Source organism: Plasmodium chabaudi (genome assembly GCF_900002335.3).
Source record: "Plasmodium chabaudi chabaudi strain AS genome assembly, chromosome: 4".
Classification (NCBI taxonomy): domain Eukaryota; phylum Apicomplexa; class Aconoidasida; order Haemosporida; family Plasmodiidae; genus Plasmodium; species Plasmodium chabaudi.
In genome coordinates, this window is record NC_030104.2 from 459 (window position 1) to 144,637 (window position 144,179).

General features: G+C 23.3%; 39 protein-coding genes and 1 pseudogene across 39 annotated transcripts in view, besides 1 other annotated feature; 13 read left to right on the forward strand and 27 right to left on the reverse strand.

Annotated features, from left to right (window-relative positions):
* Window positions 1-510: 510 nt before the first annotated feature.
* PCHAS_0400101 (CIR protein) lies at window positions 511-1,687 on the reverse strand (the record flags this gene model as incomplete). The annotated part of the gene is made up of 3 exons (XM_016800006.1): window positions 511-603; window positions 705-1,535; window positions 1,673-1,687. The coding sequence occupies 3 exons, from the start codon at window positions 1,685-1,687 to the stop codon at window positions 511-513; spliced, it is 939 nt and encodes a 312-aa protein (XP_016652862.1).
* Window positions 1,688-4,076: 2,389 nt separating this feature from the next.
* Window positions 4,077-5,179, reverse strand: PCHAS_0400111 (CIR protein; the record flags this gene model as incomplete). Its single annotated transcript, XM_016799225.1, has 3 exons — window positions 4,077-4,169; window positions 4,256-5,068; window positions 5,165-5,179. 3 exons carry the CDS (start codon window positions 5,177-5,179, stop codon window positions 4,077-4,079), a joined length of 921 nt encoding a protein of 306 aa, XP_016652859.1.
* Window positions 5,180-7,137: 1,958 nt separating this feature from the next.
* On the reverse strand, window positions 7,138-8,439 carry PCHAS_0400121 (CIR protein; the record flags this gene model as incomplete). The annotated part of the gene is made up of 3 exons (XM_016799814.2): window positions 7,138-7,218; window positions 7,315-8,286; window positions 8,410-8,439. The coding sequence occupies 3 exons, from the start codon at window positions 8,437-8,439 to the stop codon at window positions 7,138-7,140; spliced, it is 1,083 nt and encodes a 360-aa protein (XP_016652860.2).
* A 3,008-nt stretch (window positions 8,440-11,447) lies between these two features.
* Window positions 11,448-13,547, reverse strand: PCHAS_0400200 (CIR protein; the record flags this gene model as incomplete). The annotated part of the gene is made up of 4 exons (XM_016799930.2): window positions 11,448-11,540; window positions 11,645-12,481; window positions 12,620-13,378; window positions 13,518-13,547. 4 exons carry the CDS (start codon window positions 13,545-13,547, stop codon window positions 11,448-11,450), a joined length of 1,719 nt encoding a protein of 572 aa, XP_016653237.2.
* A 2,312-nt stretch (window positions 13,548-15,859) lies between these two features.
* Window positions 15,860-17,030, reverse strand: PCHAS_0400300 (CIR protein; the record flags this gene model as incomplete). Its single annotated transcript, XM_016799931.1, has 3 exons — window positions 15,860-15,952; window positions 16,038-16,877; window positions 17,016-17,030. 3 exons carry the CDS (start codon window positions 17,028-17,030, stop codon window positions 15,860-15,862), a joined length of 948 nt encoding a protein of 315 aa, XP_016653238.1.
* Window positions 17,031-19,470: 2,440 nt separating this feature from the next.
* On the reverse strand, window positions 19,471-20,624 carry PCHAS_0400400 (CIR protein; the record flags this gene model as incomplete). The annotated part of the gene is made up of 3 exons (XM_016799932.1): window positions 19,471-19,605; window positions 19,710-20,456; window positions 20,592-20,624. The coding sequence occupies 3 exons, from the start codon at window positions 20,622-20,624 to the stop codon at window positions 19,471-19,473; spliced, it is 915 nt and encodes a 304-aa protein (XP_016653239.1).
* A 3,305-nt stretch (window positions 20,625-23,929) lies between these two features.
* Window positions 23,930-25,152, reverse strand: PCHAS_0400500 (CIR protein; the record flags this gene model as incomplete). The annotated part of the gene is made up of 3 exons (XM_016799933.1): window positions 23,930-24,061; window positions 24,167-25,000; window positions 25,138-25,152. 3 exons carry the CDS (start codon window positions 25,150-25,152, stop codon window positions 23,930-23,932), a joined length of 981 nt encoding a protein of 326 aa, XP_016653240.1.
* A 2,849-nt stretch (window positions 25,153-28,001) lies between these two features.
* On the forward strand, window positions 28,002-28,459 carry PCHAS_0400550 (annotated as a pseudogene).
* Window positions 28,002-28,459: a sequence feature (fam-a protein, pseudogene).
* A 140-nt stretch (window positions 28,460-28,599) lies between these two features.
* PCHAS_0400600 (CIR protein) lies at window positions 28,600-30,249 on the reverse strand (the record flags this gene model as incomplete). The annotated part of the gene is made up of 3 exons (XM_016799934.1): window positions 28,600-28,884; window positions 28,972-30,090; window positions 30,232-30,249. The coding sequence occupies 3 exons, from the start codon at window positions 30,247-30,249 to the stop codon at window positions 28,600-28,602; spliced, it is 1,422 nt and encodes a 473-aa protein (XP_016653241.1).
* Window positions 30,250-32,583: 2,334 nt separating this feature from the next.
* Window positions 32,584-33,557, reverse strand: PCHAS_0400700 (fam-b protein; the record flags this gene model as incomplete). The annotated part of the gene is made up of 2 exons (XM_016799935.1): window positions 32,584-33,297; window positions 33,474-33,557. 2 exons carry the CDS (start codon window positions 33,555-33,557, stop codon window positions 32,584-32,586), a joined length of 798 nt encoding a protein of 265 aa, XP_016653242.1.
* Window positions 33,558-34,615: 1,058 nt separating this feature from the next.
* On the reverse strand, window positions 34,616-37,526 carry PCHAS_0400800 (CIR protein; the record flags this gene model as incomplete). The annotated part of the gene is made up of 3 exons (XM_016799936.1): window positions 34,616-34,927; window positions 35,012-37,378; window positions 37,509-37,526. The coding sequence occupies 3 exons, from the start codon at window positions 37,524-37,526 to the stop codon at window positions 34,616-34,618; spliced, it is 2,697 nt and encodes an 898-aa protein (XP_016653243.1).
* A 3,237-nt stretch (window positions 37,527-40,763) lies between these two features.
* PCHAS_0400900 (erythrocyte membrane antigen 1) lies at window positions 40,764-41,594 on the reverse strand (the record flags this gene model as incomplete). The annotated part of the gene is made up of 2 exons (XM_016799937.1): window positions 40,764-41,363; window positions 41,502-41,594. The coding sequence occupies 2 exons, from the start codon at window positions 41,592-41,594 to the stop codon at window positions 40,764-40,766; spliced, it is 693 nt and encodes a 230-aa protein (XP_016653244.1).
* Window positions 41,595-43,212: 1,618 nt separating this feature from the next.
* On the reverse strand, window positions 43,213-43,811 carry PCHAS_0401000 (conserved Plasmodium chabaudi protein, unknown function; the record flags this gene model as incomplete). The annotated part of the gene is made up of 2 exons (XM_016799939.1): window positions 43,213-43,587; window positions 43,791-43,811. 2 exons carry the CDS (start codon window positions 43,809-43,811, stop codon window positions 43,213-43,215), a joined length of 396 nt encoding a protein of 131 aa, XP_016653245.1.
* Window positions 43,812-45,646: 1,835 nt separating this feature from the next.
* PCHAS_0401100 (CIR protein) lies at window positions 45,647-46,828 on the reverse strand (the record flags this gene model as incomplete). Its single annotated transcript, XM_016799940.1, has 3 exons — window positions 45,647-45,730; window positions 45,836-46,678; window positions 46,814-46,828. The coding sequence occupies 3 exons, from the start codon at window positions 46,826-46,828 to the stop codon at window positions 45,647-45,649; spliced, it is 942 nt and encodes a 313-aa protein (XP_016653246.1).
* Window positions 46,829-50,427: 3,599 nt separating this feature from the next.
* PCHAS_0401200 (fam-a protein) lies at window positions 50,428-51,924 on the forward strand (the record flags this gene model as incomplete). The annotated part of the gene is made up of 6 exons (XM_016799941.1): window positions 50,428-50,603; window positions 50,745-50,982; window positions 51,076-51,145; window positions 51,316-51,419; window positions 51,513-51,743; window positions 51,850-51,924. 6 exons carry the CDS (start codon window positions 50,428-50,430, stop codon window positions 51,922-51,924), a joined length of 894 nt encoding a protein of 297 aa, XP_016653247.1.
* A 748-nt stretch (window positions 51,925-52,672) lies between these two features.
* Window positions 52,673-53,554, reverse strand: PCHAS_0401300 (fam-b protein; the record flags this gene model as incomplete). The annotated part of the gene is made up of 2 exons (XM_016799942.1): window positions 52,673-53,311; window positions 53,486-53,554. 2 exons carry the CDS (start codon window positions 53,552-53,554, stop codon window positions 52,673-52,675), a joined length of 708 nt encoding a protein of 235 aa, XP_016653248.1.
* A 1,723-nt stretch (window positions 53,555-55,277) lies between these two features.
* PCHAS_0401400 (conserved Plasmodium chabaudi protein, unknown function) lies at window positions 55,278-56,085 on the reverse strand (the record flags this gene model as incomplete). The annotated part of the gene is made up of 2 exons (XM_016799943.1): window positions 55,278-55,828; window positions 55,953-56,085. 2 exons carry the CDS (start codon window positions 56,083-56,085, stop codon window positions 55,278-55,280), a joined length of 684 nt encoding a protein of 227 aa, XP_016653249.1.
* A 3,229-nt stretch (window positions 56,086-59,314) lies between these two features.
* Window positions 59,315-60,763, forward strand: PCHAS_0401500 (fam-a protein; the record flags this gene model as incomplete). The annotated part of the gene is made up of 6 exons (XM_016799944.1): window positions 59,315-59,469; window positions 59,618-59,855; window positions 59,944-60,013; window positions 60,155-60,258; window positions 60,352-60,582; window positions 60,689-60,763. 6 exons carry the CDS (start codon window positions 59,315-59,317, stop codon window positions 60,761-60,763), a joined length of 873 nt encoding a protein of 290 aa, XP_016653250.1.
* A 1,432-nt stretch (window positions 60,764-62,195) lies between these two features.
* PCHAS_0401600 (fam-a protein) lies at window positions 62,196-63,624 on the forward strand (the record flags this gene model as incomplete). The annotated part of the gene is made up of 6 exons (XM_016799945.1): window positions 62,196-62,296; window positions 62,443-62,680; window positions 62,776-62,845; window positions 63,016-63,119; window positions 63,213-63,443; window positions 63,550-63,624. 6 exons carry the CDS (start codon window positions 62,196-62,198, stop codon window positions 63,622-63,624), a joined length of 819 nt encoding a protein of 272 aa, XP_016653251.1.
* Window positions 63,625-65,384: 1,760 nt separating this feature from the next.
* PCHAS_0401700 (fam-a protein) lies at window positions 65,385-67,023 on the forward strand (the record flags this gene model as incomplete). Its single annotated transcript, XM_016799946.1, has 6 exons — window positions 65,385-65,515; window positions 65,685-65,940; window positions 66,048-66,114; window positions 66,277-66,386; window positions 66,483-66,716; window positions 66,916-67,023. 6 exons carry the CDS (start codon window positions 65,385-65,387, stop codon window positions 67,021-67,023), a joined length of 906 nt encoding a protein of 301 aa, XP_016653252.1.
* Window positions 67,024-68,499: 1,476 nt separating this feature from the next.
* PCHAS_0401800 (conserved protein, unknown function) lies at window positions 68,500-69,618 on the reverse strand (the record flags this gene model as incomplete). The annotated part of the gene is made up of 1 exon (XM_016799947.1): window positions 68,500-69,618. The coding sequence occupies one exon, from the start codon at window positions 69,616-69,618 to the stop codon at window positions 68,500-68,502; it is 1,119 nt and encodes a 372-aa protein (XP_016653253.1).
* Window positions 69,619-70,755: 1,137 nt separating this feature from the next.
* On the reverse strand, window positions 70,756-72,749 carry PCHAS_0401900 (pre-mRNA-splicing factor PRP46, putative; the record flags this gene model as incomplete). The annotated part of the gene is made up of 2 exons (XM_728076.2): window positions 70,756-70,833; window positions 70,971-72,749. 2 exons carry the CDS (start codon window positions 72,747-72,749, stop codon window positions 70,756-70,758), a joined length of 1,857 nt encoding a protein of 618 aa, XP_733169.2.
* Window positions 72,750-76,488: 3,739 nt separating this feature from the next.
* Window positions 76,489-80,424, forward strand: PCHAS_0402000 (serine/threonine protein kinase, putative; the record flags this gene model as incomplete). Its single annotated transcript, XM_016799949.1, has 1 exon — window positions 76,489-80,424. One exon carries the CDS (start codon window positions 76,489-76,491, stop codon window positions 80,422-80,424), a length of 3,936 nt encoding a protein of 1,311 aa, XP_016653254.1.
* A 2,239-nt stretch (window positions 80,425-82,663) lies between these two features.
* Window positions 82,664-86,437, forward strand: PCHAS_0402100 (ABC transporter B family member 4, putative; the record flags this gene model as incomplete). Its single annotated transcript, XM_016799950.1, has 1 exon — window positions 82,664-86,437. One exon carries the CDS (start codon window positions 82,664-82,666, stop codon window positions 86,435-86,437), a length of 3,774 nt encoding a protein of 1,257 aa, XP_016653255.1.
* Window positions 86,438-87,351: 914 nt separating this feature from the next.
* On the reverse strand, window positions 87,352-88,179 carry PCHAS_0402200 (CDGSH iron-sulfur domain-containing protein, putative; the record flags this gene model as incomplete). The annotated part of the gene is made up of 3 exons (XM_016799951.1): window positions 87,352-87,711; window positions 87,893-87,994; window positions 88,111-88,179. 3 exons carry the CDS (start codon window positions 88,177-88,179, stop codon window positions 87,352-87,354), a joined length of 531 nt encoding a protein of 176 aa, XP_016653256.1.
* A 1,411-nt stretch (window positions 88,180-89,590) lies between these two features.
* PCHAS_0402300 (RNA-binding protein, putative) lies at window positions 89,591-90,991 on the reverse strand (the record flags this gene model as incomplete). Its single annotated transcript, XM_738009.2, has 1 exon — window positions 89,591-90,991. The coding sequence occupies one exon, from the start codon at window positions 90,989-90,991 to the stop codon at window positions 89,591-89,593; it is 1,401 nt and encodes a 466-aa protein (XP_743102.2).
* A 3,308-nt stretch (window positions 90,992-94,299) lies between these two features.
* On the reverse strand, window positions 94,300-98,292 carry PCHAS_0402400 (exportin-1, putative; the record flags this gene model as incomplete). The annotated part of the gene is made up of 3 exons (XM_016799952.1): window positions 94,300-94,377; window positions 94,480-94,572; window positions 94,723-98,292. The coding sequence occupies 3 exons, from the start codon at window positions 98,290-98,292 to the stop codon at window positions 94,300-94,302; spliced, it is 3,741 nt and encodes a 1,246-aa protein (XP_016653257.1).
* A 2,447-nt stretch (window positions 98,293-100,739) lies between these two features.
* Window positions 100,740-103,070, reverse strand: PCHAS_0402500 (N-ethylmaleimide-sensitive fusion protein, putative; the record flags this gene model as incomplete). The annotated part of the gene is made up of 1 exon (XM_740861.1): window positions 100,740-103,070. The coding sequence occupies one exon, from the start codon at window positions 103,068-103,070 to the stop codon at window positions 100,740-100,742; it is 2,331 nt and encodes a 776-aa protein (XP_745954.1).
* Window positions 103,071-103,995: 925 nt separating this feature from the next.
* Window positions 103,996-107,913, reverse strand: PCHAS_0402600 (CLP1 P-loop domain-containing protein, putative; the record flags this gene model as incomplete). The annotated part of the gene is made up of 1 exon (XM_016799953.1): window positions 103,996-107,913. One exon carries the CDS (start codon window positions 107,911-107,913, stop codon window positions 103,996-103,998), a length of 3,918 nt encoding a protein of 1,305 aa, XP_016653258.1.
* A 2,396-nt stretch (window positions 107,914-110,309) lies between these two features.
* PCHAS_0402700 (HAD superfamily protein, putative) lies at window positions 110,310-114,716 on the forward strand (the record flags this gene model as incomplete). The annotated part of the gene is made up of 5 exons (XM_016799954.1): window positions 110,310-110,311; window positions 110,576-113,717; window positions 113,843-113,943; window positions 114,033-114,111; window positions 114,639-114,716. Coding segments are annotated over 5 exons (3,402 nt in total).
* Window positions 114,717-115,544: 828 nt separating this feature from the next.
* PCHAS_0402800 (DNA-directed RNA polymerases I, II, and III subunit RPABC2, putative) lies at window positions 115,545-116,125 on the reverse strand (the record flags this gene model as incomplete). The annotated part of the gene is made up of 2 exons (XM_016799955.1): window positions 115,545-116,002; window position 116,125. Coding segments are annotated over 2 exons (459 nt in total).
* A 2,265-nt stretch (window positions 116,126-118,390) lies between these two features.
* Window positions 118,391-121,106, forward strand: PCHAS_0402900 (palmitoyltransferase DHHC1, putative; the record flags this gene model as incomplete). Its single annotated transcript, XM_016799956.1, has 8 exons — window positions 118,391-119,680; window positions 119,769-119,842; window positions 120,015-120,055; window positions 120,273-120,388; window positions 120,479-120,606; window positions 120,708-120,788; window positions 120,888-120,951; window positions 121,065-121,106. 8 exons carry the CDS (start codon window positions 118,391-118,393, stop codon window positions 121,104-121,106), a joined length of 1,836 nt encoding a protein of 611 aa, XP_016653261.1.
* A 1,538-nt stretch (window positions 121,107-122,644) lies between these two features.
* PCHAS_0403000 (spindle pole body protein, putative) lies at window positions 122,645-128,101 on the forward strand (the record flags this gene model as incomplete). Its single annotated transcript, XM_740068.2, has 1 exon — window positions 122,645-128,101. One exon carries the CDS (start codon window positions 122,645-122,647, stop codon window positions 128,099-128,101), a length of 5,457 nt encoding a protein of 1,818 aa, XP_745161.2.
* A 729-nt stretch (window positions 128,102-128,830) lies between these two features.
* On the forward strand, window positions 128,831-129,358 carry PCHAS_0403100 (plasmoredoxin, putative; the record flags this gene model as incomplete). Its single annotated transcript, XM_016799957.1, has 1 exon — window positions 128,831-129,358. One exon carries the CDS (start codon window positions 128,831-128,833, stop codon window positions 129,356-129,358), a length of 528 nt encoding a protein of 175 aa, XP_016653262.1.
* A 443-nt stretch (window positions 129,359-129,801) lies between these two features.
* On the reverse strand, window positions 129,802-131,151 carry PCHAS_0403200 (lipoamide acyltransferase component of branched-chain alpha-keto acid dehydrogenase complex, putative; the record flags this gene model as incomplete). Its single annotated transcript, XM_731320.2, has 1 exon — window positions 129,802-131,151. One exon carries the CDS (start codon window positions 131,149-131,151, stop codon window positions 129,802-129,804), a length of 1,350 nt encoding a protein of 449 aa, XP_736413.2.
* A 901-nt stretch (window positions 131,152-132,052) lies between these two features.
* On the forward strand, window positions 132,053-133,780 carry PCHAS_0403300 (IBR domain protein, putative; the record flags this gene model as incomplete). Its single annotated transcript, XM_737729.2, has 1 exon — window positions 132,053-133,780. One exon carries the CDS (start codon window positions 132,053-132,055, stop codon window positions 133,778-133,780), a length of 1,728 nt encoding a protein of 575 aa, XP_742822.2.
* A 101-nt stretch (window positions 133,781-133,881) lies between these two features.
* On the reverse strand, window positions 133,882-134,639 carry PCHAS_0403400 (phosphatidylethanolamine-binding protein, putative; the record flags this gene model as incomplete). The annotated part of the gene is made up of 3 exons (XM_016799958.1): window positions 133,882-134,018; window positions 134,106-134,462; window positions 134,555-134,639. The coding sequence occupies 3 exons, from the start codon at window positions 134,637-134,639 to the stop codon at window positions 133,882-133,884; spliced, it is 579 nt and encodes a 192-aa protein (XP_016653263.1).
* A 670-nt stretch (window positions 134,640-135,309) lies between these two features.
* On the reverse strand, window positions 135,310-138,128 carry PCHAS_0403500 (inner membrane complex protein 1a, putative; the record flags this gene model as incomplete). The annotated part of the gene is made up of 5 exons (XM_016799959.1): window positions 135,310-136,247; window positions 136,376-137,211; window positions 137,334-137,548; window positions 137,637-137,786; window positions 137,877-138,128. The coding sequence occupies 5 exons, from the start codon at window positions 138,126-138,128 to the stop codon at window positions 135,310-135,312; spliced, it is 2,391 nt and encodes a 796-aa protein (XP_016653264.1).
* Window positions 138,129-140,527: 2,399 nt separating this feature from the next.
* Window positions 140,528-142,045, forward strand: PCHAS_0403600 (inner membrane complex protein 1e, putative; the record flags this gene model as incomplete). The annotated part of the gene is made up of 1 exon (XM_737747.1): window positions 140,528-142,045. One exon carries the CDS (start codon window positions 140,528-140,530, stop codon window positions 142,043-142,045), a length of 1,518 nt encoding a protein of 505 aa, XP_742840.1.
* Window positions 142,046-143,727: 1,682 nt separating this feature from the next.
* Window positions 143,728-144,179, reverse strand: part of PCHAS_0403700 (EH domain-containing protein, putative) — a gene marked incomplete at both ends in the record, with an annotated part of 1,590 nt that continues 1,138 nt past the window's right edge. The window contains one exon of the mRNA XM_734170.2: window positions 143,728-144,179. This exon is cut by the window's right edge and continues 1,138 nt beyond it. Within this exon, the coding sequence (XP_739263.2) occupies window positions 143,728-144,179 (452 nt within the window).

A 144,179-nucleotide genomic window follows, 5' to 3' on the forward strand; every position in this document is an offset into this window, starting at 1 on the left:
TGTTTCAATTATTTAAATCACATCTCTTCTATAACCGAATCGATACTTTGGAATCATCTTTCTATATCGATTCCAACATTTGATCGATTGTCCCATAACCTATTAGCCGCAAATTAACAATAAAATACAAAAAATAGATAATATAGTTCAGCACATTCCCATTAAGCTATATTAACACGAAGTACAATTATTATAATTTGTCCTATACATATTTAGAACAATTCCTTAAACTAATAAATGTTATAAAATTATACAGAATTAAATACAATTTAATACTTAGCCATAACCCGAATATGGAACAACAAACGCAACATCAACCCTAATTCACAACATAAAAATTATACAAAAAATGTGCAAAATACAATAAATATACATAATAACTTTATATTTTATTGATTATATTATTTAAATATTCTTATAGACCCAAAAATTTGCTTATTTCCAAATATAAACTTTCTTAGCATGTATCAATCATCATTACTATTCCTGAAATAATCACTACTATTCGAATCATACATAACTGGCCATTTTATTCTTTATTTTTTTTATTTTTTCTCTTAAATATTGTCTATGACGCTGTTTATCAAATCCAAATAATGAATACTAATATAAAATGTTAAGAAGCATATGATGTTTGTTAAAGTTTGCATATGTTTAATGAAAATAATTTTTAATATTATATTTATAAATTCCTTATTATTTACCTTATAAGCAATTCCCAAAAAAACTGGTATTGCAGCAAATATCAATAAACCTGGAATTAATTTGTTTGCCATTGGTGATTTTGATGAAATATCTTCAGAATTATGTCCAGATGTATGTCCAGGACTTTCTAAAGAATTTTGTGCAAAACTTTTTTTGGGGCTTATTTGTGGAAGGGATGGAAAATCGCAAGATTCCCCTTTTTTTTTATTACAACAATTTTTAAAATTATCATAATCTTTTGATAATGTTAACAATATTTGACTATATGGACTGTCTTTTATATGGTTAGGATCGTCATTAAGTATTTCAAATTTTTTAACAAATTCACTAGCTTTTTGCGAACATTTTGTACAATTTGACTTGTTTTCATCAATTTCAGTATACATGTTACATAATAATATAAATGCTTCATGTAATTTAGTCATATCTTTAATATCCACATATTTTTTTATTTGTTCTATGTAATTATTATGTTTTCGATTCCAATAACCATATTGTTTAAAATTGTTATAAATATCATTTGTTCCAAATGTTTGATTCGGATGTTGATTAATTTTATAACTTAACCACAAAATAGCATATTGAGCAAGTTTGTCCCTATCTAATTTTTTCTGACTATCATTATTCTTAAGCGTTTCTTGCAAATGTATAAAAGCAGAGATAACTGTTTCGCTATAACCAATACAATACCCATCTTGTCCCTGTTGCCTCATTTTCCCCCCCTTGTTGGTAGGGCAATACGTGTTAAATAACTCATCACGAATAGTTTCTATTCCTTCCGCTTTCACTTCCACTTCAATTAAATCATCAATCCCTTTAATTACATCACACTACGAATATATTTTATGAATTAAAGAGAAAATGTATTAATGCAAATGTTACTAAAATGAAAATTAATATAATTTATATGCGATTCAACATATGAATCATATGTGAAGACCATGTTGTATTTAAAAAAATTATATACCAGGTCCTTATTCATTATAATGAAACTCCGTTATAATTTGGAGATTATGTGGGATTATATTATTTATATATATTGCATAAAATATATGCTGTATTTACTTAAGTTCTGTGTATAGCAATTATCTTTCTTCAAGCATATTACACTTATTTTATGTCAATTAACTAAATTACTTTAATAGATGGCTAGTTAGTACACTTTTGATTAATTATATATATGATGAATTTTATACAAAAAATACGGTTCTTACTAACATATGTTTAGCTTTATTACAAAAATAGATATACTATTATAATGAATTTAAATCATATTTCCTTATATTTTGTTTGAAGATAGAAAAGGAACATATTTATATCTTATGTTTTAATGATTACCCTTCTAAAAATTAAATGCTGTATAAGTCTAAAAAAACAATATTCCATTATTACTATAATCTTAAAATTATATAAATAGTTATTTAATAAGATAAATTACATTTTTATATACTTGTTTCTTATAATATATAATATAGTATTTTTAAATTAAGATGCATTATGCCATTTTCTAATTGCATATACATAAATTTATATTATTTTTATTTAATATAAATTATTCATGATCCATTTTAATATATCCAATAAATTTATTTGTATTCCTATGTACTTCAATTTAAAAATATACCTTATTGGACAATTTTATAATATATTTTGAGCACCTTTTCTATGGTTTATAACAACAATTAGCACTAAACCCGTATTTGTTGAGCTATTTATAATCTTAAATAAGTCTTTAAATCCAGATTATTTTTTAAATAATACATAGCAAACCCTAAATATATAACACATAAATAAGTATTGATGCAATTTTTAAACCATAATATAAAACTATTGTAATTAGGTTGTTATATTGCACTTTAAGAGGAGAAAAGTAAAATGTATTTGCTCTTTTAATATATATATTTATATAAATATTCGATAAATGTTCTCAGGGTTCATTTTTATCTTATATGTTCTATTGTTATAGTTATCAATGTATATGCATTCAAATAATTTATTAAAATTATATGATAAATAATGCTATTTTAAATTAAAAAAAATGATAATTTACAAACACTAATAATATAATACATACTAATATGGAATAAAAAAAAAGACATTTAACATGAATTGAATCTTTAACCCTTTCTCATCGATCCAATTTTTTAGAATATAAAACCGTGTATCCTAAATGGTATCTTTGACAAAATATATAACATTGATACCTTTATAATGCACTATTGGATGCCATTGGTTTAATATTCATTCAATAAAACATAAATTTATATATCTCTGTTAGAAAATACAATTGTATTTTTATATATTTTTTTACTAATTATTTATAGAAAACAATTGTATGCAACATATAACAGGGGTTTATAGGGTCATTTTTTTTAAATATTATTATTAACTTTTTCAATAATAATATATAATTTTTTATTATAATTATATAAATATATTTTTTAACTATACTTGTGAGTTTATTTACCTATAATAATAAATAAATTTACTCATTTATTATTTTTAATACTTATATAGAGTTTTAAAATCAGGTTCATAGAACCTGAACCTCAAAATGAAAGTCATTAATTAAATTTATCATATAAATAATTGTTTTCTTTTATAAACAAAAAAATCAATTAATAAATGGTACATGAATATCCTGCATGCGCTTGTATATATTTAATAATCCCATTTTCTCCTCAACCCAACAACTTTCTTATCTCCATTTATCATACGATTCAAGTGGCATTGGGGAAGGACACCATTTTAAAAGTCCTTTCAGATGAAATAATCATAAATTATTTTCTTGCAAAATCCACTATTATCACCCATATTTCTATATTAAATATTATAATTATTTAAAACGACATATATTCTATAACAAATCGACATTTTGGGATCATCTGTCTATATCGATTCCAACATTTGATCGATTGCCCCATAAACCTTAATATCAAATTAGCAATAAATACAAAAAATACATAGTTTACCACATTTACTATTAAGTTATATTAACATAAAATGCAATTATTATAATTTTTCCTATACTTTTTTTAATAAATTATTTCCTGTGCATCTTTAAAACAATTTCTTAAACTAATAAATATTGCCAAATTATTATAAATTATACAAAATTAAATACAATATAATACTTAACCCTAACCTGCATATGGGTTCCACAAACACAACTTTAACCCTTATTCACAACATAAAAACATACAAAAAATATATAATAAATATACATATATAACTTTATATTTTATTAATTACATTATTTAAATATTCTTATAGACACAAAGATTATGATCAAAAATTATTTATTTCCAAATAGACACTTTATTAACACATCCATCATTATCACTATTCCTGGAATAATCACTCTCTTCGAATCATATATAATTGTTCATTTTCTTCTTTATTTTTTTTACTTTTTCTCTTAAATATTGTCTATGAAGCCCCTTATCAAATCCAAATAACGAATACTAATATAAAAGGTTAAGAAGTATATGATGTTTGTTAAAGTTTGCATATATTTAATGAAATTATTTTTAAATTCCTTATTATTTACCTTATAAGCAACTCCCAAGAGAATCGGTATTGCAACAAATATCGATATAACTGGAATTAATTTGCTTGCTGCCGATGAACTTGATGACGTATCTTCAGAATTTTGTACAAAGGGGTTTGGTTCTATATATGAAAGGGGGGGGATATTGTCACAACCATTGCATTTTTCAGCACAATAACTTTTAAAATTAGTATAATCAGTTGATAAAGTAGACAATATTTGACTATACGGACTGTCTTTAGTATTAATATTATTATTATTAAGAAGGTTTTGATATTTGCTAACAAATTCTTTAGTTTTTGTAAAATGTTTGGTGCAATCTGGTGGGTCACTATTAATATCATTGTACATGCTACATAAAATTTTAAATGCTTCATAAAAAGTAGATATATAATTAACATCCATATTCATAAAATCATTTTTTTTATCTATAAGATTCTTATAACTACTATAATAATCACTAACATCATCTATAGACGTTTCATACCCCTCACCGCTCTCTATATACTTTTCATAAAATTTTTTTAGATTGCTGATTTCTTCATTTGGTTTTCGACTTAATATATAACTTAACCACGCCAAAATATATTGGACATTATTCATATTACTTTTTGCATAACCCGTAAACGATTCAAAATTCCCAAAAATTAAGTTAAGCAAACATAAACACCAAGCGTTAATTTTATCGATATCATTATTGCATGTTTCATTAATACAATAGGTTTGATATGTATCGTCACTTTTAAATTGATAGTTTCCATCATCGTCCAATGTATCTGGAAAATCAGTCCATACAACCTCGAAAAATTTACACTAAAAAAAACAATTAAAGGAATTATTAGAAATGGTGCTATGAAAATAAAGTTTAACAATATCTATATATAATACATTATTAAAAAATTCATATACCATATCTTCATTCATTGTGATGAAATTTTATTTTTGATTTACAAATTGAGTAGAATCATCCTGTTTTATATACACTGCACCAACTGTCTGACGCAAATGTATTAACCATATATATAAAACCTGTCTGTAGTTAAATATATTATAATTTTCCAATAATTAAATTAGTATAGAATAATAAAATAATATTATACATATTTTATGGCAATTATTTAAATTACCTTAAATAGAGGGTTGCTTAATACACTTTTTCCATATACATAATGATGCATTTTATACAACAAATGTTACTCTTACTAACATTTGGTATAACTATATTACGAAAATGGATATAATTTTATAAAGGATTGAAATCATATTTCCTTTTATTGATATTTGAACAAAGAAAGCCTATAGAATCTCCTTTTTTCGTATAACTTTTTCTAAAATTTAAATACCGAAAAAATCGAAGCAATTAAAAAATCCATCATTACTATAATCCTTAAAAACTTGTAAATAATCATTTTTTTAAATATTTTAAATGTTTATATACTTGATTCTCATAATATATAATATAGCTTTTTCAAAAATTCTACCATTTACAAAATACGGTGAATTGTTCCATTTTTAATTGCATATACATAATTTTAGCATTACTTTTATTTAACATAGATAAATTAATAATCCATTTTAATGTGTTCAATAACTTTATTTTTATTTCTATGTACACCAATTTATAAATATACATCATTGAGTTATTTTATAATATATTCTGAGCACCTTTTCTATGGTTTAAAATAACAATTACCCTGAACCCATATTTATTGAGTTATTTATATGCTTAAATAATTCTTAAATACATATTATTTTTAAAATAATACTTAGTAAATATTAAATATATAGAACTAATAAGTATTGATGCAAATTTGAAAGCATAATAAAAGACTGGGTGTAATTGTATTGTTATATTGCACTTTGAGAGGACAAAATAAAATATATTTGCTCTTTTAATGCATAAATTTAAATAACTATTCGCTAATGTTATGTATTGCTCATTTATCTTATATATTCTATTGTTATAGTTATCAATGTATATGATCCAAGTAATTTATTAAAAACCCTAAAATAAAATAATCTATTTTAAATTTAAAAAGTTGCAATTTACTAACAACTGATAATATAACACATCCTAATATGGAATAATAAAAAGATATTTAAAATTAATTTGGTCTTTAACTTTTTTTTTATTTGTTCACCTTTTTATAACATAAAACCGTATATCCTGAATTGTATCCTTAACAATATATGCAACATTGATACATCTCTAATGCACTATTATATTCTGTTGATTTATTATTCAATCAATAAACCAAACCTTTATTCATCTATGTTAGAAAGTATCATTATATTTCTATATAGATTTTTACTAAATATTTATAAAAAAAATTGTATGCACCTATGACAAGAATTTATAGTGCCATTGTTTATATTTTTTTCAAATTTTATTATTAATTTTTTCAATAATAAATCATTTTATAAAAAAAATATTTTTTAATCATTCATTATGTTACCGATCTTTTTATTCTTAGAGTTATATTAATAAATTTAGAATTGAATGAACCATTATAACAACATCATATTTATACATATTATAATTACATACATATATTTTTTAATTATACATATGAGTTTATTTTCCTATAATAATATTAATAAAAAATTTACTTATTTATCATTTTTAATACTTATATTGAGTTATAAATCAGACTTATAGAATCTGACCCCCAGAATAAAGTTATTAACTAAATTTATCATTTTATGGAATTGTCTTTTCTTTTATAAACAAAAAAAAAAAACAAAAAAATAAAATAATAACAGTCATATATTCTTCTTCTATATGTTTACATATACTTAATAATTCCATTTTGTCATCAACACAATTTATAATATACCCATTGGGTATTTTCGATGCATGCATTTTTAACGTCCTTTTGGGTTTATTTTTTATCACTCAAATTTATAATCTTTCTCACGTTTTTTTTACTCTTCATTTTTTTTTTCCACATAAGTGTTAAATACTAACATAAATATCGTAAAAAAATATAATTATTTGTTCTTTTATGCAACCACAAAATATGGTATAATTTATATTTTTTAATTGCCTTGTTATTTACCTTATATGAAATTCCAAAAATAACGGGTATTAAAATAAATGGAACTGCAATGTAGGGTAGTTTATTTCCATTATTTATACTTGTAGGAATTACTGATGGAAGTGTTATAGATTTTGGATCATCCATCTGAACTTCGATTTTAGGAAGCGATTCTTCTCGACTATCACTTAATTCAGTTGATGTTTGATATGATAAAATTGTTTCGGTGGGTGTAACAGTTTCTGAAACATCAATTTTCGAACTTTCAACCTTCAATTCTTGATTTTTTTTTTCACATAATTTCTCACAACTTTTTATTCCTTCTGGCAACGTGAATTCAGGAAGCTGATAATCTGAGTCGAATTCATTTTCTCTTCTAAATTTATCATATGCATCTTTTAAAGTAGACAATACATAACAATATGAATCACACATCTTAGAACTATAGGCTTCCGTAACAAGATTTTGATATAAGTTAGCGCATTTATTAGCATGATTTAAATATGAATCTGGGAATGATCTATCTTGGTCGTATTTAGTGATTAGAGTACACATTTCTTTAAGTAACTCATATAGCTTACCCATATGATAATCACCAAAATTCATCAATTGCTTTTTTTTTTCTATTTTATTGCGAAATTCCTTATACCCAATAGGATTATTTCTTTCAAGAATATCATAAATACCAGTTACACTAACAAGCATGTCAGGATTAATTAGTATATTTTTAGAACTTAACCATAAAATAGCATATTCAACATATTGGTCATTTATATCTTTCAAATTTTCCACATCGTCAAGAGCCTTGAACATCTCTAACAACCATATAAACCCAGCACTAATTCTATCACCATTTGTCACGCATTTCCCCTTTTCTCCTTCTTTCGCGTTAGGGCAATAAGCAGTGTATCCTAATTCATCATCAGGAAAATGTTGTCCTAAAGTTAAAATATCATCGGACAAAACCTTGTTAATTTGATTAATTGCGCCACACTAAGAAAATATTGTCAAAATTAATAAAATATGTATTCATGGAATATTATTGAAATTTAATTTATAAACAGCGTGAAAACAATAAAATAAAAGAAAATTTATTTTATTAAAATTTGTATATACCACTTCTTCAAGCATTATGCTGGATTTCATTTTTAATATGGAGGTAATTTGTCATATACAATTTTTATGTAATAATGTATTGAACCCAAATATGTTATTAATAAATTGAGGTGTCTATATAATTAATATTTGTAGTTAATGTATTATTTTTAGTTTTAATACTTGAATTAACATGGACTAATAATATAATAATAGTATTAAAAATGTATTTGATTTTTATTTATAGCAACAATTAAATTGCCTTAAGTTGTTATTTGTTTAATATTTGTATTATGGCTCTATATAATACATTCTATACATAGTACAGTTTTTTTAAAATAATACCCCAAATGACATAACCCAAAATAGACTAAATTAGTTTTATATAATAATATATTTATATTATAGGTTTACACATGAAAATAAAATTATATTCACTACTTTTTTAATAAATGAGTTTCAAAACTTATGTTACTTTAAATATATAAAGAATAAGAAATATATCATGACTGTAACCCTTAAAAATATATTTGTATCTCGTTATTGGTATGAGTTACTATTCTGCATCACATATTACATATTTTAATATTATTTATAATAAATATACCCCAATTATTTATTAAAGTTATAACGTTTAAAAATAACTCAACATTATTACTTTTTCTAAATAGATAATATATATTTATATTTTAATGAATAATATTCTACTCCATATATTTATCTTTCTAAAATTAAAACACAAAATGTGCAATTTAAGTTAATCAAAATAATTACAAATTAAAATCTCCATGGACCTAAATGAGCTTTTAAATTAGTACATATAAATATATATCATCCTTTTCATTCTTATTAACTATTTAATATATAAATAAATACGAGCTCCAATTTTAAGTTACAAAAACGAATTCAATAAAATTATTTTCCTATTATTTACTTAATTTTGTTACTTTTATTAGTTTAACGATCACTCTCGATTAGATGTAACAATAAACTTTTAGAAGAAATATAAATGATTTACCATTCTAGTGCACATTTATATTTAGAACCTAAACATATTATATACTCCATATTTTATAATAAAACATTTAGCTCAATATAGAAATCTATATTTTTATTCAAATTGTTAATAAAATTAATAGTATATGGCTTGTAGTGTTAATATTACGACATTAAAATTATACTTAAGTATAAATTATAATAATTATTTTTTATACTCCGCATATGTTCAGTTTTAATAATATATATAATTAATATATATCAACGTATTCGAATAAACTGAATTTAATGATTTTTTCGTATTTAATACTTTATTGTTATCATTGTTGCTTCCTGCTATATCACTGTGTAGTACAACGGAATAATTAATATGCTTAATAAAAATACTTTAAATCAATAGGCTATAATTCCATGTTTCATAGTTTTTAAATCAAGTATTTTATAACATATATAATATTTCGTAATAGCAATATATTTTAAATATAAATTTACAAGTTTGTATATATATAATAAATTAATAAAAATGTTATTAGTTCAAACAAAATTAATTATTATGTACCTTTTCGATAAAATTAATATTTAATTATATGATGTTTTCACAATAAAACAATATTTCAATATTAACATTAGTAGAGTATTCTATTATATGTATAGGCATATAATAATAAAGATAATCTATCTATCATATTATTTATAATTATTATAACAAAATATAATATGAAATTGTATTAACTACTTTAAATATAATATATTTATACCCCAAAACTATAAATTAAAAAATGAATAGTGATTAATCTATTATTATACCTTATAATAAATAAATTAAAGCGTATAAAACAACATCTATTAATACTAATTAATTTTAATACAAATGTAAAAAAAATACAAACAGAGAATAATAACTACAATTAAAACCTCAAAAAATATTTATATATAGTGCAACTTTTATGTATACTAAAAACATTAGAAGTACAATAATATTTTATAGACAATGTTATATTGTCGATTCTCGATCGATATCCCATGCATCTATATTTTATTATTATATAATAGTAGTTTGTTTAATTAATGTTAAAGACACATGTGTTAATCTGAATATATATTTTAATGCAGAGGAATATTCAAAATGAATTTTATTATAATTAATATCCAACCTCATATATAATGCTATGATTACATCTCAGTTGGCTTAATATAATTTAAATTAAAGTAATGGTGACACAAATTATAAGTTTCACTAAATAGCATTTCCATCAAATAAAGAAGCATACTACGTTATACATAATTCAATATAGCCGCAGATCAACACGTTTTATATAATAAAAAAATATTATATAACATAATACGGCTTCATATAAATCCAGTATCTATATTAATATATGCAATGTAGACATTTTATTTTAATCATATTAAATCAATATTAACACTCAATTATAATATTATACTTGATGGAAATATTTGCTATGCGATCCCTTTCATATTAATGGGTATGCCCCTTTGAGGGCACATATTTAGACATAATCTCGAGATTAAACATACGGGGATGGTGTATATGTTTAATCAACATTTACAATCCCCAATATTATCAAATTATAAAAAAATAAATTACAATATGCCCTGAGTCCTACCTCAAAACGAAGACTCAGTAAACGAAACAATAAACCATAATGCATAACCTTGACCCATAAAACATAAACACCTCGGTATCAAGAATATTAGAATCGAAAAAAATTTAATTATATATATTTTTTGATTTTGCAACTTTATGTTTCATTATTTTATTTGTATTTTTTTAAATCATTTTTATATAAACAATAAATATTATTAAAAATTATACAAATTAAATGTAATGTAGTACATAACCCTAACCCATAACATAAAAATTATATAAAAATATGTAAAAACAATACAAACATGCAATAATATGCATATTAATTTTATATTTTATTGATTTTATTATTCAATTACTCTTATAGACACAAAAATTATATATTTCCAATAGACATATTCTTAACATATATCAATCATTATTATTCTTCCTGGAATAATCGTTAATCTTCGAATCATATATTAAGTTCCATTTTTTTCTTTATTTTTTTTAATTTTTTTCTTATATATTGTCTTTGGAATAGTTTATCAATTCCAAATAATGAATACTAATATAAAAATGGTAATCGTATATACATTTTTTGATGATCACATATAAGGAATCATGAAAATAAATTTTAAATATTATATTTATAAATTCCTTATTATTTACCTTATAAGCAATCCCCACGAAAAGTGATATTGCAAATATTGATAAAACTGGAATTAATTTGCTTGCTACCGACGAACTTGATGATGTAACCTCAGAACCTTGTAAAGAACTATCTGGATTATCTTGTACATGACTTGGCGTAGAACCTTCTACAGAAATTTGTGATGTTTTTATCTCTGGAAAATTTGGAATATTGGTACATCCATTGCAATTATTATCATAATGATCTTTTAAACAATTATAATCATCTGACAATGTAGATAATATTTTACTATATGACTCATTTTTAGTAATACTAGGATCTTTATTAAGTTTTTCAATTTTTTGAACAAATTCTTCAGCATTTTGCGAACAGTTTGTGCATTTTTTATCGTTTTCATTATGCGCAGTATAAATTTTACATAAAATTCCAAATGCTTCATAAATATTATATATTTTTTCACTATCAATATTCATCGAATATATCTTATTATCTAAATGATCCTTATAATCTACATGTTCCTTGTTGTCTTTAATATATTTTGTATAAAAATCTTTTAATGTGGTGGTTTCTTCATTTGAAATTTGATTTAGTTTATAATTTAACCATAAAATAGCATATTCAGCATATTTTTCATTTTCATTATCAGAACATTGACCTACACAAAGATTCTCGAACGTTATTAACAACCATATAAACCCAGCACTCATTTTTTCGTTATTTGCCTCACAATTTACATTTTGCCCCTCTATCTTTGTAGGGCAATAATCAGTGAATGCATAGTCAATAGAACAACTACCTCCTGTGGATTTCATACCTATTTGTAAACAATCGTCAACCTTTTTAAATGCTTCACACTGCGAATATATTTTACAAAATAAAGAGAAAAAATGTATCAATGTAAGTGTTACTAAAATGAAAAATAATATAATTTATGGCCGATATAACATATAAAACACATGCGAAGATAATATTTTATTTAAAAAATTGTATACCACATCCTCAATACTATAAGATGACTGTCCCATAATTTGTCCAGAACATTTTCCAGAATTTTGTGCAGAACTTTTTTTAAGTTCTATTTGTGGAAGAGATGGAAAACTGCAAGAAGAATTTTTATCATAAAATATATTTTTTAAATTGTTATAATCATTTGATAATGTAGATAACAATTTATTATATGAACTGTTTTCTATGTTATTAGGATCATTATTGAGATTGTTAAATTGATCAGCAAATTGTTTAGCATAATTCGAATATTTAGCGCAATCCGAAGAATCATTATGATATCCATAATACAAATAAAATAATATACTAAATGGACGATTAAATTTAGATATTTCGTTAATATTCATATTCGTCAAATCTTTATTTGCATCTATAATTTCCTTATAAGTCAGACCATCATCACCATTTATATTCTTATTATAACACTCATTATTTACTATATATTTAGTATAAAATTCGTTTAAATTGGTAAAATTATTATTTGGCTTTATGTTTAGATTATAATTTAACCATAAAATAGCGTATTCAGCAATTTTATCATCTTTTAATTTATAGGTTTCCTTTAACGTTTTTAGCAAATAAATAACACTACAATTAGTCATTTCAAGATAATCATTACATTTATCTTTTCCTGGGGTATTACTGTAATAACAATAATCGTGGATTGATGTGGATTTTGGATTAACTTTTAATTTACCATCATTATCCTCCCAAAAATAGTTATTGATCGTATGTATTTCATAATACTACAAATATATTTTATGAATTAAAAAAAAAACGTATTAATATAAATGATAATCAAATGAAAGTTAATATAATTTATGGGGGATACAACATATAAAACACATGCGAAGAGAATATTTTATTTAAAAAATTGTATACCACTTTCTCAATATCATAACTTGACTCTGCCATAATTTGGGGATTATGAGGGATAATAATATTTATATATATTATGTAAATATTTGTTGTATCTATTTAAGCTCATTGCATACCAATTATATTTCGTTAAACATGCTATACTTATTTTATGACAATTATCTAAATTACCTTAAATGGAGAGTTGCTTAATATATTTTTAACATATGTATATATGATCCATTTACACAAAAATGCTATTATTACTATAATCTTTAATAATATAAAAATAGTTATTTAATACGATATATTACAGTTTTATATAGTTGTTTCTTATAATATAGGTTTTTCTAAAGTTATAGTATTTTTAAATTAACTTGTGTTACTTACATATATTTGAAAATTACGTAAAATTATATTATTTTTATTTAATATAGATAAATTGATAATCCATTTTAATGTGTTCAATAACTTTATTATTATTCCTACGTACATCAATTTAGAAATATATCTTATTGGGTTATTTTATAATATATTTTGAGCATCTTTTATTCGGTTTAAAACAATAATTAGCACTGTACCTGTGCTTATTGATCTATTTATAAGCTTAAATATGTTTTTAAATCAGATTATTTTTAAAATAATACTTAGTAAATATTAAACATATAACACAAATAAGTATTGGTGTAAATTTTAAAGTATAACATGAAATATGTGCAATTAGATTGTTATATTACACTTTAAGAGGAGAAAAATAAAATATCTTGCTCTTTTAATATATAAATTAATATAAATATTCTATATTGTTCATTTTTATTTTATATAATATATTACTATACCTATCAATGAATATGGATTCAAATAATTTATTAAAATTATGTGATAACGTAATGCTATTTCAGATTAAAAAATGATGATTCATTAAACACTAATCATATATGCATACTAATGTGGAATAATAATAAGACATTTAACATAAATTAGGTCTTTACAATTTTTTCTATTTACCCAGGTTTTTATAATATAAAACCTCATATCCCAAATTGTATCTTTAATAAAATATAAGCATTGGTACCTTTATAATGCACTATTGTATATCATTGATTTATCATTCATTCAATAAAACAAATATTTATATATCTTTGTTAGAAAATACCATTATATTTTTATATGAATTTTTACTGAATATTTATAGAAAGCAATTGTATGCAACATATGACAGGGTTTATAGGGGAATTTTTAAAAAAAATTTTATTCATTTTTACAATAATATATGATTTTATAAAAAATATTTTTTAATCATTCATTATGTTAATAATGTTTTATTCTTAGAATTATATAAATAAATTTATAATTGAAAATTAAGTGAACCATTCCAACAGCATCCTCATTATATATACAGTAATACTTGATCATTTAATATTATAATTATATAAACATATTTTTTAGTTATACATATGAGTTTGTTTACCTATAATAATAGTAATAAACGAATTTACATATTTATCATTTTTAATACTTATATTGAGCTTTAAATTAAAATTTATGGAATTTGAACCCCACAATACAGTTATTAATTCGATTTATCATATAAATAATCGTCTTTTCTTTTATAAACAAAAAAAAAAATCAACAAAACAAATAAATTAATAAATGATACAGGATTATCCTGTATATGTTTGTATATATTTAATAATCCGATTTGTTCATCAACTTAACAACTTATTTCGCATCCCCATTACTTTCTTCATTTATCATCGGGTTCAAGATGCGCTGAGGGAGGATATTGTTTTAAATGCCCTTTCAGCTGAAATTATAATAAATTACTTACTTGTAATTCTCATTCTACCTCAGTTTCTCATATTAAATGTTGTAATTATTTAAAACGACGTCTGTTCTATAACCAAATCGACACTTTGGAATCATCAGTCTATATCGATTCCGACATTTTATCGATTTTCCTATATCCATTGAACCTAAATTAACAATAAAATACAAAAAATAAATAATTCATCATATTTACCATTAAGTTATATTAACACGAAATGCAATTATTATAATTTGTCCTATACATATTTAAAACAATTCCTTAAACTAATGAATATTATCAAATTTAAATACAATATAACGCTTAGCCTTAACCCAAATATGAGCTCCACAAACACAACTTTAACCCTTATTCACAACATAAAAGCATACAAAAAATATATAATAAATATGCATATATAACTTTATGTTTTATTGATTATGCTATTTAAATATTCTTATAGGACCCATAATTATGGTCAAAAGTACCTTATTTCCAATAGACCCTTTCTTAACACATATCAATCATTATTACTATTCCTAGATAATCGTTACTATTCGAATCATATATAATGATTCATTTTCTTCTTTATTTTTTTTACTTTGTCTCTTAAATATTGTCTATGAAGTCGTTTATCGAATCCAAATAACGAATACTAATATAAATGTTAAGAAGCATATGGTGTTTGTTAAAGTTTGCATATATTTAATGAAATTATTTTTAAATTCCTTATTATTTACCTTATAAGCAATTCCCAATAAAATTGGTATTGAGCATATTAATAATGCTGGAATTAATTTGCTTGCTATCGACGAGCTTGATGATGCATCTTCAGAAATATCTACTAAAATTTCTGCATTATCTTGTCCAGAAAATTGTGCTGTTTTTATATCTGGAAGTGATGGAATATTGCTACATTTACTGCATTTTTCAGCACGATAACTTTTAAAACTATTATAATCATTAAATAAATTAGACAATATTTGGCTATATGAAATGTTTCTAGTAATATCAGAATCATTATTAAGTTCATTATATTTATTAACAAATTCTTTAGCATCTTTCGAGCATTTTTCACAATTTGGGTTGTCATCACTAAGTTCATTATACATGCTACATAATAATTTAAGTGCATCATAAAATTGGGATATATCATTAATATTCATATTCATAAGATTTTGTTTTTTATTTATAATATCCTTATAAGTCTTATTATCACCGGATTTAGTTATTTTTTCACTATAATTCGCATTTTTTTCTATATGTTTAGTATAGAAATCGTTTAATGACTTGATTATAGTTTGTGTGTTTTCATTTATTTTATAACTTAACCATAAAATAGCGTATTCGGCAAGTTTATCATTTTTTAAATCGTCCTTGTAATCATAACTAGTTTCTAGCCATTTTAGAAAAAATAAAACAGCAGAGCTAATCATTTCATCATAACTATGACATTCATTCTTTTTTGGGGTACTCTTGAAAGGGCAATAAGCATTGACTAAATTATAATATTGAATAACTTCTACTACGCCTTTCTGTTCCACCCAAATAAATTTATCTATAATACTAATTGTTCCACACTACGAAGATATTTTACGAATTAAAGAAAAAAACGTATTAAACTAAATGCTACTAAAATGAAAATTAATATAATTTATAGGCGATCCAGCATATGAATCACATTCGAAGAGAATATTTTGTTTAAAAAAAATATATACCACTTCCTTAATCATTATAATGAAATCCTGTTATAATTTGGAGATTATGTTGGGTGATAATATATATGTTGTATTTACTTAAGCTCTTTACATAGAAACTATCTTTCGTTAAACATATTATACTTATTTTATGGCAATTATCTAAATTACCTTAAATAGAGGGTTGTTTAATATATTTTTTCCATATGTATATATGATGCATTTTATACAAAAAATACTATTATTACTATAATCATTAAAAGTATATAAATAGTCATTTTTTAAAATATATTAAATGCTTATCTACTTGTTTCTTATAATATACAATATAGTTTTTTCTAAAATTATAACATTTACAAAATGTGTTGAATTGTTCCATTTTTAATTGCATATACATAATTTTAATATTACTTTTGTTTAATATTGATAAATTTATAATCCATTTTAATGTGTTCAATAACTTTATTTTTATTCCTATATACTTCAATTTATAAATATATTTTGTTGGGTTATTTTATAATATATTTTGAGCATCTTTTCTACAGTTTAAACAACAATTAGCACTGAACCCATGCTTATTGAGTTATTTATAAACTTAAATAAGTTTTTAAATGCATATTTTTTTTAAAATAATACTTAATATATATTAAGCATATAACACATAAATAAGTATTGATGCAATTTTTAAAGTATAATAGAGAATTATGTGCAATTAGATTGTTATATTATCCTTGGAAAGGGGAGATAAGGTATATTTGCTCTTTTAATATATAAATATTTGCTAAATGATTTTTATTGCTCGTTATATCTCATATATTATATTGTTATAGTTATCAATGTATATGCATTCGAGTGATTTATTAAGTATACTATATTTTGTCAATTCTATGATAAAACAATACCATTTTAGTTTTAAAAAATGATGATTCATTAAATAATTGTAATATAATGCAAGCGAATGTGGACTAATAAAAAGACATTTAACATTAATTGAATCTTTAGCCCTTTCTTCAGTATCCAGCTTTTTAGAATATTAAATCACATATCCCAAATTATGTCTTTAGCAAAATATATAACGTTAACAGCTTTATAATGCACCAATATATTTCACTGATTTATTATTCATTCAATAACCATATATTTATATATCTATGTTTGAAAATACCATTATATTTTTATACTGAATTTTTATAGAAACAATTGTATATAGCATATAATATATATTTAGTGGGGTATTGTTTATATTTTTTTAATTTTTATTATGAATTTTTTCAATATAATTGGTTTTATAAAATATATATTTTTTAGTCATTCATTTTGTTAGTAATGTTTTATTTTTAAAATTATATAAGTAAATTTAAAATTAAGTGAACCATTCCAACAACATCATATTTATACATATTATAATATATAATTTCGTATTATAATTATATAAATATATTTTTTAATTATACTTATGAGTTTATTTACATATAATAATAGCAATAAATAAATTCACTTATTTATCATTTTTAATACTTATATTGAATTTTAAAATCGGGTTCATGGAATTTGAACCTCAAAATAAAAGTTATTAATTAAATTTATCATTTCAAAAAATCGGCTTTTCTTTTATAAAACAAAAAAAATAAAAATAAATAAATTAATAAATGGAACAAAATTATCCTGAATGTTTTTGTATATGCATAATAGTCCTATTTTCCCCTCAAATCAACTTCTTTATTATCCCCATTATTTTCTTCATTTATTGCACAGTTCAGGAGGTACTAAGGAAGAAAATTGTTTTAAATTCCACTTTGGCTTAAACAATAGTAAATTATTTTCTTATATTTCCCTTCCTTCTCCACCATTTTCTCATATTAAATATTATAATTATTTAAATCAACGTTGTCTTATAGAACCCAATCGACACTTTGGAATCATCTGCCTATATCGATTCCGATATTTGATCAATTGCCCCATAAAACGATTAATCCAATTTTAACAATAAAATACAAAAAATGCATAGTATATTTCACATAATTATCATTAACTTATATTAACACGAAATGAAAATCATATAATTTATCAAGTATGCTACTTTATTCGGTCCTTTTCATAGTGATCTTCATCCCCATTTATTTTCTTACATATTTAGACTTATTATAAATGCTAAAAGCTACAAAATATTTTATACATATTTTTAATAATTTATTTCCTATATATATTTAAAACAATTATTTAAACTAATATATTATCAAATTATACAGAATTAAACATAATTTAACACTTAACTATAACCCGAGTATGGGTTCCACAAACACAACTTTAGCCCTGATTCACAACATAAAAACATACAAAAAATATATAATAAATATACATATATAACTTTATGTTTTATTGATTACATTATTTAAATATTCTTATAAATCCCAAGATTATGTTCCAAATTATGGTCAAAATTTGATTATTTCCAAATAGTCAGCCTTAACATATATCAATAATTATTACTATTCCTGGAATAATCACTCTCGTCGAATAATATATAATTATACTCTTTACTCTTTATTTTTTTTCGTTTTTCTCTTAAATATTGTTTTTGAGATCGTTTACCAAATCCAAATAATGAATGCTAATATAAAAATGGTAATCGTATATACATTTTTTGATAATCCCATATAAAGAATTACAAAAATAAATTTTAAAGATTATATTTTTAAATTCCTTTTTATTTACCTTATAAGCAAATCCCAAGAAAATAGGTATTGCAACAAATATAAATGTAATTGGAATTAACGTAACTTTTATTGAAAAACTTCGTGGATAAACTGGGAGGGATGGAAAATTGGTACATTTTTTTTGTAAATTGTTATAATCATCTGATAATGTATACAATATTTGACTAAATGGACTGTTTTCTTTATTATTAGAATCGTTATTGAGGTCTTTAATTTTATCAACAAACTTTTTGGCATCATTCAAATTTTTTTCGCAATCCGTATGTTTATCACTAATTTTATAATACAAATAATATAATATATTAAATGGGGCTTCAAGTTTAAATATTTCACTAATATTCATATCCATCAAATCTTTTTTTTTATCTATAATTGCCTTATAAGTCAGACCATCACCACCATTTATATTCTTATTATAATACTCATTTCTTTCTATATAACTATTATAAAAATCACTTAATTTTTTGATCATATTATTTTCCTTTATTTTTAGTTTATAACTTAACCATAAAATAGCGTATTCGGCAAGTTTATCATCGTCTAAATTACACTTCTTCTTTAAATTTTCTAGCAAATAAATAACACCAGAACTAGTCATTTCATAATAACCACTACAACATTTATCTTTTTCTTGTCTATCGTCGTAATCACAATAATTGTGGATTGCTTGATTATTTACTTTAGTTTTTGATCCATCATCTTCATCCACATAAAAATAGCCATCGATCGTAGCAAATTCTTTATACTACAAATATATTTTATGAATTAAACAAAAAACGTATTAATATAAATATTAATCAAATGAAAATCAATATAATTTATGGACGATACAACATATAAAACACATGCGAAGATAATATTTTATTTAAAAATTGTATACCACATCCTCAATATTATAACTTGGGTTTGGCATAATTTGGAGATTATGAGGGATAATAATATTTATATATATTACGTAAATATTTGTTGTATCTATTTAAGCTCTTTACATAGTAATTATATTTCGTTAAACATGTTATACTTATTTATGCCAATTATCTAAATAACCTTAAATGGATAGTTGCTTAATATACTTTTACCATATGTATATATGATACATTTATACAAAAAATGCTATTATTACTATAATCCTTAAAAATACATAAATAGTTATTTAATAAGATATATTACATTTTTATATACTTGTTTCTTATATATAGTATAGATTTTTCTAAGATTATAGTATTTTTAAATTAAGTTACATACTCAATTTTCTATTCAAATTAGATAAATTTATATTATTTGTTTAATATAGATAAACTCATAACCAATTTTAATAAATCCAATAACTTTATTTTTATTCCTATATACTCAATTTAAAAATATATCTTATTTGGTAATTTTATAATATATTTTACGCACCTTTTATACTATTTAAAACGAAAATTAGCACTAAACCCGTATTTGTTGAGCTATTTATAATCTTAATTAATTCTTTGAATGCATATTGTTTTTAAAATAATACTTAGCAAATATTAGTTTATAACACATAAATAACTATTGATGCAAGTTTAAAATATAATTGAAAACTAGGTGTAATTAGGCTGTTATATCACCCTTTGTTAGGGGAGAGATAAAAGATATATTTGCTCTTTTAATATATAAATATTAGCTAAATGCTTTGAATTTTCATTCTTATCTTATGTATTCTAATTTTCTAATTGTCAATGTATATATATTCAGATAATTTATTAAAAATTTTATATTTTATTAATTATATGATAAAATATTGCTATTTTAGATTAAAAAGTGATGAATTACAAACACTAATAATATAATGCAATATAATGTGCAATAATAAAAAGGAATTGATAAAATTGAATCTTTAACTGTTTCCCATCAATCAAGTTTTTTAGAATATAAAACCTCATATCCCAATTGGTATCTTTAACAAAATATATAACATTGATGCCTTTATAATGCACTGTTATATCCATTGATTTATCATTCATTCAATAAAAAATATATTTATATATCTCTGTTAAAAAATACATTATATTTTTATATGATTTTTTACTGAATATGCATAAAAAACATTCTATATCGAAATCCATGAAGAGATATAAAGGGGCACTTTTTATATTTTTTTAAAAACTTTATTATGAAATATTTCAATATTATTGATAGAATATATTACTAGCTTATATGTATAAACATGTAATAATAATGCTATTCTATCTATAATATTATTTTTAATTACTAGAAAATTATTAGAACAAAATATGATATGAAAATTTATTAATATATTTATATTTTATCTTTTAACCATTTTAAAATATAATTTATTTATACCTCAAAATTATAAACTTAAAATATTGTATATATAGTTCAATTTTTATTGTGTTATTAAAAATGTTAGATGCATAATATGCCTTTTATAGATAACGCGGTATTGTCGAACCCCGATCGATTGTTTATGAATCTATATTTTATTATTATATATTAGTAGTTTGTTTAATTAATGTTACAAACACACATATTAATCTGAATATATATTGTAATATAGAGTAATATTCAAAATGTTTTTTATTATAATTTATAGATGTCTGTTCAGTTTTGTTGTTACAGTTTTGCTTGGGAACTTTATAATTGAAATTAAAATAAATATGATACAAATAATAAATTTTGCTAATATGTTTCATCAAATAAAGAAACATAATGTGCTATTCATGATTCAATATCGCCCCTGATTAACAAGACTTATATAATAAATAATAAGGATTCTTATATATCGTTATCCAAAAATTAACAATAAAATGTAACATGTGAAGTTATAGTATTGCCAAATTTAATATATACGAACGAATTAGATATAGTATTATGGCTTATGAAAATATGTTCAGTACACCCTTTCATATTAATGGCCATTCCCCTTTGGGGGGTGCATATTTAGGAATAATCTCAAGATTAAACATACGAGATGGAGCATATATTTAATCACCATTTATAGAACAACAATATTATAAATTACAAATATATTATTTCGTAATAACAATATATTTAAATTCCAAAATTGAGAATTTGCATATGTAATATCCTAATATATATTATTAGTTAAAAAAATTTTATTATTATGTGCTTTTTCGATAAAATTAATATTATATTTAATTATATGAAATTTTTATAATAAAAAATATTTTAATATTAGTTATAATTATTAGAACAAAATATGATATGAAAATTTATTAATATACTTATATTTTATCTTTTAACCATTTTAAAATTGAATTTATTTATGCCTCAAAACTATAAAATTTAAAATATTGTATATATTGTTCAATTTTTATTGTGTTATTAAAAATGGTAGATGCATAAAACATCTTTTATAGGTAATGTTGTATTGTCGAATCTCGATCGATATTTCATGCATCTATATTTTATGAATATTTATTATATTTTGTAATATATTTAATTAATCTTTAAACACACGTATTAATATTAATATGTATATTCAAAATGAATTTTATTATAATCTAAAGCTATACATATATTATACTTTATGGAAATATATGCTATGTGACCCCTTTCATATTAATGGATACGGTCATTTGGGGCTGCATATTTGGATTTCATTTTGGGATTAAACATACAGAGATGGTACATATATTTAATCAACATTTATAGACAAATAAATATGATCAAACTATAAACAATTTAATAAAAATATAATCATAACCCAAAACATATATCCCATATACAGAACTCTGACCCAACTGCGAGTTTCACAAATTGCACCTTTAAACCTGAACCCTTACTTTATAATAATGATAATATATTTTTTTTACATCCTCAAAGTTTTAAAAAGTTAATATAATAAAAAAAATTATATAAATATATATTTAATTACAATTACATTTTTATGTAAATGAGCATGCTTTCTTTTCTATTTATAAACATGGGGAAGAGCAAATACATACTGATATTATTACTATTATTACATAATAAATGCATTAAGAGCCTTTCTTCTACAACCATACAGTCCGATTTTCCTAAATTGTTTCCTATTATATTTTGTAATAAGTCTAACCGAATAATGAAAAACCAAAACCCTAAAGCTTGATAAATTTCTTAATGCTGTATCTCGCTTTTCGCCTTAATAAAAAAATAAGTGGTACAGGATTATCCTGTATATGTTTGTATATATTTAATAATCCCATTTTTCATCGACGCAATTTATAATTATTCCGATTGGTTCTTTTCGATGAATGCATTTTTAACGCACTTTTTGGTTTTATTTTCATCACACAAATTTATAATCGCTTTCATCTTTTTTTTTGCATTCGACTTTTTTCGCCGACTATGTGTTAAATACTAACATAAAAATAAAAATATATAATTATTTGTCTTTTTATGCACTCAAAAAATATGTTGTAATGTATATTTTTTTAATTTATATTTTTGAATTGTAATATTTACCTTATATGAAAATCCTAAAATAATGGGTATTAAAATAAGTGGAACTGCAATGTAGGGTAGTTTATTTGCGTTATTTATACTTGTTGGGGTTACTGATGGAACGGATAAACTAACTTCGGTGAGCGTACTAGTTTTTAATTCTTCATTTTTCAGTTTCTCAACTTTCCATTGTTGTTTACCATTACATAAACTCTCACAACTTTCTACCCCTACTGGTAGCGTCAATTCTGGAATTTCTTTTGTCTTATATTTTTCTCTAATTTTATCATAATCTTTTTTTAAATTTGACAATAAATTACAATATGGATTACAAATCTCTTCCCAGGGCGCACTCAAAATACATGCACGATAAAATTCATTGCATTTTTTAGCAGATTTTATGCATTCTTCGGTCTTTGAAGGGCCACTACAGTTAGTAATTGTTTCACATATTCCTTTAAGGAATTTATAAAATTTCTTCAAATATAAAAAATGAAATTTCATTATATCTTCGTTTTTATTTGTATACTGACGGTATTCACTAATCCAGCCATTTTCTGTAAGGACGTTATAAATATTGTTTATTTCAGCTTCCATCTCCGCAGTTCCCCTAATTTTAGAATTAAACCATAAAATAGCGTATTGAGAAAGTTTATCATTTTTAAAATTATCATCGTAATCATCAACATTCTTAAAAAGTTCTATCAATGACATAAAAGCAGATCCAAGAAGTTTTTCATTAGTATCACAAATTTTATTAGGACAATATGCTCCATATATTTCTTCGTCAAACTTATAATTTTGAGATGCTGAGTCCAAAACGACGTTTTTATCGATTTCATTAATTGCATCACACTACGAATATATTTTACGAATTAAACAAAATAATGTATTAATGTAAATGGTACTAAAATAAAAATGAATATAATTTATAGACGATCCAGCATATGAATGAATGTGAAAAGAATATTTTATTTAAAAATTTTATATACCACTCCCTTAGACATTATAATAGAATTTAATTATAAATATTACGCCTAAATAAATATGTGTTACTTGCACATATGTATAATATATATATGATTAAGCATATATTTACTCTTTATAACAATTTAATTAATGTAAAATAATAATAAATCTGATTAAAATGGAATATTAAATTTCTTTATGTCTATTTAGCTAAATTCCCATAATATATAATATGTTCAAACATTCTAATCATATAATAGAATAAATAAACAAATATGTAATATTTTTGTCAATATTCATAATATTCCTATTACATAAATTTATAACCTTGTAATAGTTTAAATAAAGTATATTTCCTAATTATTATATATTTTCACATGGAGGATAAAAATGTATTTTTTCGTTTTTATAATAAATTAATTTAAAAAAATTGTATTAGTATAAATATTTAAAGAACCAAAAATAAATTGCTACCCGAATTGTTCAAAACGCGTTTGTGTCTCATCATTAGACACCCTTAATGCACTTATATAAGTTACTATTCCTCGTGGCATATTGATCTTTAATATTATTTCCAATAAATGAAAAGGCATTTTTTTGTTTAAATTATAATATTTAATAAATAAATGAATAAATAATTCAATATTATTTTTTCTAATTAAATGATATATTGGGTGCATTTATATTTAATCAATATATATATTATAAGCTCATTTTAGAATAAACAATAACCTTGTTTATTTCCTAGCATTTCCTTATATATAAATAGAATTAATCAATATTTTTGAGTGCATATATTATTTAATTTTAAAATTAAAAAACATAATATGCAAATTAGATTAATCGACCTATTACAATTAAAATGAATCATGAATATAAATTAGTTTTGGGGTAATTGTTAGTATATATAAAATGTATATTATATTTTCATCCTTATGATCTATTTAATATATAAATGATCAAGAAATATATTTAAACATTAAAGAAATAAATATAGTTGTTTTGTATAATTTAATTAAATATATTAATTTTTAATTTTAGAATTGTGTTCATACTTTGTTTAAAGTAATGAATTAATTCGAGAAGCAATATGAGTTACCATTTTAAGTATACATTTATACTTATAACCTAAAATATATTTCTTATTTAATATTTTTTAATATCATATTAGTTTATAATGTAAAAACATTATTTTTAACGAATGCTATGAAATTGTTAATATTATATTGATTAGGAACTTTAAGATCATGACACCATAATAAAGTATACATAGCTAAAAATTGTAATATTTCATACGATCCTTTGTACGTATTCAGTAGCATACTAATCCATTATTATTACTATTATTATTCTTGCTGATATACCATTGTATGCTACAATGAGATAATGAATGCACTAAAAGGAATACTTTAGACCAATTAATAATATTCCTTGTTCCATTGTTGCAATGCATAACATTTTAGAGCATATATATTATTTCGTAATAACAATATATTTAAATTATAAAATTGAGAGTCTGTATATATATGATATCCTAATATATATATTATTAGTTCAAATAAAATTTATTATTATGTGCTTTTTCGATAAAATTAATATTAGTATTTAATTATATGAAATTTTTACAATAAAAAATATTTTAATATTAGTTATAATTATTAAAGAAAAATATGATATGAAAATTTGTTAATATATTTATATTTTATCTTTTAACCATTTTAAAATATAATTTATTATACCTCAAAATTATAAAACTTAAAATATTGTATATATTGTTCAATTTTTATCGTGTTATTAAAAATGTTAGATGCATAAAACATCATTTATAGATAACGTTGTATTGTCGATTATCGATCAGCATTCCATGCATCTATTATATATTGGTAATATATTAATCTGAATATATATTGTAATGTAGAGGGATATTCGAAATCATTTTATTATAGTTTATACCTACATATATAATATTATCATACTGTTCCGTTGGTATAATACAATTTAAATTAAAATAATTGTAACCCAAATCAAAAGTTTTGCTAAATAAAATGTTTCATCAAATAAAGAAAAATATAGTGTTATTCATGGTTCAATATAGCAATTTGCTAGCAAGTTATATATATTTTTTAACCATATTATACAAACCCTTTCATATTAATGATTGTGTCCTTTTTTAGCTGCATATTCAGCCGCCATTTCGTGATTAAGCATCCGGAAATGGTAAATATGTCTGTTAAAAATTTACAGACCAATATATATTGTCAAATTATAAAAAAACGATAAGAATATATCCCAAAACATCAACTCCATAGAACAAAACTATAACTCATGGTACATAACTTTGACCCCCTTTTTCTGTTGATGAATATGAAAAATTTTAAAAAGGATATGTAACTTATTAATTTGTTTAGATTCTTAACATTATTCGGGTTAAAACCTTTTTAACAAGTAAAATATGTTTAAATAATGGGGAATAGCGATGCGCATATTTTCATATAAAATGTTGCATCAATTGCAAATTTTTATTTCTCTAGGGAGTTAAAAAAATATAAATCAAATCCGGCAAATCTATGTTATTTATATCAAAATAAAGATTTGTGAAAACATTTTTTACAATGTCTAAAAAAACATATATTAATAAAAAATTATACTATAAAAAATTATTTCTTTTCCAAAAAAAATTCACTTTTATTTTTATTTCATTATTTTATGCTGTTGTTAAAATTTTAATTTGTATTAATAGAAATTGTTTTGTATACTTTTACTTATTTGGCATCAATATATAAGATTTATTGTTGGCAATGTTATATGATACTATTTATTGCTTCTCATGTCCTCCAATTCATAATATATTATTTTACATAATGCAAAATTATTTTTTTTTTGAACAGTTGTCCATGCGTACAACCCAAATTTATTAATCATATTCCAACTTTGCGAAAAAAATCGTGGCGATCCTTGGAAATATTTTTATGCTTTAGTCAAAAAAGCTCAAGTATGGAAACCTTTTCTTTTCTGTTTCGTTTTAAATCGTATTTCTCATATTATTCACAATAATTATGCATTGTATTTTCATTAATTTTGCAGATATCAAAAGACAAAACTATAATTGCCATGACTTCAGTAGATGTAGATGATCAAAACCCTTCCAGGAAAGAACACAAAAACCCAATATTAAAAAAAACAGATTCATTACGTGCTTCCATAGAATATAAAGATTGTATTATGAATAAAAAATTTGAAAGAATATATGTGAACTTAGCTGGATACCTCATTGAAAAAAAAGGCGATGATCTTGAAATCACCTATATCGAATCTGTGAGCAATATACACATTTTAATAATATAATAATTTATTTCACAATTGTTAAAAAAAATACAGTTTTAAATAAATGTACATATTTATAATATATGCTATATTTTGAAAAATTTTAACGTTTTACATATTCATCCATTTATGCATTTTTTTAATTCAACTTCAAATATAAGTTAATTAAATATATCCTTCCAAAGAATTGTCTTTTCTTTTATAAACAAAAAAATCAACAAAAAAATTAAATTAATAAATGGTACAGGATCAGCCTGCATAAGTTTGTATATATTTATTGATGGAGATTTTTCCCCATAAACAGGATTTATAGATTTTTTAGTTTGTTTTTTTTGACTAGATGATTTTATAATTATTTGCATCTGTCTTTTCCCTTCCATTAAATTTATAACCTTTTTCATGTTTTTTTTTCTCTTCAATTCCTTTTTTCGTCCAGATGCCAAATACTAACATAAAATTATGAAAAATATATAATATTTTATAGTAAAGAAATATTTTAAAAATAGTACACATCATAATTTTCTTTTATTTACCTTGTACATAATAGCTAAAGTAATGGGTATTAAAATAACTATAATTAATATTCCAACTTGCTTGTATTCTTTGGGTACATATATATCACATATTCCTGTTGTTTCATTTCCTTTTACTTTGATTACAAAATTTTTTGATTTAACCACTGGATTTTCCACTGGTTTTTGAGGTCCTTGATTGTTATCTGAAATGGGGGTATGGCTGCTTGGATTGCTTTGAAGATTCGCTTTATTTCCTATGTCACTCCCTGGATCAGTATGTTCACTTCCTTTAGCGTTTTCTTTACTTTGAGAACCGTCTACTACTTTATCTTTACTTTCTAATGTATCAGCTCCATTATCTTTTTGCTTCGTTCGAGCTTCGGGTTTCTTCGATTTTTCGAGTATGCTATCATCATATTCTGATTGGCACTTTGAATTACTGAAATCAAATGTGCTAAAACCTTTCACAAGATATGAATCGGTATTTTCTATCGTTGTAAGTGTTTGAAGAGAACTTGCTAAATTTGGATCACCATTCTTAGTAGTAGTTCTAAAATCCTCATATGTTTTTTTTAAATTATCCAATAAATGAAGATATGAATCACATTTAGAAAAATTTTGATAAAGCAGCATATATTGATTAGAACTATTGGTAGAATTCTGATGAAGATTCGTAGGTTTGGCATCTTTTATTTTATAATATATAATTGTTTTACATATATGACTAAGTAACTTATAAAATTCGTTCATGTGACTAAGATTAGCATCTTTCAAACCCTTTACATTATCTAAACGATTCCAATATTTATAATCTCCCATATCTTTGTCTAAATACTTTTTATAAGCCTCATCTAAAGTAATTCTATTATTTTCCCCTTTTCTTTTGTCTTTTTGGTACATCTTAAATAATTTATCACTTAGCCACATCAAAAAATATTCACCATATTCGTTATTTTTATCTGCTTTTACTTTCAAAAATACATGCGTGGTCATAACACCAATACGCTGCACATCTGTTACACATTTTCTATTAGGACAAAATTCATAATATGGTGATTTTTTGTCAATGTCCTCCATCTTCATTCTGGCATCATTTTCACGATTAATAATCTTATCAGCTTCAAGAAATGTCTCACACTAAGAAAATATTTATAAAAATGAATAAAAATATGTATTAATGAAAAGTTTATTGAAATAAAATTTAATATGATTTGTAGGCAAATCAAAAACAATAAAATAAGGGATAGACATGTTTTATTTTAAAATAAAGTTATTTACCATTCCATATGTGGTCATTGTAATGAAATTTTGTTTTTAATCTGTAGATGGACATAATATCATTTTTATATAAAAATTATATACAATACCAAAATAATTTATTCAATTACGTAGTCTTTCTATATGAAATTGTCATTAATTAAACGAAATATTAATATTATTCTCAATAATAATAATTTTAAAACAATATACAATAATATAATAAATAAAACATATATTCGATTTTATTGCAATTTAGATAAATATCCTTATTTTGTGGTTTATTTGAAGTATTTCTATCATATGCGAAATATCTCTATTCTTAATAATATTCGGACCATCTTCCTTGTATAATTTTGTTTAACCTTTCAATGAGTTTAAATAAAACATATCTCCTAATTTTTATACGCTTGTATATAGAGAACTATACATTATCTAGACTTATAGTAAAAATATCACCAATTTTATGTTATTATAAATATATAAAGAATTATAAATGTGTTATTACTACAATTGCTAAAAATGTATTTGTATCTCATTATTTGAATGCCATGTATTGATATATGTTATTGTTCAACGTGAAATATTACACTTTTTATATAATTTCTAATAAATAAAAAAAATATTTATGTTTAAATTTAATATTTTTCTTTTTCTAAATAAATGGCATATAACATGTTTATTTATTTAATAATATGTTAATCTAATATTATTATTGTTGTTACTAATGGCGTATCATTGCATACTGGAATGAGATAATTAATGCACTCACGAAGAATATTTTAAACCATTAGTAATTTCCTTTGCTTCATTGTTTTAAAGTATGACATTTTAGAATATATATTATTTCATAATAGAACTATATTTAAAATATAAATTTATAAGTTTGTATATATAATAACCTAATATAAATATTATTGGTTCAAATAAAATTTATTATTATTTGCTTTCTCAACAAAATGAATGTTAATTTTAATTATATGAAGTTTTCACAATAAAACAGAATTTCTATATTTGTTATTGGTAAAATATTTTACTAGTTTATATATATAGGCGTATAATAACGATCTTTTACCTCAAAGCTATAAAATTCAAAAATGAATAGTGATTAATCTAATATTATACCTTTATAGTAAATAAATTAAAGTATATATAATTATTTATATCAATATAAATTATAACTTTTGCATAAAATTATATTATATATAATCGAAAATTAAAAGGATAGTATACATATATAATGTAATTTTTTATTAATATGCATATTTTTATTGTATTATCAAAAATGGTAGATGCATAAAAAGACTTTATAAATGATGCTGTATTATCGAATCTCGATCGATATTTTATTAACCTATATTTTATTATTATCTATAATGAATTTATAATGTGTTTAATTGACATTAAAAATGTAATCATTAACCTGAAGGTATACTATAATGTAGATAGATGTTCCAAATGAATCGAATTGTATATTATAGCTTCATATATATAATTATTATTATAGCTCGGTTAAAGAATGTTATTATTTAAATAAAAATAATTGTAACACAAAATAATAGTGGCGCAAATAAAATCTTTCATCGAATAAAGAAAGATATTTCATCATGCATAATCCAATATAACCACAGATTAATATGTTTTATATAATAAATAATAAGGGTTCTTATATATTGTTAACCAAAAATTAGCAATAAAATACAAATATGAAGTTATAATATTCCCACATTTAATATATATGATCGAATTATATAGAAGTATTATAACTATGGAAAATATCTTATCCGACCCTTTTATAATAATGAATATGCCCCTTTGGAGGGTGCATATTTAGACATCATCTCGAGATTAAAGATACGGAGATGGTATATGCATTTAATCAGCATCTACAGACAGAAATCTTATCAAATTAATAAAAGTATACTCTTAGCCCAAAACATAAATTCCATAAAACCAAACTAGAACCCATAGTACAGAACCCTGACCCAAAATGTGGATTTCCCAAAACAAAACTCTAAACTTAAATATGAATCGTCAATATAGTTTATAATTTTATTAATAAGTGTGCTTAAATCAGGTTTATTTAAAACAATTATAAATGCTAACTAAAAATGAGTAAACAAAAAATTCACTAATATATAATATGTATGCATGAAAATAAGGATAAATGAATTTTTGACAAACACTAAAAAAAGATAAATTAATTATATAAGTGATTATATATTAAATTAAAAATATATAATAATAAAACAAACAATTAAATCAAATTTCATTATTCTATAAAATGTAAAAAGTGGAACTTTTATGCCATATATTATAAATATATCATTTTTAATCATATAAACAAATATAATAAAACATAATAAAGATTGGTCACTTTGTATTTCTTTGTTTGTCAGCGTGATATTTAAAGGCTTTCCAATAGCTCTTCAACATGGAAGCCATTTGTGGTGTACATAGCAATATTAAGTACCACGATGCTGATGCTATTGCCATACCAAAACCTATCCCCAAAATCACCGAATTCATAATAAATTTCTTTACTTCTTTTTTGAATTTTTTACGAGTTTTTATTTCCTCATAAGCATCACTTGATGTAATTTCATGATATTTATCTTCAAAATTATAATTTTCAATCTTCAAGAAATGCCCTTCATTTTCCAAATGTTTAAAGTCTTCATGCTCTGATATAGAAATATTTTCATATTTTTTTATTATTTTTTTATCTTGCATCAGTTGTATTACTAATTCATTAATCCTTATATTGTTAATCCCCTTTTTTGTTTCTTCTAATTCTTTTTGAAGTTCATAGATTAACTTTTTCGTTTTTTTATCTGGATTATTTAAATTGGGTAATGTATTATTTTCTTTATGTTTCTTTATATGCGAATCTATAATGTTTCGAAAATGTATTATATCTTTTTCATCAGCATTGTAGTCATTAAATTGACTTGCAATACTCGAAGTTGATTGATAAAAATCATATAAATCGAATTGATTGTTTGCACCTGCTAATATCCTATTATTTATCAAATTTATTATATTCCTTTCAAGGTATATATTTCTTTCGTTTATAAAGTACAACCCCTGCAAATAAATGAAATATTTATAACATATATGCAATTAATTTTAATTTTTTCTTTAACTTAACATAAATGTCTTACAAATACATGAAACAATAATGTAAAACTAATATAAAGCAGATATATACGAAAACTATAATGAATATTATTAATAATAAAAGAAAATAATGTGTAACTTACATTTTTCGCATATTCAAAAGAACAAATAATAATTGAAAAAAAAACATATTTTAAAATACTGGCTCTCATTTCAACATTATCCATTAAATAAATGAAATAATGATGATAGTTTCATATTTATTAATTTTTTTCATTTTCTATAGAGTTAATTAATGTAACCGTTGTAATAAATTTCGCTATATTCATTAAAAGTATTTATGGATATAAATATTAATTCTTCTCTAAAAAATACAACATTTTTAATGATATTTTAATTATAAAAAAATATATTTATATAATAATTTTTCCATAAAAAATATTTTTGCAATTTTGTTATACAGACTTTTAATATAATTTATAATATATTGGCATATTTAATGATACGGTTATAATATTTTATAAACTTATATTTTATGTTATTTTTTACATACGAAAAAATTAATAAATACCAATTAAAATGATAAAATATTAAATACATATATTTTTTATATGAATAAATATGAACATATAATGAAAAAATTAACAAATCATCGTTATTATTTTCATTTAAATGGTTTCTTATTTGCTATATTTTTCCAATTTTAAATACTACTTATTATTTTCTATATTTTATTTACCATTTTTTGTAAAAATACTTTTTTTATAAATTAATATACAACAATTTTATTTATAAATCTATTTAAGAATCCGCAACATCAAATTTTTATTAAAATTATATTAAATATACGTATTTTCAAATGCAATTTAAACAAATAATCAAATTACATATTAAATGAGAAAAAATAATACATATAGAACCAATATATTGAAAGGGATATAACTTTATTTTTATCCCAAATCGAAAAAAGAAACATAATGCCATTATCTTTTATTTTCATCATATTCATTTAACAAATGCTAAGACATTTTTTTTATTTAAATAATACAATATTTTTATTTTTATAAATAATAATTAACGACAAAGAAATATTATAATTCAATTATAATAGAGAATTTCATCATATAGAAAGTTTATTTTATGTTTTATTGTAAAATGTAAGGGGAGCCTTGACTTGGTTCCCATTTATAAAAATTAAGTATATTAATGGACAAATTTACTATTTAGCATTCTTTAATTTTATACATTTTTTAATTCGATTTAAAATATAAGTTAATTAAATTTATCATTCTATGAAATCGCGCTTTCTTTTATAAACAAAAAAAATTAACAGAAAAAACAAATTAATAAATGGTACAGGATCAGCCTGCATAAGTTGGTATATATTTAATGATGGAGATTTTTTCCTATTAACGGAATTTATTGATTTTTTAGTCGGTTTTTTTTGACTATATGATTTTATAATTATTTGTATTTGTTTTTTTCCATCACTTGAGTTTATAACCGTTTTTGTCGTTTTATTTACGCCAACCATATTTATAACCTTTTTCATGTTATTTTTTTTCTTCAATTTATTTCTTCGTCCAAATGATAAATACTAACATAAAATTATGAAAAATATGTAATATTTCATAAGGAAATATTTTAAAAATTGTATATTTCATATTGTCTTTTTATTTACCTTGTATATAATAGCTAAAGCAATGGGAATTAAAAGAACTATAGTTAAAATTACAAATTGTTTGTATCCTTTGAATATATATATATCACCTATTTCTGTTATTCCATTTCCTTTTAATTCACTTCCAGAATGTTCTGGTTTCAGCACTGGAGCTGGCTCTGGTTTTTGAGGTCCTTCTTGATTGGTTCGATCAGAACTTTGGTTTCCAGACGTGCCCGGAGACAGTTGCTGTTCTTGAGCTTGGTCCTTAGAACTTGGTAATAGTGATGTTTGTGGATTTTGTGGATCTTGTGAGGTTTGTAGTGTTTGTGAACCTTGCGAATCGTGATTATTTGAATCGTGGTGAGGTGAATCTTTTGGGGGTGATGATGGGCCATCAGGTGCGGATGGCCCGCTCCCTGTGCCGTCTGGTTCAGATTTATTATTATCTGAACCAGCAGGGGGGTCTACTTGTTTAAAATCGATACTTATACTATTAATAATGCCATTAAAAAAATCAATAGATTTATCGAAACCATTTTTTATACTAGGTAAAGTTGTATTATATATATATTTGGTTGCGCCTATAAATTTATTCTTAATCATTTCAAACGAATTAATTGCATCATTTAATTTCTCCATGCCTTTTAATGCGATACTAGAAATGAATGGTCCAATATTAAAAGGTTCTCTTGGCGTATTTTGAGTTCCGTTCTCTACTGGAGGACTATCTGAGCCACCTTGTTCACTACCTGATCCACCTCCTTGATTGGTACCTGGATCGCCTACTCCACCATTTGTACTTGTTTGCCCCCCACCTGAAACTCCTGTTCCATTACCTTTCCCGCCTCCAGAATCTCCTTGTACATTATTTGTACCTCCCTTTCCACTAACTGGAATTCCTGATCCACCTACTGATCCTCCTTTATCACCTTGTGCGCCACCTGTATTTGATAGATTCCTATCTATATTTTTTTCCCCATATTTTGAACCTCCTGAATCACCGCCCGGCCCATCATCGGAACCTCTTTTATTGGAATTTTCATTTCCTGTTTCGCTACTTGGGATTCCTGATTTAGGATGTGTAATTTGGTTTGCTGTGACACCATCTGAACCTTTTTTTCCATTTTCTCCAATATTTGGATTATCTTTAGTGCTTCCTGCTCCATCATCTGTACCTTTTGGTGTATCGCTTCCATTTTTTTGCTCGATTTGTGTAGTCACCCCAACACTTCCCTTATGTTCAGAGCCCGCTTCTTGATTTGATGCTTGGGGTCCTGGTGGGGAAGTACCTTCATGCTCTGTTCTCTTTGATGTACCCTCTTTTGATTTCCCTCCTGAAATTCCGGGTTCATTATCCCCACCATCCTTATTTCCGCCTTCAACGCCGGAACTTATTGGATCATTTAGCCCACTACTCGGGCCTCTGTTTTCACTACCTGTATTTCCTTCACTATTGTCTGAAGCCTTTATTTCAATTTTAGAACCGTCGTGCACATTTGATGAACTTGATTCTCCTGTTTTAGTTTTTGGTGATGCATTACTCGTTTGTGAAGATGATGGTGTTTTGCGTTGTGGCGGTGGTTCTTCTTTTGAAGAAGGTGGTAATCTTGGTGGGTTCGGCTTTTTTGGCTTTATTTTTTTTTTGGGGAATTTACATTGTGAACCACTGAAGTTATATGTTTTAAAACCTCTCACCGCGTCCATCTCTTTTCCATCTTTTGGTGTAAGTTTTTTAAGCTTAGTTGCTAATTCATTGTTTGAATCATTTTTCTTAATAGAAGAACTAAAATCATCATATATACCTTTTAATTTATTCAATAAATCAAGATATGGTTTGCATTCAGAAATGTTCAAATAAAGGTTTTTATATTGATGACTGCAATCGGCAGGATATTTATAAAGTTGCTTAGTTTGGACACCGTTATAATAATCTGTAATTAATTTACATATTAGATTAAGTAATTTATAATATTCGCTCATATACCAAAGATTAGCTTCTTTCAAATCCTTTATCATATCCAAAAGATACCAATAATCCAATCTTTGTTTATGGTTCTTTAAATACTCTTCATAAGCCCGCTTTAAAGTAAAATCATCCATGCGGCCTATTCCAATCTTTTTGCCTTTTCCTTTTTTGTGTATCTTAAGCAATTTATCACTTATCCACATCAATAAATATTCATCATAATCATTATGCTTTTGGTTTCTTTTTATTAAATTTTTGAATTCCTTATATATATATGCGGACAAAGCATTAATATAATCTTCATTTGTTTTACAACCATTGTTACTACAATATCCTTTGATTATTGTGTTTTTGTTAATTTTCTTCGTATCGACATTTTCATCATTAAAATAACCATCACCTTCGAGAAGTAACTTACACTAAGAAAATAGTTATAAAAATATACATTAATTCAAAATGTATTCAAATAAATTTAATATTATTTAAATATAATTTAAACATAATAAAATTAAGGATAGATATGTTTTATTTTAAAATAAAGTTATTTACCATTTTTTTAGTGTTCATTGTAATGGATTTTCTTTAATCTGTAGATTGGTATCATATTGTTTTTATATAAAATATATACACTGCAACAAAATAGGTTAAACAATGGATCGATTCCTTTATATAAAATTATCAAACTTAAACGCAGTTTAGCATTTTTCTCAATAATAATATTAATTTTAAATTAATATACAACAATATAATAAAACAAAACATATATTCACTTTTACTGCAATTTAGATAATTATCCTTATTTTGTGATTTGTTCGAAACATTTTTATCATATGCGAAATATCGCTATTCTTATATATTCGGAGTAGCTTCATTGTATAATTTTGTGTAACATTTCAATAAGTTTAAATAAAACACATTTTCTAATTATTATACGTTCTTACATTAGAGAACTATGCATTTTCTTGATTTATAGTAAATTTTCACCAATTTTATATTATTATAAATATATAAAGAATTAAAAATGTGTTATTACTATAATTGTTAAAAATGTATTTGTATCTCATTATTTGAATACCATGTATTGATATATGCTATTGTTTAACTTGAAATATTACACTTTTTTATATAATTTCTAACAAATATAAAACAATATTTGTGTTTAAATTTAATGTTATTCTTTTTTCTAAATAATTGAATATAATACGTTTAATTATCTTAATTAATAATTCACTTTAGAATATGTAATAACATTTCTTTATATATAAATTTAATTAATGAATAGTTTTGAGTACATAACTTATATATGTTTTTAAATTAAAAAAGCATAATATACAAATATATTGATTGAGCTATTGCAATTAAAATGTATCATGAATATAAATTAGTTTTGGAATAATAATTAGTATATATAAAATGTATATTATTCTTTTCATTCTTATTATATATTTAATATATAAATGATTAATAAATGTATTTTAAACAATAAAGAAAATAAATATAACTGTTTTCGTATAATTTAATTTTAAAATTCGATTAATACTTTGGTTAGAATATTTAATTAATTTGAGAATCAATATAATATGAGCTACCATTTTAAGTACACATTTATACTTACAATCTAAACATATATTATGTGTTATATACTTTATAATAAAACTTTATTTATTTATATAATGAAATTTCTGTATTTTTAACGAGCATTATGAAATTATTATATTGATTGATAACTTTAATGTCATAGCACCATAATAAAGTATACTTAGCAACAAAATGTAGTATTTTATTTGATTTATTATGCATCCAATATTAATTTTATCATACCTTTAAGGGCATATTTAACTAATTTATACACATGTGGTGCATCAAATAAACATAATACATTGTTCATATTTAGTAACATACGAATCCATTATTATTACTATTATTATTGTTACTGGCATATCACTGTATACTACAATGGAATAATTAACGCACTCAATAGAAATACTTTAAACCAATTAGTAATTTTCCTTGCTCCATTGTTTTAAAGTGCAACATTTTAGAGCATATATTATTTCGTAATAGCACTATATTTAAAATATAAATTTATATGTTTGTATATATAATAATCTAATATAAATATTATTAGTTCAAATAAAATTTATTATTGTTTGCTTTCTCAACAAAATTAATATTTAATTATATGAAGTTTTTACAATAAAATAATATTTCAATATTATTTGTAGAATATTTACTATCTTATATGTATAAGCATATAATAATAACCTTATTTCTATTTACCTAATTTTTTTAATTATCATAAAAATTATTAGAACAAAATATTATATGAAATTTTATTAATATTTTATATTTTAACTATTTTAAAATTTAATTTATTTATGCCTCAAAATTATAAAACTTAAAATATTGTATATTTAGTTCAATTTTTATTGTGTTATTAAAAATGTTAGATGCATAAAACATCTTTTATAGATATCGTTGTATTGTCGATTATCGATCGACATTCCATGCATCTATTATATATTAGTAATATTTTTAATTATTGTTTAAAACGCATATGTAATTTGAATATATATTGTAATGTAGATTAATATTAAAAATGAATTTTATTATAGTTTATAGCTACATATATAATAATATTATACAGTTCAGTTGGTATAATCCAATTTAAATTAAAATGATTGTAACACAAATTATAAGTTTTGCTAAATAAAATGCTTCATCAAATAAAGAAAATATAGTGTTATTCATGATTCAATATAGCTATTTGTTAGCTAGTTATATATATGCAATATAGATAGTTTAATCGTATTATACAAACCCTTTCATATTAATGACCGTGCTCTTTTTTTAGCTGCATATTCAGGCGTCATTTCGTGATTAAGCATCCGGAAATGGTAAATATATCTGATAAAAATATCCAGAGCAATATATATTGTCAAGTTATAAAAAAATGGTAAGTATATAATCCAACACACCGATTCCGAGGTATAGAACCTTGACCCATAATATGGGTTTCCAAAACGCAACCCTAACCCCTAATCTGAAATCCAAAATTATAGCGATTATAATATTTTTTATTATTAAATAAATGAATGGGATCATAATATATAGAAAATATATCGCACTTATAGTAGCGAATTACTTAAAATGAAATATAATATATTTGTTTAAGATTGAGGTTATAGTATTAATCGATAGCTATGAAAGAATTGCAACAATTGTATTATCATATAACAGAATGTCGAGGAATATATATAACATTCCTATATTAATAATTGCATTCTTTATAGTTAAATAGGAATATTAATTCTATAAAATTGTACAAGACATAATCACTAATTCAATTGCTATTATTATATGTTTTAATCTCACTAATTTAAAAAAATAACAAATTCGCAATATATTTAATTGTGATGTTTTACATGAGAATCACACTAAATATTTATAACATTCATATGCATTTAAAAATGATGACAAAATATAAACATATTAAACAAATGGTATGCACAAAAACAAACTCGACTAAAATAATGCATATGGATATGTTTAGCATGAATAAAGAAAACGCCTTTTAAAAAATTAAAAAAGACAAAAAAATATATAATTTTAATTAAAAAATTATATAACTTGAGACATTCAAAAACATATAACCGTTTTCTTATTAATATTATTATTCGATAAAAAAATATATTGCATATAATAGCTTTGCTTTTTCCTCATTGTGATTTTTCAATAGTTATTTTTAGGGTTAAATTACTCCATATTTACTTTATTCATTATTTACTTATTCTATTGTTTTATTTATTCTTTAACTTCACCTTGCGTTTCTCCATATTCACCTTGAGTTTCTTCATATTCATTTTGAATTTTTTCATATTTATTTTGATTTTCTTCATATTCATATTGACTTTCTTCATATTCATCTTGATTTTCTTCATATTCATCTTGATTTTCTTCAACATCACCTTGAGTTTCTCCACAATCTTCTTGAGTTTCGCCACCTTCACCATCATTTTCTCTATCTCCGAGATATGATGAAACCTTTGGATCTATTTCTACATCGAATTTTTCACCTCTATTTAGTGTAGCTGCGCCTTCTTCCTGTACTGTGCTTACTGTTTGCTCTACTGGCATTTCTTGCTTTTTAGGTGATTCGGATATTTGAGGCATATCAGGTACTGGAGGGGGACCGTCATATTGTTTAGGTGGTCTATTTTCCCTTTGTTGATAACATTTCTTAAGAGGCATAAAAATATCCTTTGTCATATCTTCATAGTCTTCTTCATACCCTTCTTCATATTCTTCTTCATAGTCTTCTTCATATGGTCCCTTACCTCTAACATTAACTGATTCTTCTGTCGTATTATGGGCTTCCTTTGGCTTTTTTCTACAGAATCCAAACTAAAAAAAATACCAAAATTAAAAATATATCAAATATTGTTATGTTAATTTATTATTATATTTATATACAAAATTAATTAAAACAATTAATATAGACATATACAATATGATGTATTTTTGACGTTTTTCGTATATTACGCAGCCCGTGGTGGATCCTGATCCCGAACTGTTTTTTGCTAAAACTATAGTAAATATTATTGAGGAAATTAGGCCTAATGATATTACCTTCATCTTCAGCAGTACATATTTGCAATTATATATAGGTAAAACTTATTTTGTATTATTGCCAACTTAAATATAAGACTGCAATATTCTATTATATATATACTAGTAATAAAATAAAAAACATATATAATTGGTACTTTTTAATATTTGAACAAGGTTAATTCTATCAAATATTAACTATAGTTTTATAAATTGTTTTTTATAATTAAAAAAATATAATATTTTTTTTATTTATATAAATTAATTTAATTACTTAAAAATTAAATGAAAATATAACAAACCGTTATTATTATATTTTTAGAAAAAATACAACTATATAAAAGTTTATTCCTTTTCTCCAATGCAACTGATAAGCGAAACCGGCATTTAAATACATTATTTCGAATGATGCATTCAAAATAATACAAAATTATTTTTATTACAAATTTTTAATATATATTTTTTATTGATTATCTAAGTTGCCTGGTTCAGGGTTATTTGAATTATATATATCATAATATGCTCATTTTATGAGTATTTTTATTTAACAAACCCTCTCATTTTATGTTCCATTTTTTAATTTAAATTATGTTTTCTCCGATAAAACAGTAATAAGTATTTTATATGTGAAGTTATAATCAGATTCATTTTGAGGAATTTGTATACTCTATAATATGGGTGAATTAATCCATATTTTATAATATTAATGAAATAAATCTGTATATATTTTAATATACAATTATAAAATGCATACACTCAAATATAAATCAAGATTCGAAAATCGACGCTATTATTATAACGCAATAAAGATTTATGAAAGCATTTTTTATAATATCTAAAAAACATATATTCATAAAAAAGCATATTATAAAAATTATTTCATTTTCATAAAATTTTCACCTTTTTTTTATTTCATTATTTTATATTGTTAAAATTTTAAAACAGTTAAAATGTACATATTATGATATATATAATTCAATATAGTCCCCGATTAACAACCTTTATAAATAGACAATTATGATATAGCTTAATACCTCATGTATAGTCAATATATATTAATATAAGCAATGCAAACATTTTATTTGAATCATATTAAATCAATATTAACACTCAATTATATATATTACAACTTATGAAAAAATGTTATGTAGCCTCTTTCATATTAATGGCTAACCCCTTCGAGGGATACATATTTGAATATCATCTCGAGATTAGCACATACTGCGATGGCACATATGTGTAATCGGCATTTACAGACCAATAAATGCTATCAAACTATAAACAAATTAATAAAAATATAATAATAACCCAAAACAATACCCCATAGTACAGATCTCTGACCCAAAATACGAATTTCCCAAACACACCATTAAACCTGAACCCTTACTTTATAATAATGATCATATATTTTTTTTACATCTTCAAAGTTTTAAAAAGTTAATATAATAAAAAAAATTATATAAATATATATTTAATTACATTTACATAAAAATGGGGAAGAAACAATACATACTGATATTATTACTATTATTACATAATAAATACATTAAGAGTCTTTCTTCTACAAGAATACAGTCCTATTTTCCTAAATTGTTTCCTATTATATTTTGTAATAAGCCTAACCGAATAATGAAAAACCACAGCCCTAAAGCCTGATAAATTTCTTAATGGTGTATCTCGCTTTTCGCCTTAATAAACAAATAAATGGTATTGCTAAGCATCCTAAAAATAAAAACAGGAATAAAACTGTGATGAGTATTGCATTATTCACGAATCCGCTGAACTTTTCATTATAAACTGAAATTTCCTCGGTTGTGTTAAAACTAATTCTTGAAACTCCCTGATTAGATGTAACTTTAGAAATCTCAGTACGCATACCCGAGCTATTCTCACTATGTTGCACATCTGTTGAACCTGTATGACTCGACGAAAGGGAAAATGAACCCATACTTGCTGGCATTTTATGCATATTTGGTTCCACTAATAATTCATATCCCTCATTATTATCGTTTTTTATTTTCTATATTTTGAACTTGCTCGTAATTTCACGAGTTAACCTTTCAATATCACGCTCAATAAATTTTAATTTGGATATATGTATTACTATGTTTATAATTCGTTTCGCCAATATTTATAATTTGTTTAGTATATATTTTGTCATCTTCATAATTGTCGTCTTATACTTATCGAAAAATTCGACCTCGATGCATAAAAATCATTTACGTCGAAACAATTTGCTTGCATATTTTAAAAACCTATTGTTTCAAAAAAAATTTTGAGATTTTTTGAGAATATAGATTTTTCTCTTTTCTTATATCGCATTAATACTTCAAAAAAAAATTATATTAGCATGTATTAATATATTACACATAATCTAGCTTATTGTTTCTTAAATTAAGCGTGAATTTTTTATAAATACAAATAATAATATAAAGGTTGTGTAAATTTAATATACAAATGAAGGAAATAAGAATATTCTCAATAACCAAAAGAGACAAATAAATTACATTTTTAGTATATCCCAAATAAGTGATAATAATTCAAAGACGCACAATATTTTTTTAAATATCAAGTATATTAGTTTTTGGCGTGATTTATTTATTAAATAAATCTATTGTATATAGTATGCGAGTACGTCTTGATATTCATTTTCAAAATAATTATATTTATTACTTTGTATATTTTAAGGTTATAGTATTTTCAAATAAGTTACATACTCCATTTTCTATTCAAATTGAATAAATTTTTTTCTTAACTAATATAGATAAATTCATGATCCATTTTAATATACCCATAACTTTATTTTTATTCTTATGTACTCAATTTAGAAAATTATCGTATTGTGCAATTTTATAATATATTCTGAGCATCTTTCCTACGATTTATAACAACAATTAGTACTGAACCCATATTTATTTAGCTATTTATAATCTTAAATAATTCTTCGAATGCAGATTATTTTTAAAATAATACATAGTAAATATTAAATGCATAAAAAATAAATAACTATTGATGAAAAGTTTAGTATAATATAAACTATGTGCAATTAGGCTATTATATTGCATTTTAAGAGAACGATAAAATATATTTGTTCTTTTAATATATAAATTTAGATAAATATTCGCTAAGTGCTCTATATTGTTCATTTTATCTTATATATTCTGTTGTTATAGTTATCAATGTATATACATTCAAATAATTTATTAAAATTATATGATAAAACAATGCTATTTAAAATTTAAAAAATGATGATTTATTAAGCACTGATAAAATAATACATGATAATATGGAATAATAAAAAGACATTTAACATTAATTGAGTTTTTACCCCATTCTCCATCGATCCAGTTTTTTAGAATATAAAACCATATACCCCCAACTGTATCCTTAACAAAATATGTAACGTTGATACCTTTATAATTCATTATTATATGTCATTGATTTAATATTCATTCAATAAAACAAATATTTATATATTATTTATGTTAAAAAATACTATTATATTTTTTATAATTTGTTATTGAATATTTATTAAAAACAATTGTATGCAGCATATAATAGTTATTTAGTGGAATATATTTTACATTTTTTTTTTAATTTATTATTAATTTTTTCAATAATAAATATTTTTTAATCATTCGTTATGTTGTAATGTTTTATTCTTAATGTTATATGAATAAATGTAGAATAGAAAGAACCACTCTAACAGCATCATCTTTATATAGACTATAATAAAATTTTCGAATTATAATTATATAAATATATTTTTTAATTATATATATGAGATTATTTGCCTATATTAATAATAAAATTTACATATTTATAATTTTAATACTTATATAGAGTTTTTAAATCAGGTTTATAGAATCTGAACCCCAAAATAAAAGTCGTTAATTAAATTTATCATATAAGTAATCGTTTTTTCTTATATAAACAAAAAAATATAAAAAAATAAATTAATAACTGGTATAGAATTATCCTCCATATTTTGTATATATTTAATAATCCCATTTTCTCATCAATGTAATTTATAATTATTCCGATTGGCTCTTTTCGATGAATGCATTTGTAACGCCATTTTAGGCTTTCTTTTGATCACTCAAATTTATAATCTTTTTCATGGCTTTTCTTTTCGTCTTTTTTCGCCATACGGGTGTTAAATACTAACATAAAAATAAAAATATATAATTATTTGTCTTTTTATGCACTCAAAAAATATGTTGTAATGTAAATTTTTTAAATTTATATTTTTGAATTGTAATACTTACCTTATATGAAATTCCTAAAATAATGGGTATTAAAATTAATGGAACTGCGATGTAGGGTAGTTTATTTCCATTATTTATACTTGTGGGGGGTACTGATAGATCTAGTAAACTAATTCCGGGGGTTGTATCTATTTCTGAACCATCACTCGAACGATTCAGTGCAGCAACCCTGGCTTTATGTCCTTCCTCTTGTTTATAACACTCCGTTTTACAATCGTATAATCCTTCTGGGAGCGTCAATTCTGGAAGCTTCTTATCACGGTTATTTTCTCTAATTTTATCATAATCATTTTTTAAATTTGTCAATACATTACAATATGGGTTACAAATCTCTCTCCAGGGCAAATGCAGAATACATGCGCGATACAAGCCAGAACATTTTTTAGCAGATTCTATGCATTCGCTGGTCTTTGAATGGCCATTACAGTTAGTAATTGTTTCACATATTCCTTTAAGGAAATCATAAAGATTCTTCAAATATAAATAATGAATTCCCATAATATCTTTTTTTTTTTCTATGGATTTACCATCTTCTCCAAACCAATTATATTGTTTAAGTATGTTATACATAGTATATCTTTCAATCTCTATATCCGGTTTTTGCGAAAGTTTAGAATTAAACCATAAAATAGCGTATTGAGTAAGTTTATCATCCTCTGAATTTTCATTATCAATGTTCTTAAAATATTCTAGCAATGCCGTAAAAGCAGAGCCAATTTTTAGGCCATTACTATCACAGTTATTATTAGGACAATAAACTTTGAATATATCATCATTAAACTTATAGCTTTCAGATTTTTGATCGAAGACAACATTTTTATCAGCAAAATTAATTCCTTGACACTACGAATATATTTACGAATTAAAGAAAAGAAGGTATTAATATAAATGCACTAAAATGAAAATTAATATAATTTATAGGCGATTCAGCATATTAATCACATATGAAGACATATTATATTTAACAAATTTATATACCAATTCCTTAGACATTATAATGGAATTTAATTATAAATATTACGCCTAAATAAATATGTGTTACTTGCACATATATATAATATATATATGATTAAGCATATACTTACTGTTTATAACAATTGAATTAATGTAAAATAATAATAAATATGGTTAAAAAGAATATTAAATTTCATTTATGTCTATTTAGTTAAATTCCCTTAATATGTAATATGTTCAAGCATGCTTAATCATATAATAGAAAAAATAAACAAATATATAATATTATTGTCAATATTCATATTAGTCTATTACACAAATTTTATAACCTTGTAATAGTTTAAATAAAGTATATCTTCTAATTATTATACATTTTTACATAGAAAATAAAAATGTATTTTTTTGTTTTTTTAAATAAAATAATTTTAAAAAAATATATTAGTATAAATATTTAAAGAACCAAAAATAAATTGCTACCCGAATTGTTCAAAACATGTTTGTGTCTCATCATTAGACACCCTTAATGCACTTATATAAGTTATTATTCCTCATGACATATTGATCTTTAATACTATTTCCAATAAATGAAAAGACAATTTTTTGTTTAAATTATAATATTTAATAAGCAAATCAATATTTTTTTCTAATTAAATGATATAATTGGTGCATTTATATTTAATCAATATATGTATTATAAGCTCATTTTAAAATGTATAATAACCTTACTTATTTCCTAGAATTTCCTTATTATAAATATAATAATCAATATTTTTGGGTCCATATATTATCTAATTTTTAAAATTAAAAAAACATAATATGAAAATTAGGTTAATCGACCTATTACAATTAAAATAGATCATGGAAATTGATTATTTCTGGGGTAATTGTTAGTATATATATAATGCATATTATTATTTTCATTCTTATGATCCATTAATATACAAATGATCAAGGAATATATTTTAAATATTAAATCAAATAAATGTAATTTAAATATATTAATTTTTAATTTTATAATTGTGTTCATACTTTGTTTAGAGTAATGAATTAATTCGAGAAGTAATATTAGTTACCATTTTAAGTATACATTTATACTTATAACCTAAAATATATTTCGTATTTAATATTTTTTAATATCATATTAGTTAGTTTATAAATGTAAGAATATGATTTTTAACGAACATTATGGAATTATTATTATTTTGCTTGATAGTGTTAATTCTAATATTAGTACATTAAAAGTATACTTAGCTAAAAATTATAATATTTCATACGATTTTTTGTACGCACAATTTTAACCTTATCATACCTTTAAGAATGTATATAATGAATTTATACCCATATAGTGTATCAAATAAACATAATATATTCTTCTTACTTAGTAGCCTACTAATCCATTATGATTAATATTATTGTTCTTTTTGATATACCATTGTATGCTACAATGAGATAATTAATGCACTCAAGAGGAATACTTTAAACAAATTAGTAATTTCCCTTGTTTCATTGTTTTAAATTATAACATTTTAGAACATATATATTATTTCGTAATAACATTATATATTTGTGATTTTGTATATAATAACCGAATATAAATATTATTAGTTCAAATTAAATTAATAATTATGCCCATTTTCGATAAAATTAGCATTTAATTATATGATGTTTCCACAAAAAACAACATTTCAATAATAATTATTGGTAATATATTTACGAGTTTATATGTATAGATATATATTAATAATTCTAATTTTATCTATCATATTATTTATAATTATTAAAACATAATGCGATGTGAAATTTTATTAACATACTTATATTTTGTTTTTTAACTATTTTGAAATTTAATTTATTTATACCTCAAAACTATAAAACTTAAAAAATATTGTATATATAGTTCAATTTTTTATGTATTACAAAAAACGTTGGATGCATAAAATGCCTTTTATAGATATTGTTGTATTGCCGAATCTCGATCGATATTTCATGCATCTATATTTTATGACTATCTATTATATATTGTTAATATGCTTAATTAATATTAAAATCACATATTGACCTGAAGGCATATTATATTGTAGACAATTGCTCCAAATGAATATAATTATATGTTATAGCTTCATATATAAGATTACTATATAGTTTGTCTGGAGAGTTCCAATTTAAATCAAAATAATAGTGACGCAAATAAGTTTTACTAAATAAAATGTTTCATCAAATAACGAAACATATTGTGTTATTCATAATTCAATATAGTTATGAGTTAACAAGTCTTATACAATAGATAATAAGGGTTCTTATATATAGTTAGCCCCAAATTAGCAATAAAATATAAAATGTGAAATTATAATATTACCATATTTAATATATATGAGCTAATTAGATAGAAGTATTATAGCTTATGGGGAATATGCTATGCGATTCCTTTCATATTAATGGTTATGCTTTTTTTTTGGTTCCATATTTAGACACTATCTCAAGATTAAACAGGCGCAGGTGGTAGATATATTTAATCAACATTTACAGACAAAAATATTATCAAATTATAAAAAATTAAATTACAATATACCTCGAACCCTAAACCAAAACGCAAATTCAGTGAACCAAACGATAACCCATAATACATAACCTTGACCCATAATGCAAATACATTATCCGTAAAGGATGATCATTTCGCATCAAGAATGTTAAAATTAAAAACTAAGTTTATTTTATATACGCATATATTTATTGATTTGCAACTTTATGTTTCATATTTTATTTTTACATTTTATTTGTGTTTTTTTTAATTTTATATATACATTGTTTTATTATTAAAAGGGAATTTATAATTGGTATTAATTTATAAAAAACGTGGGCGTCGGTATTACTGCCAATAAATAATTTTTATAAGATTGCGAATTTTGTTATAAAATTTTTATTTAGTAAAATTCAGTTAAAATTGGTGAAAAAAATTACAGAAAGCACGATTTATCATCATATATATTTTATCATACTAATATTATTGTGAGGTAAAAAATATGGTTATTATAGCAGTATTTATAATATATAAAATTAATTGAATTTTTCAGATAAAATTAATTATTTTAATATTTAAAAATATAATAGACATCCTTTATATTAAAAACTTGACATTATCAAAGAAATTTTGTAAAACGCCTGGGAAAAAATAAAAAACATTTATTTTAATATAATTATTAATATAAGCATACATGTGATTCCATATGTAACGGGATCCTTTATAAATTTAAAATTTTGTTTAATCAATTATAAAAATATAAAACTTTCGTATTCATAATGTTATATATTAAAAATATCATTTATATAATATAATTAAAATTATTAATTTTTAGATATTATAATATTAATGAAATTATGAATCATAATATTTTTGATATTCATTATTTATGAATGGTTCTGTTATTGATGTCTTGTGATTGAATCATTTAAATAAAAATATATAAACTTATAAATCTGATAAAAGCATGCATTATTTCGTTTAAATAATAATTTTTTAAACTTTATTGGAGAAATAATTCTCTATTATTTTAATTATACTTGTGATATTTTTTGCGTTGTTAATTTTTAATTAAAAAAATACTAATATATATTTTAATTTTTTGTATGTAAAGTTCAAAATGAATAAATTTTATATTCAAATCGTTTTGTTTCTTTTAAGCATATTCGTATGTGTGAATAATAAAGCCCTCGCAACTGAGCTAGGCCCAAAAAATTCCCAAAAAAATTCCCCCAAAAAATTACTAAAAGATCCCAATAAAGCTACAACATCCGAACCAACAGATCATTGCCTTGCGTAAGAAAACACAACAATATATATATTACATATTTCATTATGGAAATGTTAAATATATGCACGTGCACCAATGCTATAATATAAATGCAATAATTTTATTTTTGGACATATAAAAAATATGCCCATTTTTATCAATGATAGTTCAGAAGAAATACATGAAAAAAAAACAGATATATTATGTACCAATCCCAAAGAAACTAAAGAAGCAGAAGAACTTATGAAAGAAGCTGTAGAACAATTAGAACATCATGCTACAGATATGCGTAATTATAAATTATATGACGACGGTAGATATCCTGATCTGAGCTTATATAAAAAAAAACTTGAAAACGATACAGATGTTGAAAAAATTGAATATGATGTTTATGGCTTCAATAAAGTATCAATTAAAGAACAACATTAAACTTATAAACCAAATTAAAATTAAAAATTGTTATAATTTATATGCATATATTTCTTTTGGTTTTCATAGTATGATGAAATAATAAACGATATATGGGATCCTGAGCATGCCAGTCCTTTCAATAATGGCACTGTTAAAAGTATACAAAACATAAATAATTATTCAACTTAACATATTATTGTTGATATTTATTCACCATTTCATGATTTATCGTTGCCATTGTTATATGATACTATTTATTGCTTCTCATATCTTCAAATTCATAATATATTAATTTGCATAATGCAAAATTATTATTTTTTTTAAAAGTTGCCCGTGTGTACAATCCAAATTTAGTAATAATACAACAACGTTACAAAAAAAAATGTGGATCCCCTCAGAAATACTTTTATGCCTTAGCTACAAAGGTTCAAGTAAGGAAAAATTTCCTCGTCTGTTTCGTTATAAATCGTATTTTTCATATTATTCACAATAATTTGTGCAATATATTTTTATTAATTTTGTAGATATCAGAAAATACAACTATAATTGCCTATACATCAGCAAATATAAATGATCACAATCCCTCCACGGAAAAATATGAAAATACAATCGTAAAAAAAGCAAATTCATTCAAAACTGACATTAATTCTGAAGAAGATATTAGACAAGGAAAATTAAAAAAAACGTTTGTTAACCTAGCTGGATATCAGATTCAAAGGCATAAGAATCGTGTTGATGTTACCTATATCGAATCTGTAAGCGATATCCAAATTTTAATATAATAATAATTTATAATATATAAATAATATGCAAAAAATTTAAACATTTTATATGTTTATCGATTTATATTTTTTCTCTTAGATTGATGGGCATACTTCGATTAAACGTCGTTCCTGTTGTGGAATATGCATGATTAGTTATTACGCTAATAAATAAACATATATTTATATATATTTTTCAGTACCATACTATTAGAAGATTTATGTTAATAATACGATTTATTTCCATACATAATGCTGCTTTAAATTACCATCTTAAGGTGTTTTTTTGTTTTAAGAATGTTGTTTTTGTATGTTATTTGTTTGTCTTTTAATATTAGGATTCGTCTATATGCATCAATTTTGTGAATACTACAAATATAACTGTTATTATTTATGATATTCCTTTCATTTAATGCTTACTGCTCATTTTTTGTTTACAAACATAGACACAATCTCGAGATTAAACATACAGGAATTATAAATATATTTGATCAACACTTATAGACAAATAAATATTATAAAATTGTAAACGAACTAATAAATCTAAACTCTAGCACCCAATATAGCTTATAATCTTATTAATATATGCGTTTAAATTAAGCTTATTTAAAATAATTGTAAATATTAACTAAAAATTAGTATATTCCAAATCCATTAATATGTAGTATATATGGTGGAAATAAGACAAATGAGTTTTTAACAAACGGCAAACAACGATAAATTAATTATATAACGTGATTACATATTAAATTAAAAATATATAATAATAAAACAAACAATAAAATCAAATTTCATTATTCTATAGAACAAAAAAAGTGTAACTTTTATGTCATCAAATATTAAGTATATTATATTTAATTATATAAATAAGTATAATAAAACATAATAATAAAGAGTGGTTATCTTGGTGTTTTTGATATTTTTTATGTTTTTAATTCCGAATTAACATAATCCCACAAGACCTTTAATATAAACCCAACACATGGTATAAGTGCTAATAATAAAAACTTCCCTCCTAATGCTAGTAACGCAAAAAAGGATACTATAAATGTTAAACACGCCACAATTATTTTTTTTTCTGATTTTTTTAACTTTCGATTAATTTGGAATTCCTTATAATTATTACTTGATGTAATTTCATTATATTCATTTTTAGCACCCAAAACATTTTCATCTTTTTTTATTATTCTTCTATCGTGTATCGGTTGTATTGCCAATTCACCATTCTTTATATTATCAATCTCTTTTTTTACTTTTTCTAATTCTTTTTGAAGTTCATGAATTAAGTTTCTCGTTTTCTTATCTACATTATTTAAATTGGGTAATGCCTTATTTTCTTTATGACTCTTTATACGTGAAGCAATATCATTTCGAAGATTTGTTATTTCATCATCATCAACATCATCAATGTATTCACTAAATTGATTTGCAAGACTTAAAGTTGACTCATAAAAATTATTTAAATCGAATTGATTGTCTGTATCTGCTAATATTCTATTACTTCTAAAATTTATTACATTACTTTTAAGGTATATGCTTCTCTCATTTACATAGTATAATTCCTGCAAAGAAACGAATTATTCATTTACATATGTAATTAATTTTAATTGTTTCCTTAACTTAACATAAGTGCTTCACCGATACGTGAAATAATAATATAAATCAATATAAAGCAAATAGATACGAATATTATAATGAAATGCTATTAATATTAAAAGAAATAGTGTGTAACTTACATTTTTGGCATATTCAAAAGAGCAAATAATAATTGAAAAAAAAACAAGCTTTAAAATAAAGACTCTCATGTTTATCTCTATTTATCAAATAAACGAAATAATGATAATAACCTCATATTTGTTAGCTTTTTGTTCTAAAATTTATGAATACATGAGTAGGCCCATAATAAACTATGGAATTTATTTCATTTATTAATTTTTTGTATTTTTAACAGAATTAATTTGTAACCGTTGTAATAAACTTCGTCATATTCATCAAAAGTATTAATGAATATAAATATTGTATTTTTTTTTTTCAAATAAATATTAATTTTTCTCTAAAAAATATAACATTTTTAATGTTTTAATTATAAAAAAATATATGTACAAATAATTTTCCATCAAATATTTTTTTTTAAATTTGTTATGCAAATAGGTTTTTAATACAATTTATAATATTTTGGTATATTTAATGATACGGTTGTAATATTTTAAAAATTATAATTTTCTATTGTTGTTTACATACGAACAAATTAATAAATATCAATAAAAATAATAAAATATTAGATACATGTATATGAATGAATGCTAGCATATAATGAAAACATTAACAAAGCGCCGTTGTTATTTAATTTAAATGGTTTTTAATTTATTATATTTTATTTACCACTTTTTTGTAAAATTTTTTTTTTCATAGATTGGTATTTAATAATTTTATTTATAAATATTTCTCAGAATATACAACATCAAATATATTATTTCTATTAAAAAAGTGTAAAACATTCATATTTTCAAATTTAATTCAAATAAATAATAAAATTATAATATTAAATCACAAAATAATACATATAGAACCAATAAGTTGAAAGAGGCACAAATTTATTTTTGTTCCAAAACGAAAAATGAAATATACTTAATGATATTAACTTTGATTTTTGTCATATATATTTAACAGTTGTTAAGACACCTTTCGTATTTAAACAATAAAATGTGTTGACTTTTATAAATAATAGTTAAAAACAAAGAAATATTATAATTCACTTATAATAGAAAATTTACATTATGCTTTATTATAATATATGAAATATATCCATACCCTGTCTTCTATATATAAAAATTAATTAATTATATTAATAGGCAATTTATTGTTTACTATTCTTTAAATTTATACATTTTAAAAATTGGATTTCAAATATAAGTTAATTAATTATGTAATTCCAAAAAATCATTTTTTTTTATAAACAAAAAAAATTAACAAAAAAAATAAATTAATAAATGGTACAGGGCCGGGATACATAAGTTTGCATATATTTAATAATGGATATTTTTAATCGCGAATGGGGTTTATAACCGGGTTTCTAATTTTTTTCGCATTAATTGATTTTATAATTATTTGCATTGGTCTTTTGCCCCCAATTGTGTTCATAGCCTTTTTCATGTTTTTTTTTCTCTTCAATTCCTTTCTCCATACAAATGGCAAATACTATCATAAAATTATGAAAAATATATAATATTTTATAGTGAGGAAATATTTTAAAAAAATGTATACTTTATAATTTTCTTTTATTTACCTTGTACATAATAGCTAAAGTAATGGGTGTTGAAGTAACTATAATACCAATGCCCATTATATCACAATTCTTGTTTGGTTCTATACGCCATATTGATGAGGTTCCTTTCGTTTTTACGTTTGCTACATTAGTTATGTTTTCGTTCTTTGTATTTGGATTGCTACTAGGATCGGATAATGTTTCTTTAGTAAATATTACTGTTTGAGATAATCCTTTTCTAGCGTCAGATGTACTTTGTTGATCTAAACTTTTGGAAATGGTGTAGAGGTAGATGGCTTATTTATCAGTGTAGTTGGTGATGGAGTTAATTTTAACATATTAGGTGCATTTTCCCCATCCATTGAAGCGCTTGATACAGGATGTTTACTACTTGATTTAGAAGTATCGGTTTGATTCAATTGACCAATTACATTACTAATAAATTCACTAAAATAATTACTAGATGCACTGCAAGCACTTTTTAAATTATCTACGGCGTTATTATATGCATCACTGATTTTATCCTTAGCATCATTAAACTTTTTACGATTTTCTTTAACAAATTTGAAATCTTTATTATAAAGTTCCGTTCCATTTAATAGTAATTCACGAAATGGTGACCACAAATCAAAAAATTCTCCTGATTTACTTGGTGTATTTGATCCCACTGGTACAAGATTACATATCTCACTACTTGGAGTTCTTGGTCCATTGACTCCATCATCCATATTTAAGTTTTTACTGCCTAAACCATTTTGTTCACTTCTAGAAGCGTCTGGCCCATTTTGATTGATTTCCTCTGACTCTTGAGGTTCTTGTAATTGAGTGTTGTTTTATGATGATACAGGCAATGATTGTGGTAATGGAAATGCTGATGGGGCGTCAGTTTCTTTTGATGTGGTAGTTTTTTTTTATTTTGGGTTTACATTTTGGATTACTAAAATCAAATGTTTTAAAACCTATCGATAATGTCATCTCTACTCCACCTGGTGTTGTAAGTGTTTGAAGAGAACTTGCTAAATGCGGATATTTTTTTAATTTCCTTATTAGCAAGATTTCTAAATTTATCATATATATCTTTTAAATTATCCAACTAATGATTATATGAAATACATTTAGTAACATTATTGTAAAGGTATATATATTGATTAGAACATTCGGTAGAATTCATAATAAGGCTCTTAATACCGGATCATTTGGTTTATAATATACAAGTGCTTTACATATGTGATTAAGCAACTTATAAAATTCGCTCATATATCTAAGATTAGCTTATTTCAAACCATTTATATTATGTAAAAGGTCCCAATAATTAAAATTCACGATATTATTCTTTAAATATTTTTCATAAGCGGAATTTAAAGTATTTTTTTTCTTTGGACTTTGTCTTCGTCTTTGACGATCTCAAATAATTTATCATTTAACCACATCAAAAAATATTTATAATACTGATCACCCTTTTTTAATTATCTTAATTTCGTAAATAAATACGTGCTCAAAGCACCAATACGTTCTATTTTTGTATCACATTTTTGATTAGGACAATATTTATTGAATTTTTGATCGTTGTTAATTCATCCAAATCGAAATTGCCACCATTAAAAAACGTATCAGCTGAAAGAAATGTCTCACACTAAGAAATTATTTATAAAAATTAATAAAAATATGTATTAATGAAAATTTTATTCAAATAAAATTAATATGTTTGTAGGCAAACTAAAAACAATAAAATAAAGGATAGACATATTATATTTTAAAATAAAGTTATTTACCATTAGTTGGTGCTTTATTGTAATAAAATTTTGTTTATTTCTATAATAAAATAGTTGTATTCTTAGGGAAAATTATAGAACTATTAATAAAATTAATATTATTTTGCTTGACAATGTTAATTCTAACATTACCACATTAAAGCTTACTTAAATAAATGTTATAATACTTCATCTAATTTTTTATACATACAATTTTAACTGTATAATACCTTTAAGAATATATATAATAAGTTTATACCCATGTAGTGTGTCGAATAAACATAATATATTTGTTACTATTTAGTAACATACTCATTCATTATGATAATATTATTATTGTTATTGATATGCCACCGTATACTACAATGAGATAATCAATGCACTTAATCGGAGTAATTTAAATCCATGTATAAAGTTTCTGTATTTCGTTGTTTTAAAGTATAAAAATTTAAAGCATATTTATTATTTCGCAATAGCAACATATTTAGAATATAAATTTATAAGTTTGCATATATATAATAACATAATAAAATATTATTATTTCAAAAAAAATTTGTTATTATGCGTCTTTTCGATAAAATTAATATTCATATTTAATTATATGGGGCTTTCACAATAAAACAATACTTCAATTTTAGTTATTAATAAAATATTTTACTATTTTATATGTATAGGTATATAATAATAACTCTAGTTCTATCTATCATATTATTTATAATTATTAGAACAAAACATAATATAAATTTTATTAATATACTTATATTTTTCTTTTAAATATTTTTAAATATAATTTATTTATACCTCAAAACTATAAAACTTAAAAAAATATTGTATATATAGTTCAATTTTTTATGTATTACAAAAACGTTAGATGCATAAAATGCCTTTTATAGATATTGTTGTATTATCGAATCTTGATCGATGCTTTGTGAATCTATATTTTATGACTATTTAATATATATTGTAATGTGTTTAATTAATATTAAAAGCACATATTAACCTGAAAGTATATTATAATGTAGACAAATATTCTAAATGAAACATATTATAACTATGACATATATATAATGTTATTCCTACTGCTCGACCGGAGAATGTTATAACTTAAATTAAAATAAATATAATAGAAATAATAAATTTTACTAAATAAATGTTTCATCAAATAAAGAAGTATATTATGCTGTTCATAATTAAATATAGCTATGGGCTAGCATGTCTTATATAATAAAAAATAAGGGCTCTTATGTATAGTTAGCCAAAAAATAGCAATAAAATATAAAATTTGAAGTTATAATGTTGCCACATTTAATATATATGAATGGATTAGGCAGAAGTATTATAACGTATGGAAAATATGTTGTGCGACCCCTTTCATATTAATAGCTATATCCCTTTTTAGCTCACATTTGACTTCATTTCAAGATTAAACATATGGGGATGACACATATATTTAAATAGTATTCAAAGATCAATAAATGTGATAAAATTATAAAAAATTAAATTACAATATGCTACGAACCCTAATTCAAAACGCAGACTTGGTGAACGAAACAATAACCCATAATGCATAAACACCTCGCATTATGAATATTAGAATTAAAAACAAAATTTATTTTATGTATGCATATGTATTTCTTGATTTTGCAACTTTATATTTCATTATTTTATTTTTATATTTTATTTATTTGTATTTTTTTTAATTTTATATATACTTTGTTTTATTATTAAAAGGGAATTTATAATTTGTATTAATTTATAAAAAAAACATGGGTGTCAATATTGCTACCAATAAATACTTTTTGTAAATTTAACAATTTTGCTAAAAAAATGTTATTTAGTAAAATTTATATTAAAAGTGATAAAAAAATCCCAAATGATTAATTCTCATTATATAAATTTTATCATGCTATTTTTATGATGAGGTAAAATGTTATTATTATAGCAGTATTAGTAATATGTAAAATTAACTGAATTTCTCAGATAAATTAATTATTTTTATATTTAAAAATATAATAGACATGCTTTATATTAAAAACTTTTCATTATCAAAGAAATTTTGTAAAACGTCTGAGAAAAAATAAAAAACATTTATTTTAATATAGTTATTAATATAAGTATATATGTGATTCCATATGTATTGGGATCTTTTATAAATTTTAAATTTTGTTTAATCAATTATAAAAATATAAAACTTGCATGCTAATAATGCAATGTATTAAAAACATAATTTATATAATATAATTAAAATTATTAATTTTCAGATATTATAATATTAATGAGATTATGAATCATAATGTTTTTGATATTCATTATTTATGAATACTTCTGTATTGATGTCGTTTTATGATTGAGTTATTTATATAAAAATGCATTCAACTTATAAATTTGATAAAAGCATACATTATTCCATTTAAATAATAGTTTTTTAAACTTTATTGGAGAAACAATTCTCTTTTATTTTAATTATGCTTGTGATATTTTTTAAGTTGTTAATTTTTAATTAAAAAAATACTAATATATATTTTAATATTTTGTTTGTAAAGTTCAAAATGAATAAATTTTATATTCAAATCGTTTTGTTTCTTTTAAGCATATTCGTATATGTGGATAATAAAACCCTTGCATCTGAACATGCTCCAAAAAAAGCATCCCCAAATGATCCCAATGAAGATACAGCACCTACACCACCATATCGTTGCCTTACGTAAGAAAATACAACAATATATATAGTATATATTACATGTTTCATCATGAAGATGTTAAATATATGTCTGTGTAACAATGTTATAATATAAATACAATACCTTTATTTTTGTACACATAAAAAATATATTCATTTTGATCAATGATAGTTCAGAAGAAATATATGAAAAAAACAAGCACCTATTATGTACCAACCCAAAAGAAACTAAAGAAGCGGAAGAACTTATGAACGAAGCTGTAGAACAATTAGTGCATTATGCTGAAAATAATGATGGATATGCAATATATGAAGATAGTTCGATTATTGGCCCGAACTTATATAAAAAAAAACTTGAAAACAATACAGATGTTGAAAAAATTGATTATCTAGCTTATGGCATCAATAAGGTACCAATTAACGAACAACATTAAAGCTATAAACCTAATTAAAATTAAAAAATGATTATAATATATATATTTCTCTTTTTTCCATTAGTATAATGATACAATAAACGAGATATGGGATCCCAATCATGCCAGTCCTTTCAATAATGGCGATGTTAAAAGTATACAAAGCATAAATAATTATTCAACTTAACATATTGTTGTTACCATTTATTCACCATTTCATGATTTATTGCTTTCCACATCTTCAAATTCATAACATTTTAATTTACATAATGCAAAATTATTATTTTTTTTAAAAGTTGCCCGTGTGTATAATCCAAATTTAGTAATAATACAACAACGTTACAAAAAAAAAACTAGATCCCCTCAGAAATATTTTTATGCTTTAGTCAAAAAAACTCAAGTAAAGAAACCTTTCCTCTTCTGTTTCGTTATAAATCGTATTTTTCATATTATTCACAATAATTTATGCAATATATTTTTATTAATTTTGTAGATATCAGAAGATACAACTATAATTGTCATGACTTCAGCAAATATAAATGATCACAATCCCTCCACGGAAAAATATGAAAACAAAATCGTAAAAAAAGCAAATTCATTCACAACTGATATTAATTCTGAAGAAGATATTAGACAAGGAAAATTAAAAAAAGCGTTTGTTAACCTAGCTGGATATCAGATTCAAAAGCGGAAGAATCGTGCTGATGTTACCTATATCGAATCTGTAAGCGATATACAAATTTTAATAACATAATAATTTATAATATATATAATAATTTGTAAAAAAAATAAGCATTTTATATATTCACTCGTTTATGTTTTTTTCTTAGATTGATGGGCATACTTCGATTATACGTCGTTCCTGTTGTGGAATATGCCTGCTTGGTTATTACGTTAATAAATAAACATATATTTATATATTTTTTTCAGTACCATACTATTAGAAGATTTATGTTAATAATACGATTTATTTCCATGATAATGGTTGCTTTAAATATCACAATAGATTACTTTTTTGTTTTAAGAATGTTTTTTTTGTTATAATTTGATTATGTCTTTTAATATTAGGATGTATCTATATGCATCAATTTTGTGAATACTACAAATATAACTGTTATTATTTATGATATTTCTTTCATATTAATGGGTATGCAACATTTGGTGGCATATTTAGACGTCATCCCGAGATTAAACATACGGGATGATACATATATTTAATCAGCATTTACAGATAAAAATATTATGAAATTATAAAAAATTAAATTATAATATACCCAGAATCCTAACACAAAACGTTGGTTCAGTGACCAAAACTATAACCCATAAACATAACCTTTCTCCATAATGCAAATACATGATCCATAAAGGATGAGCAACTTGGAACCAAGAATAATATAATTAAAAAATAAATCAATCATATATATTTCTTGACTTTACAACTATATGTTTCAATATTTTATTTTTATATTTTATTTATTTGTATTTTTTTTTAATTTTATATATACTATGTTTTACAATTAAAAGGAAACTTATAATTTGTATTGATTTATAAAAAAACATAGGTATCAATATTACTACCAATAAATATTTTTTTATAAAATTTTCAATTTTGCTAGAAAAAAATTATTTAATAAAATGTGTATTAAAAGTGATAAAAAATACAGAATGTTTTATTCTCATTATATAAATTTTAACATGCTGTTTTTGTGATGGTGTAAAAAATATAGGTATTATAGTAGTGTTAGTGATATGTAAAATTAACTGAATTTCTCAGATAAAATTAATTATTTTAATATTTAAAAATATAATAGACATGTTTTATGTTGAAAACTGTGTATTATCAAAGTAATTGTATAAAGCAAATGGAAAAAATAGTAAAATATTTATTTTAATATAATTATTAATATAAGTATATATGTAATTCCATATGTATTGGGATCTTTTATAAATTTTAAATTGAGTTTAATTAATTATAAAAATATAAAACTTGTATGCTAATAATGCAATGTATTAAAAATATCATTTATATAATATAATTAAAATTATTAATTTTCAGATGGTATAATATTAATGAAAATTTTGATATTCATTATTTATGAATGGTTCTGTTATTGATGTCTTGTGATTGAATCATTTAAATAAAAATATATAAACTTATAAATTTGATAAAAGCCTACATTTTGTCGTTTAAATAATAATTTGTATTTTTTTTTATACTTTATTGAAGAAAATGGTTTGCTTCAATTTTAATTATGGTTGTGATATTTTTTGAATATTTATTTTTTAATTAAAAAAAATATTAATATATGTTTTAATATTTTGCTTGTAAAGTTCAAAATGAATAAATTTTATATTCAAATTGTTTTATTTCTTTTAAGCATATTCGTACATGCGAATAATAAAATCCTTGCAACTGAGTCAAAAAAATGTCATCTTACGTAAGAAAATACAACAATATATAATATATATTACATATTTCATCATGAATATGTTAAATATATGCCTGCACAATCATGTTATAATATAAATGCAATACTTTTATTTTTGTACATATAAAAAATATGTTCATTTTGATCAATGATAGTTCAGAAGAAATACAGGAAAAAAAAGAGGATATATTATGTACCAATCCAAAAGAAACCGAAGAAGCGATCGAACTTATGAAAGAAGCTGTAAAACAATTAAAACATCATGCTACAGATAAGCATGGCTATAAATTATGTGCAGCAATTGAACATCCTGATGCGTCTTTATATAAAAAAGAACTTGAAAACCATACACCTGTTGAAAAAATTGAATATTCAGTTTATGGTTCCTATAAGGTATCAATTAAAGAACAATATTAAAGTTATAAACCAAATTAAAATTAAAAAATGATTATATTTTATATACAAATACTTTTCTTCGTTTCCATTAGTATGCACAAATAGTAAAAGAGATATTGGATCTTAAACATCCCAATCCTTTCAATAATGGCGATGTTAAAAGTATACAAAACAAAAATAATTAGTCAAATTAACATGTTATTACTACTATTTATTTGACTTTTCGTGAATCATTGTTGCCATTGTTATATGATACTATTTATTGTTTCCCATATCTTCATATTCACAATATTTTAATTTACATAATGCAAAATTATTATTTTTTTGAATAGTTGCCCGTGTGTACAATCCAAACTTAGTAATAATACAGCAACGTTATAAAAAAAAAATTGGATCCCCTCAGAAATATTTTTATGCTTTAGCTACAAAGGCTCAAGTAAGGAAACCTTTCCTTTTCTGTTTCGTTATAAATCGTATTTCTCATATTATTCACAATAATTTGTGCAATATATTTTTATTAATTTTGTAGATATCAAAAAATACAACCATAATTGCCTATACATCAGCAAATATAAATGATCACAATCCCTCTACGGAAAAATATGAAAACAAAATCATAGAAAAAGCAAATTCATTCAAAATTGACATTAATTCTGAAGAAGATATCAGACAAGGAAAATTACAAAAAACGTTTGTTAACCTAGCCGGATACCTCATTCAAAAGCGCAGCTGTTGTGTTGATGTTACCTATATCGAATCTGTAAGCGATAGCCAAATTTTAATAACATAATAATTTATAATATATATAATAATTTGCGAAAAAAATAAGCATTTTATATATTCACTTATTTATGTTTTTTTCTTAGATGGATGGACATAATTCGATTAAATACAATTGCTTTTGGGGATTACTTTGTAATGGATATTACCTTAATGAATAAACATATATATATTTTTTTCAGTACCATAATATTAGAAGATTTATGTTAATAATACGATTTGTTTCCATGCAATGGTTGCTTTAAATACCATTATAGACTTTTTTGTATGTTATTTGTTTGTATTTTAATATTAGGATGCATCTATATGCATCAATTTTATGAATACTACAAATATAACTATTATTATTGATATTCCTTTCATTTAATGTTTGCCCCCCTTTTTTTGTTTAAAAACATAGACATCATATATAGATTAAAATTTTTGGAGATATGCCATATATTTTTTTATAATTGTTACTTATATATTTTTAAACGATTTTTTATTCATGCATACTATTTAAGAAACATGTTAAACTAATAAGTGTTTCCAAATTATAAAAAATTAAATAAAACGAGACACATACACATCGACAAATTACTATTATTAATATATTCATTTCTTTCTTCTTTTACTAATACATAATAAGTTTCGAAACTCTAGCATAAATGTATTATTCATGCCTTATAAAAAAACATATGTTTATGATTATTTAAATATACCTCATAAGAATCACACATTATCACTATCTTATATATATGATTTAATAAACTTTCAGATAACCAAATATTATTAAATATGAATAAATTAGATCAATTTTGACCCCAAAATAGAACCATAAACACCTCACCGCCAAGAAAATTGTAACTAAAAAGCAAAGCCATTTTTTGTGTATAAATATTCCATAATTTATTTTAAAATTATATTTTTGTGGACCATTTTTTCGTGTTAATTTATATAGTTGTTTATTTTTATATATAAAAAATATTTTTTATAATTCACATTAACTTGCAAAAGGAATGCGCATTTACTACTTAACAATAAATAATTTTTATTTCTTTAAAATTTATCAGCAAAATATTACTTAGAAAAATTTTATTAAAATTAAAAATAAAAAAATTATAGAAATCACAATTCGGTATAATAAGAATATACGATTTAATATAAATCTTATTATGTATTGCTATGATGAATAAGGATGTAGTACTATTGTTGTGGTTGCAGTGTTGCAACAATACACAGATTGTTGTATTATTATTTTAGATTAAACTCTGTTAATACATAAAAACATAAAAAATAATTTTTACATTCAAAACAAATGGAAAGAAATAATAAAACTATTATTTTTATATAATCGCCAATATATTATATGTATAATTATATTCAAATAATACATATAAATATTCATTATAATAATGTATTTCTTATATTATTTTTTTATCTTTATATTTTAAATTGTCAGTGTTGGCGGTAGCGAGAATTATATAGATTTGTAATATGCAAGATATTTATATAATTCCATACGTAATGACATGTTTTATAAATTTTATTTTAAAATATGTTTTAGTTGAATGAGGGATGCAACATTAAAGATATTATATAATTAAATTTATTTATTTTTATCATTACAACATTTGATAAACTAAAACCTATAATATTACGCATATTCGTTATTTATGAAAGCTTTGGTTATCAGTTGCATGCGACTAAACCAATTAAATATATAATCTGTTGAATTAATAAATATAACAAAATTATACAAATCTGGTGTTTAAATATATTTTTTTTATTTTTTAAATAAATTTGATTTTTATTGTTTTTTCAAAAATTTGTTGCTTCGATTTTAATTTTCTTTACGAAATTTTTCGAATTATTGATTTATAATTTTTAATTTAAAAAAATACAAATAAATTTATTAATATTTTGCTTATTAAGATCGAAAATGGGTAAAGGATATATTAAAATCATTTTTCCTCTTTTAGTCTCATTCCTATATATGAGCAATAACGCCCTTGCAAATGAGGCTAATTCAGGTATTGAAGCTTTACGAAGATTTGCTCGACCACCTCCCAGGTAAGAAAATATGGCAATGCATATATTCACATCGAGTATAATAATGCATTTACATCTTCTATATGTGAGAATGTAATACGTATTTATGAACAAGTATACCTACATAAGATTGAGTAGTAAAAATATCAGTTTATAAATGCATTTATCTTTTTTCTTTACAAATTAAAAGACCTGCTGTTACCAATGAACAACGTTCAGAAGAAACGAGTGTACAACCCTCCTCCGACTTTTATGTATACACAGACCAAACTAAAGCAGCAGAAGAACTTATGGAGGAAGCTGAAGATATATTATTTAACAATGCTATAAATACTAGTCACTACAGATTATATAATAAATTCAGTGATGATTCAATTGAATATTATAAGATATATGGAAAAACAAAAATTTATAAATTTATCCATAAAGTACCCTACCCCAATATGGTATGAATTAACAAAGAAACAATTTTAAGTCATAAAATTAAGTTAGAATTAAAAAATAATTATTACATATATATATATATATATATATATTTTTCCCTGCTCGTTAGTATTATTATATAGTAGACAAGCTATGGAATCCACGTTACAGAAAATTTGGTGACCACATTTTTGAAGGTATTAAGCAAATAATCAATAAATTTAATATACGATTACCAATATGCAATATTTCATGCTTTATTATTGCCAATATTCTATGACCATATTTTTTATCTGTTAATCGTTAAATTTCATAATATGCTAATTTACATATATGTAAAAAATATAATTTTTTTTTAGAAAAAAATGCACGCCAATACACTCGAGATTTAGTAATGATCCAACACCGTTACACAAATAATGATATAATGTTCAGTGGATATTACTATGCTTTAGGAAAAAAATATAAAGTAAGGAAACATTTTTTTGTTCATCCCTCTAAAAATGAAAAATTTCATAATATATAGTATAATTTATGAAAACATATATTTTTAATTCACTTTTAGATATCAGATAATGCAACTTTGATTACCTATACAACACCTAGTATATATGACTACAACAGATTCGATAAATGGAGATTTAAAAATACTATCGTAGAAAGTGCAAACGCATTCAACCAAAAAGTTTGTTCAGAAAGGGATATTCTAAATGGAGAATTGACAAAAATGTTTGTTCACTTATCTGGATATCTAATTAGAAAAAATAGAGATAACGTTAGTATTACCTTTATTCACTCTGTAAGCAATCTAAAAATTTTAACAACTTAATAACTTGATTCCACAATTTATTTTGTTATTTCGCTATCCTATTTTAACATTTATAAAAAATACATAACATTTATGTAAATGTAAATATTCATAATATGTGATATTCATTCACAACAAAACTATAACATTTTCTTTTATATGTATATCCATTTTTATTTTTTTCTTGCAGATTGACGTAAATGAACCCGCTGCTATTAAAGACGAAATAATTGAAATAGTTCACTCAGCACAAGTACAAAATCTTATAAAATTAACCAGCGAAGTTTTCGAGGAATAAATGTGCATTCCTCATAATGCTTTTTATAATTTTAATGTAATACATTATTAATAAAATAAGATTGCTTTCATGTATGATGTATATTTTAAATTATTGCATAACCACATTTGTTAATTCTGTTTATTTTCCATATAATTTGTTTATATATTTTTAATATAAGAATTCATATATATGTTTTGGTGAGTGTCATAAATATAAGAATTGTATTTTATGAAAAATATTTCTTTATTCTGTCTTTTCATATTAATATTGATAATCCTTTTATATGTAAAAATATATAAATTAATATATTCATGCTACTATGTTTTTTATTTCATTATTCATATGGAACTCTCGATTTGTATTAAATTTGTTATTGTCAAAACATAGAAATCATTAGCTATATCTATCCACCATCCTCTAAATCATCTATTAATGATTTATTTTATCGTTCTTTTTTGATCTTTTAAATTTTGTCTTTGGAATGTTTTTAAAACCCAAATAATGAATACTAATCTAAAAATAGTAGAAAATAAAATGTAAATTTTGTATATTATCTAATCAATAAATAGTTTTTAAAATAGCATGTTTTTGAATTGTGTTATTTTTGCCTTATATGGAATTCCTAAAAAAATTGGTAATCCAAAAGTATAGTTACAATTGTAATTAATTTATTTACTAGTGATAGACATAACGGCGTCACTGTTTCATTCGATGGATCATTTTGTTGGAGATTATTAGAGTTTATAACACAATTTTGTTCTGTCTTTCCGCTAAAATGGATGGCAAATTTGTTGGTAAACTACTAAAGGAAGGATAGCATTTTCTAGAAACTTATCACCATTGTCATTTATCATAACATTAGGATATATATTGCATAATATTTTAAATGCATCATAAAATTTAGACATATGCTTAATACCAACATCCATCGCATATTTTTTTTGATTTATAAGGCCCTTATAAGTTTTGTATTCTATGCCTTCTATAGGCATATTATACTCTGAGCATTTTTTATATGCTTATTATAAAATTCTACATTTGTCTTTTGGTTTAATTTACACCTAACCACATCATAATATGCACGAAAACATTCATATTTTAATTTGCATAAATTTTAAAATTAATTTATCCTTGATAGATATATAAAATAACTATAGACACATATCGCTAGTTATATCGAAGCCCATATTGTAATTTCTTTTTACTAAACTTCAATTAATCGACAAACATAGATAATTTTCTTTATCATTTTCAAATTTATGATTATATGTATACACATATATATGATGTATTATACAGATAATTAATTTCTGTAAAATATATTCCAAATTTTCAGTATTTACATAATATTAGTAGACAAAATGTTGTAATATGTTAAATGGAAAGTATTAAAAAATTAATATTTCACAAAAAAAAACGAAAAACAATAATAGAATGCATATATATATTTGTGCAAATACACCCATGGAAATATATAGGTATAAAGGCAAAGTATCAAAAATTGATTATTTTCTTTGTACATAAGTCGCCTTCTTTAATTTCTTTAATCAACTTGTTACTGTAAATATTCTTAATTATTTCCGAATGGTTATAATTTTTTACATGCCCATATAAGTGCAAATCATATATAATTTTTTGTATTGGGAAATAGAAAGGAAATGTAAAAAAATTATAATTCGAAAAAGGAGGGAACAAAATTTGAATAGAAAAATGATTTATAGGAGATGGGTAAGGTGCGCCCATATACATATATTTTTTTAAAGCTTGTATTTTATTTTTAATATTAGTATCTTCTAATTTTTTGAAAAACATATTTAATATAGATTTATTTTCTGCATTTTTCAATATATTTGTATATATATTAACATAATTTTCATTTAACTTATCTATAATATTTGCTTCATTTATATTTTCCATATATTTATTATCACTATTAATAGAGTTTATTCCTATGTTTTTTTTTCGTTCTTTAATAATTTGATTTAATTCAAATAAAATGTCTACAATTTCGTCATTATAATCCTGATCACAATCTCTATATTTGTTATACATGTATTTATAATGAACACCTTTCCCTTTACTAATAATAAGAAAGTATAAAAATATGTCCATAATGAAATAAGCATAATTGTACAAGTGTAATAAACAGTTTAAATCTTTCCTTTTTAAATTCTTAACGTCATACATAATCCCTTTAAATAAGATCGTAAGATTCAAACATGAATTGCTATATGGGTTATTTAATATAATATAATCATAACAATTATAATACACATATAACTTGTTACTGTTATTTATTTTACCATTTTTTATATGTACATATTTATCATCAATTTTTACGTTATTTAATAATGGCTCATAATAATTTTCCTTAGTATTTTTTTCATCGAATATCTTAAAATTTTTTCTAACATTAATTATGTCTGTGTAAATATTATTTTTTATTAATCTAATATCATTATCATTTAATATATTGTTGCAATATATGCATTTGTCCATGTTATTTATGTTTAAACTTAAGCAACAGTTACACACCTTCTTATATAGCCTATTTGTATAATATTTTTTTTTTTCATGCGAGTAATAAATTCCCCTTCTTACAATCTTTAACATTTTTGAAAAAGGCAGATTGACAAATATACGAGCACATACATATGTATGCGTAAGTAAATCTGTATATATACTTCATAAACAAATATTCCCTATTAAACATTTCTATACATTATTATGTAATTCTTTATTTCATATAAACTATAGGTAAAAGGCTTCCCTATTTAATGTATACTCCTTAAGTTTATGTTTTTTTCATCATATGTATTATATTCCTTTTGTAAAATTCTGCGTTTTATATAAATGTATCTCCATTAAAAAAACATATAAGGTTACCCATATTCCCCTTCAAAATGTTTCAATTATTTATCCATTCTTAGAAAATATTTTATTTGCCTTTCCTCCAATTATGTTTGTTTTATCATATTTTTATTTAATTTGATTTATTTTAGCTTTTTTTTCTTTCATCACAATTTTTGAAAACACAAAAATCACATAAATGGTAACAGCGTAAACCGCTGAAATTGTAAATAAGTTAAAGAAAAATAATGACAAATAATTATAAAATATACATAATTATAGATATTCATGTAAATTATACCAAGTTATCTTCAGAAAAAAATAATATTTTTAATAATTTTTTTATAAATTTTTAAAATAGTGTTTTTTCTTATATATTCAGGCGTTATTCACAAACAATGAGAACTACATATATTTATATGTACGTATGATTTTTTATACAAAAAAAATAAATTAATGTTACAAAAAAAATTCATGTAGTTCCATATAAACATATATTTTTTATAATATAGTGTGCATATTCCAAAAATTAAGTCAGAGTAATTTTTATTTTGTTTACCCCAAAAATTTATGATGCGCTAATAAACAACGTCATGACTCATATGTATTTATTTATATTACAAATGCATAATATATAACTCCCAGCGCATGCCAAAGGTAAACAAATTATAAATGAGAATCCTACTATATGTAAAAGAGTCCAATTTGTATGCTATCTAAACTATATTGTACAAATGCGTCTTTCCTTTTTTTCAAAATAAAATTATAATTCTTTAAAAATTGTGAAAATTGTCAAATTTAAAATAATCGGTGGGAAAATATATATACCCACACAAAGATACATGCTAACTGTAAAAATTGTTCAGCCGTACCTAGTTTTTATACATCACACTAGTTTAATTAAAATTTAAAGTTTTCATAAGGATTCCATTTAATCGGAAAGTTTTCTGGGGTTGCATCTTCATTTTCTTTCCAAATCTAAAAAAAATTGAATGAATTATTAGAAAATATATAAATCGAACACATTAGAATAGGTATGCAAATACTCGTATGCGATTCGTACAACTTACATACACATATGCATATTTATTAGTTCACATTTTCTTATATATTACCTTTATGGATTTATCACCATGTGTTGTTATTAATCGGCTCTCACTTTTATCAAAAGCCATTGATAAAGTGGAATTTTCACAATCAACTGTTCCAGGTACAACTTTATTTGTCAATGTATCATATTTATATCCACTTGACCAATCATAGAAATGAAGCTGGCCATTATTACTACCTAATATTAAAATTGATGAATCACTAAAGTAAGAATCTTGCTTAATTAAACTACAATTTACTATTGAATTAAAACCTGTAATATTTCTATCAAATTCGGCATCTGCTCCACACCATACTTTAACATTATCTGGAGCACAACTACAAAAACTGTATTCAAAAGGATGTATGGATAAAGATCTAATACTTTTTTTATGATGTGTTAATGCGATTCTGCATTTACCATTATTTAAATCCCATAATCTTATCATTTTATCTTGAGAACCTGATATAACTTGAGGTTCAACCGATTGCGAAGATAAAGACATAATTGTTCCTGTATGCCCTGATAATACAAAAATTGAATTTTTTGTTCTTATATCCCATACTCTAACTACTGCATCTCTTCCCCCACTCATTAGTATATCTAATGATGGATGTAAAGATAAACAGTATACACCAGATAAATGACCATGATAATCTCTTATCACTTTATTATATTCCAAGTCCCAACATTTAACTCTATTATCTTCACCACAACTAAATAAATATGGGTTTCTTTTGGAAATTTTTATATCTCTTACACTATTTATATGCCCTGTTAAGGTTAATTTTAGTTTACAGGTAGCTAAGTCCCATATTTTAATTAATCGATCATTAGCTCCCGTTGCAAACCATTCATTACTTATATCAACATCAACGCAATTTACCCAACCCGAATGGCCTAATATAACTCTATACAATTTATATGGATAGTGCCATTTAGGTTTTTTTATTTTTTTATATATATCTAAAGTTTTAATATTACTTAATGCATTACTACTTAATATTGATTCGTCTGATTTTTTTATAATAGGCTCATTAAATATTTCATTTTTATTCTGATTATTATTAAAAGGCAATATACTACTATTTCTAGCATTTTTATCATCCAAAATATTTCCGTTTTCACTTTTATAATTAGATAACACATTTGCATTTGTATCATTCGCATTTAAAGAAATATCTTCATGTGTTATTGGGTCATCATTTATAATACTATTTATTATTGAACTTTTTTTTTTCTTTTTTTTTTTCATATTTTTATCATTTCCTTTTTGTATATCACTTGTTTCCATTTTTTTTATATATAACTTTTTTACAGATGAATATTCATCCATTTCTCTTATATTTATATTCATTTTTATAGATGTTAATTTCTTTAAAACATTTTCCCTTAAATTGTTTTGTCGTGCTTTTAATTCATTTTCTTTATATCTTTGTTCATAAGATTTTGTGTTTTCTTCATCTGGAATAGCTAAAGCAGATACCGCTTTTAAATCTTTTATTTTGTCACTATTCTCATAATCATCATCTTCATCATTTATAATTATTCTACGGTTTATGTTCTGGTCATATGCTAATAAATTATAATTAAATGGTGTTAATATATCATTTCCCATGAACATATTTTTCGATAAGCAAATGTGTTTTTTTAAATCTTCTTCCCCACCATATTCTGTTTCATTATCATATTCTTCTATTTCATTATTTTCATCTTTATGTTCTTTTTCTTCATCCTTTTCAACTTCATCTATTTTATCATCTTCCTTTGACTTACTCCTTTCAAACCCAAAAAATCTTCTCATTTGTTTTTGCGCTGTTAGGAATTATCTTGTTACTTTAACGCTTTTATTCGAATTAAAAGATTTAAGTTGGGTCTAAACGCATATGTATACATATATATGTATATATGCTTATATATTTATATTTATTTATACGTCATCTATATAATAATGGGTATTTTAATTAAAGATTATTTTATGGTATATATGATATTTATTATACATCCAAATTTGTTACTATATAAAAAGCTATTTTTTTATTTCATTTATTAAAAATATATATTAAAACTTTCTTAATCATTCCGAAGGAATGCATAATATATAGTATTATATGTACTTAAATATACATACGTGTAAATTATAATATATTACTATATATTTACATAAAATATATATATTCCATGTTTAAAAGGAAAAATAAAAAATAAATTATTTATTACATTAAAAAATGTTCCATAATAAAATACAGGGGGCATATAAAAAAATATCATTATATTTTAATAATTATCACAGTAATATTTCTAAAAAATATATATAATAAAATAAGCAGTGCGAATGATAAAATAACCATTATCGCAATCAAAAAAAATAAATATAAAAAAATTATTCTATAAAAAACAAAGGCAATTAATGAAACGAGGGAATATATATTATATTAACACATAAAGTTGTAATAAATAAATATATATCTATTCTCCTCATATAACAATTATTATCATATTCTTGCTTACAAATTAATCAAATCGTATATTTTAAAAATGATATACATATCCCTCAAATGTTAAAAAAACACAAAATAAGAAAAACAATTATCCAACTAAAACATATCTAAACATAACACCCTAATAACGTTATAAATTTCCATTTTATTCGTAAGGTTATTTTTATGCATATACATGTATTATGATACAATTTAACAACAGCTATATAAAATTTACTGAAAAGAATACACAATAAATAATTATAGCATTAATGACACGCTATATTATTGCAAAATTGGTGTTGCCATTTACTTAATTTGTATTTAAAAATGAGAACAAAAAAGCGATATATTTTAATTTAAGAAACATAACTTTATTCATAAGGAGTTGTATATTTCTTCATAACAATTTCAACCATATATATATATATGCATATGTTGAGCTAATGCTCCATCAAATAATATACCTTTTTGGTTTCCCATTATTTAGGCAAGAAAAATAATTATTCGTATCATAAAAAATTATGAGTTCGTAAATATAACTATGCCCATATGCAAGCGAAAAAAATTTGCATCAAAGGTGTTTTATGAAAATATGAAAGCTTTAGGTTTCTTTTTTACATGCATGATAGATGCATAATTAAAAAGACACAAACTCTATGCATTCCTTTCTCCTATTTTTAGTAAAAGAATTAATAAACAAACACGGATTATATAGTATATACATAGTTCCTTCCATACTCTATATCATGAAATTTGGTATAAGAGCGGTATATCTAATTATTGTGTGCATATTACGTAAGAAATGCTGTTATTAATAAAATAAACAAAAGAATGCCATACAAGAGTTTTGCAATAATACAATGATTAATTAGTTAATATGTTTTTTTTAAATTAAATTACAAATAGCGCCGTCTGCTTTATTCTTATGAATTTTTTTTTATATGCCATATATAAAATAGCCAAAACGTATAATTTTTTAAATAGCTAGCTACAATGTAAACAATAAAAAACAGAAAACCTTTTAAAATACAGGTTATAAAAAGGAAATGAACACTTTCCATTCATAAAATTACACATATGATTATCCCATCCCTATATAGGACGGATGAATATATACCAAGGCAATTAAAACTTCAATGGCGTACTTTTTAATCTATTTTTTTTTGTTCTTTTAAATATATATACTTTTAATATAAGTAGATTGCTAAGAGTAGCTAAATAATCTATATGTAGCTATGTGAAAAGAAAAAAACATAAAATTATTATGCGCATCCTTATATAATATCCTCATATTTCTTTTACTCTATTAATCAAATTTTCGATATAAAATAATGTTCAGCATTATTAAAAAAAAAAATTTATGTTAAAAATAATAATATTAAAATAATAATAAAAAACCCAATTTGTGACATTGCTTATTTTTTTTTATTTTTATTTATACGACATTTAAAATTCGCAATATGTATTTAATATATGCCTTTTCATTTTTTTTTTTTAATTTCTTACATATATTTACGTACAATCTTTTACGTGAAAAATTTTTTATATATTATTTTTGTTAAATATAAAACATTGCTTAATTAAATTTTTCTATATATGAAATACATAAAATATTTTTGTGATAATTATATAAATATTTTAGTAAATTGTAAGAATGAAAAATAACATAAATAAAATATAAGTATAAAAACTAAGCGTTATAAGTTTACATGGAATACATACTTTTTTTTATGCTCGTTTTTATTATATAAAACATCCATTTATATAATCAATTTCATTACTTTTTTATGTAAACTTATAAAAGTAAATATAATAAAAAAAAATTAAAAAAGGATACAAAAACCTATATAATTTATTCATTCTATATAATAACATTTTTATGAATGCCTTATGCAACATTCATAATTTGGCTTAATTTAATGAAAATCAAAAAAATGAATTTTCTTAAAATTATGTCAAATGGATAGATAAAGAGAAAGTTGCATTTGACTGTTTTTTCATTCGAATATATAACCTTCAGTACAATCAGCTATATTGTAATACCAAATAGTTTGTACATGATTGCATATATGGTTATGAACATATATATACATAAATGAAATATATGCATTTATATGAATAATACAAATTAAAAATGACATTTATTATATATAATATTTGCTAATTTACAAAAAACAATATATTAATAAATGAACAGCGAAACATAATTGTTTTATGTTGTATTTTAAATGATACTAGGAAGCCAAGAAGACGAATTGTTGTATTCATTATTTAGTTGTTTGAACAGTATAACCCAAAATTTTAATAACATCACATATTCATCAATATCAGAACTTGGAAAAAATAAATCAAGTTTTACATTATAAATATGTTAACAATATACAGTATATACATATATATATTTATTTTGGTTGTAGCACTTAATGCGTTAATTTAATATGTTTGTATTGTTATGCTTACATTACGTTTATTGTAACGTAGCCCTTTAATTTACTAACGAGAAACCACTGAATATATATAGTATATTTATACTTTTTACACTAGTGATAATTTATTTTATATTTTGTCATGGATGAATAAAGGAAAATATAGCATTTTTCCTTATCGAATTTTTTGCTTCTTCTTACCATAGATTTATTATTTTTTCCATTTTACATTTTTTGGTAATGTGTATATTAAATTTATTTAATTTTATTTACGAATAAATATATTATAAATATGTTTATCTTATTCGAGGCTTAATGACAGTAACTGCATTAGAAAAAAATATATATAATGAATATACAAAATCTTAGTGTGCTTTGAAATATAAAATGAGCGAGTGAAGCATATTGCATGATCCATATATAAATAGGAAAAAATATATTTATCCATACATATTTGTTTATACATATACGTTTAAATATTTATTTATTTCAAATAAATGATATAAAAGGCAAATAATCAAGTAATCCCCAAAAAAGAAAGCAACGAAAAATTACCATCAAATAAATATCCAGAAACAAATAGAATACCCGCGCATATAAGCACATATACCTGTACAATAATATCATTGAAGCAATGAGTTATAGCGATTCGATGTCTGCATCAAATAATAGTAGTAATCAGGATGCTACATCTGGAAAATTACAATATACTGAAAGTGATGATGAAGGAAGTGACGAATATTGCCCAGGAGGTTATCATCCAGTTGAAATAAATGAAATATATAATGATCGTTACAGAATTGAAGGAAAATTAGGATGGGGCCATTTCTCTACAGTTTGGATTGCAACCGATTTAAAAAGTAAACCATTAAAATTTGTTGCTATAAAAATTCAAAAAGGTTCAGAAACATATACAGAATCTGCTAAATGTGAAATAAATTATTTAAAAACTGTTAAAATAAATTCTTTTGATTCTTCTTGGGTTGAATTTAAAGAACAACAAAGAGAAAGATTATTTCATTATAATATGACAAAAGGTGTTGTTTCATTTATTGACAGTTTTGAGCATAAGGGACCAAACGGTACACATGTATGTATGGTGTTTGAATTTATGGGCCCAAATCTATTATCTTTAATTAAACATTATGATTATAAAGGTATACCAATCAATTTAGTTAGAAAAATTGCTACTCACGTTTTAATAGGGTTACAATATTTACACGATGTTTGTAAAATTATACATAGTGATATAAAGCCAGAAAATGTAGTTGTTTCCTCACTTTCAAATATACCAAAGCCTCGAGATTATACTAAATCGAAACTAGTGAATAATAATGATGATAAAGATATAAAAAATGCTACTGAAAGTCATTATAATTCATCATCTCATCCAGAACAAGAAAACAATGCCGACAACGAAAAGGACATTGATAAAGTAAACCCACAAGCTGATGAAACAGAGCAAGATGAAACCGAACAAGATGATACTGAATCAAATGTAACCGAAGTAAAGGAACAAAATGAATTTGATAATGTTGATTGGAATAAATTAACTAAAAATGAAAAGAAAAAATTAAAAAGAAAGAAAAAAAAAATGCTTAAAAAAGAAAGATTAAAAATGAATGAAGATAATAATACTGAACAAAACAAACAAACAAATAACGAAACAAACAATAACAATTTGAATCACCCTGAAGATAATAGTCACTTTAAAAAGGAAGATAACGAAGCTTTTAGAAATATAGACTGTATAAAAGCTAATGATATTTCATTAGAACCGATCCAAATTTCTACCAAAATACCCTCTAACAATAGTTTGAACGCAAATTTGAAAGTTAATACAAACAAAGACAATAATGCCATATCTGGTGAATGTAATAATCAAAATTTAAATGAAAATAGTGATATAAAATTATGTAAAGATGAAAACAAAAAGGATTCAAAACAAATTCTTTCTAATACAATAAAAAAAGATTTATCATGTGCTAATGCAAACATGGATAATTTTGCAGAAAATGAAAATAAATCATCAGATTTGCCAAAAGAAGGAACAAAAGAACCCATAATAGAAGATAATGAAAAAAACAAAATTAATGACAATAATGACAAGGTTAATGTAAAAAAAAAAAAAAAAAAAATCAACGAACCACCATATGTTAAACATAGACTTAAGCCCACCAATTCAGACCCATCCTTACTTACTACCTACTATAACATACATGCTATACAAGAAACGCTAACAAGAAAACCATATCATTATAATAATTACTTTTTAAATAATCCAGAAAAATATGGATATGATAAATCACCACAATTATTGCGTAGATTGCCAATAGATTATTTAAGAAATGATAGCTCTATGGATGGTAGTAACAATAGCTGTAATGATAATAATGAAAATACTAATGATACATATTCTGAAAAATCTGAAATATATGTAGATAAAGATGCTAACAAATTTCCTATTTATTGTGGCATGTTTAATCATCTAATACATCCAGAAGCAATGAAATTACATGAATCAAATAAAAAAAAAAATATATATTCTGAAGTTCCGAATGAAAATCCATCATTGGGAAATAATAAAAATCCTAAGGTTGTTTATATTAAAACAGAAGAAGGTGATTATTGTATTAGACCTTATGATCCTACTGTATATTATCATGAAAAATCATGTTATAAAATTTGTGATCTAGGTAATAGTTTATGGATTGATGAATCAAGATATGCAGAAATACAAACACGACAATATAGAGCTCCCGAAGTTATATTAAAAAGTGGTTTTAATGAAACTGCAGATATATGGTCATTTGCTTGTATGGTGTTTGAATTAGTAACTGGAGATTTCTTATTTAACCCACAAAAATCAGATATATATGATAAAAACGAAGAACATTTAAGTTTTATAATCGAAGTATTAGGTAATATACCCAAATCAATGATAGATTCAGGATATAACTCACACAAATACTTTAATAAAAATACTTATAAACTAAAAAATATTAAAAATATTAAAAGATATGGATTATATAAAATATTAAAATATAAATATGGTTTACCAGAAAAAGAAATAAATCCATTATGTAGTTTTCTATTACCTATGCTTTCAATAGATCCCCAAACAAGACCATCAGCATATACTATGTTACAACACCCATGGCTTAATATGGTAGATCTAGAAGATGATGAACAGACAAATACTAATAATAGATCCTACTCTGTTAATACTGTAAATTTCAAAAATCAAACACATTATGATATATATCAAGATAAAATTAATAACAATGATAATAATAACACAAAATATTTATCGCAAAATCATGATAAATATTCAAATTTTGATAATGTACATGCAAATACTTTAATACAAAATTTTGACGAAGCTTCTGAAGATAGTTATGAAAACCACCATGAAATGCGACATCCATATCAAAACTACCACCCACATAATAATCATCTAGAGGAATATATCGATGATATGGGAATGCAAGATGAGGAATATCAAAGACAATATGAATATCACAATAAATACAACAATAGGGACTATAATAATCCATCAAATGTTTATTCTGGAAATTTTAATAAACAAATAGCTAAAGAACATAATATCCATAATTCACCACCGGATACAAGGGATTATATGTATTATTCAAAAAATGTTCCACCAACCATGCCAATGAATCATCAATATAACTTTATTAACAATTTAAATAACTATGAAAATAATAATGGTCCCAATAATCATTTCTTCAAAAGCAATCCAAAATATGATATGACGATGCCAAGGAATTATAATAAAAAGTCAAGTGTAGTATATAGTGAAATTCCACACAAAAGATATGTTGATGATACAAATTATTATGATAATAACCCTGGATATAAATATATGCAAAACTATGAAAGACGAAATGATTTCAAACATGAACATGGAAGTGATATGGATGATGAAGATGAAGAAGACGATGAAGAGGAGATTGAAGAAGAGGAGGACGATGAAGAAGAAGATGAAGAAGAGGATGAAGATGATGAATATGAAAGAAGTCAATATACTAATGAAAATGATGATAGTATTCCATTCCATAATAAAATAAATTTTAATGAATACTCTAATAAAAACAACAACATTTATGAAAACAAAGATAATATAGAATCATATTTCAATAAATTAAAAAATCACAATAAAAATAATCTAGTAAATGTAATGCAAAATAATGAATTAAATAAATTAAAAAATTACGAAGCTATAAAGAATAGAGAAAAAACAAATGCACAATTAAAAGAGCAAACCCCATTTAAATTCAATGAAAAAAATATTGATAATACAAAAAATAAATTATTTGAATTAGAACAAAATTATAATCCTCAAAATATGGGAGGATTTATAAATATGAATTCCAATAAAAAGTTTGATAAATTTGAAAACATCGAAAAATCTCATATAGAAACGAAAAACACACAAGGTCATTTATCAGCTCATAAAAAATATATCCATGAAAAATACGAAGATGATAAGGAAAATCAAATAAATTGCAAAGTTGTTAATAAAAAAAATTCATATGCTTTTACGTGAAAAAGAGAAATATTCACACTATTTTCTACCAATTATATATTAATACGCAAAATAATCACATATAGGAAATATTCAAAAAATGCATATTTGTTTTTCTGTATGTCCTTTCTCTATTTTTCATTTTTATATCACCAGAATGTAGAATATTATTAGTATCATTTTTTATATTAAAATATCTTTTTGAAGAGTATGAAGATTTATATTTACCCCTATAATAGGATATTTTTTACTGTTTTAAAGATAGTAATCATTATTCAGGCAATTTGTTATCAGTTGAAAATGTAATAGACATAAGGACACGTGCATTTATAAACACCTGCATAATAAGCATATGCAATGCGTATTTATATATATATATTAATTTATTTAAAAAGAAAAAACGGCGTAAAATATACTCAAAAAATATAATTTTTTTCAGTAACACACAATATATACACTTAATAGAGAGGATATATATTATCCATTTAAATACAAATGTTTAATTAAAATTTTTTAGGTGTAAAAATATATAAACAATCGATGATAAAGCATTTTTTTCCTAAAAGCTTTATAATAATTTTTTTTTTCATTATATTTACCTTTTTTTATTCAACCATTAATACCATATATATTTCTTATCTATCCAAACCTTATAAATTAAGGTCATAATTAAATCAACATTTATGTGTTGTTTTTACACGACAAATTTGTTATTATCATCATCATTATTATTGTATATTTCGTTTTATTTCACCATTTTTTTTTATTTTTTATTTTTTTTAATTAAAAACACCGAAAGTACACTAAATATAAAATAATAAATAGGCTATTGCTAAAAATTATATATAAATGGAAAATTAAAAAGGACTTAAGTCCTAAAATTTTTCAAAATAAAAAAATGTCTATAGTTAATATGAAGAACAGAGATAATAATTATTCTGTTTTTCTCTATTCCCATCAATATTATGGCTTTATTTTCTTTGCATATTAACGAAGCTCATAGATATATGCCATAAAATATGGATATAACATCAAAATAAAAGATAAAAAATGAACTAATAAAACAATTGAAAGTGTATCCCATTAAAATAGTTTCCATACAATTTGCTATAATTATAAATATCTCAAAAAAAACGAAAATCCTTAAAGACTATAATTTATTTACACACACAAATCCACATTATCTTCGTTATAGTCTTGTTGTATCTTTATTATTAATGATGCTTTATGATAATATAAATTATGTTCATAAATGATATGGTATATACAAATCGAGCAAACCTATTAATACTCCCATTCACACATTTTATCAGTTTATATGCCAAATTATAATACATGTTTTTTTGTATTAAAAAATCCACTATTGTGTAATTGTATGACTGTTCATAAACATATCTATACATTTGGAACTATGGCTTGCACTATTTGAAAGATACTTATCATATTTTTGATACATATTTAATAGGTTTATTTCTTTTATTTTTAATTAATAACTTATATATATCACGTAGTAATAATCGGATTTCCAAAAAGAGCGAATAGTATATGCATATAATTATTTACCTATAAAAAATACAGTATATTCATACATGCACAATATTCTTACATTGTCATTTAAAATATATATCACATATGTAATATATATTATTTATATATTTATGTTTAGTGTATAGTTGCTTATCGTAGTATGGAATGCATTTTGCTTATTCAATCGCAAATTTTTATTAATTTTACGAAAATATACTAGAGAAAAAGAACGAAAAAACAAAATGCCCAAGGAATGAACTTAGCTTACATTCAAAAGTATATAACACAGAATATTATAAAAATAAAGAGTTGAAATATTCAAAGGAAAAAATATTCATTACAGTAAAATATTTTATAAGGCGCGTGTAATTTATATAAGGATAAAAATGTATGAATGAAGGTGTAATGAATATAAATATATAATTTAAAGCTGATGAAAGTAGGGGGAGGGATAAAAATAGATAATGATGAATACACCATATTATTGAAATAGAAAAGGAAAACACAGAGAAACAAAAAGAGACTACATCAAAATTAGTCAATGTATCTAAGTTACTAAATTTTGAAAAAGCCCAATAAAATAACAATAAGATAACTTAACATACTAATTCAAGAAATACGTCATACACCCAAAGAAAAAAAGTATTCATTATTTCATAGAAAATAGAAGAACACATAATATGTAATCTTAATATGTAATTATTTAGAGAGAGAAAAAGGGCAATTTAGAAACATGAAACTGGTAGGCTATCAAATTATCAGATTATTAATTCTTTATATACTACTTTATCAAAATTACAATGTAATAAACGCTTTAAATAAAAATAGGCATGATATTATACACAATGGGCCACACCAAAATATATACTGCTCAACAAAATGGCACAATAAAAATGCTTCAGAAAAAGTAAACAAAACAAAAAATAGGCATATACAAAATTTTATAATTCCACAAAACAGTTTGCAAAAAAGGGAACATAACAATAGTGCCAAAAGGATTAATTACACATTTATGAAAAATGCTAGCCACAAAAAAATACTTAATTGGGGAAATAATAACAACACATCTCTTTCCCCTTTTTCCTCTCAAATTATTAAAAGGCATATGAAATTGTACAACCAAAAAAATACACTATCAGACATATATTCCAAAATTATAGAAAAAAATAAAACAAAAAATAGCCTATTAAATGATATGGCCAAGCTTTTTAAAATAATAAAAAGAAGTAAATATATATTTTGTTTAGGATTTTTATTAACTATTATATCTTCTGTTGTGGATTCTTATATCCCAATTTTTTTATCAAAAGCGATTTCACATATAATGAGTAAAAGTGATGAAATAGTTGGAAAAATAAATGACACACCTTTTAAATCCGTTTTTTTATTTTCCAACCATCAAATTAATAAACCGCTATATGCATATATATTAGTATCAATTTTTAGTTTATTATTTTCATCCTTCAAATCGTATACATTTAATCTATGTGCTTATATAAGTACAAACAAACTACAAAATCATTTATTTAGAATATTATTACACAAAAATATTAATTACTTTAAAAAAAAAGGAACCGGAGCATTGTTAAGCCGATTGAATATAGACTCTTCTGAATTAATTGATATATTTACTACTAATATAATAGTGCTACTACGAAATGTTATAAAAATGTTATTATCCTTTTATTTTTTATACAAAATTAATGTTAAACTTGTTTTTATCCCTTTATGTATTGTTTTATGTATTTATAATATCTCAATTTTATTTTCAAGAATATTTCGAGCCATAGCAAAAGAAGAAAGTAATAACCTTGCTGAATCAAATAATATCATAGAACAATCCATCAACAACTTCTCACTAATAAATACATATAATACACATAATGAAGAAATAGATGCATTTAATAACTCTATTAATGATATTTGCAATACCCGATCGAAACTCGGATTTTTTTATATCTTAGAAAAATTCATAAATCGATCAATTGGCATTATTACCTTTTTTAGTACACTTATAGTTATTAAACAGATTATTCAGAATAATAATACCCATGATGATATTAGACAAATTATTTCATCTGTTATATATATACAAAAAATTATATCTCAATCTTCTACTATTGAACAACAATATTCAAGGGTTCAAGAATTAATAGGAAATGCTGAAGATGTGATTAAACTAATTGAAAAAGAAACATTCCAAGATAATCAAAATAAATCTATTCATTTAAAAAACTCTTATACGAACTTTTTTAATTTCACAAATTTAAAAAATTTTATTTTCAATTATTCTATTATAAAAAAAATGAAGTCTATTCAAAAAAATACAAACTATGTTACTAATATTATAAAGCCTAATTATATTAAACTCTTTGAAAGAAATTATAATAATTTATCCAAGTACATAATGGATGATAAACTTGGATTTGAAGAAGCTCAACCAGATAAAGAAGCTCTACAAGAACAACTTCAAATGATTAATAAAACGGTTCATACGGATAATGCTACAAATAAAGACAGTGGAAATATTCCTGAAAATTCAACAAATAAAATTAAAAAAAATAAATTCGATATAAGTATTCAAGAAATACATAGTTTTATCAAAAATGATCATGAACTTATAATAAAGTATAAATTAGATAAAAAATTTACAAACTTTTTAAAAACAAAATATAAAAAAAATATTATATCATTCATTGTAAAATTATATGAAAAAAGACATAATTTTGTAAGTGATGAATATTTATTTATGTTTGATAATATTAGTGCATTTGGTCAATTAACAGATGCAGATAAAAAAAGTATACTCAAAATGAGCAACATAACAAATAACACAATATTCATAACTCTTCTAACTTTTCTATTTTATAATTATTCAAAGTTTTATTATAAAAAACAGAAAAAAAACCCTATAAATCTGTTAGAAAAAAAAAAAACAAAAAACACCGTTACTACACAAGGCACAATTAATAATAATAACACATCTAATGAAAATGTCGTTGAGCTTGATTCTTCGAATACTGAAGAAATAAATCTCGATGATGTTATAAATGATCCAACAATATATGACTTGAATATAAATGATGGCACTTCTAATGAGACAAGCAGTTCTTATATTAACAACAAATGCAATATTACCGATACATCAACTAATAGAGAAATAGATAAAGAAGCTACTCCAAATTCTGACGAAATAAACAAACAAAATAATTTATGCCAAACAAATAATGGACTAGCTTCATCACATTGTGACATATCCAGTAATGAAGAAAATTTTATAAAACTGAAAAAAAAAAAAAAACTTAATAAAAACAACTTTAATAATATATTATCATATATTATGAAAAATGCTATAAAAGAAATTGAAATATTAAGATATATTGATGAAAATTATAAAAATATAAATGAAAAATTAATGATGAATAGTATAAATGATGACAATAAAAAAGGAAGTAGTCTTACATTTAAAAATGTTGATTTTTATATTGAAAAATATCCAAAAAATAAAATATTATCAAATATTAATCTACATTTTAATAATATGTATACATATGGAATATTAAGCTATAATAATTCAGGTAAAAATGCATTAACAAAATTATGCTCAAAATTATACACCAAAACTTATGGTAACATTCTTATAGATAATGAGAATATTGAAAATGTGTCAAAATATATATTAACAAAAAAAATGTCAATAGTTGAAGAAGATACTTATTTATTCAGTGATAGTGTAATTTATAATATTCTTTATTCTTACAATTTTAAAGAGAAAAAAAATAATATTAATAATAAGTTATCATACTCCAATTATAATATAGAACTGGATAAAAATAATATAAAAAATTGTTTGCATTTATTTCAAAGCGATAATGATACTCTTATAAATAAAGAAAAAAATAAAACGAACGAACCTACAACTAATCAAAACATAATTACACACACACCTGATCAAATTATACAAGATAATTTATTAGAAAAAAAAAACATAAAGACATGCCTTATGTGTGGAGATCAAATTAATACAGCTTTATTTGATCATAAAAATAAAAAAATAAAAAAAATGAATATATATAAAAAATATAAAACACATTTTATTACCAAATTATATAAAGAAATAATAAAAGTATCCAAAGTTGTGTGTTTAGATAGTTTAATAAATTCATATAAAAATAAATATTTTCATAATATTAATTCTAATAACTTATCAGGAGGACAAAAACAAAAAATTTCATTAGCTAGAGCTATAATTAAAAACCCAAAAATATTAATCTTAAATGAAGCTTTTAGCGCATTAGATTCAACAAATGAATTAAATATTTTTGCAAACATAAAAAAATATCTACCTAATTCCACTATTATTAATATTTCACACAAAATTACAACAATTAAGCATTGTGATTATATTTATGTTTTAAAAAATGGAAAAATTATTGAACAAGGACTACGAACAAAGTTACAAGAAGACAAAAACAGTGAATATTCGAAAAAACTCAACGAATTTTAGTGTTAAAAGTAGCAACATATACACATATGGTATATACCTCCCTATGCTATTCACTTGTGCTCCTAACAAAACAATAGAGCATTTCTCATATAAAATGGCTTTCATTCATACTTTATATTCTTTATATTTTTAATTGGGCATAGACATAGCTCTATTTATGTATCTGCTTTATATAAAGAAAATCACATTTTTATTTTTTCGTAAAGATAAGAAGAAAAATCATTCTTATTTCATCATTTCTTCTTTGGTTTTTTGTTTTTTTTTATATATTATGAAAATACAATTTGTATTTATTTTTTATTTGCTATTATATTTTCCTATAGAAAAGGTTATACTTACAGCAATATATATGTCACATCTGTGTGTGCACATATGTACTTATTTGTGCATGCCTGCAAAAGTATATAATTCTTTCCTTATATGTTTTTTATACTATTTACTAACCATTTCAATAATGTTGTATAACCACATGTCTTATTTATTTACTCAAAAGTTTGTATATTCAAAATAGTTTACACAATATACCCTCCCATTTTTTTAATACTTACAATTTGATTGATACTAACACAACTTTAATACATATAAAATTTTAATCATCCTTTTTAAATATAATATATTTATTTTTATATACTATATACACATTTTAAGTCTATAAAATTATGAAGCATACTTCCCATTCTTACATATATTCATTTAGTTGTAAAAATGAAATGAGCAAATTAAATTATATAAATAAATGAAATAATAAAAAGCCAAAACAACGAAACGGTAGCAATGATATACATATGCATTTTTTAAAATATATTCAAAATTGAAATAACTTACATTTTAATAATATGGAGACAAAACAAAATTTACACAAAAAATTTATATATCATAATAATTGTCATCTAATGTATATTAGGATTTCCTTTTCATATTCCTGCATGATCTTTTTTAATTTCTATATCCTTAAATAATTTCTTATTAACTTGCAAAAGATGTTTTAACTTCTCTTTTTGATCATATAATAAAGCTGATGTTAATATAGCAAATGAAAATAACATTGATTTTTTAAATTTATTATTATTAAATGGATATGTGTTAAAATTCATGAAACGGGTATAGTTTAATTTATTGTTTAAAACGGAGTATTGATTTGCTGTTATTTTTTTATCTATCTTAATGTACTTTTCATTATATTTCTGTTGTTTTAATCTTTCATCGTCACTCAATTTATAACTAACAAGTTTAGCAACGAATGGGCCCACATTATCTCCATTTTCTATGAAAACCTGCACATGTTAAGAAAATTATCAAAATATTTATACACACATAAAATATCTACATATGTGGATAATAAGAGAGTTGTACATGCTAATACGACTTCTTATTCGACCACTCAATATGATCACGTACATGCATATATATAATCATAAGTGCTGAACAAAATGATGACACCTTTCTTTATCTAACCTTATGTGTATCATCACAATATGGAAATTTTGCTGATTGCCAACATCGACAAATTCGTATAATCTTTTCTTTCTCATTTTCAGAAGGGCAACTTTCTACTAGCTAAATTTTGTGCATAAAAAAATTGTTAATATTAATATGGCTTGGTACAAAGTATGACATAAAATAAACATTTAGTCAAAACATAATCCATAATTTTCAATCTTTTTAACACTTACATGATTGTACTGAGGGAACTTGTTTGTATTGAAGTTTATATGCTCAAGATATTCTAAAGGGTCTTTCATATTTTCATCATATTTATCATACTAACAAAAATTCATATATTTTAATTTATTTTACACATAAATTTTATATCCCTATTTTTTCTTCGCAAAAGTATATTTTCTTATACTCAGCTTAACATATAAAAGTTAATCCTATTTTAAAAAATTAAAGTATTATTAAAAATGAAAATAAAAAAAATTAAACTCCAAAAAAATTATAAATATGTATATAATTGTATATTTATAAATTTACTTTCATCCCATAGTTTATATTTAATATACGCGTAACATTTGTATACTGCACAAAGTATGTATGATATTTTTTTGTCATGTAACAAGAGCATATGCTTGTTTGAAGGACATAAACTTATTTTTTATACCATCATTTCAAGGGATATACTACTTGAAAATTAATCAAATAAGTATAAAATAATAATAAGAGAGTTATAACAGTATTTAGTGGCTACAATAGCAACAAGTATTATCTTCAATCCTTTTTCAATAAAATAATAATTTTCATTGTATATATTTCTTAAAAATGCCAAATTAGTACATACTATGGCTACCCCTTTTTATATATACCCTTTTAACAAACTCTATAAAACAGGTTGTATTAAGGGTTTTCCAAATTTTATGAAATTTATTTTTTCTTTACAAAAGGAACATATTTACATGTCCCATATATCAGTTATCAAACATATATGGCTATAAATAATGCCATAATTTGTTTTTATTATTATAACAGATAAATTAAAAAAATAGTTTAATTTTTGTTTAATGGATATATAATCCTATATCGAAAAAGGTGTACTTATTTAAAAATAATGAAAGCACACACACATGATTCATATATGTGTGGATACAGCAAAAATAGCGAATAAAAAATGTAGGATGAAAATAATTATATTACTCAAAAAAAATAAATAATGAACGTATAATAACATATATCGTTCATTCTAAATTATGTAAATTTTATTAAAAATACAGATAAAAACACAAGTGTACAATTAAAAAATATACAAATAAGAGAAAACAAATAATGCACACACCTATGCAAACATATTAAGTTACATAATTTAGTGCATATAAATTTATGTTTTCTTAATAAATAAAATTTCCATTTTTTATCAAAAACTTTCAGCATTATATATTAAAACAGTCAAATATGATAATGCAGAAATCTTAGGTACCTCCATAATTTCGCATAAATATGTACATCAAATATTTCTACTAGTACAAATTATAATGCTAAAACAATATTTAATCAAACCATTTTTTAATATCCCCTTTCTTTGCATTCACATTATAAGCATTCTATATGGCATTCCCCCACAGCTTTATACGACAGTAAAATATATAATCTATGGAATATGTGAAAATAAAATCAATCGCTTTTTTATGGCAGAAAATATTTTTTTTTCATTTTCTTGGTTTAGTTAAAATACCCACCAAATGAATTGTTATTTCTCTTGTCCTTATCATTTTTTGTTGTATTTTTATTTTTCTTAAAAGAATAATCATTTGTATAATTATCATTATCATTATCAACATTCCATGTGTCTTTAAAACCAACATATTTTGTAGACCCATCAGATTTATACATATATTCATGCCTTTTAAAAGATAAATTTTCTGGGATTTCATAATTATTTTCATTACAAAAAATACAAAATTCTTCATATATTGAATTTAATAATTGTACTAATAATTCAATTCCTTTTTTATATAAAACTAAATCATCTCCTATAACTGATATATGCATTCTTTCAGCAATTGGAGCTTCGTTTAATGCTTTCCCTTTTATTTCTATAGACAATTTATTGTTTGTATTCTCATTTACATATGATATATTACAATTATTCAAGCCTAATATTTTTTTCATAACATCAAATTCTGTTGGATATCCAAATATATCAATTAATTCAAATCTACTTAATCTTTTAGTAGCATATGGATTATCATTATGCTCATTTTTCATATTATTATTTTGATTAAAATTGGGGTTTATATTATTATAATTAGAATGATTTGATGTTTTATTTTTAACTTGATTTTTTGCAAACATATTATTTGTATTTTCATTATTTTTATTTCTTCCATTTTGGGGATTACTCATCATACCTCCATTTCCATTCACTCGTGAAATATCATTAGGTCCGCTACCATTTTCATCATTATTATTTCCTCCATTGTTTTGTAATAAATTAGCTAGCTTCTTCAACATATCAACTGTATTTTCACTATCTTGGTTTCCATTATTTGATTTATTCTGAACATTAGTTGGATCATTAGCAGAAAATGGAAGAAATTGCTCAATTACTTTTCCTTCATTAAGTGTAATGCACCTAATAGTACCGATATCATTAATTGTTAATCCGTTAATATCTTTTCTTACTTGTTGTATCATATTTGGGTCGTTAAATGTTATTTGAGCTGCTGCTTTATCATTTAATATTCTTATAGTTTTTGCTCCTTTATAATATGAAAATAATGTTTTTAAATCGTTTTCATCAAAAATAAATGCATTCTGAGGATTGTCAATATATAGTCCTAGTGAATTGTTATTCGTTTTTATACTGTTCACAGTATTTCCGCTATTTCCACTGTTTCCGTTATTCACATTATTATTGCTCATGCTATTGTCTCCGCTATTGTTATTGTACATACTATTGTTCATATGCATTTTACTCATATTCATTTTATTGCTTCCATTATTATTATACTGCTTAGCATCACGAAACTTCCCAGTGTTATTATTTCCTGCCCCCATTCTATTTTGGTCCTTCAAACCTTTTTGATTTGGTGGATGATTTATTAATGGATATTTTTTCATTTTCAAACTATTTTTCGTTTTTGTTTATGTTTATGTAAAAATGTAGTGAGGCCAATTAATACACGTGTTAGCATTCGCGCGTATAAAACGGTTTAAGTTGTTGCGATTTATCTTTTTTGCCAAATGTATAATTGCGAGCAGATATACCCAGCTTACACATTAATTATAATGACTAGTCAGAAAATATTTATAATTTTTATGTACTACAAACTTTTTATAAAGTATTGCATTTAAAGTGTTACACATTCCTTTCGATTTTTATTATATCGTATCATAAATTCTGCTTACATGTATTTTTTTATTCGAGTAACAAAATCAATTACCTTTTATTTTTCTGGAGAGTACAGACGTTTGCTTATTTCTTACATATACAATTCTTAAAATTGCTATATTTATTTTACACACTTCCCAGGGCAATTTAAATGTTATTCCTTTTGGCTTACCCAAGTTTTATCCCCTGTTTTATGTGCGAAGTTACGGACATAAATCCCTTTAGAGGTTATTACGGGATCAAAATTGTATGCACATATATATATGCAATTTTTATGTATACAGATTGATAAACTGATGCACATTCATGGGTTAACAAAGTCTATAAATATATTAATACATATTTATATACTATCCCCTCTTTTTTGTTTTCCAAGTTTTTTATTTCTCTTATCTTATTCTTGTAATTATTCAAATAATTATGAATTAAATAACTAAAAAGGTACAAACTATGTTTTTTACCTTGCATGTGCATATACATATATAATTAAGAGTACTGGTTTACCCCCGTTATAATATGTATACCCACTTTTACATAACCTAAAACAAGAATTAACTTCAAATGTATAAAAAAAACTTAAGTATACTATATTTTTTTATTTCTCTTTCGGGATAAGAATAGGGTGATGATATGAGGGGATGTTGTATTCAAATTTTTACATGAAATATCCAAAAATATGATATTTTTTAAAATTAAAAATTGTAATTTAAGTGTCTTTTTTTTTTTAATTCCTTTATAAATCTTATTAAATATATGTAATAACTGAAATAAATTTAAATAAAATTAAAATATAACTTATGCTGTTTCCTTCAATCATTTATTTTTAAAGTAGCACTTTATTAACCTGAAATAAATAGCTTATTCCTATTTTTTCATTTATCTCTCTTCATTTGCTATTCTTTCTATTTTTATTAGCATTTGTATATACAATATATATATACGTAAATATAGATGATTTCCGAGTTAACAATATCAGGGATATAACATTGTAAATTCGTATCAGTTTGCACAATGTATCATAATTAGTTTTATAATTTTAAAACATATACATAATATATTTATTTTTGTAGAATATACCAATATAAGAGAGGACCAAGGAGATGAAAAATCAATTCATGTTTTAATCACCGAAATATGTATAAAACAAAATATACTGCTTTGATATTCATACAAAAACACTTGTTCTCTTTCCAGGTATACATGTACTTATTTATTTGTTATTATCTACAACTATTAATATATACATAACAATGTTTTGCGTATTACTATGTATATGACAAATTTTATCAATGTAAAGCTTACATATACTATTATAATAATTTTCCCTTTATAATAACCCTAAAAACATGTTTAATATGAAAAGAGTTAACTCTTGAAAAGTATATATAATTAAATAAAAATAAAATTATAATAAATATATTTTGCCATTAAAAAAGATGGAAAACAAACAAATAAAATCGGTAATATATAATAAAAAAAACAAAACGAAATCAGCAAATAGTATAAAAAAAAATTATAATTTTTAATTTGCATAAAATTTTATTTATATGCATACAAAATATACGAACATACATAGGAACTAATACTCAATTTGCATATAATTTTAATAGGAAAAAAACAGCAAATAAAAATAACAATATAATATGCATATTTATTTCATTTGTCAAATTAATTTTATTCAATAAATTTAAATAATCAAAACAATAGTAAAAAAAATATGATATACATAATGTGATAATTTTTAAAATTCCATTTTTATCTTTATTTCATTAATATTTTATTTGCACTTAAAAGTTAAAAATTTTAAGTTGCTAAAAATATAAAAAAAAAAAAAAAATAAACATAATATTATACTAATTTATAAATATTAAATAACTGTTAAGGGAAAAACAAAAATAGACCAGCTTTATAAAAGACCTAAATTTCGCTAAGTTATGCAATTCCAAATTTCACATGCACATATTCAAAATTTTCTAAAATTATAGACAAATAAATATAAACTTTTCATTGTCTTACTATAAAAAATTCCAAAATATGCCATTTATTTTGTTGTTCATTCTTTATAAGGTTAATATAATGGAAAAAATGTAGGCATAGCTTAATAGGTACTGCCTTTGTGTAAGCATTCAAAATGTTACAAGCATTTATATACAATGCAATATACCTTTTAAGAATGCCATCAGCTATACCCATATTCGTTGTATACACATATTTTTATTTATGCATTTCAAAAACATTCATACGAAACAAATAAATAGCACACATATTTCTTTGCAAATATTTCACTAAAAAAACGGTTAATAAAAAGGATAAAAATAATCTTATGAATAATAGGTCTTTCATTGTTTTAGCAAAAGAGCTAGCCATATTTCTGCTGTCTTAAAATGTAGGACATTAAAAAGACCTAATAAAATAGTGATGGCCTTAAAAAAATGGAAAAATAAACCATCAAATAAAAAATTTATTTCTTTCCCTCTTATATATAGAGAAAAATATATTGATTGTATTTTTTTTTAATTTTAAAATTATTTAAATTGGAAAAATCGTGTAAATATATAAAATAAGTATATTATAAATATAATTTGTTTACATAAAGTTTATGCTAAAAATATAATAAAAGACTAACCGTTAATAAAATGATACAAGCTGATAAACACTATTGCAGAAATTAATAAGTCATTATATGCATACGAAATAAATAAATTTATATATATATTTATACATATATTTATATTTCACATAAATACCATTTATGTATGCAAACATTTACACATACCCACACGAAAATATGTATATGCTCCACCACTACATACATATGCATATGTGTCTAGTATTTTAATCATATACGACTTTTAAAAAAATTAAATTAAATATATATATTAAAAAAAAAATATATTAATATAAATTTTAAAAAATTAACCAAAATAATTTTTAAAAAATAGTAATAATAATGAACAGAATAGGAAATATATATATACGACGCACAAGGTAATAATAACAAAATCATGATGAAAAAAATTTTTACATATAATTATGGTTATTCCACATTTATACATTCATCATCAACATCAATAGCCGAAAATGATGGTACGTCTTCTTTCATTAATCCTCTCAGCTGATTTATAAAAAAAAAAAAAAAAAAAAATTACATGTGTATTGTTATCTATGCACATTGGATAGTGACACTGTATAAATGTGAGCTATCTCTTTTGAATACCTTTATCAGTTTGTTATCCTCTGCCAATTTTGCCCTCTGTAAAGCCTCTTGTCTATCAGCTTCATACAGCTCGTCTTGGTTTGTCGAAAATTCCTATGAAAAGCAAAAGGTGATCAAAATGTGAAGTGGAAATGGAAACAAAAAAGAAGCATGAAATAGTAATAAAAATATAAAACAGAAATAGAATCACGAAAAACAACAAACAAATGCACAACATGCAAGTAAATCTCATTTTGAACTAACCTTCAACGATATCAGCAAATCACGTACAAAGGATCTGAAGGTGGGAGGGGATTCAACACAAAAATTAAACATGTCCACTGAAAAAGTTTCGATTTGCTTTTGATTCAGATTTTCAAAAGATTGAGTTAAAAAAGTTTGAACATGCTTTATTATATGTGGCTTAGTAATTTCTGCATCTGGAATATTTATAACCTCAAATTCTAATAGTCTTAATAGATTCATTAATATAATAGTTTGATAATGAAAACCAGATTTGTGAAAAGAATCTGTTAAGGTTTTGAATACTTCGTTTAATATAATATAATAAAAAGCTTTACAAAATTCTTCTAAGTATTCTTTCTTTTTTACAATTACATTATGAAGAAATTGATGTGTAATTTTTAAACCATGATCTGCAACTGATGGATGTTCATGTTTTATTGCCCATAACAAAGATTGTATAAATGTATTAAATATTTCTGAATCTAATGTAAATAAATAATCAAAACAATGCCTAACACATGCATCTAAAAAGTTATAAAATTTTTCTCGATGTTCTGGATAAGAAGAAAAATCATTTTTTATCATATCTATCGTTGGTAATAATACATAATTTAATACTGTTGGTAAAATAGGACATGTAACATTTTCGATTTTTTTAAAAACTGTTGATAATAATGCAAATACTTCAGCATCTTTAATATGAGGATTACTATCTCTATAATCAACTAAAATTGTTTCTAATAAAACATTTAATATATTACTAGTCATTTGAAAATTGATTTGTTTAGCTTCTTCAACTGTTGGTAAATGTACATCCATAGATTCATCAATTTCATTTTTCATTTTTTTTTGTTCCCTTTTTAATAAAGCTTCTTCTAATTCTTGAATATTATAACAACTTCTTTCAATAGTTGTTTCTATTAAATGTAAAAATTCTCTCTTCATTAAAAATAAATTTCTGAACTGTGCATGTTTTATTCGTTTTGTACCATTTGCTTCAACTTCCATATTAATATATTTACTATATAATTGATATATTTTTAAAAAATCAAAAAAAACTAAATTTAATTGTTCATAATAAAAATAAGACAATGCATATGCCAAACGACAATTAACCCTTACAAATGTTATAATCAATTTTGAATTTTCATAATTACATAAATGCTCTAAATTTTTAAAATCTGTATCCATAATATTGGCACTAGCACCATTATTATTACCGCCATTATTTAATGTATTTACATTTTTTATATTACTATTTGAATATATTAAATCGTTCCATAACGTCATTAGTTTGCTCATAAGTATTTTTATACTCTCTTGTTTTTCTTCATAAGGGAAACATGAAATGACATGTGCAATAGCTTCATATAATAATAAATTCAACTTTTCAGGTAATTTATGCATTATATTATTATGAAACTTTATAAAAATACTAAAAAAGGATTCAGTATTATTACCACTACTATCCGTACTATTATTATTTTTTGCAATCACATTTTTACATTGTTTACATATTTTTAATATTGTTTCTGCTGCCATATCTTGTACCTTTTCATTCTCTGCAAATTCAAATAATTTTTTCATAACTGTTTTTAAAAATCTCCAATGTAATTTTAAAAAACGATGGTACTGACTAACTATATACATAACACATGAAGCAAGTATAGCTCTATTCTCTTCTCCATTTTTAACTTCAATCATATGTAAATATATCCTTAAAATATACATTAAAAAGTCTTGTTCTTTTTTCAAAGTCATACACATTGATATAGATCCAACAGCATAACTAATTCTATTTGTTTTTGTACTATTCCATTGTTCATTCTTATTTGTATTTTTCAACGATTTTTCAGATTCTTTATTTAATAGTTCTACAATTAATTCTATTGTTTTTTCAGATCCTAAATAAGTTAAGTATACTAATGTAGTTTTCATTGTATTATATAATGATATCTCAGTAGTATCAGGTTCAAAATCCCTTACTACTTCTCCTGTTTCATTATCATATGATATATATATTTCTTGTGGTTTTGCCATCTTTTCAATAATAGTCCTTCGAATATCATTTAATATAAATTCATATAATTTTATTCTTGGACATATCTTTTTAATATCTGATTGTGTTAAATCTATTTTATCTAAAATAGATGAATATTCATTTATATTTATAACATTATTTTCATTTCCTGCATTATTATTTCCAGCTCCTATACTATGCATTGTAGCAAAACTATAAACTTTTCGATTATTTAAAACACCACTATCTAAACCCATATTAAATCCTGAACCATTATTCATACCATTTTTTAAATCGGTTTGCATATTATTATTTGAATTTATACATTTGTTTTTTATACTATTTTCTTGTTCCAATCTTCCTATCAATTCTCTTATTAACTGTTCAGTAAATATATTATAATAATCAACTATTATTAAAAATACTTCATCCATATTACTATTCGCTAGCATATGCAAAAATTTATAAACAACATTGATATCATTACTGTTGTTATTTTTTTCAATTATATTCTCTCTATAATTTTTTAAAAAGCTAGTTAAACATATAGATATTTGTAAATAATATTGCTCCCAGAATATTTTAAATTCAGGAGGTATATTTTTCATTTCATTTACATTAGGTAAATATTTTATTTTATTTACTAGCTTACTCCATAAATTTATAAATACATTTTCAAAATATAATAAATTTTTTTCATCAATCTTTAACATAACTATTTCTTGTATACATTTTACACACTCTATTTTATATGATATATCATCCCAAAAATGATCAAATAATAAATCGATTATTTGTATTTCATTATCATTAAATTTATATTTTTCAAATATATATGTTAGTGGTATCCATTTGAAAAAATTTGATAAACAAATTAATGTCTGCTTAATCAATGAACTATTTGTACTTCTCTTATTACATATATTAGCTTCTAATATATATAAACATAAATCATATACTTTTTGAAACTGACTTGCATATTCATTTCGTAACTTTTCTTTTTTCTTCTGTACTAACGTTTCATTACCAAATTCGAACACCTCTTCGCTTAACATGTTTAATAATTTCATATTATTTTCACAAACATTTTGATTTAATTTTGCTGAATTTACAATATCGGGTATAAAACTCGACCATGAGTCAGGCCATTCCTTCTTGACAATCTGTATTAATGTTTCATCTAATTTATTTAATAAATGTCTATCAACACCTACTGTTGTACCTTCTGTTGACATTGTAATTGTATAACAAGCTATAAAATTTTTCATTCCTTCTCTTTCTTCTGCAGGCAATATATTCCATTTATTATTTATACATTCCTCTAATATTTGTAAACCATAAAATTTTGTATTCACATTTTCACTATGATCTAATATAACCGACACAGACCTCCATGAATTATCTAACATTTTAAATTGATTTAATAAGTTCTGAGCGAAGTCTCTTCTATTCTTATCTTTTGTATCTAACAGAGCTTCAACGATATTATCCAGTAACTTCAACTTATCAGCATCAAACGGCTGATTCTTGTCTAGCAATGACAAAGGATTGAACTGTTCATTTTCCATTTTTGCCAACTCTTACTAAAATAAAATATTGCAAATTGCCCGATCGTCCTACTCCTCCTTTCCTTTTATTTCAATCACCTTCGATGCTTGTATTATTCTGTTTAACTCTTGAATAATTCTATTTTACATAGCTATAAGTATGTACGTAACCGTACCACCACCCAATTTAAAAAGTTCATACAAAGGTAAAGGGAAAAAATCGAATTCCTTGTATATATATGTATAGCTACTTAATTCAAATTTGTTATGGAATTCTATTAATATTCTTACGTTTATTATTTTTGCCCTTATATTTCCTGTAATTATAAAAACAGGGTCGCCATATCATAAATATATTAATAAAATATTATCTTTGCTATTCTCAAATTCACACATTATACATATATTCATTCAATTCGTTGTTTGTACTTATTTCATGTAACTTTTTTTGCTTTATATATATAAGCAATGTAATATACATATATTTTACTGCGTAATGATAAATAAAACGAAAATTAATAAAATAAATAAAGAAAAATAAAAGGTAATGTAACAAAAATGAAATAAAAAAATATATATTATGTGAATTTAATATGTTCAGTATATATAACTTATATTTTACTAACTGTTTTATTTAACAATATATATAATTAGATGAATATACTATTTAAATTATAAAACGTACTTTTAACTTATTCCTTATTATATTTAATTTAAACTTGCAATATATATATAATACACAAGAATACAAACATAATATATATACATAATTCACACATACACGCATATATAATATATTCATATACCCAATATTAAACATACACTATATATATGAAAATACTTGCTTACATAATATTTATTTCATAATATTTATATGCGTGTATACATAACAAAAAAGGTTTGTAAATCTGTATAATATTAAAAAAGGAATGGAAAAATATATAGAAAAATAAAATAATAATTTAAAATTACAATAACTATTCTCTTCCTTAATATAATAATACAAAAAGGTATGTAAATTTATGTGATCTTTAAAGTATATAACTTTTCATATATATTATTTTTATGTATGTGAAAAATAAATTAACAGTGTAAACTCTTTACATTGGATTTAAATACTCTCTTATATGATACATAATAAATAATATATATCATTTGCCTATCATTAATTTACATTTTTAGGAGTTTAAATATATTGTTATATTTCTTATATATATAATATATATATACACTATATATTATATTCTATTATAACTTTATTTACCCAACAGGAATAAAAAAAGAATATAATTATAGAATTAAAATTATGAAAATTGTATTTAAAAAAAAGTGTGAAGGCAAAAACACATAAAAAAATATAATAGAGTAGTAGCGATAAAATATGATAATAATTTATATGGATAATCTCTTATGCAAATATATAAGTACATATATACACCCATTTTTATAAGCACAAAATTTACAATATTTTTTTATATACATATTAAGTCGCCTAATATTATTCCCTTCGTTACAAGCAATTTTGTATAAACTATTTTTACGAAAATGTTTACAAACTATTTTTTATTATTCATAATATAAATCATTTTCAGGGGAATATTTCTTTTTTATCTTTTTCCCACCCATTTTTGACACACCTATTTTTTTCGCAATATTTTCAATTCAAAAAAATGTTAAATTTTACAAACTAATAATAAACATATATTGACATAAAAGTACTACATATAAATACGTACACAAACATATCTCAATCTGTTTATAAAAAATTAAATAGTTCAAAGAATATCGTAATTCCTTTACTTTATTGTTTTACTATTACAATAACTTATAAATTCTAATCATAAAAAATCGCTTTCCCATACAATAATATCCTTTATAATTTTCATTCTCACACATACGTATGAAAATGTTACGCACATTTTTACTAGTAACTTCCCCCTCTTCAAATGTATACACTAAAATTGTAAAAATTAAAATTTCTAAAGCATTATATGTATGTAATAATATTGGTCCCACTGCAAACAAGTCAAACTTCCAAAAGGTTTACCTACATGGCATTATTTAATAAGTATACTATTTCCTTTCTCTACCCGTTTGTGAAAACCTTATATTATTTCGTTACGTCATTACCACGCCCTTATCTATATGTATTGCATATTTTTTGCGCATGCCCAGGACAAGTGGCATCGTGTTTTAATTAGTTAAATTGCAGTTCGTACTACATACACAATATGCATCATTTGCGCCATAAACAATAAACAAAATAAAATGAAATAAAAATTTATAGGCATGCATAAGCATATTGTTCATTACTCTACATATGTGCACTTGCACGTTTGTCATGTAAAAACGGAAGATGCACATAACTAATCGGCCTATGCTTTATAATATACATGTCTAACAATAAGCCAGTTAAAAAAAAAAAAAAAAAAACTAACACCAAATGTTTTAAATCTCTTTACACAAACTTAGTAATATGAATCCTCATCAAAAAAAATTCCACAATCATTAAATGTTTTTAAAAAGATTTCACTAGTAATAATTGAATTACAATCTGATGCAGCCTCAGATGCCATATCTGTAACCATAAGTAAATTTTTTATAGATATACTCTTAATAATATTAGATTCTATTATTTTGCATATTTCACTTTCCGGAAGATCATTATTATTTTGATTTCTACATTGTAATACAGTTTTTATAGAAACACTTGAATTTAACATTGGTACTTCAATATTTACAAAAAAATTTTTAACTAATCCTACATCTCTCATAAATTGATACTCCGAAGTAGTGCATATTATTAATATTTTTTGATTTTCTTTTTTAGGTTTTTTCTTTATTAAAATCATAATTGCTTGTAAAATAGAATTACTAAATCGTGGACCAATCCTAGTATAATCTATCAATCGTTCAATATTATCTAATATAACTAAAGATAATGGTGTCTTATATGCATCTTCGAATATTTTATTTATATAATTGATTCTTCCACTTTCTGAATACCCTATTAAATTTTCAGGGGTTATAAATTTTGTAAAATGAAAATTTGCACATTTAGCCATATAAGCTGCTATCGTAGTTTTACCAGTTCCACTATCTCCATGTAATAAGACACTCATTAGTTTCGTATTTGAATTATCAACTACTTGTTTAATTAATAATTTGCATGTATTTTCAATATTTTCATATTGATTGCCATAATTTATTATTCCATTTGATAATAGATTATCTATAATATCTTCTTCAGCTCCAAAAGCTGGTTTCGTTTCTTTTAATGCATTTAAAAAATCATTTTTAGTTATCATAATATCATCAGCATTTACTGGCTTTGTTAAATCATTAAAATTAATATGTCTCTCAAATGCATAGGATACTGTATTTCTTACTAATCCTTCAATTTCTGCACCTGAAAAATTGGGGGTTCTTTCTGCTAATTCTTCTATATTAACATCTTTATTTAATTTATTATTCTGTCTCATATTTTTTGTATGAATATTTAATATTTGAATTCGACCTTCTTTATTGGGTAATGATATTTCAATATGTAATTCAAATCGACCTGGTCTTAACAATGCTTCATCGATTAAATCTATTCTGTTTGTCATACCAATTAATAGTATATTATTTAAACTATTTACTCCATCTATTTTTGATAATAATTGATTAACTATACTATCATTTACACCTGATCCACTAGATGCAGCACTACCTCTTTGTCGACAAATTGCATCTATCTCATCTAATATAATAATATGTAATAATGAATTCTCTCCAGATTGCTTATACTCCAATTCAGCCTCTTTAAATAAGTTACGAATATTTTCTTCAGATTGACCTACGTACTTATTTAATATTTCAGGCCCATTGATAATTTTCGGTTCTCTTGCATTTAATGTTTTACCTATTTGTCTAGCTATTAATGTTTTCCCGGTACCAGGAGGACCATATAATATCATACCCTTCACATGTTTTATTCCTAACTGTTTTATTATATAATTTGGATATATTCTACTTGCAAAGGTTCTTCTAAATATCGTTTTAAATTCTTCATCTAATGCTCCTATACCTAATTCTTCAAAATTAAAATTACTTTTTATAATATTTTTTTTTAAAACTTTTTTTGATTCTATAAATAATTTACCATCATTAATACTAGTAAAAATACACTCTGTATTCTCAAAAAGAATCCCACGTTCATTTAAACTCCCTTTGTACATGCTATCTTGCCCTCGATAATTATCACCTCCTAATTTGAAATACGAACCAATGGTAGAAGTATTCTTGTTTAACTTTTTTATTTCATCTAATTCAGCTGTTTTTATATCTTTAACTACACATCTTAATAATATATCATTACATTTTAATGCTAATATTTGTCCCTTTGTTAATATATGATTAATAAAATATTTTTTAAAAAATTCTTCTACTACTTCATCCTCTAATTCAATTTGACGATCTGGTTTAACAAAAACATTTACTTCTATATCTATACTATCAATAGGTATAAAATTTGTAATATCTTTTTTATTTTCTTTATCAATTATATTTATTTCAATTTTTTCTTTTAATTGAATTCGAGAAAATTCTCTTTGACATGTATTTAATGCTATCTCATCATTCCCAATATAATCATTACCCTTTAATATTAAAACTAAGTTTCCAATCTCTCCATATAACTCATTACCCTTTATGTTTTTCTTTAAGTTATTGTATACCCCACTATTTATAAACCCAATGTTCGTCAGCGCTAGTTCTTGTGACTGCAGTTTGCAGCAAACCAAATGTATTGTCGGCATTGCGAAGTTATATATAGCATCAAATATTCCTAAGCTTTTACCTGCAATTTGCCTACAATTTTGCCTACAATTTTGCCTACAATTTTGCCTACAATTTTTGCGGTGAAACTACTTTCTAAGCTTGGCCCCTCCTACTTATCTTGACCAAGCCAAATAAAAAAAATTAACAAATTAAAAATATTTATAAATTGTTTAAATTATTTTGCAAAATATTTTGACATTGAGTTTTTCCAATTTTACATTTCTATACGAAATATTTTTTATCCCTTCATAACAACTGAATATGAATTTTTTCAAAATTTTTTTCGCAACGTTTAAATAGTGAATTACTGCATATTCAAAAATGGTATACCTCACAAATGCATGCTTGTGTATTTTATGAACAGCCCATACTTATAAAATGAAAACCTTTATTATTTCATCTTTACTTCAAAATTTTATAACCTTTATATTTTTTAATACATACCCAATAATGCAAATATTAATTGCCATACTTTTCCTACTTTAAAATGATATTTAAAATTTATTCACATGTACATATGCATACATATACTAGATATGCATCCCATTTTGCGAACTTAAGATTGTTCAAAAACTTTATTAACAATAAAGTTAGTTATTAAGGTTAAAAATTAAGTTCAAATTAAAAATTGTAAAAATAAAATTAAAAAAAATGCACAAATATACATAACATATTTAGCCCTAAGTCTGTAATATTCAGACTTCAGCCTAATCAGCAGAAAAACACAATTTCCAAAACAAACTCACATTATTTTGGAAGCTTTATTATATGCATATTAATGTAATTGTGTTGGGGATGTCCCCATTTCTCGCACTTTCTATGTTTAACCTAAAGCTGTGCTAAACTTAGAAAATGCATTCAAGCCTTCGTAAATGGTATAACAATATATTTTCCATCTCGATCCTATGCCCCGGCTTGCTCTACTTCCTTGTCCTTCTCTTCCTTCAAAAACTTAAATATTTCATCCTCCTTCGCAATGACTATATCCACATAGTAAGGATAATTATTAATCATGTCACGTATGTTATAAGGTATTAAATTCATTCCAGAAACAAATGTATTCACATTTTTAAGTATATCAAAATTGGTGAACCAATATGGCAAATATATTATAAGTTTCATATTATCAATCAACTTAATATATGCTGTTAATATATGTGTAAACTGTTCTGACATATCAACTATCTTAACATTATTTTTTTCTAACTCTGTTTTTTTAATAAATGAATTTATATTTTCAAAATTTGTACCTATATCTAGACGAGTAATATTATAATTCACCTTTTTATTATTCGATAAATTCTTTTCATCACTTTTGTTATGTATATTATTTTCTACATTATCATTACATAAACATATAATATTATTAAAAAAATATTTATAAGCCAAAAAATTCCCTTCTTCATATATATCATTACTATTTTTATTAAATGCTATATTACTTAATTTTATATTTTTCAAATCAAATATAACACAATTAAATAAAAAACAACTTTTATAAATAGTATCATTCCAAAGTGTGCTCTCAATTTCTATATCATCATTTATGCTATATTCCAATTTCTCATTATCATTTGCATTGTCATTTTCATCCAACCTATTCTCTTCTTTGTATTCATTCAATTCATAACAACCTTTATTTGCTTCATTATTATTATCACTGCAAAATGAATTACACCCTATTTCGCCCTGTTCCATCGAGCTATTATTTAATACCTCCATATAGCTATAATTTTGGGTATCCTTCTCTACATTTAGACATATATCACTTCCTATCTCTTCATTCTTAACAATCACTTGAAATACATATTCAGCTACTCGATGCTCGTGTTTCATAAAAAAATCATCTATCCCATCATAGGGGGAAAAACTATGTAAATAAAATATCATTTTTTTAAATTTAAAAAAGAAAAAACAAAAAAAACGATATGCTCTTAAATTTTTTGGAAGTATAGGAACATTTTTATTTTGTGAAATAAGTTTATTTATATTCTCATAAAAATTATTTTTTTTATAACTTACAAAATTTATTATTCTTATACATTTTTTTTCAAATAAATTTTCAATCTTTTTAATATAATCATCATAATTTTTTATACTCTCATTATTGTCTACATAATTATCTTTTTTATTTTCAAAACCCATTTTTTTATTACTAACTAAAAATGGTGAGTTTTCCGTAGATTGGCTAGTCATACGATTTTTATCATTATTCGAAAAATTATCATAATATGCTTTTTCAAAATTTTTTAAATTATTTAATTTTTTTATTTCACTCCCATTATTATATCTATATTCATTCTTCGTATATTTACTTATCATAGGATTAATAATATCTTGATAACGTTTATAAAAATAAGTACGATATCTAGTGTGTTTCATTACTGATTCATTTTTATATAGAATACTATTATCTATATAATCGAGCAAAGGTTTATAACAATAGTTTTTCCAATAATTACTAAAATCTTTAACATCTTTTTGATTTTGTTCGCCAACCCTATAATTGTTATATTGTCTTGTTGTATCATCCCATTCTCCTCGTTCATTATGTGATAGTAACATATTTTTATTATGTTCATTAAATTTTGTAAAACCGCTCTTATTATTATTCCCCATGTTATATATTTTTTTTTTATAAGGTTGTTTATTAATATAATGATTATTATCCTTCTTATCTGTTTCTATTTTTTCATCTTTTTTAAAAGACATTGAAAAATTATTAAACAATAAATCAGATTCATTTAATCCATAATTATATTTAATAATTGTATTAAATATAGAATGTTCTTTTGCAATTAATTTCACATGTTTATTATTCAAATTAAATATAATATATTTATTTTTTATTTTTTTTTTTCTTTTTTCACAATGTATTTCTTGTTCTTCCATTTCTACCATCTTTTTATCATTATGGGTTATCAAAAAATCGTTAAACATATATTCATAAAATTGTTTTTTACTAAATAGCTGTTTCATTCTTTTCTCTATCTTTAATGAATCTATTTGAATAATAAAATCGGATCTACTTAATAAAATATTTAAATTTAATAAAAACAATCCTATACCTTTTATCCATCCAAATGTGTTAACAACTAGTGGATATAAACATCCCCCTACATTTATCTTACTATTATTTATTTTATTTGAATTATTCTTCTCTTTAATTTTTTCTAATTTCTTTTTCAAATATACATCAAACAAATAATCATATATCTGTTCCATACATTTAATAAAATGATTTGGATTATCCATAATTGAACAACTACCAAAAAATATTTTTTTTATACATTTAAATTTTTTAGGGTAAAAAAAATTATAAATATTTAAAGGGCTTTTTATTTTATACAAAGATATAAATCCACTTATTCCAATAATAGGTTGTCCAACATCAATGTCTAATAATAGTACCCCGTTTTTATTATAATTTAATAAATTATTTATAAAGCTTGTAACAAAATAACTTTTCCCCTTTCCTTTATCACCCATTATAATTATACTAGAAACCGCACAAAATTTGGATTGTTCATTTTTATTATTTTCGATTTTTTCTTCAAATATATTTTCTTTTTTTAATTTTTTTAAATAATCCTCTGTTTTTAATTTATTTATTATTCCCAAATCATTTTTATCATTTTCATTGATCTTATAATTTGTCTTTTCCCCTTCCACTGGGATATTTACATTTTCGTTACTTTTCACATTTTCTACTTTCGATTTTTTGTATGAACGCAAATTTGATTCATTCTCTTTACAATCTGAACTCACTATACTTTCCTTTTTATTTTCCAAATCATCAAATGGAGTTGGCAATTTTCGAGATATACTTTCTTCTTCGATCTTTTTTAAAATATCACACACCTTATATTTTTTTTTATTATGTGTATAGAGCATAAACTCTTTGACTATATAAGACATTTGATAACTATTAATATATATACTATTATTTTTTGCACTATTAGTTATATTTATAATTTTTTTTGGGTCACTATTATATAAATTATACCAAAAGTTTTTTTTTTTTTCAAATGCAATAATTATAGGAAAGTTTTCAAAATGTAAATTTATTGTATCCATCATACAATTACTTGCATAATTATTCATCATTTCTGTTTTATTTACTTTAAAATTCTTTAAATATTCATTAAATTCCTCTTTTTTTATGTCACCCTTTTCTAGCATATTTAAACAAAATAAATGATTTTCTAAAATTTTTTCTGAACATTCAGAAATATTTTCACTCCCGTTCATATATTTATCAAAATGTTCAGAATTTTTATTATTATCACTTTTAATTATATCCACTTTTAATTCTTCAACTTTATTTATATCATTTGATGATTTTTTTTCATCACCTTCATTACACATTTCTACATTCCCCTCATTATGAATATTTGTATTGAAAATGCTGTTATCCGTTTCATTTTTATTTTTTTCCTTGGTATTTCCATGAATAAACGTTTTAAATATTCCATTTTCACATTTTATATTCATATCATTTAAGGCTATAAGTTTAATCATTGGGCTAAAGTCCGGTATATGAACATTTTTATATTCTATAGATGGCTTTACTATTTCCCCATTAAAATTAGCTAGCCCTTTTATAAGCCTAAAACGAAAGTTTCCCCTTAACAATATATATTCTCCATAATTTAAACCCAACAAATATATTCTCTTTTCTTTTATTTCACTATCTTCTAATTTTGTATGCTCATATACAGTTTCCTCATCTTTCTTTAACTTTTTAATTCTGTCATATGATTTTTTTAAGTTTTCTTCAAAATCATAAAGACATTTATCATAATCTTCCGTACAGGGCATTTTTAATTACATTTCCACATATATCCACTGTTCATATTATAAACTACCTGTATGTACATATTTTATTTCTGTATATACTTTTTCATATATACATATTTTATTTTATTTCCCATTTCAGTCCCCTTTTTCGCATTAACAAGCTAGCCAAAATGTTTATTTTCACTTTTTTTTTTTTTTTCTTATATGTAAGTACGATCATAAATCGTGTTAGTTTAAATAGGGAAAAATTAATGGCTATATCATTTATATTATAACAAATCAATATTCAAAAAATAGGAAATAATTTTCTTAATAAAAAAAAATATATACAATAAATAATATAAACAAATATATAATATTATATAAACACGATTTCCACAATTTTCTTCTCTACATATTTTACTGCCTATACTCAATCACATTAAGCCGCTTATTTACCCTTTATGCATATGCGAACAAAAATATTGATGAAAATATCGAGGAGAATATTTTCGTATTTACGTACGCCTATAATGTTTACATTATCCTTATTTCATTAATATATAAATTTTAAGTGTCAAATTATATTTATCAATTTTTTTATAACAATTCTTACACCTTTTAATATGATTTAATTTATTTATTTAATTATTTTTTTTATTACAATGTCTTTGATATATGTTATAAACCCATATATAATAAATATCATACCGAAAAATAAATTGAAATGAGAAAAAATAAGCTCCATTTATTCGGCCAAACTTAGTATTAATAAATTACCATTTTCTATCTTAAGAAAAATTATAATAAAATATATTTATATAGATAAGGATATAATACAAAATCCATTCCTTGCGTGGAAGCATCATAACTTCGATTTAATCAAGCTACCACACGCAATGATAAAAAGAAATTATAGATATAAAAATAGTATCTCATTTGTTTGTAAATAATCTATAATGACTAATATAACTCTATAAAGGCACATATCCTAACCATTTATAGGTTTCACATAAATATATTCCTGTATATATCCACATTAATTCTATAGGCTAATTTCTTTTCTTTTTCTATTTTTATAATCTATCGTAAACTATGCTTTATTTTTTCTAAACTATAAAGAACCAACAGTTGGTAGGCAAAACCTTTTCTATACCATAGTTGAAATAAATAGTGACATAAAATTAATAAAAAGGAACACACCAAAACCGGAAAAAGAATAGATAAGTATTGATGATAAATAGGGTTGGTCATAGTGGTTAATATTTTATAAAAGAGAAATAAAAACATATTATATACATAAAAGAACGATACACACATTTTAACTCGTATGATTTATTCATCCCAATATACTATCTTTACACATAAATGCATTATAATATACCTGTTCACTAACATATATACCTCATATTATATTTTGTTCGTATTTAATTTCATATATATGAATTTTTTTTAATTTTTTTTATATATTTCGTTTTCATTTATTTTAAAACTCGTAATTTAGATAAGTACAGTATGTTTTATTATTATTATTTTTTTTAAATTGTAAATATTTTTCTATTTATTTAAATTGAATATATATTTTCCCCACTAATAATTTTATCCCCGTACCTGAAGTTATATATAATATGCGCTATACACATAATTATTTTTATTTTCATATATATTTGATTTAATCTTTTCGCCTTTTAAATATTATATGCTATATATAATATAAATAAATATATATAAATATATATAATGTAATTATTTTACGATTGTATAATAATTAAATATACAATTTTTATATATTTTTATCCCATACATGTATAACATTTTATAAACTGATAAGTACACGCCGATTATTATCGTTTCGCATTTCTTTTTTTTATTATTACTAATATATATAAACACAATCTCTATTAATTTATAGCTACGTCATTTTTATTTTAGTAAATTTATTTTCACACACTATATGGTTATTATTATTTAACCGTTTTTCATTTTTTTTTAATTTTTGTATTTATACCTAACTAAAATATATATTGAACAATTTTAATTCCACACATATCAATATGTATTATAGTATAAAAATTAAAAAATATATTAAAATACAACGAATGAAATCAAATGGCAATTATTCGTTATCTATGTGGAAAAATGAATTCAAATACTAAAATTAAGAAATATTAAATAGAGGGAAAAATAAATAAATCGAATAATAATACAATACCCAACTTTATAAAATAAACAAACGTGGGACAAAATATAATACAAAAAATATCCAACGTTAAAGAAAAACATTTTATGTGAAATAATAACGACCCACTGTATTCTCGTATATTTATATACGTACAACCACAACCATATTTATTTTCCCAAACCTTTAAAACAAACTATCACATTATATTTATTCCAATTTACTGTGTTATGTGCGAATTAAAAAATCAAGGAACAAAATGTAAGAAAGAAAAAAAGTATAACAAAATATGACACCACATTTACATTTACATACAATGTTTTTTTGTTATATATCCTAAATGTATATCAAAATTATCCACTTCTCTACTACACCCATATATGACTCTGCATATGTTATCATGCACTCCCTTCTTTACTTAACCTTTCCATGCGCATTATCTCGAAGCAGTTTTGAGCATGGCTGTTTGCCTTTTTCTAATCACATCATGTTCATCAATTTACATCAATTTACATCGATTTGCAGGTGGGGAAAAATAGTCAGCAGTGTTTCCAACGCCCTTGATTTCAACCAGGCCACGCTAAGCGGCTGCATTGATATTATATGCATCGAATCCGAAATAGAGTCGCAAATAAAAAATGATAAACAAATAAACTTAATATATAAATCAACGCCGTTTCATGTAAGATTTGGCAAAACAAAACTACTAAGGTCCAAAGAAAAAATAGTTAATATATTAGTTAATGGGAAAAGTACAAACTTGCATATGAAATTAGGTAGTGCAGGGGAAGCCTATTTTGTTGAAAAGACATATGAAGATGTAGAAGAAGATTTAGAAACATCTCCTTTATCATCACCTAGATTTGAATATGATGATGCATTTTTCGAAAATAATATTGATAGTTGTAGTATATATGGATCATCAATTAATAACATTCGAAGTGATAAAGAAGAATATGAATTTGATGAGGATGAAGAGAATGAACAAGTTCTATTAAACAATTATCAAAATAAAAATAATCCAATCTCTGATAAATATAATCGTCATGAGGATCTATCAAAAAAAAAAACAATACCTATTCTAGAAAGAAGAGTAAACAGTGATAATGAACGAATAACTCGAAATTCTACACGAAATCGTAGAAATAGTAAAGCTTCATATACAAATGATAATACAAAATCAAACAGAAAAATAAGTGAAACGAAAAATGATATAAAACATCATGATTCAATTGATAAGTCATCTATAAAAGATAAACCATCTATAAAAGACAAACCATCTATATCTAAAGAGAGTAGTGAAATAAAAAAAAAATCATTAGCTAGTAATAATGAAGAACCAATTAAAAATGAAAATTCTGATGTATTATATAATCTTAAATCATATCAAAATCTTAAAAATAAAAATTCAAATAAAATAGAAAACGAATTTGATGAAAAAAATATTAATTCTGAATGGTCATGGTCTTGGGGAAGACTACCCCATTTAAAAGTTCCAAATCCCCCATCTGATAATGGTAGTGCTATTTCATCATCAAATAAAAAAAAAAAAAAAAATAGAAGTGTTGCTCCTAGTAATAAATTTAGTTTAGATAATAATAAAAATAAAGAATTCAAAAATGATCATCATTTACCAATCCCTAATGATATAATCGGTAGAAAAAGAAATTTCAGTGAATGCTATATTAAAAAAACCGATAACCATACTGAAATTAAAAAATATTCTTTAGCATATATAAATAAAGAAAATATGAATCAACTCAAAGATAAAAATATTAATCTTATTGCAAAAGATTTAAAAGATTCAAAAAATAAAAATATAACTAAAGACACACTTAGTAATGCCAATAAAAATGTCGACAAAAAAATTGATCCCGTTAAAAATATTAAAAATAATGCACAAAACAATTTGGAAATACAACGAACTAGCCAATCAAAACAGACACGACCTCTATCTGCTAATTATAATACAAAATCGAGTGGAGAAAAAAGAGAATCAAATCGTAGTCTTCATTCAAAAGGTTACAATTTTCCAAAAGATCCATTAAAAGAGGAAAATAAAAATAAAGATATTTTAGATGATATGAGAAAAAAAAAAAATAGTTCCAATGGAAATATTATGAATCCTAGTATTCAAAAACAATCATCAAAAAATATGTTTGAATCAAAAGTTATAAAAACAAAAGAAGAACGAAAATTTTCAAAAAATAATAAAGAAAAAATACAAAATAATCCTCATGGAGGTATTTCAGATGATTATATAGATGAAGAAATCAAATCAAATTGTGATAATAATTATTATGATCAATCTATTGATGATACACAAGAAAATGGTTTTGATGATGATATACAAAATAGAATAGAATGTAGTTTATGTGGACATCTATTATTAAATCAAAATATAGATAGTGAACATAATGAATATAATATTGAAATTCATAATAAAAATATTTTCGAAGCTAATATTGTTACATATGATCAAATTGATAGAAATTCTAATTTATGGTATCATCCATCTCTTGTTTTCCGATTTGATAAAAAGGATCCATACTATCCATCAAGGGTTGCTTTACCATTATTAGCATCATGGGTTGTTTTTAATCAACCTCTTTCTATTCTTGCTGTTGAAAAGTTATTAAATAGTTCTCTTAACTTAATTGAAATGAAAGATAAAAGTTGGAGAAACTGGTTTGGAGTCTCAAATGTTGAAAACAATAATCAACTTAAAGATAATAACACAAAAACTCCAAAAAAAAATACTTCGAATAATACACCAACTAATAAAAAAGATCAAAAAAGAAAAACTGTTCCTAATTTAGAATATAATCCAAATACTTATCCTGAAAAAAACACATCTATCACATCCACACCAAAGAATAAACTCTCTACATCCCAACCTCATAACAGTTTCAATAATAACGGTAGAGAAAGTAAAAATTCAGGGCTAAATATACCACGCAATTCTACCAATACCATCAACTTACGAAACTCAAGCATTTCAAACGATAACAACTTTTTTAATTTCAACGATAGTCATATTAAAAGAAGTGCCCAAGGCTCATTGTATAGCAAAAATGATGACTCGAAACGAAGTACTAGACATAAAGATGATAAAATAAAAGTACGTTATAGAAAATCATTACGACCAACATCAGAACAACTTCAATCATTAAATTTAAAAGAAGGTGCAAATACTATTACATTTTTAGTAACATCCTCTTTACAAGGTACAAAAAGTATTAACGGTACTATATATCTCTGGAAAAAAAATGCAAAAATTGTTATTTCTGATGTTGATGGAACTATAACTAGATCTAATGTGCTAGGTCATATAATGCCAATTGTTGGAAAAGATTGGTCACATGATGGTGTCTCTCAATTGTTTAATAAAATACATAATAATGGTTATCATATTTTATATTTAACTGCTCGAGCTATTGGTCAAGCGGACTCTACTAGAGAGTACTTATTTCGATTCAAAAGAAATGATAATAAACTTCCTGATGGTCCTCTAATTTTAAGTCCTGATAGACTTTTCCCATCTTTCAAAAGAGAAGTTATTGATAAAAAGCCATACATTTTCAAAATAGCTGCATTACGTGATATTAGAAATTTATTCCCTTCCCATCATAATCCATTTTATGCCGCCTTCGGAAATACGGAAAGCGTAAGCATTTCAAACACCCAAATTGTTCCTCTCTTTAATCCGCATACTTAACAATTTGATAATCAATCTGCTCAACCTACTAACCCTTCCTATTGACAATTCTCTAAATTTTCTTTCCTATTCAGGACCATCGAGCTTACATATCTGTCGGCGTCCCAGAGGCAAAGGTTTTTATAATTGATAACAACGGAATAGTGCACCACGTCAATTCGACCTACGCCAAAACGTAAGAAAATGCAAACAAATGTTGTAATCTCTAGCAAACTCTATTTTGTGCGTTCACACATTTATATATTTCCCAAACCCAATTAATAGGTACGAAACGATGAGCGAAATAACGGAGTACATGTTTCCAAGCATCAAGTGCGACAAGAAAAGGGAAGATGATGACCAAGTAAGAATGGAAAACAGCTTATAAAATTTTATTTTATTACTTCTAATTTTCTAGATATCTTATTTCTCAAATATATGCTCAAATCGTTTTATCGTATTTTTTGTTTTTTCTTCAACCAAATTTCTGTATGCACATTATTTCAAACTCATGCGAGCATACTCCATATGTGCATACACTATTTTATTAACCTCAAAAAAATATATACACATTTCTAGCCTTATTCTATTCCTTATTTTTTAACTCTTATAACTATGAACTATTTACATTTTCTCATAATCCTATTAACTTCGAGTTTTTCTACATGGCTAGCTGCCATCATTTTTTATTTTACTCTTCCCCTTTTATTACGACGAAAAAATATATATATATACATGCATACATTTAAATGGTGAACAACATGAGCATATACTCATATAAGTACCACGCTTGACGTAAATATAAATACCATTCGTAGTGTTGCGAACGGATATATTGTTATATACATGTGTAAATTATTTTAAATATTTTTTTTTTTTTTTTTTTTTTAGTACAACTCTTTTCAATACTGGAAAATGAACAGCCTAACATACTATGAAAAATACATGGATATAAGTGACAGCAGTTGATATGATCTTATTATATATTCATTTTATTTATGTTAATATATATTCATTTCATTTATGTTAATATATATTCCCCTTTTTTAATAATTTGCTTTTTTATATCCCTATTTTATGATATATTCCTAGAAATGCTTATACCTTTTTTTAGTTTTTGAATTTGCACACACCCCTGTGCATATATTCTATGTAAGCATTACACGTTTAACCTTTTCAAGTCTTTATAAATATTTTTTGTTGTATTCATTTTTCTATTCTTTAAAATATATCAACGCAAATAGCGTTTAAAACTGTGTGCAATTATCTCACACTGATGGTGTTCACACACATATATATATGTTTATTTATTTAAATCGTTTAATTTTTTTCATGCAAAATTTAATTCACACTGCACTTTCCATATAAGCCTGCATTATATGTGTTGCTTTTTTTTTAAAACTCCTACCTTATTTAATATCAAACACGAATACTAAAAATGTGTACCTTAACGTAATACCTCTTTTGTTTAAAGCGTTGGAATAGTTGTAAATGAATAAAAAGACAAGCCATAAAAAAAATAAAATAAAATAAATAACCAACTTAAATGTACATACAATGCATACTTAAGTTTTACTATCATACTAATTTATACCTATTGTATTATCTGATTATGCATTTATAAATATGATAACATAGATTATCTTTGTATGTAGGTCATTTAAATTGAAATCAAAAAGGGGTTAAGTCAATGCATTTTGTGGATAGCCAAATTTGTAGCAACCTTACAAAATTGTAGAAACAACAAAACAAAATAGTTTATCATAATAAATATTAACATAAAAAAAAAAAATAATATTAATCTATGATAAGCTCATCCAATCGCCAATCTTCATAACTACCATTTGGTAAATACCTTCTCAAAATGAATGGAATAGATTTATTATATAATTCTCTTTCTGCTATTACTAATGGATCATTGTTTAAATAATTATCATAATCACTTTTGCCATTTGATTTATCATTTTGTGTTTCAATTGGTATAGTTAACGGAGCATTTAAACTTATTTGTAATGCTCTTGTTCCTATTATTCTTGCCTTTTCATATTTAGTTAAATATGGGCTTGTTATTCTTATATTTTCTTCATTCCCTTCACAATTCTCATAATCATATTTTTCTTTTTTTATTTGATTATCTGCTATAATGTCTATATCGTTTTCATAATTTTCCCCTTCGTCACTGTCAACTCCTTGCCCAAACTCATCCCCCATAAAGTCGTCCTCATCATTTCCGTAGTTATCATTATATAAGTCCACTGCATAGGTCAAAAAGGTAAACAAATGAATAAGCAAATCGAGTAAACAAACGAACCAAACGAACCAAACGAATAAGAAACGATAAAGCACGGCATGAACAGGTATAGGCAAATAGTATTACTCTTTAATCAGGGCTAAAAAAATTTATACAAATCCAATATGTTTTTTTCTCAAGTTAAACTTGTAAATATTTAATACTCCTTTCGTTGTAAATCCAAATTTTTTTTCATAGCCAAATTTATTTAGTATAACCAGCAAAAATATATATACTATATATCACATCAAAATATAAATGACAAAATAATTAACCTCATATATAATATTTTACATTATTTTTTTAAATTTATAATGAATATATTTTATCCTATACAAAAAAAATATAATTATTCCCTTTTTCTTATTTATTTTATTTTATTATATTTCGCTTTTTCAAATTTTAATTGAATATTTATTTTTTTCTCAAAATCAATGCCCCCTATCCTTTTTTATACCTTCATACAATAAACCGTAATATATTGTATGCGCATGTATATACAATAATATAGTGTTTACTTCCAAAATTTGCATAATATTTATCAACAACATTTATAATAATTTTTAACTATATTATACATTTTAAAGGGACATAAAAAATATAAAAATACATATTGGAAATAAAGTAAAATATATTATATGCAAAACGAATAAATAGGAGAATATACCGATTATGGGAGGAAAAAAATTATTTTTAATTTTAACTTATTTCAATTTGCCACGCCGTGACAATCGTAAGGAATGCTGGAAAATTTATAAATAATTATCATTCCCTTTTTTGCCACTTCTTATAAAGGTATTACATAATTGAAAACATGGGATGTAGCAAAATTGAGAATGCATTATGAACACTGGTTAATCATAATAATAATTATGTAGCCTTATAAAGTATATAACATAAAATATGCATATTATAAATATAACAATCCTTTCTTTCTATATTATTTGGTTTCATATAATATAAAAATTTGCTACAATAGCAACCATAGTATTGAAAAAGAACATCCTATTTATTATTAAACTTTATTTTTTATATTATAATTTTTATAATAAGACTAACATATGCACATAAGTTTGCTTACACTCATCAATTAATTCCACAACATTAACTCTTAATATTCCATTTTTGTCTATCTATTATAAAATATATATTTTATTTAAAATAAAAAAACAAATGATTATCAAAATAAATAATATAATTCCCAAAAACATTTTAACCATAAACATAAATTTTTTTTGTCTTACTTTTATAAATAGCTATAATAATAATTTTTTTTTTTTTTTTTTTTTATTTTTTATAAATTTTGTAAAAAAGAAATAAAAAAATATATTATAAATGTCTAAAGCATACAATAACTCTTACACATTCCCCTTCCCTTTTTTGTCACTATTTCGTATAATATATTAAAATTATGTTTTAAAAAGTAACAGTAAAAAAATATATATGCATTTTACAAGTCTTTATATACTCCAAACATTTCACTTTAATTTTTTTTATTTTCTTATTTTCCATCCATAATCCATAAATTGTAAAATAACAAATGGAAAGAGTTACATTCAAAAAGAATGATAGGAGAATATTCCTTTAAAAAAATTAAAATTAAAATAACCGTAAAAAAATGAAATACATTTATGGTTTTATTATTGTATTGGCAATGTGTTAAAAATATATAAACTAATTCTTCTTAAATAAACAAATTACATATTCATAGTATATGTGTATAAATATTCATTTACACATTTTAAATTTATGTAACGTATTTCCATATGTGCAAAACAAATTTATATTTTTTTTAATACCCCAATTTGTATAAAACTTAAAAAATAAAAAAATAACATTATATGTTTATTAAAACCGTCTTACACACATTTAAGAACGGTAAAAAAAATAGGAAAAAAATTAACTAGCATATCAATTATTTTACACTTAGGATTTTAAATATATTCATTTCTTATATTTTATGAATATTGTTTTAAAACTCATAAAATAATTTATAAAGTCCACATAAATTATTCAAATATATCCATATATTTTTATAAAAAAATATTTTATTAACCATCATAAGGATATGTTTCTTTTCCTCACCATACTAAAGTAACACCATTCTATTCCATTTCTCACTACAACAATGTCCTACTATTTTTTATTAAATAAAAAAAAGAAAAGAATACATATCCATATATAATTTTTATACTACACATAATAAATATTTCAGCGGGAAGTCTAAAATTGTCTTCTTGCTTGTTCATGTATTTTGTTCTAAATAGATGATACTAACCTATGCATATTTTACATATTCATTTATCTACATTGTTGAGCTCGTTTCTTTTTTGCAGTTTCAGAAATTTACAAAATGCAAGATGATAACGAAAGTATTGATGGAGATATTCTCGAAAAACAATATGAAATAATAAAATGTGCCAAAAATCAGGATTTTATAAAATTTCAAATATTAATACAACCGTATATTTTAAACAATGATATTGAAATGCTTAACACAATAAATATTATGCACTGGGCATGTTATTCTGGTTTTACAGAATTAGTGCAAAAATTGATTGCTCTAAATTGTGATATAGAAAAGGAAGATTTAGTAAATAGTGATACACCTATTTATTATGCAATTAAAAATAGTAATTATGAAATTGTATTATTATTAATAAAACATTATGGTAGTTCTATTCTTTTTCACAAAAATCGAAGGCAGATGAGTCCATTCTTAACAGCCATATCAGAATTTAACGAAGACAAAATATTAGAAGCTTTACACATTTTAGAATTTTTATATTTAAATGGAGTTAGCTTAGAAGAACAAAATGAATATGGGCAAACTGCTCTATTCTTAGGTGTAAAAAAAAATAACATAAGTATTTTACAATGGCTACTAAGTAAAAATGTTAATATAAATCATGTCGATTTTTATGGAAACACTATTTTACATATAGCTGTTCGTTATACTGATATAGATATATTAAGACTATTATGTGATTATGGATGTTTAAATCTAGTTTATTATTCTACTTTTGAAAATAATAATACTAATGTTTTCCAATTATGTATTAACAATAGATATTTTTTAGTATATATATTACTTAAAAAATGGTTATTACAAAATAAAATTTGTAAAGGATTAAAAATATGTAAAACTATTTATGCTTTTTATTTTTGGTTTTTTGCCTTATTAAATCTAATTGTTTATATTAATATAGCACACTCATTTTTACAAATACAAACACATCACAACAAATCTGTTATATGGATATCTTTATGGCTATTTCAACAACTCTTATGGTGTGTCTTATATTTTAAAAATCCTGGATTTTATAAAGAAAATAAATTTTTAACGAATAGAAATAAAAATAATTCAAATTACATGTATACTAGCGATTTTAAAAATCAAGCAGAATATCAATTAAATAATATAGAAAGAGAACTATTTCAAATAAATAAAAAATTATTACTAGCCAATAATCCATTAAATCCAATGTACAATGTAAATGAAAATGAAATATTAGAATATAATGATCAAATCATAAATTTGAGATATAGCAAATTGTCTTTATACTCTCAAGTATCACAAGAAAGAATCAATTCATTGGATGTTAACTACAGAAATGCCATATTATATAACCAAAACCCGAGGGTAATTCACACACATATATTTATATTGAGATTTGTCTATTCCCTTTAGCTAGCTCCTTGGTCATATATTTTTTTTTTTTTTTTTACAGAATGTGTGTGTCACATGCAATATTATCAAACCACCCCGAGTTCACCATTGCGCGGATTGCTTCCATTGCGTTGTGTATAAAAATGAAGAAAATTAAAATAGCATCTTTAAGTCTTTATGTCAATGTTTTATTCGTTTTAAGCTGTGTTAATATTTTTGTCAAATTTTATTGCCTGTTCATATTTTTTCAGCACTTTTCTTAATATTTTATTGCTCATTCATATTTTTTATTACTTTTCCCTTTTAGTCATCAAGACCATCACTGTGTGTGGGTAGACAATTGCATAGGTAATTTATAAGCATATGCATATATAAGCATGCCGAATTCGCTTTAATTTTTTCAATTGCGCGTTCTCATAATTGTTTATACATTTTTAGTTATATCTTTTAATTGAGCATATGCATTAAGAGCTGCCACAGTATAGTTGTTTGACATATGCAATTATGTTGGCTTATATTTATACATGTGCACACACATTTTAATTTATATGTTCTTTCTTTGCAGGAATAAACAACCAACGATCTTTTTACTTTTTCATACTTTCCGCCTTTATTTTATTATTATTCAATTATTATTACGTATTCCTATATTTCAAATTGTTTCATACTACCATAAATTATGTAAGTAAATATAATTATTATAAATCTTATTCTCGTTTTTTCCACAATTTTATTCATAATATTATATATTTTTTATTATTTTCATTTCAGGCATTTGGCTTACTAGTTATACTATGCAATTTTATTAATATAACATTATTTGCATTTATAACTTACTTATTTGTGCGTAACACAAAAACGATATTAACAAATGTAACTTTTTACGAGCACTTCAAAAGGTATTACACAAAAAAGTTATATTACACCCCTACATATGACTAATTCAATAAAGAAAGACATAATTTATTTTCTTCTATTTTATGATTTATTCTTTTTTTAGACCAACCCACATAACAGACAAATACAATACCGAATTAGAGTGCTGGGAATTTCAAAATTTAAATTTCAAAAAAATTGTCAAGTAAGATTTAATTAAAAAAGCTTATGCATTTTATTTCTCATAAATTATGTAGTACATACATTCCATAATTTTACATATTTAATTACCTAATTATAACAGAAATGTATACAATTTTTGGACATTAAATTATGATGAGCCCTATTTAAGATATGATAAGAAAATAGTAATGCCAATTTTTATTTTTGCACACAAAATACCTGCACAGTCATGTAAATTTATACCTTTTTAAGAATTTTTTACATTTTTCACATTTTACACATTTACTTTTTTTTTCAGGAAAATGGAATTTATTATGCTCTAGTTCCAGATAGCGTATAAGAAATTAGTCGATCTTATTACAAATTCTATTTTCATTTTAAACACTTGTCAAACCATAAACAAAATGGAAATATAACAAAATAACAATACTACAATAGTTATAGCATACCACTGTCTTGTGAATTTTTTAAAATGATTATTCAAAAATTACAATATTTAATATATACACATTTTTCATTGCGTTTAAAATTATTCAAACAATCAGACCTACCCCAAATTTAATAATTTTTTTTACATTAAATATTTACATATACACATGAATGGTATAACGTACTATTCTATGGCAGTATATACTTATGATTTTTTTTTTGTTTATCCTTTTCTTTCTCTTTTTCGCTATCCTTTATGTTTAATTATGTATTTTTTTTTAATTATAAAATTCAATTTTGTAATATTCGTTTTAATAATAGCGAGTATAAAAAATGATATAACTACAAGCCCTTTTTTTATTTTAAAAATATAGAAATTAACAATTTTTTGCGACTTGGGTTTTATATAAAGACTTTTAATATATACAAAATATTTATTCTTACATAAATTTACACACGCAAACAATAAAATACATACTACATAATAATTTGTATTTATATTAAAAAGACATTGTTTCATTTTATTTGTATTTATTATTTCCATATATTTTAACAATTGAATTACTTTTTTAAATACATAATTAAAGAAGAACAAAACGGAGAAAACTTTATATACATATAAAAAAATATATGCATAAATATATAAGTATTTTATTTTTTATATTAAAAATAACTCATAACAAAAATAAATATTAAGCAAAATGAATTAAAGGAATATTATCATTATATAATTTTTTAAGCATTAAAAGGTGTGCAAATATTTACCGTTAATTTATTTGTAATATTATTCCATTTTTATAATAATTATACTTTTTCAAAATGGCATAAAAATTTATAAAATAATGAAAATGTTTAAAATTGTAGCTTTGAAGGCCTTTCATAAAAATAGCTGATTTACTTTTTTTTTGCAAATACAACTTACACATATATGTATGCACATATTAATGTGTATTTTTATATTTCATAATATATTTTTTTTATCAATTCAAACTTTGAGAATATTTTTCTCAATCATAATAGAAAAAAAAAATATGCAATAGTATAATAAGCAATTCATTGAAAAGGGAACGTAATTAATTAAAAAAAAATTTTGAATAAAAGTTTGTGATGCTCCCTAAAACTCATAAACAAAATAAAGGTGTGGTACCTAGGGAGGGAATAAAAAAAAAATATACCCCTACATTAGTACATATCTTTTTTTCTACTTATAGATAATTCATTTATTTTATATATAATTAGACATATACCCATCATTGTATATACATATATAAAATATTCCCTACTACAAAATATACAAGCATTTATACAATTTTTTGATTTCTTATTAGTTAAATAATTATAAGGGAATGCCCATTAAGATAAGGAAAACAAACTGAATATGTGACAGTTTGGAGAAAAATATAAAAATTTAAAAACAAATTAACAAAATACACACATATAGTTCCTAAAATGGATATTACAAAAATAAAAAAAAAAGTGGAAAAAGAAAATGCAGACAGAATAAATATAATTGATACTAAATTTCGAACATGCTTATGCTTATTCAATAATTATTCAAAATGCTATATTAATATTAAAAAAAAATATTTTATGGACACATGTAGATATGATAAAATATATGGCTTTGAAAATATAAAAATTAATGAAGAAAGAATAAATGAAATAAATAAAGAAAGCAGTCTCGAATATCCATACCCTTATAAATATGAAAATAATCGAAATATTTTTTTAATTATAAATAGTAAAAATGTTAACTCTACGAATACTTGTATATATAACAATGATATTATATACATCATTTATAATAATAAAAAATATGAACATATAAATATACAGAAAAGGTCAAGTAAAAAAACGAAATACACAAAAAAAAAAAATGAACGGACTAGCCATATTCATAATCAAATTTTAGCTAGCCAAGACAAATCAACTAGCGATTTTTCAAATAACACAAATAGCATATTTTCAAGTTCAGAAAATAATGAAGAAAAAGAAGATGACGAAAATGAACAAAACCCATTATATAATAGTACTATTTTTGAAACACGAAATATGAATTTTTCTGAAACATTGGAAAAAAAATCAAAAAAAAAAAAAATTATAAGCTCAAAAAGTAATAAAAGGAATTTAATCTATTCAGATATTGATTCAGATAATAATTATGAAAATGTATTTACACACATAAATTCAAATTTATATTTTTTAAGTGTATCAAATAATCATATAGAAAATGAACAAAATCTATATATACAAAATGAAAAATATATAAATAATAATGATATCATATTTAGAAAACTTAAATTTACTAAGTCGCTATTTATTAATTTAGATACATATAATTCATGGATTGTTATCAAAAAAAGTATCCTACTAAATGAATTTCTAAATCGTTCTAAAAAAAATGAGCTAGTAGATATTAATGATGTACTATATGATATTACAAACTCGTATGGAAAAATTAAAAATTGTCATACTAGATTATATGTTAACGATGGATTTTTATTAATAAATAATAAAACAAAAGAAATATTGGGAGTAAGGAAAATAAATAATGCTACGTCTAAAATAAAGTATAACTCAAATATAGACACAAATTATAATACACAAAAGCATGGTCATACATATAATGAAGAAATAAATAACGGCGATAAAAATAAAATAATTGATGAATCAGAAACTTATAAATTAGTATTAATTAAAAAAATGAATTTAAATCATTTATTTTGTATGTCTACAGATATAAATATAGTCTTTAATTTTCATGATGTTTGTTTAAAGAGTTATAATAAAATTGATATGGCTAATCATTATTTATTAGCTAGCCACACATTAAATATTCATAATATACGCCCAGAATATAATAAAGAAAATCCAACGAATCTAGATCTATCAAACCCTGATTACACATATTTTAATAATTATATTACACAAAAGATTGTAGAAAATTATAATAGTTACAATTTATATATTAAAGAATCATTACTAATTATTGATATATTATACATTTTAAATAATAGTTATGGAAATTTAATATACATAAAGGAGTATTATAAATATGACCATCAAAATTATTATTCAGATATAGTAACATTTTTAAAACAAAATAAAAACACATTTAATGATTCTCACGCGAATAATGCTCAAAGTAGTTTAGAACCCCATAAAGACATCAATGAATATGATGAAAAAAAAACAAAAAAAATACAAAAATCAAAAAAAAAACATAGTAATACATCAATTTATTCTATATCATCTTATAGTAACAGTGATGAAGAAGATGAAAATTATGAACCACCCTCTGCTTCTTCATATTGTTCAAGTAATAGATATAGCTATTCAAAAATGGATACTACAAATAAAAAAAAGTTTCAAGAACTTAACAACTACTTAGTATATATCATCCCTAAATATAAAATTGTCATATATCCAAGTATATACAATTCCAAAGATCAAAATAATAGTAATATTAAAATGGTGAAGGAAATACTTAAACTAGGAATATATTTAAGACGAATTCAAAAATTTATTGAAATAAATAAACGAAGTCAATCATGTAATGCTACATTTGAAATATTTTCATGCTGTTTAAATAATATCACCTTACATATAATTAATCATATAAATCGAATTGAACAAAATATAAGAAATATTTATAATTTTACTAAAATGAATATGCAAGGAAAAGAAGAAATCGCTTTATCACTTTTTGATGAAAATCGAATGTCTTTTTCTGCAAATAATGAACAACAAAATTTATTTTTTACTATTAATAGTTTATTTAATAAAAATGTAAAAGATTTTAATCTATTTTTTAATATTAATATAGAAAAAGCAGATGATATTTCTTTATACAAAATTAAATTATGTATATTGCCGTTAATGCAAATAGCCAAATTGTTAAATAAAATTATTAACAAAATAGCTATAAAAAAAAAATTTAATGACACAAAATATTTAATTGATTTAATTTATAAACTTCAAGAATATTTAAATAAAGATGATATTAATAAAACGGTTTTAACATATATACTTAAAAATATTACTATCCCATTATTTGATTTTATCAAAAATTATATATTCCATGGTAAAGTAAAAGACACATTTAGAGAATTTTTTATTCATGAGAATAAACATATCACACCATTTTATAAACAAAATAATAAAATATATTATATTAATCATAATTTTTATAAATATATTTTTAAAAAATATATTGATTTGTCTACAAATTATTGGGGTGCTAAATATGTTATATTAAATTCAAAAGTTCCAAAATTTTTAAAATCAATTGCTAATCAAATATTTATTACTGGAAAATATATAGACGTATTATTGGCTTGTTCGACTATACTTAATTTTAATACACCATTATTTTTTGATTTAAATTTTTCGGATAATAATTATAATGACTCGTCTTGTTCATACATACCTGGCAAGCTACTTCTTCTCAACTATGAAGACAAACCAAATACCTATTCCTATAATAAGTCAAAACAAAATAATCAAACGAATACATATACAGGAACCATAACCAAATATGAACAAGCTCAAAATAAAGTTACAGACGAATTTTCCTCCATCGAATCATATATAACTTATAAAAAACAAAGAAAAACAAGTGCCACCGGATTTGATATAAATCATTCGGAAAATCGTTTCAGAGATGAACATAATTATTATGACAATCAAAACAAATTCAATAATCAATTTTTAATAGACCAAACAAATAATAACGAATGTTTTTTATTATATGACTCAGAACAAAAAACTTATGAAGAACTTATACATAATCAACATTTATATGCATCCAAAAAAATGTTTGAATTGTACATAAAAAATATTGATATAAAAGAAAAAATAAGACATCATTTTTTTTTCTATTTTTTACAAATTAGCGATTATTTAAAATATTTTTATATATTATCACATGACCATTTAGAAAAGTTATATAACCATAAAAAAAATAATGTGCTTACTAAAATCAAAAATTTTTTTGATATATCTTTAAGATCATCAGTTTTAGATAATTTAAAATATAGAAAAGATTATACTATTCATGTTTCCGATATTTTAAATATTACAGACAATATAAATCTCATTATTGATTTAAAAAAATTTTGTAAATTTAATAAATCAGCTCGAAATTCTATTGGGAACAATCATACCCATCGAAGAAGTAGAAACAATATGGATGATAGTAGTGACAATAGTAATGAAAATGATAATACAAATAGACATCAATCAAATAATAATTATGATAACAATTTCCAATCACACACACAAATAAAGGAACGATCAAAATCACCTATTAATATTCAAACAAATGTAAATGTAGAAATATATAAAGGTCTTATTTTATCATATCATAATGTTTTTCCATATAATTTAATATTTAATAATATAACTATATTTAAATATACTTTAATATTTCGTATATTAAATTATTGTAAATATATCGAACATAAATTAACCGAAGTATGGATAAATCATATGTTTATTAAAAATGTTGATATGACTAATGAATGTAGAAATAATTTAATGTTATGTATACATACTAGAGAATCTATGATTCATTTTATCAAATGTTATATTTATCATGTTCAGGATGATGTTATAAAATCGGAATATATGTCTATGAATGACAAATTAAAAGAAACTTTTATTTTTGATGATATTATATATATTCATAATAATTATTTAAATAATATTTTTAAATATTCTTTTATTATTAATCAAAATATTATTAACTCTATTTTAAAAATTATTTCCATTGCTCATATTTTTACAAGACATATCCTAAAATTCAGTTTTAACAAAAATGATCCAGCTAGCGATATTACACGATCTCGACCTGAACGTGTTCAGAATAATTCAATCAATAAAGATTTATCAAATCAAAAAAATTTTAATACAAATAATAAAACAGATAAAAATAACTATCAAAAAAAATTTATAAATGAACTATTACGAGATAAAGCATATATATCTATGATACATAATACAATAAAACATTATGATAAACATTTTAAAAATTTTTTCCTTCTTTTAACGGAATATGTAAATAATAATATTGATGACTATGCTCATAATTTTTTAATCAAACTTGATTATAATTTTTATTACACAAATAAATATAAGCAATCCTTTCAAGCTAATTCATCTAATTATCATGCACAAAATAATGTAGAATGGACACCTAATCAAAGTCAAGATCACCATCAATCAAAAAATTATTTATCACAAAATCAAGACCATATCTCTATTAACCCTACTAATAATGAATATACTGGAAAAATCAATTCTTCTGATTATCATTATGGGAATAGTGCCCATTTACATCGGCCCCATAAGGACACAAACATTAACGAACATCCTGAGCATGCTCGAAATTATAATAACTACATAAATAATAATAACAATGCCTGGCCAGTTATACCAGACATTTCTCCAACCTCAAATCATATGCCCATGCACACATCAAATGATAATATGTCCCCTATGATGCATCATTCCGCAAACAACTATAATGAAAACCATTTAAAATATGAAATTAACAGAAACAACTTTGCAAATATAAATCGTGATAGCAACAATGCATATAACCAAATACCAATACAACAAAATAATTATAATAAATCAAAATTAATTGATAATAATATCTTAAATGAAAATAGCTATACTACATTATATCCCCAAAATAATCAACAAAATATTCCAATAACCCATGATAATTATGAACATGCAATAAATAATGTATCACCTAATAACATTAATTATGCGAAATTGAAAAAGTATACTCCATATAATAATAATACTAATCAACAAATTAATAATATAAATGTAAGTAACATCGATTTGAACAGTATTGATAATAGTATGAACAACAGCAGAATGTTCAACCTTTAGTCAAAGTAATAAATTTGTGTGTGCATACCCATTTTTTTTATGAATGGTCAGAAAACTAGCCAAATGCTAAAACCATATTATAAAAAGGAAATATTTTAAGAAAAAATAATAAAAATAAAAACACTCTTAATAAATACCTATTAACCTATACATAATCCTATTATATATGTGTGTATACTTTTAATATCTTTTCGAAATTCATTCATTCGTTCATTTCGATTTTTTTTTTTTAAACTCTAATGTGCATACACGATTATACCATATTCGTGTTTTGATAATTTTTTTCGTTACTTAATTGATTTCTCCATATTTATTCTTCAATATTTTTTTTTTTTTTTCACATTTTTGTTCATAAAAATATATACCCATTAATTTAATATAATTTAATTTTCTTATTCAACATCGATTTCCGTCACGCATTTAATTTATTATGCAGTCTCATTTATGTGTATATTTTATTACTGTCAATTTTTTTAATCACCAAATATACAATTTTATGACTTATACCAATATCGCAACTATTCGATGACCTTTCCTAAGTTCTTCGTATTCTTATGTTTAATTTAAAAAAATACAAAAAAATAAGCCTATAATATAATACCCACAAACTGTCAAATAATCGAAAAAAAAAATATTATAATCCCCATATATATAGGGGTGAATTATTAGCAAAAAAACACATACTCATAATAAAATATTTATGTTTTAATTTTAGTGATATTTCATAAAATGGCTTGTAAAGTTGATAAAGCTCCAGAGCATCCTACCCAAAATGAAGTACCCTCACAAAATTATATGAACAATTTATGTTATTACAAAAATAATGAATTAAAAAAAATAGACTCATCATATTTTCAAGATAAATATTTAGGATTATTTTTTGGAGCCTCATGGTGTAAATATTGTGTATCATTTATAAATAATTTGAATTTATTTAAAACCTACTTCCCCTTCTTTGAAATCATATATATACCATTTGATCAAACATATACAGATTATATTAATTTTTTAAAAAATACAAATTTCTATAGCTTACCTTTTGATAATTATTTATATATAGCTAATAAATTTAAAGTCAAAAATTTACCATCATTTATTATTATAGCACCCAATAATAATATCCTTGTTAGGGATGGTGTGCAATTAATTAAAACAGACACCTATCTAAATAATTTCAAATCATTGATAAAAAATTATACAATACACCCAAAAACATTCAAATCAAATAACCGATTTTTCGACTTATTCTACAATTAATTATGTTACATCATAAACCCCTAGCAAGTCTTAACATTTTTTTCATGTATAAAAAAAATCAGACATGGTCATAATTTTTTGACATTTCAACGCAACTAATTGCCTGACTTGTACATAATAAAAATGCTACAACCATTTTCCTACTTTTTTTTTTTTTTTAAATTTGTATAGACTTTTTCGATTATATTTTTTACTTTAAAACTACGATTGTGCATTATTTGGGTTACAAAATAAATGCAGTTTTTAAAAAAATACAATGTTGAATATGTAAATTGTATTTAATGAAATTAAAATTATATTATATACATGTGTGTGCAGATAGCCTTTGATAGGACTAGCGAAAATCAAAGGATAAACAGCCAAGTACTTGAATGTATTTCTTATGATTTTTTATGTACAATAAAAAAAAAAAAAAGATTTATATAATTAAGAAATGATACAAATTAAATTGAAAATGGGTCAATTGTATCAATATTCTCAATTACACTTTTTAATTTTTTTGAAAATTGAGCTAAAGTTGCTCCGTCTATATATCTATGATCTGCTCCATATGTTATGTTCATATTATTGGCAATTTCAAGATCATCCAATGAGCTTATTTTATTAACTCCATTTTTTAAAGAAATCATATTTTGAATCTTTGATATACCAATAATACAACCTTGATTATCAAATATAATAGGTGTAGCAAATGTTCCACCAATAGCTCCATAATTACTTATTGTTATTGTTCCGTTTTCAATTTCATCTTTAGATAATTTCATTTCCATAGCTTTATTACGTAAATTTAGTAACTCTTTTTGTATATCAATTATATTTTTTTTTTCTACATTTTTTATATTTGGTACTAATAAACCATGAGGTGTGTCCATAGCTATACATATATTATGATTATTATATACTACATAAGTATTTGTTTTGGCATTAAATTTAGAGTTTAATATTGGAAATTCTTTTAAAGTATTTGATATTAATTTTATTAATATACTAGAAATTGTTATATTATTTATACCACTATCACTTTCTGCTATTTTATTTTTAAGTTCTTTTCTTATTTTAACAACTTTTTCAACATTATATACTTCATTTAAATGAAATAAAGGAATACTTAAAGAATCGTTCATACTTTTACACATACTAAGTTTAATTCCTTTTACTTGTACTTCTTCCATAATATCCATTTTTTCATTCGCACTTTTATTTATTTCATCACTTTTATTTTCCTTATAATACAACTCAACATCTTCAATAGTTATATTATCCTTGTTAAAATGCTTTGCAATCGCATTGATATCTAATTTATATTCTTGTGCTTTCTTTTTAGTACCTGGGGAGGCCTTAACATTTGTTGAGTTTGCTTTCTTTTCAAAGCTCGCTTCTTCCACTTCATCTACTCCTTCTACTTCTTTCGCTTCGTCAACTTCTTCCCCTTCTTCTTCACCTACATCATCCTGTGTGTCAATCTCACAAAAATAAGAACCTATCTTTATCATGTCCTTATCGTTAGCATACTTTTTTACAAGTATACCACTATATTTACTAGTTATATCTACAGCAGCTTTATCACTTTGTACAGTCAACAAACTTTCCATTTCAGAAACTTCATCTCCTACTTGTTTATTCCATTGTGTAATTTCAACCTCTGATATTCCCTCTCCAATATCAAATAGTTTACACCTAACTATTTTTAAATTAGCCTTACTAGTGTTTATAAACCTTTGGCTATTTCTCAAGTTTATTTTATTCCTTGAATTTATTTCTTTTAATATTTTTTTGCAATGTTGCATCATCATTTTTTTCCTAAACAATTTAAGTCACAATATCGGGAGTCTCACCAAGTACTAATTTACAAGCACACTTTATAATTAAATAATAAATCCAAAAAATATTTTTTTTTTTAAAGCTATGGGTAAAAAAATGTTATCATAAAACGTGTACGCATATATTGTATGAAGGTTTTTCAGATTATTCTCTATATACTAATACAAAAAAGAATAAATGTAAAACTAACTTATATATATATAATATATAATGTAGCATTTCCTAAATTCATCTTTATGCCAATAATTATTCACAATTAAAACGAAACTATATATGCACATATAGCTAATTATATTTTTTTAAATAGCCAAAATTATTTCCTTTTATTTATATACAATTTATAGTAATATAAATATGCACATAAAAACGTTCCTAAATATTAGTAAACCGTTTTAAAACTAAAAGATTAAATTTGCATATTTCAATTTACATATAAAAATATTTTTTTTGTTTCCTCCTCCATTTATGAGAACAAAATCTCCACACTCACTACACACATCAAATAAAAAAAAAAAAAAAAAAAAAATATATAAAATTAAAAAATACTATCCCTTCTATCATTCTACTTTGCCTAATATAAATTTTCCCATCGAAAACATTGAACATTTCAAAATAGTCGATAAAATTTCGTTCATTTGTAGTTTTGAAAATATACAAACTAGTAAGCCTTTAAATAGTTTTCATTTTTTAAAATAATTTAATTACAATTTATTATTCATTTCCTATATCCGATTCACAAATGTTTACCTCTCTAACCTAATAAATAAACTTCCAAAGGATACCCAAAAATAGAAATATGAAAACGAACAGGATAACCATATAACTATTTAACACCTTCCCCAATACGCTGTAAAAAACAAATTGCCAAGCACAATGATACATCTCCCAAAACAAAAAACAGACGATGGGGTAGACATACAAATAGAACTCGGACCCGATAAAAAACTTAAGATTGTTAAAAAAGTTATAATAAACAAAAATGAATTACCTAATGAAGATAATAAAGTATGTAACATTATAAAAGGGGAGCATAGCATATCTGATAAATCTCATGAATCTGGTATGCAATTGTATTTAAAATATTTTAAAACAAATTTTGAAAAGTTTTCACAAAATAATTCCTATCTTATATATAATAAAAAACAAATTAAAGAAAAACTTAAAGAAGAAATAAATAATATTATATCTTTACTAAATATTAAATATGATTATGCATATTATATTATGAAACATTATAATTTTAATTCCGAATCGTTAATTGAAGACTGGTTTAGTGATTCCACAAAAGTTCGTCGAACCACAAACTTGATGCATCTAACTGAAAATGAGTTATATGAACACGTAGATGCACCACAAGTAGAACCGCAAAATAATGAACCCAATAAAAACTGCGACCCTGACAAATTTGGAAATAATAGTGATAAAAATACAAAGTTTACCTGCCCAATACTACTGAATGAATGCTCTATAGACGATACATATGCATTAGATTGTGGTCATAGATTTTCAAATAAATGCTGGATAGAATATTTAAAAACAGGAATTAAAAATGATTTGGATGAACATGTAATACATAAAAAATGCATACATACAGAATGTAAATATTTTGTAAAAAAATCTGATTGGAAAGTTTTATGTGATAAAAATATGTATAAACAATATAAACAATTGATACTAAATGTTTATATTAAAAAAAGTTATAATTTAAGAAATTGTCCAAATGATGCATGTGAATATACAATAGAATCTATGCTATTATTAAAGGATTCAAAAAATGTGAATAATAATAGTAAATATAAAAATGTAAATATAATTTGTAAATGTGGTTATAACTTTTGTTTTATATGCTCAGAACCCTTTCATAGACCAGTTAGATGTTCAATAATTAAAACATGGAATCAATTACAAACAAAAGGGGATCAAAATATTCAATGGATTAATGCAAATACAAAGAAATGCCCAAATTGTGATAAACCAATTGAAAAAACATCAGGATGTATGAATATTAAATGTATGTGTGGGTTCAGCTTTTGTTGGCTTTGTCTCAAAGAATGGACTAGCCATAAAGGTGGGTTCTACAACTGCAATAAATATTTAGAAACACCAAACGAAAAGTCCACTAATAAAGAAGAAGTAGAAAAGGGTGAGAAAAAAAAGTCACACCTAGAAATAAACAAGTACAATCACTATAAAACAAGATTTGATGCACAAGAACATGTTGAAAATTTTACAATAAATTCGCAACTATATTTTTTACATAATTTCTGTAAAATTAACAATTTAGATATTAATAAATTAAAAAAATTTGAAGATTCTTTAATTCTAATAATTAAGTATAGACAAATATTAAAATGGTCTTATGCACTTTCATATTTATCTAATTGGGATAACTTAGATAAAAAAAATATGTTTGAATATTATCAAGGAGAATTAGAAAGAAATTTAGAAAATCTACAACAAAAAATAGAAAATATTAATCTAACCTTAATTATTAATAATACAAATCATAAAAGTTTACAAGAAATAAATGAATTAACAAAAGTAAATGATGTTTATTTTAAAAATATTTCAACTTTTATTGAAAACAATTTCTCTAACTAGGCATTCCTTTTTTTGTGTCTCTTATAAATTATGTCAACATTTTTCACTACATAAATATTACATAATTTTTTCTAACTTTATAATTTTTCATTTTAAAATAATCAACTTTTTTGAGGAATGAAAATAGAATATAATGATATTGCATCTATAACTATGTTCTCTTTTCTGCTCATTGCCCTAAGGTATGACATCAACTCATGGGAATCCGCATCGTCAGACAATTCGATCGTTTCCTTTTCTGCATTCAACCATAAAATTGGAAAATGTTAATAAACAAGTGCATTATAAAAATATGTACAGCATTTTCCATAAAATTACAACTTACTTAATGCGTATAAAGTCAATTTTAAACATCCTGTGTGTTCTGTATTTATTGATGTGTGACAAGGTCCTTGATAATTTTTTTTGTTATATGTGTTTAGACCGACTTGAGATTTGGTTTCATCAAAAATCGAAAAACTATTTATTGTATTTATATATGAAGGTATATTCCATGCTATAAGATGATAAACTATATTTGAATTACTAACACTACTTAATGTAATAATATAAGACTTTGTCATATTATTATTGTCTATCCATTCTATGCTTGGTAACAAATTTTTGCCTCCACATGATTCTCCGTAAAAATCTTTCCCCAGCAATTTGGCCTCATCCGAGGAGCAATTCTCCTGCCCATAGTCTAAAAACGAAAAACGAAGCAGAAAATGATGCGTCAAAACAACGAAGCAACTTTGCAGACATGTTTTTCCATTTTTCCACCTTTCACCCCACCTGACTGTATTATGTCGATTTTCGCCAAAACGAAAGTGGCGCTAAAGAGGTAGCACAACAAAAAGGCAAACTCTAAAAAATTCATTTTGAAAAATATGACAAGAAAATATACCTTATTTAAAATGCTCTATATATTTATATGAACATATGTTTACAATGATTGTATATTTTTATAATGATCATACTTTTTTATTGAACTTGTATTATAATCACCTAAGACTTTCACTACATTAATATAATACAAACACAAATTAAACCTTAAAAAAAGTTATAGCACTTCCTATATCGACCTGTACGTACACCCTCCTATATATGGTCACCCTTCAAATAGAAAACGTAAAAAAATAAACTTAACAAACCGATTGCCTAATATTCCCATAACATTCTTCAAAATAAAACGATTTGAAATTTCATATTTTTTGTCTATTCAATATTAATGAAAAATGACAATATAAAATTGTAAAAAAAAAAAAATGTCTTTACTCAATGGATAAACACATGTACACACATCTCAACTTTTTCAAACAGCTTGTTCATAAAAATGGATGTATAATGAAAGTAAAAATATGCAAAATAAACCTGTGTAATAACAATAAACATAGGCTAATTCAAGTCCAACCATACAATTAAACATTCTACATATTTCACAATGTTGTAATGTTAGAAATGGGCAAGCATATTTATAAAAATGTTTAATAGTACAATCAATTTTAAGTAACATATTTTTATTTTGTAAATTTGAAAATTCATTTACCTTAACCACAAAAACAATTACAACATTGGTCTTCAGAATGGTCACACTTTTTTTTTTCTGAACTGTTCATATATTTTTCATTAATAAATTCAGTGTTAAAATTGGAATGAAAATTATTTTTATTATATTTGTCTTGTACATATTTATTATTTTCTTCATGAGCATTTTTCATAATTATTCGATTGTAACAATTTTCTATATTTTTTATATTTTCGGGTTTAAATGGGGACATAATTTGATGTGCTGATTTTAAAAAATCTTTGTTTTGCATTAAATCTGTTGTAAAACTATTTCTATTTTGTAAATTTATATTAGAATGTACACTTGCATTTACAAAATTATAATTATAAAGTTCATGTGTTCTCAATGTATCTGTAGATATCCATTTGTTTTGTAAATATGTCATAGCAAGTGGATGATTTGGGGTTAAACATGCAATCGGATCTTCCTCTAAATTCTTTTGATAGTTTATATCATTTTCATTCATAAAATTATTAAAACCTTCTATATTATAAACCATACCATCTTCCATAAAAGAAGTACCACTCCCTTCGTTCGTCTTGCAAAACACGGTGCCTCTAATATCCACTTCGTTTACATTCATTTTACTTTCAGACGCGCACACATCTTCCCGTACTTCTTCAACTTCTACCTTTTCACCTTCTTCTTCATTCGCCGCATTCTCTGCATTTTCAGACGTTCCTACATTTTTCTCATCCTCACTTCTGCCCTCTGTTGCTTCAAAAATGTTTTCCTTTCCATTTTCCTTTTCATTTTCATTCCCACTTTCGTCTTCGCTTTTTTTTGATTCCATTTTATCCACCTCACAACTCACAAAATTGTCCCTTTCAATTTCTCTCTCCTCTGTTTCTTTTCCTTCGCTCGAGTTTTTGGACTCCTCCTTCGTTTCGACAACATTTTCATAGGCCCTAGACTCAGCTAAAAAAAAAAAAAAAAAAAAAATATATAACACTTTGATAATGTCACATGTATATACCAAAGGTAGTGATCTTAAAAATGTTTACAAACATTTAACATCTTTCCATTTTCAACATTTTTGCACTTACTTCTATAATAAGGATATAAATGCCCATACTCCTTTTTCTTTTGTTCAGCTAAATGAGCGTTGACTCTAATCCACATTGCATGAACATCATCTTGTGGTAACTCATTCGGATTAATAGCACATGCTCTCTCCATAAACTTAGTATGTTTAATTTCTATATCACAAGGTACTGGTTTAATTATGTCTTGTATTTTTAAATATGGTCTCTCTTTAATACAATCAACTTGATATACATCAGAGATCCATTTTATTTTTGGTATGATTTTTCTCCTGACTGGTACAGGTACAAATGTATCTCGAAATTTTAGTACAGGCACATCTACATTAACAACTATAGGTTTTGGAACCATATATGGTATTGGAACATCAACAGAAATTGGTACATGCTTTTGTACTTCTATATTTTTAACAATCTTTGGTTTAAATACTTGTTCAATTCTAGGAGTCGGTATAATTGAATTACCATTTTCATTTATTTTAACTGTTTCTATATTATCAGCCCTATCGAAATTTGAATTTCTATTCGAATTTATAACCATTCCAGATTCATTCATTGATCTTGTAAACATATATGGATATATTTGTTGAACACCTGTACATATATCTTCTTGATTTATCATCATATTTTTTCCAATAATTGTACTTACATCATTATCTATAGATACATTTCTAACAAGCCTCGTATCCTTTTTATTATATTCTTCTTCATTCTCTACACTCTTCTTCTCAATTTGGGAATTTTCACTTCTTTCTTCTGCCTCCTTATCTGCTATGTTTTCTTCCCCATCCTTTTCATCTTTCTCAGTCTTGTCATCCTTGCTCGCTTTGGGCACGTACCTAAAACGGGATAAAAAATAGAGTTATGAATTGTGAAATATAAAAATGAAAGTAGCAAATCGAACCAGTTACTACATGACAAATTCGCATGCATCTATTATTTTTCCTTTTTTTCGACATACTTTATCACATATTCCACGGTCTCCACTTCCTGAAACCGCTTAACCTCCTTAACTTCAGGAACCTCAACAAACTTTTCAACATATTTTTTTTCTATAATTGGGCGTTTTATAATATTCTCTTTAATTTCAACCTTCGGAGCATATTTATATACATATTGTATTCTCGGGACGTCTACAATTTTGTCAATAAATTTTACTTCTGGGACTTCTACAACCTAACACAAGAAAGATCAAAACAAAAAGTTTGGAAAAACTAAGACATTTAAAACTCATGTGTATTGGGAATACTTTCGGCAGATTTACCTTCTCAACAAACTTAGAGTAATATTTTGGAACCTCTCTAATTTTACTTTCATATGTTATTTTTGGCACAATTGTTTCTATTGTTCTAACAAAAGGGACTTCTACAGTTTTTGTTACAATATCAACAGGTTGATAAGCTGTTATAGCCACCTTTGAAAATTAAGAAGAAAAAAAAAATTTTTTTTACTCTTTCAAATGTATACATATGTAGATAATTATTTTACATATGAAATGACTTACATATTCTCTTTCTGTGTGCTGACTAATTTCCACAGATTTTGACATATCTGGTTTCCCCTCTATAATGTTTTGTAATTCGTTCGTACTTGTCCTCATGCTTTTTATTTCCTTCATACTTGTCATCATGCTTTTTAATTCTTTCTTATTTGCCCTCATGTTTTTTTCATAAATAAAATCATTTTCATCCTGTTTATTATCTTCCTCCGGATCATCATGGCAACAATTACTATTTATTTTACATGCATCGAACATTTTAAATAAATGGAAAACAGTAAAGAAATGCAAAACTCGAGCTTAAATGGGTTAGACTATTTAGCTATGCTCAACAATTTTCACCTGCTCAGTTAGTTGCCTACTTTGAATAAAAGAGACGTTGCTTTAGTGACGACGCAGTTTTAGTGATGACACAGTCTTAATATGCAATTTTTATTTTGGTATTATTTATAAAATGTATGTAACATAAATTTTAGAAAAAAACATAACTAAAATAATCAGATAAAATGTACACGCAAAATTGTCTTCATTGTTTAATTACCATCGCTTAAAACCATCAAAATTGAGAATCTTTATCTCGAATTATTTTACTATCTATTTATTGTTTTTTTTTATTTATCTTTTATTATATTGGATACTTAAAAACTTAGACAATAAATTACAGTGTGTGCAACATTTTTTTTTTTACCATTCATATTAAAGATTAATTCTGTTGTAGAATAGGAAATAGGATGACTAATATTTCTATACCCTTTTTAATTCGAACATATATCAAACTAAACTAATGAACATACCAAGTAGGCATATTTAAAATATTTCTATATGATCTAGCTAATTATATAAAACCCCAATCCGTTTTTCAATAAATAAAAATTAACAATAGATAGGATCATGAAAGTTACTGTTATATATATTATGTCTTTTATTCATATTCAATACAATGCATAGAATATTAATTTATAAGCTATCCCTTTATATGAATGTATACCATTTTTTTTATGAAATAGACAAGTAGGAGGGGAAATAATAACCAACCCAAATGCAATAATGTGCATTTTTACATACATATATTTGATCTTAAAATTTTAAAAAAGTATAACCACACATTATTCATTACTAAAAATATATGACCATATAATTATAAATATCTCTATATCATATTTTATTAATTATCCTTTGCCTAAAAGGTATACAATTTTTTTCGCTTCAAACGAAATTTCACACCTTTATAAAAATAGAATAAATTATTACAAGAATTTTAGACCAATCTAAAAGTGTTTATTTTATATATTTGCAATTTCTTTTTATATCATAATTTCCAACTCTTTAACTCTTGACACATTACAAATTCAGGGGAGGAAAAAAAATTATACTTCCCCCCAAAATGTTTATTTATTTCATTAACACATTTTATTCTTTTTTTTCGTTTTTAATCTTATCAAAATTAATGTTTAATTTTATATGTTAGTCAATTATTAAAAAAAAAAGAAATTACACATTCATTTAACGATTTTTGAAATATACTAATCAATACTAAAGAAATAAAAATCAGTGTGCAACAACATATTTAAACAAATAATAATTTCCAACCCAATTAATAAAATTTACACACATTTTTAATTTAACATATTTTTTATTCTACTACTATTATTATCATTATTATTATATGGGTTTATCCTAAAATCCATTTACTTGCTTAAATTCAAATTTGACACTATAAATATAAACTTAAAATACTCACTTTTTTTTATTTTAAACAAATTCTATATTATTTATGTATTAAGTATAAAAAAACCAAAAACTCGGACACAAAAAAAATATGAACGGCAAGGTAAAAAAAAAAATATATTAATTTTATTTCCCTATTTTACTAATTTTTATGCACACACAATTATTTTGTGCATGATTCTACAAAATTACGACATGTTTTTTTTTTTTTATAAAGTTAAATTTTATATATACACTCAAAAAAAAATATATATTTCTCATTAATAAACAAAATATACGTATATATGTGAATAAACACACTATACATATATATATTATATAGTACATTTATTATAAATAAGTGTAATAAGCATAAATTAACTTAGTTTCATTGAACTTCAATATATATTTAAATTATTTTAAAAAAAATTTAATTTGACTCTTGTAATTTGTTTGTTTAAGTGTTTTTTTTTCTTTTTGTTTTTTTTATAACCTGTCTACATATTTACACGAAAAAAATATATAAATATATGATATATATATATATTTTTTCTGTTCTTTCTATAATATGTTTTAATAGACTTTAATAACTTATCATATAGTATGGGTTTTAATTTCGTGTCCGTTTGTCTAGTTTAAGCTTGAACATTATAAATAATATATTTTTTTTTTATTTCTTTTATATTGTTTGTATATATTTATTATTTTACACATAAAATAAATAATATAAAAGTATATAATTTATACAGAGACCCATTTCCCATACAATTTATTTTTTATAATTTTGTTCAAATTATTCGCCAATCATATTTCATTTGATATAATCTTATTTTGTGCCATTCCGAATTATTTACTCCTTGCACACTTTTTGTCAAATTAATAATTCATCCTTTATTTAAGGCCTGGGTAAATCTAGCCAAAAAAAAAAATTTCTTAATTTTCCATACAAAATGAAGAGCAATTGTGGAGAGGGATCCACATATAAAAATCAAGGATATAAATTTTGTGAAACTAGCAACTGTGCCACTAAATGTGTAGATCAAGATGGTCAGCAATACAATGCAATAGACAATATATTTTTAAAAGAATCGAGTAATGGCAATGAAAATAATTATTTAGACAAAATCCCAGAAAATGCAAAAATGTTAAAACCGCTAGTTCAAGAAAAAATCATTGAAGTAATGAAACCAGAAATCGAAGAAAAAATTATAGAAGTTCCACAAGTTCAATATATAGAAAAATTAGTAGAAGTACCCCATGTTATTTTACAAGAAAAACTTATACATGTACCTAAACCAGTTATACATGAAAGAATTAAAAAATGTCCAAAAACCATATTTCAAGAAAAAATTGTTGAAGTACCTCAAATAAAAATCGTTGACAAAATAATAGAAGTACCACAATATGTATATCAAGAAAAAATAATACAAGTACCAAAAGTAATGGTACAGGAACGAATTATACCAGTACCAAAAAAAGTAATAAAAGAAAAAATCGTTGAAATACCTCAAATTGAATTAAAAAATATTAATATAGAAAAAATTGAAGAAGTACCTGAATATATTCCAGAAGTTGTTAAAAGAGATGTTCCATATACACAAATTATAGATAGACCATTTCATGTGGAAAAAATTGTAGAAGTACCACATGTACAACATATTTATAGAAATATAGTTTCACCACAATATAGACATATTCCAAAACCTGTTGAAGTACCCATGGCACATTATAGAACTTTTCCTGTTGAAAAATTGGTAGATAGAAATGTACCTGTTCCAGTTGAAATTCAAATTGTCCAAGAATTTCTATGTCCTAAAATTGAAGCAAGATATAAAGAAATACCTGTACCTGTTCATGTTCAACGTATTATAGAGCATCCTATACCAAAAGATGCTATGAATAATCCACTCTTATTACCTTTATATTACCAAGAAGACAATTTTAATATTTCAAAAAATGGTAATGCAAATGGTAGCAATACATCCCAAAACAATAAAAGCTGTTTTATGTTCAATTGGAATAAAAATAATAACCAAAAAACTTTGAAAGGTAGAAGCAACTCCGTCGAATTATTATTACATAATGATAATAAAAATAATGAATTTTTTAACATAAATGAAGCTAATATGAATCCAAACATAAATTTTAAAAATTCTATTAATCAGTTTAGTGGCAATCAATTCAGAGACATAAATAACATACCTATGGATGCTAATATTATGAACATGCATGCTTTAGGACCTTGCCAATCCATAAATCCAATTGGTAACAGTAACAACCAATACAACTTCATTAACAATCCTGCAACCATGAATTATTCATCACCAAATTTTAATAACCAAATATCATATGATGCAAATGCCAGTTTAAAAATTAGTAACTCAATGAATTACCCAATGGCAAACATTTCATTAACAAAACCCTATCCAGTTGTTTCTCCCATTGTACCTCCCGTTTTAAACGAGTAACTGTGGCTTCGAAAGTTGGCTTCGGTTTTTGTGCAAGAAATTAATAAATTAAAGAAATTACCAATTAAAAAAAATTAGAAAATAAAAAAAATTAGAAAATAAAAAAAATTAGCGAAATTCGCAAAATTAAATAGATCAAATTAAAAGGCAAAACTCGAGTACAATGAGCGTCTTTTGTCCAACTCCATCGACAAATTGTTTTTTTAAAATATGCACACATGCATATATAGCTACATACACATTTTATATGTATACAATATGTCGTATACATTTATTGCATTCATCTGCTTATCAGAATAATTCAAATTGTCTTATCAAATAAAAAATTGTTGAAATTTTTTTTGTTGTTTTACTTTGACAAGCCACGGCGAAACCACCTAATTGTGTGCATTACGCATGTATGCACAACTTTCTATGTTTTGCTTATTTTGCTTAAATAGTCAAATTTATTCACTTTGAAGCTTTGATATTTCAGCTGGTGCTGTAATTGTATCCTCAATGAACATTCTTTTTTTTCACACATGTGTTTATCTACTTATTTTGCCCACAAATGTTTTCTTGTTATATTTGCATTTTTGCAATATATTTTTTTTTTAACATTTTTATTGCTTCATTGATAACTATATACTATTAATATATTTTTACTGTTATTATAAACTCACTACGTTTTTTTATTTTAATAATTTAAAAAAACAGACCAAAAAATTATGCACAGTCAGAACATTATCGTTGCATTCCCTTTTCTACATTTATTAAGTGTGTGCAATTATCTATAGCATTACAAGTGTCATACTTTCTGTGTTATTAAAATTGTTGCAATTGTATGTATAAAGAAAGGATGACGATAATATAGGTCTAACCAATCGTTCGTAATGCTGTTGGTACGGCAAAAATAATGATGGTTAAAAATAGCTAGATAGCTAAAATGTATAAACTTTAGGCCTTTTAAAAAAAAAAAAAAAAACTTAAAGCTACACACTTTTTATAGCATACACATTACCTTGCTATGTCAGGAAAAAGATGTTAATTTCCTGGTTTCCATACAAAATATTGCATATGGTGATATAGCATAAGTCGTTATTGCTATCTTATTTCCGTGTCGAAGTAAAAAAAAGAAAATTACTTTTACAAATCAATTTATTTAGTTGTATTACACATAAAGAACAAAAAAATAAAAATATATATGTAATATCGAAAAGAAACAAAGTAGAACAACATCAGAATATAAAAAGTATAAAATGCACACATATGCGTGTTATATGTACGCACCGAACTAATGTATAAAAAGGGGTTAAAAATTTCAGGCAAGCTTAAAATATTAAAAATTTATGGAATATATAATATTAAAACATAAATATGTAATTTTTTAAAAATTCAACAAATATTTATTATTATGTATTTAAAAAATATAAAGTCAAATTGTATGCGAAATATGTATACGTAAAAAAAAAAAATGCAACATATATATTACATATATGGAAATATTATATATGGAAAAATATATACAAAATTAACCAGGAAAAATATGGTAGTATATATAATTTACACTTCCCTTATCCAAATCAATTTATAGCCCCTTGTTTATTACCAAGGCTAATTATGCATTTGTGCATAAAGTACATAAGTTAAACGTATTTTTCCACATAAAAAATTAAATTTTCATTTTTATTTGTAACTCCCGTTTAGTACTCATGGGAATTTAGCATATCTTTAGGAACTTTGGCGGGTAAATCAAATCCTTCAACTTTCATTTCAATAAAATGTCTAGCTAATGAATACTCGAAAAGATCAAGATATCCATCTTTTGTAATATCAGCTAAATTCCATATTTTATGAAGAACTGAACTTGGTAATTTACTTTTAATTAAATCCGGTTTTACTTGTTCCCCTGATATTTTTCCATAATCATTTGGACCAAGCTTGTAGAAATCGTCGGAATATTTTGAAGTATCTATAGGGCTTAATAAATATTTTTGTTTAACCCATAATGGTATTTCACCAGAAGTTAATTCTAAAAATGGTGTTAATTTATTATCAACAATTGTACCTTCATTAGTTCCAAGCTTTGTCATATCAATGGTAGCAGATTCCTTTGGAATCATTTCTAATAATTGTGGTATATGTACATTTAATA